We start from the raw sequence: 144,179 nt of genomic DNA, 5'->3' as shown, positions 1-144,179 counted from the left end.
GTGGTGCTTCTTATTGATATCTTCCTTTTGTGATTTCTTTGCTATTCTGTTGTTTTGTATTCCTTCCCCAAAGCTTTTTAAGCTAGATGAAGATGAAAAGAAACCAAAGAATCAAAGCCTAGTATTTTTCTTTTTAAAAGGAACAGGAAAACCATCCTCCCTGTATACATTGATGTGTTAAAGGAGAAAGAAATGCTTTCCTAATAAATGCTCCAGCAGGTCTTTAACGCATGTTATTATCAAGTAGTTTACACATTCTCTTTAGCACCTTGGTAATTAAAATCAGGACATATAAAGTAAGTTGTGTCCCTAAATACACCTTGCAATTGCCATTGTATAGAAATAATGGAAAATGGGAACTACTATGACAACCATTTTACCAGGGAGGCTTTGTAAGGGTAGTTAGAGCTGTCTATTACAAGAAGGCTGGAGAAGAAGTGGTTCAGAGGATTAGCCATTGGACAGGAGTGATCATGGTGGATAGTAGGAATTTAAGCAGTGGGCTGAAGGAAGGAATTATTCCACTTTTCGTCTGCTCTTGTGAGTGCACATCTGGAATTTTCAGGGATTTCTTTGGGGACCAGGGGCAGTGAGGGCTCTCCTAGGGTGACAGGGCAGGACTTGGAGCCAGAGCTGTTCCACCACCCCAGCCAGGAAGCAGGGCAGCCTGGGAGACCTGTGCCCTGGGCACTGGGTATGGTCAGTCTGCAACTAGTCCAGCAAAGGACTAGCAGGATGGTTAGGTGTATGGAGCATCCAATACAATAGGAAAAAAATGAGGGAGATGTGTTTTTCTGGCCTGTAGAAGACCAATCAAACAGGTGAATCTAACAGCAGTCTTCTACCCGTGTATCTACAGGGCTTTATGGAGATGATAGGGGAGAGGTATAATTGAAATCACAGGAGGCAACAGTCACAAGTTGCAGCAATAGAACTGGTGACAGGACATGAGGAAAATATCCTTTATGACAAGCACTGACACATTTGTCCAGAAAAGCTGGTCAGTGTGTATTCTTGATAAAGCCCTGAGCAACCTGTTTTAACTTTGAATGTAGCCCTGTCTCGAGCAGGGGACTAGACTGCATAACCTTTGGCCAATGCAAATTTATTCTATGAAGTTATGATTCTACATTCCCAGAGAAATATATTTGCTGTGATAAATTAAATTCAACCACATTTGTGAGTAGATGGTCTCTGGCAGGAAGGCTGTCCACATGTATGTTCAGTGACAAATCAGGAGAGCCATTTGAGAGGATGTGATTTTATTCTGTAGCAGTGGATCTCACTATGCTTTGCACAAACTTTCAGCCTTCAGCTTTTGACCATATGCTTGCCCAGTACGTCTGTACTAGGACACTAAAATGTCTCCATGCAGGCCTGAAGGTCTAAATAATTTTTTCCCCACCAATATTTTATTCAAATTCACATTAAACTACATCATTGCTCAAATGCAGTTTGATGTTAGGACTTGTGACTGTCATGGACAAGTAGGATGGTACTGACTGGAATGCAGATATAGTAAAGTCTGCATCTGACTTTACTAAAATTCATGGCAAAAGTCCACTTTTTGTCTTAATATTTCTACCCTTGTTCACAAACTTCCCTGTATAACTGCTACTATAAAAGATAATGAAAATAAATAAAATTTATAAATTAAGAGAAAGTACTTACTCCTGAATCTCTGTTGCAGTTTTCCCTGTGAAGAATAATGATAATTATGGTTAGTATAGTTTCAAGGTGCATTCTTCAAAACCATAACATTTTACAATGTTACTTTTCACATCTATATTTCTTCATTTTCCTCATTTTCAAGGAGAAAATGCAAAATATGACATATTTGTAAATAACTCTAATTTTTTTTCTCTTACTTCTTGGAACCACAGATATTATTTCTTGAAGGTTTCTGACCACTATGCACATTTTAATATGGTTTAACATGTAGGCATAAGACAGTAAATTTGACGAGGAAGCAGTTCTTCTGTGAGGGAATATGTGACTACTACTTCAATCTATGTAGAACTGAAGTCAGAAAACTTTTTTGCTCCTTTTTCCAAAATTTAACTCATTGAGTCCCTTATTTAATGCTTCTGAGCATGGTTCTTTGTTGATCATGGTCTGATCAGCTTGCAAGCAAAAGGTCACGTCAATTCACAGATGACAACATGCAGCTCTTATCTGTTTCAATCCAGAAATTCCAGGAAATTATCACATTGAGTTCTCTGCATGCCCTTCCAGAGCACTATCTTTCAGGCTAATCGGTAAGATAGTAGTTGGGGTCAAATCTACACATATTAAAGTGTTTATTTCCCAGGAGAGAAGTATCCCAGCTCCTTGACTCTTGGAAAATCATATGTTATTTTCTAAGTTGCTCTAGTTTTACTCTCTTCTATTATTCTCAGGTTTCCCTATAGCTGGCTGGGTTGCCTCATAGTTATTTTAATTAAGGGGCATATTGCTGGCAAAGATGCTCCTCAAAACCACCAATTCTGACCACCAATTCAGTCCAATTCTGACTTGAATCTGAAGACAGATTTTTACTCATAAAGTATTGCAGGGATACTCTTCTGAAAAAAACAGGTAGTAATGCTTTATTGTTTTCATGTATTTGCAGAATATACTTTCACCTTTATAATACCTTCAAGTATTATATTTTTATATAAATCCATTGCAAGAGGAATATATGCATCCTAGATCCACTCCTCTGCACACAACTGGCAGTATATTTTGTAATCACCTTTTTCGGGGGGTTTTCTTTGTTTGTTTGTGGTTTTTGTTTGTGGTTTTTGTTTGTTTGTTTGTTTGTTTTGGTTGGTTGGTTGATTTTTTTAGTGAAAAAAAAGCAAAGGTCTATTGTAAGATAAAGGCACTGACTTTTGTTTTATTTTATTGCCCTATATAGTCATTTTAAGTACCTTCTAAGTATGTCCCACCTCATATCATCATGACAGTGGCTATGGTCAGATCACCACACAGACACACACGTGCCCTGCCCAAGACCCTAGCAGGACAAACAACTAACATAACCTGGAGTCAATAGAAACCATTGTCCATCTCCCTTCTGGGATAAAATCTAACAGGAAAACAAAAAGTTTAAGTGGCTAGGCACATCCTGCTCCATGGGTCATGGGTATCGTGCATTTCGTTGTAACCATCCTTTCCCAGTCCGTCTTTCTCCCGACCACAGTTATGCCACCTCTCCTCTTGTCCCTTTGCCTTGCACAACCTCAGCTTGGAGATATCCATCAGGGCAGGCCCTGATTGCCCTGGTGGGAAGCATCTCCAGAGTTTTGTGCAGTGAGTGCGTGGTTTGCTTCCCCCTAGCCCTGTGTGTTGTCCCTTACAGCATGTCCCCTGCCCTTTCCACATCTCTGCATTTCACCAGGACTATCCCACTGTCCTCATCATAAACACAGCTTCTGAGCCTTTCCCTGGGCATGGCCTCAGGTATTAGCACAGCAGTGGCCACAGGTGAGCCTTGCTGTCATTTAAGTGTTTCCTCAACTTGCTCGTACAGGAACACACACACCCTGCCCTGAAGAGAGTGTGGAAAGCATTATGCTTGGGTGGTCACACGGTATTTTGATGGCTTCTTTGATTTCAGAGCTTGAGAAAGAAAGGAACAAGCAATAGTGGTCTCAATCCACTCTCACCTAAAGACCCTCTGCTATTCTCTGAAGCTGTTACCAAATTAACCTGTTACTCTTTGGGACCCATATTCCACAATACACTGAATCTCTGCAGATTGCAGATACATTTACCTCTGGGAACTGGAGACGTGTTGTAGGCCAGGTCCACATACACCTCCTTATGGCTTATTCCACAAAGGACCCATCAACATCGGAGAACAAATTCTGTCCTCCAGGCCTTTTTTCCTTGGCTTGTACAAGGTTCTTTGAGCTCCAGATTTAAGTATCTCTCCTAATTAATGATCATTTCACATTGTCTTCAAAAGCCATTGGATTTTGATTAGCCAGCAAATAAAAATGGCTTCATTTTCTTCTCCAGGCACATATTTTCTCTGTCTCCTTAGCAATTAATTGAGTAGACGAATAATAGTCCATGCACTTTAACAGACTGTGCAAGGAAGGCAATACCAGCCTGGTCACCAGGAGAACTTCACTGTCACTGAGCACTTAGCAAATCTCATCCCCCAAAGGGAGAAATCAGTGCACCCTGTTACATAGAGCCCTGGCAGCTCCTGTGCAGCTGGAGCCTTGAAAGCACAGCATGCAACCTGCCTTTGCTGCATATACTTCAGCTCGCTCCTCCATGCAGACCTCAGTCTGGAAGTTGTTATAAGAGGGAAACAGAAAACATTTCTTGTGTCTCCTTAGCCAAATGTGGAAATACTCACCTTTGGAGAAGTCTAGGCCAACTCCACTGAAGTTGATGAAGTGGCTCTAGCGTAACTAACAGACAAAAATCTGTAAATCAAGTAGATATCCTTCCTTTTATTTCTTATTACCCCTAAGATGTGCATTTCAACAGCAAATTTTTCCCAGGGTAAAACAAGGGCAGGAGAAGTCCCTGAAATGTTTTACAATTCTCAGCACAATTATTAGGCAACACATATGTGAGAACAGTGAATGAATATGCCAACCACCTCACCATACATATCAGGTAAAATATAGCATGTGAAATCAAATAGGCATTAAATTTGTGCTGTAATGAAGACATCGAGAACAGGGAGTGCTGGATATCCTCCAGTTAATCTTGATAATTCTTAAAATATTGCTAGGATAGAAAACTTGCTGTCCTACTTTCCAATGAGGTGCAAAGTTCAGAGGAACAAGCTGGAGGAAGGAAAGCTTTCAGCAAGTGTTTTTGAATTCTCTTGGCCTTGGAGTGGATTAAGGCATTGTATGTATTAAGTGTAAAGAGATCCACCTACATATAACCAAATTCACATCAAGAGGTGCTGAACTTGCTTCTACAGCACTTAAAACAGGCCTTCAGCTCTTATAGGGATGAAAGGTGTTTTTGTCACTAGCTTCAGGCAAGACCTGAATACCAAACACTTTGAATGTAGCAAAACATGTGCAGTGATTCAATAAGCAAACATACTTTTAAACGCATTCTGGAATCCTTTTTATTGTTCAGTTCTGTTTGTTGGATTGTAATAGAAACACTTAGAGTTTTCATGGGAGGTCAACGATCAGGAGATGCTTTGTTGCCAGTGACAGTTGTGCATCTCTTCAAATATATTAAAATACTACAAACAGAATGCTGTGAGACATCTCTTTGAGAAGATTAATGGTTCATCTTCAATAGCCACCAGAATACAAGGTTAATTGATACCCACTGGCACATTGTGAGCACAGCTACAAACACCTCCCCTTCACATAGGTCCCATCTGTATATAGGTGGTCAGAAAAATCATCTCTTATGTTTTTCCTCTATTCTGAGCAGGGATCCCTACAACGTAAACTATTTCTCTGCTCTGGAGCAGTGTAAAAAAAAAAAAAGTTGTTAGCATTATAAAATTGATCTGGCAACATTGGTGTGCTTTTTACTTCATATTTTTCATAAATTCTGACTGTATAATCAAATTAGAAGTTGACTCTTTAGCCTTCTTTTGCAAATTTTACTTCCAAAGTCTTCCTATGATGGTCACAGCCAAGAAAATATTTAAGACCCTGATTAAACAGAATGTTTACCTCCTAGTATTACTGTCTGACTCGAATTCTTAAATACGTTGTGGGCTAAATATGTAAAAGCTGGCAGCTATTCACAGGATGAAGTGAGGCCACAGTGTTACTGGACTATGGCCTCGATCCTACCAACACTTTTTTTGGTTCTCAAGCTACTTTAGTCACACAGAAATCAAGTCAAGTAACACTAAAAACGGTAGAAAGAAAAATGAGTAAAAAGTAAAAATTATCCTGAATGATACAAACTTTCGTCAAGACCTTTCTTGACACAGTGGTTACAGTTGAAAAGTAGACATATACTCAAGTAATCATCTAGCATTTACATTCATAAAATTAAACATGCCAGTGTAGCCAGGTTCAGGACGCTGCATAATCAACCCTTCAGGAGAAAGCCAGGCTTCCTTTTCTTTTGTGTTCAGCACTAACTGCATTACCAACAAAAGAAATTCCAACATAGCCACACTCTGCACCCAGTGAAGAGCAGCTAGGAAAGGTTTCAGCAGACAAACCATGGTTTTGTGCAGTAAACTCACCACAATTCCCAAAACTTCCATCTTTCTTCTGTATAATTAATTCAGCATCACAAGTTGCAGAGTACTGAAAGGTTCTCTGTTTTCATATGGCACAGCTTTCATTTATGTCCCCATAGTACTGGAGGATTGAGAAGCTAAAACTGAGACAGAGGCCTCATACCTGGTCACTGGCAGTTGAAGTTGATGGGAAAAGGAAGTGTGGGGAAGGAAAGCAGAGACTCTGGAAGTTTAAAAGACTTCTTCAAGGACAAGCAGGTGTCTGGTGGCAGGTGTGTCACAAAGCAAAAATGAAATTATCTGTCACCTGCTGTCTTGTCATGCTCTAACTTCACAAAGCAGTACTGCCTTTTTGAGACAAGTGTACTGCTAAAGCATCAGAATTTTGATAGTTTTGAATAACTTAGAGATCCCATTTTCCATTGATTTCAGAATAAGCTGACTCAGACCAAAAGTTCTGCTTAAAAGCAAAAAAGCAAAATTATTAGCTCTTTTTGCCCTATGCTTTATCTAAATTGTTTAATCTCACCTGCAGAAATACCATAATTTCTGCATTCTTCAAAAACTAAGATAATTCTTTTCCCTGAAAAAATTACTCTAGTGGATGGTTCTTTATTTCCGTATTGCTGATAATCTGATTAAGGCAGATGTAGGTGCTATTAGATCAGTGTGACTATTTTCCCCAAGGCAATCTCGGATCGAACTTTATCTGACACACCCAACATGTTAGTCCACCCAAAATCAGGGGAATTCTTGTTGCTCTTCTGTTACTGGCGTGACCCCTTGCTTTGGTTTAAAATATTTGCTACTTTTTCTCATGGATGACAAATAGGCAATGGCCTTATCACCTCAAGATTTGGAAAGGTGTGAGGGGATATTTTTCCAAAGTTTATTAACAGGATTGGTTTTGTGAGTGCTTTCCATTAGGTAAAGAAAAGAAGAAAGCAAAACCGTGATATGGCAAGATGCAATTACCTCCTGTGCTAAAGAGTCTTCAGTCCTTCTCATTACTAATGGGCACAAAGCTATTTGGCATGTCTTTTTCCCTAGTCTCATCATGCCTTAGGCCCCAGTGAGCTCTCTTGCAGCCATACGATTTCCCCTCCCCAACATGAGGCTCTGCTGCAGTGCCCGGCAGGCTGCTCCGTCCCAGTCCCCTGCCTGCCTGCCGGGAGCAGCTGCTGGGCCAGCAGATGACTCTCAGACCTCTGAAGGTCTCCTCCCAGGCCACAGCCACCCTGGCCACAGGCCAGGAACTGCTGTCACCACCAGAACCATGGGAGAAGAGGCACGTTCCCTGCTCGGCGTGCTGCCCAGCCCTGTGCCAGGTGGGGCAAATGGGAGGAGAAGGCCGCAGAGGCAGGAGCTGGCTCTTTGCTCTGTCAGCAGCAGAGCTGCCTTTCCCAGAGATGCTTCTACTCTTTAATTTCTGTTGTCAATCCCTTTGCCAGCAGGAGTCAGTTTAAGGACCCTGAACTATGATTGTTTCCTTTTTTGTTTTGTTTTCCTGCAAAAAGTAGCAATACAAATCTTTTTTTCTTGAAAGAGAAAGCTGGAAATCGGCTTTTGAATCACTGAGGGCTAGATAAAATAAATGACCAGAAGTTTAACATAAAATTTTAACACCTGGCCTTTCAAATCTTTATTCAGCGGACTTGTGTGCATATATAGTCCTCTCATTGTTGTACCCTGCTAAGGATTTCCACGCTTACAATTCCTAGAGTTAGTTGATGTAACTCCCTCACCTCCAATGAAAATTCAGACCAGAGAGGTCCCAAACATTTGCTCACCTTTTACTGAAACAGAAAAAAAGAGATAGTAGGAGACAAGAGCTGGAACTGGACAGAAAAAATTAGGTGTTCAGCCTGTAGGGTGAGCTTCAACTTCTCATATTTTTGATTATTTTTTTTCCCTTAAAAAACAGGAGTGTTCATCCTTTGTTATCATCTGGCTTAAATTTCACTTTCTCAGTGTGGGAACAAATTAATTTTCTCCTGTTTTCAGTAAGAAATCACTTGGATGTGTTTTCTTCAAGATTCAGGTATCTTCCTTCACTTGTTGATACTATCACGTAAAGAAAGTCTTTCCAGGGTTTATGTGTGTGTTTATGTCATGGAAACTGAGCATCATAAAACTACATTTTTTTCTGGATTGTCCTATCTACTTGTAAAATGTTACCAGATGCAGGGATGGGATGAAAGATGCTTTTAAGGAAGAAGACCTCAAACCATGTCTCTTACCACTGTTGTTGCTGCTACCAGCTGAAAAAAGGGACATTGCGTCCTCAGAGCTGTCAGTTGCTAACAGGGCTGGAAGAGGAAGATGAACAGAACTCAAAGAATAGATGAAAGGAGCTCAGGGAACACACATACCAAAAGACTTGCCAAAGTACAGGGTGCAGCACTACCAGTAGCACTCCAGCTCCAGTGGATGTTTATGTATTTATTTTGAGGCACAGTACGGGAAACACTAAATGGGACTGGGATCTTAAAGAGTTCAGTTTGTATTGCAGAAATACTGGGCAATGACTGCTCCAAGGCACTACCTCTTGGCATTCTGATTATTAGCTCCTTCACTGTGGCATGTTTTTGCATCAAGACACCTCTTCGTTAAAATGGTGACAGTGGGCTCATAACTGCAGACAACAAAATTAAATCGGAAAATCCCTATAAGGTTTACCCTACATTGTCTGGAGGTCACAAATGTGAGTTTTTTTCTGAGGAGAAGATACCACCCTCCAGAAGAAAAAATGTCATCCATCCTAGGGTGAAAATCCTGTGCTTAGGAAGATAAATCAAATGCACAAATTGGAACAGCCAATGTTACAAACCTTAGAGCAAATTATCTTTAGAGTCTCACTCATCCACCTCCAATCAGCCAGTTTGAGACCTAATCAGTGACCTATCCCAAAAAAGAGATAAAACCTTGTTTCATACAGCAAACAAATATGGTTTGCAGCCTATTCTTCAGTCCCAGCTCAGTATTTTCCTTGGAAATATAATATCCATGATATTCAGAGTTGCAGCTGTAAGAAAGTAGACATGAATCTAAAATCAAAAGAAAGCAAGGCTTGCTTTGCTTGCAGACAGCTCTGACTGGTACCCGTCTGCAGCCTTCTCTTCCTGATGAATGGGCAAGAGCATCAACCATATATGCTACCCAGTTATTAAAAGGAACATAAAGGATGCCCACCAGCTAGAAGCAAGAGAGAAAGCAGTCTCTGTTAAAATACAATTCATGAATCACTAAAAAATTCAGAGTTTCACTTTACTACACTTTAGTCACCCAGTTAAGGACCCTATACCAACAGAGCAACAGATTTTGCTTGTGCCTATGGAGGCAGAATCCAGGTGGGTTGAAAAGGATGCCTGATCAACCTCTGCTTCATTCACTGCTTTTATTGCTTTTTTTGCTGGGAGCTCACATGCCGGGATCTCAGGGCTCACATTAACAGTGGTGTTTAGCACCTGCAGTTATGGAGCTGAAGAGGTGACCGTGGTGCTGAGATACTGCAGCTCCAGCCCTCTGGGCCTTGGGCACTACCAGGCGTGGATCCTGCCGTGGATCAAATCACACATCTGGGGAAGGAGCAGACAGATTAGAGCTTTTTTGCAGCTTGTCTCATTTGCTTGAAGGTTTCCCTGCAGATGGATGTAACCTGCGTGGTGGGAGTGGTGAGAGAGGTGTAGACTGAGCAGCAAGGTTTGGGGGGAAAAGGGAGCACCTAAGTGCTTTGCTGAATTGAAGCAAGGATTCTATCAGACTGTGGAACATGTGTATACTGGCTGAGTGTTTATGGTGCACACTGGACCACGGAAAACCCATGCCTAAATTAGTTCTGTGGTCAATTGTATGCCAGAGCTGTAACAGTGGAGCTGGGAGGTGGCAAAGGATAATGACAACTGTGCACAGGATTCCCCATTCATTGTAGAAAGCCCTGTTCTCCCCTCCCCACTCCTCAGCTTGTCTCTGCCAGTTCAGTCTGTCCCGGGAACACAAGCACAAAGGTGCTGCACAAAACCCACAGCTCCCCTTGTTAGCCCCTTGGTTTCTCCACCCTTCACCGTGGGGGAAGGCCACTACTTTTGGGCCATCCCTGGCTCTCACTGGGTAGAACCACATGCCCGTTGGCACAAGGCTGGGCGCTGCCCGAGGGCTGTGGTGTAGCCAGCCCCCCGCTGCTGGGGCTCGCTGCCTGCTGCTCAGCTGTCCCGTGCAGCAGCCCCAGGGCTAGGGTTACAGGACAGTTTCTAACTTTGTGCCTGTCCCAAGGCATCAGGGAAGAGGCACATGATTTTTAATTTATGAGGACACCCATAGAGCTGTCACTTTCAAGGCAGGTGTTGAGAAACTGGCAGGGGGCCCGAGCAAAGAAAAAGACTGACCTCACCCCGAAATAATGGTGGCCAACATGGTCACAGGACAGAGAGCATTGACATAAGCGGGCTTTAAAAATAACTAGGTCATCCTGCTAGACTGGCTCACTGTCTTATACAAAGAAGCCATGAGGTACCGATTTGTAGTAAAAGTAGTAGTGTAAACAGCTATTCAAGGGTTTGAACAAGTGTGTAATGCTTTGAGTCATTATTTTATTTAGTTTTTTTAATTCCCCTACAAAAATCTAGTTCAAAGTCATACTTGTAGGCGTAGCATCAGAATAAGCCAAGTTTTCAAGGTCCATGCATGGCAGGGGCACCAGATCCTGGGCAGCTATGGTTCTAGAGTGGTCATTGCTGTGCCACGTGGCTACAGCCACCCCACTTCAGATCCCACTCACGGTGAAAACCTAAAATGGGTGTTGGAGTAGGTGATTGTTGTAGGTCTTTTCCAGCTGAACTGTTCTAGTCTGAAAATGAAGCAAAGGTCACAAACATAAACATAACGTTGCAGAGGAAATATTGCAAATATGTGTTAATAGAACCTGGCTTTAGGAAAAAAGGAGACGAAATCCAGAGAGGAAATTACTATTTCTGTACCTAATCCAAATTTGGAATAAAATCTTAAAGTAGACTGTTCTCGATTTGAGATGAGGCTGAGTGCTTTCAAACAAGTGCTGTTTCTTGCAAAACACACTTCACACCTCCTAAGATCAGAGAATTTTGCTGCAGTTCTAAGAGGATAGAAACAAGACTTGGCTTAGACAGAAACTTCAAATAGTTTCAATAGTTAAGAGAGTAACTAGGCCAGTAGAGACTTAGGTTTTGACGTCTGCATCCACAATCACCTATTCCTGGATTTATGGCACCCGTTTAATTCTATATGGAGCTGAAGAGCACTTACTGCCTATCCTGCCCTCTCCAGATCTGTCTGTCATTAGAGAAAGCATGATTTTGATATAGAAAACTCTTTTAAATTAACTCTTTCCTACCACCTGAATGGTGCAAAGGGAAAGGACAAGAACAAGGACTAGATACTGGCTACTGCAGCTCTGTAAGAACACAGACTGCATGCCCAGGAACATAATGATTAAATTCATGTAGTGGTTAGCACTATCAGTTTTGTCAGCAGTGCAACTTCACAACAAACTTTTCTCAGTCTTTACTTCCTAAAGGAAAACTGTCCCTCAGCAAGAGCGTATAGCACCCTTGTATATAACCAAACAGTTTTTCTCAGCCAGGAAAACAGAAACAAATAATTACAACATGGAAAACACTTGCTTTTGCTTTGACCAAGCATGCCTTTGAGTCAGCTGTTTATGGTTTGTCACATGGTGACCGTTCCTCATCTGGGTAACTAGCGAACTACCATAAAAAGTCCAGTATCGCTGACATTAAGCTGTTTGTCAGGCTTGTAAGGCAGTTTTCTAAATCAAGACATCATGTTACCAGAGGTCAATAGATTGCTATTTCACGCTTGATTACTTCCATGCTCCCTCTAAAAAGTACTTGCTAATTTTCAGTTTCTCAGATAACCCTTAATGATGTCAAAAATGTCTTGTTTCAGTGAGACACCTATTCTGCTCCTTCTCTCATTCAATTTTAGCATTCTTACCTTGTCACCCCTGGAAAGGGCATCACTGTGTCCCATGTACCGTGTTCAATTTAAATCTAATTTTTCCATTGCAGCTAGCATTATGTCCAGAACTCCTATCTTTTCAGTTGTGGAAGACTTGAGTAGCTCAACGCTGAAGGCATCAAAGTGAATAGAAAAAAATAACTAAAACAAACCAGGAGAATATAACAACCAGTATGCATTTCAGTGTGGGGTGTTTTTTGGGGGGTTTTGTGGTTTGTTTGGGGTTTTTGGGGGTGTGTGGGGGGATGGGGAAAGGAAAACCCAGTTTCAGGCACCCATTTTGTAAGACAGACTGAAAACAACCTGTAAATAGTTTGCAGCATTTCATGACAAATAGTAATTGAGAGGCCAATTAAAGAAGAAACACTCTCAACAAAGCAGATTCTGTGAGCTGAAACATCTTACCAAAGTGACAGGCCACCTAATTAGCTTCACATGGAATTAGGAGCTTGCTCCCCAATTCTTTTCCAGCAATATGGCCACCCCAATTGTCCATATCCTGTTTCATTCTTTTTGATTGTAAACACCTTTCCAATACAATAGATCCCTCCTTAATCAGTGTACTACAGATGGGATTTGACAAAGCCATGGTGCCGGTGCTGTTGTTCTGAGTTGGTGCAAAGCTCTTTCGTGTTTTCTCTGCTACAACACAGCCGAGAATCATGTTGACCAGCTGAATGACTATAATTTCTGCATAGTTAACTAGGAAAAGATATCTGGTAAAAATAGCACTCTCCGGCATGTCAAACAGCTATTATAGGCTGCCACAGAGCAATAGTAGAGTCTGCAAGGTGGAGACCCTGTAAATTCTGATACCTGTAACTTGCCAATTTAGCCCAATCAGTAGACACTTTGTATAGTATCTGTCCCAGAAAGATTGTTTTTTTAAATGATCTTACAGTTGCTTGATGTCTGTGTGTTACATTCAGAAAAAGGAAACTAAGCTGGGCTTTGCTAGCTCGGCTGATATAAACCCTGGTGTTTTTGACCCTGCAGCAAGAAACAATTAAACAAGACACACAGAGTTTATTAAAGTCTTGGCTCTTCATGTTACTGATACATTTGGTGGTGATGACAGTCTAGGCACAGGAAGAACAAATCTTGTACATAACAGTGCAAGACTCCATGAGAATCTTTTACTGAGCATAAATGACCTCTCCAGATAATATTAATCTACTGTTAATTATACCTGGTCTGGTATTACCCTTCCAAATATTGGATAAAAGCAATATCAATGTTTTTTAATTTGCAATATTTGGCTTACAGCTGGATGTGTAGTTTTCCCACATATACGCATCTAATAGGTCCTATATCCCTAAATAAAGTGGAAGGACAAATATCCTTGAACTTGTATCAAGTATCCTTGAACTAGACTTATGCTGCTACGTTGCTTAGCAAAAGGTGGAACTAACTATTTAGAATTTTGTTAATAGGGAAAATTTGTTAAAATCGTATTAGTGGAAACATAAAAGGGAGGAGTCATTTAAGTAGTTCTCACAATACTGATCCATAGCCTGGAAAACTACCCACAGGTTTCTGTTGGGACAGTGGGAACAGAGAGTGTCTCCAGGCACAGCTCCGTAGTTCACCTGTTAAGAAGAGCAGGACTGAATTTGGCATTTCCAGTAGTCAGTGAGCCCTTCTTTATCTCATGTCTGTATAGAGGGGTGGCAGGGGTGTGAAATTTTGAAGTTTTGAACTGCTTTCTTAAATGTCAAAAAAATGAGTTCTGGGCAAATTCACTAAAAACCCCACACAAATAATAGCTCATTTTTGCTAAAGCTGATCACGGTTATGAATCAACAATAAACAATTCAGGCAGATGACAGCATTGCATATTGCAGTTTTGTACCCAACTACCTAAACATAAATAATCTCCAAACAATAATCAGTGTTGCTGGGAAGCTACTTGAAGCTTCATAATTATCCTCATTATGTTACAGGTTAAGTAGGTTACATGGTCGAAGGTAACCCACCAGCAGACATCTTGATTAGATATTTCCAAGCTGACATCACCCACACATTTCACTTCTTGATAATTAATTCTATGCAGCACACATATTGTTGCAGTCACATAAAAGCTTTCATTATGATACTGACACCCTTGTTAATATTGTACCAAATTTTGCATGAAAGGAGGGATTCCATCTCTTTGTATTTTTAGCAATAATATACATTCGGTACTCAAGGAACAAGAGTTTTAATTTTGGAAGGGAGTGGTATTTTCAGGTAAAGATGCTCATAGCAGTAAGATATTGTTTGGGAGAAACACTAATGTGATTTCAAGGCTATGTCAAACAGGAGATCAACTGAATTATTTTAAATCTGTCTACCATTTTCTACCCTTATGCTGATATAATGTTTATATACAGTGGTTATGTTGATCAAAACCTGTTGCATAGAAGTGAAAACATACAGTATTATTCTTCTCTTCCTTGTCTAATTGTCTGGCAATGTTAGTGGAGAGATCAGAACAGTACAACTGATTTAAAGGAACTTTCCCTTGTTCTCAAACATCTTTCCTTGCTATGAATGCAGTCAATGAAACAGTAGCACTGGTTTTGACTCCAGTGCAGGCTGCAAGTGTTCTCCCTGGAACCACAGCTAAAAATGGCTCCAGCTTTCCTAGTATTACCCTAAGTTTGCACTGAAGACTTCCCAGTATATCTGGTTCCCTGCTTGCTCTTGTAATCACTGAAACAACTCAGTCACTAAAGAACAGTCTTATGGAAGTGCTTTTTACAGTGAAAATTCCTTTGCTGGCCTATCAAATTTTTTTCCTTAATCTTTCTTTTTTTCCCTAATTCTCACAATCAGGGATATTTTCAGCCATATACTTATTAGGAGAAGGATACAACATAAATATCAAAGATGCTGTACACCAAACTAGGTCTAGAATTTCTCACTACAATGACAGCTATCTTCAAGCCAACTGGGCGGCCAGGAAAATAATAAATCTGATCCATACGGAGCAGATGGCCTGGAATGTCTCATTACTCAGAGGTGAGTGCAGGATCCAGTTGACTAAATCCACATGGCATCCCAGAAGTTTGCTCTTCTCCTTAGTCTTAACTCATCAAGTTTTGCAGTTCTTCAGGACTGCATCACTGGACTGTCTTTTTTTCCCCCTATTATTTCTCCTTTCCATCTACCACTCTGAAGTCAAAAGATTTTATTTTTGGCAGCCTGAGGAATTCCTTTGTCCTGTGTACCTTCTGAGGCTGCTTTATCCCTTTCATCACATTCAGGGCCTTCTGTGCCCAGAGCCACAGGGTGTTCAATAACCTGAATTAGGCTGGCAGGGTTGAAGTGGGTGTCCATACTGAGCTTGACACAACGTTACGCTGGTACTAGCAAAGTAATAAAGCGTATTTCCAATTATTAAAGGTTGTTGATTACACCAGACTCAGAATTTTAATTCTAACTAGGAAGAACATACAGAAGTGTTTCTACTTAGTTCCCCAGTGCATAAAGTGTTTGGATGCTTAAAGTTCGGGTGCTCATAGATGTTCAAACGTTCAAAGTGCTCATATGATACAGTGTTCAATGTCCAATACAGAATTAGTTTAGATGTTCAAAATTAGAAACCTGTAGTACATGCTCATCTGCAGATATATTCTTTATATATATATACTTTAAAATATCCTCTCTTTCATTAACTTCAATAAGCTCCTGCTACCGCTGTGCTTCTACAGAAAGTGTTGCCCAAGATGCTGTTACTCTTTAACACCTGCTAAGGATCGTGTGAGGGTAAAGTATAATGCAATAAACTTCTATTATTAAATTTAATTTCATTAAGCGAAACATAAACAAAAGTTGTTTTGTTTTCTCTGGGAATCAAATCAAGGTCAGAGATCCATACATGCACTGGGTAGCAAAAAGAAATACCTCAGAAAGCCAACAGCCTAAAGGGCTGTTAGAAACAACACTATCAATTTGAAAGATTTCTTGGATTTCAAGAAATACCTTTACAAACAAATCACTGTAGTAGTGTTCTTGTTCATAAACATCTGAATTGATTTTTTTTAAAAAAAAAAGAACTCAACATCTCTGGGAAGTGATGCTTGGAAGGACAAAGTGGAATGGGCATCTCTGAGTGGAGATCTTGTTGGCTCACATTTCACAACCCTGTCTGTCCCCATTAGTTCCAGTTGCTAGAGGGTTTAAATGGACTTCCCATTAAGTGTTACATTTAGCTCCCTCCCCCGCACTTTTTACACCACTATGTTCCTTAGAGGACAATTTGTCCAAACAAATATGACTTGAATACAAGATTGTGTTTTGATAAGCCACATAACAGATTTTTTGCATGCTACAATCAGACAACAAGGAGTGAGTTATCTCACAAATTAGTACTATCCATAAAGTAAGCACACAAAGATGTCAATAGAACTTCATTTGGGGAATTAATGTGAGAACTTGTTAGAAATAGGAACAGTTATAGATGTGAGATAACATATATTGGAATTACTTAGTATATCTTAAAACTAAAGTATAAGTGGCTTTTTTTATTTGGTGAAATACATCTTGAATATTTACAACATTTTGCACCATTTAAATAAAGGCAAAAATTTGCACATTCTCTATGTGCACTACAATATTAATTACTAGAAGCATTTAAGAAGTGTTTAAGTCCCTAGGTATTAAAGAAAACCCTTCCTTAAGTGCAGGTTAATATAGGGATACTTAGGCACGTGATTAGGTCCTTTTCTCTGTTGTAATTCAGCTTTTTAAATCTAAAACATCTGATAATTTTATGCAGAGGCAATTAGCTCTTACTAATTGTAATACTTCTTGTAACCCAATGAAAAGATAAGGTTTGGTTTAGTTAACATATGAGACCAGGACAAAGCCCCGTGTTTGAGGGCAGCCAGGTTGGCATGGTCTGGCAGGGAATAAGCTATCCCAGTCTCAGCATTTCTCTGGGAGCCTTTCACCTGTGAATCCTGGGTGTAAGTGAGGCCAGCCTCTATGGCACTCAGCAGTCACTGGCTCTCTGGGCTGCAGTCCAGCAAGAAAAATGAGTTGGTGGTCTCAACCCAGGTGGTTGTGCATGACAAAAATTCCCAGCACTAACTGATACCCTTGATGTCAAAAGTCACGTTAGAAAGAACCAGGACAAAAGTAAGCAGGAAATCACATAGGCCAGCACAGAACCCTACTCTATTCTTAACAGAAGAGAGAGATATAAAGGGAAAAGTTTCTGGAGCAAGTTAAACAAACAAGTCAGCATGGTGGGAATCAGTGACAGTGCCCAGGCTGTATTTTTTTAGATGCAAAGTGCGCCCCGCCCCCCAAAAAATAAAGGAGATAATTTTTTATATAAAGTAAAATTTTGCACAAGGAGAGAAACAGAACACAGCACAGCATACAGGCAGTCTGGAGATACCAAACTAGTTCCCTAACTAATTCTGAGATACAGCTGCAAAACAAACAAACACAAAAACAAACAAACCAAAACTGGTGCTGTGTTCCTGTGGGACAAAGGGGGAGCTAGTGACTTGATAACTTGCCCCTACATCACCTAGAAAGTCTTCATCACAAATTAAAGCAAAAGTTCACAACCACTAACTTTCACCCTCACTGACGTCTTGTGACTGAACCCATAAGTACAGCCAAAGACTAACTCTCAGTCAATTTTTCTTGAATTCACCAGATGGCAAAGATATGGAAAGGCAAAGAACCAGCAATTTTCCTTTCTCCACCATTGAGGGAGAAGGGAAACTGGTTTCTTTTCTCCACCATTGGGGGAGGGGGAAACTGGTTTCTTTAATCAGATTTTGGTCAAAGAAACAAAATATTTATGGCTGATTGTGCAGGGACAGTCAAAAAATTGAAAACACCAGCTATTAGATAACCCTGCAGCTCCTCATCTAGCTGGGGCATGTGTTACCACATTGTCTCATGCACATTCCCAGCCACCACTAATTAATTACTTGCAGACCTGCCTCCTTTCCCAAAAAATGACAGATGCCGGTGGTCTGCCCAGATGCATCCCCCTGCTGTCCCAGCCTCTGCCTGGCCGCCCCTGCGGGAGGCTGGCCGGCATGGTGAGTTAAGCCTAAGATTCTCAGGATTCCCCACAACATAACAGCAATGCTTCGGAGAGTTTCTGCAGCTTGTTATGGAGGATGCCGTGCATGGTTCCTAGAGGGTATATTTTCATTTAGTCTGAATGCTTGGCACCCTCGGACCGTCAACAGAAGCCTAGGTAGAAATAGATGGAATTATTTACTTACACTTCCAGTGATGAAAATGATTAGTCAATTAACTTTACTAATATACGGTATCTTGTGAGAAGATAAGATGTCAACAAGCGAAGCTAGCCTCTGGGTCATGTCAAAAAGAGCAAGCCCTCTGGTTTTTATGCTGATTTATGATGAACTATGACAAGTATGTAAATTATGAGAATTCCCTTTTATGTTTACATTTGTGCATTTTTCTTTAGCTGTTTCTGATGATAGGCAGATTAGTGCAGCTACTTATAATTTGATGTCAGTGACAAGAAAGCATTCAGCCTAGAGAGACATCCTGCAGCCCCAGCTTCCTGTACTACAACAGGCTGAGGGCACTGTGTTGGTAAATATCTTCAAGGGGAAAATGGCAGCTAAAATTAAACACAATGACATTACTGGGATCACTGGGGAAAAAAAAAAAAGTCCAGATGAAAAAGGTTTATAACATGAGGCAATTTCAATTGCTTATTCAGTTGATTTAAGTAGTTCAGTTGGACAATTATAGACAGCTATCAATTCCATTACATAACCATGAAGCAATGTCTTCATGAGCTTCTATTTGTGCATCACTGTATCCATCCCAGATATCTAAATCTCTTTTCAGTTCACTTGTACAGCGTAGCTTCTGGGATATAGCCCTACCCATGTTATACACACTACGTAATATAATTTCTTGGTGTCTCAAGCCATGTAGGTGCTTCAAGCTTTCTCCAGATAAATGGCCAGCTCAAGAACAAAACATGGTAGGAACATGGATAGCCTGGACCAAACGTTTCCATTCATTTTGTGTAAATACAACTTCAATCTCAAACTGTGCACTTCCACCCACCTGCGTGGTTTTACTTTCCCTCTGCTATACTCTGCTGCTCTCACTCTATCAAAGGAAATAGAGTCCTACAGACTAGGATCAAGAAACAGGGTTCCCTCACACACATCTATCTGAGTGAAACTGTTTAAGGAATTAATTTTACAAACACTCTTTGGGTCAAAACTGCCCCAAACTCTCACTTTGACTCCTCATGTGAGAAGTCCTGCCACAGGAAGTCTGTGAACTCTGCATGTCTTTGATTTAAGTGGGCAGTTTTGGTGAAGAGTAAATCCAAGTATTATGCTCACCAGAGAGTGCATGTTTTAGAGATTTCCTCTAAACATTCATTTTCAGTCTTTGGTAACAGTCACTCAAAACAATTTGGTCTCTTTAGAATATCAAGAATCCTTTCAGAAACCAAGGTGATTCTCTCCAGCTGATGGCCAATGCATAGTCCAGAGCATGAGGAGCAACATGACTATGCTTGTCCATATGACCATAAAACCAAAAAATGCCTGTGTCTTTGGCCTAGCATCAGCAGCAATCACATTACTTGGATCTATTCCAGCCTGAACTACTCTCACACAGTTGTAAAAAGGTTAGAAGGAGGTTCAAAGCACAGCCTACCCTAGCATAGCCTACCCTACAGTCAGCTTCAATTTAATTTTTTTCCTTGGAGGCTACCTACAAAGTTCTCCAGTCACTAGCATCCACAGACATCATCTGTGAACAAAACTGCACATCTCAACACTCCCAAAGCTTGAATTCACATCTAAACTTGGAGCAGATCCACAAGGTTAAAGATGATGCAAAAAAAAAAAAAAATCTCACCTGAGTAAATCCTGAGCATTAGTACAGTCACAATTTCTTCAGAGTACAGGAGCATTTCCACAGCAGCTTTCAGATGAATGAAAGGGAAGAGGCAAGGCAACACCATCAGTCTTTGCCTTCTCATATAGCTACTGCACACTCCAACCAGTGACATCCTCTCTGCCAATAATTTCACATGATGTACAGCAATTCTGAGTGGGCCCTTTCAAGATGCTGAAAGATCTGAGGTTTTGGGAGAAAACTGGTAACTATAGGATATGAAGCTATTTTCTTCACCATTTATTTTCTGTGGATGTCTGTGCAAAAAAATTGGAAAGCTATGGAAAAATTTGAAAGAAACACTTGCCACGTGGAAAAGATAATTTCTCTTGGAAGAAACAGTGAAAGAACCTTTAGTGTCTTCTTCCTAAATGGTATAACTACTAAACATGAAACAATCAATGTTCTCTCTATAAAATATTAAGCCTTTCACATGACATTACTCCGCTGGAGAACTTGCTGTTTTGCATCATTAATATTCCTCTATTCCTTAGGTCAAATGGCTTAATATGGTGCAGTATTAGCAATAAAAAATATCTCCACGTACATGTTCATGAAGTAAAGCTGAGTATTAGCTATTAGATCAATTTTCATTATTTAAACCCAAAGAACATTTATACAAACACAAAGTTCTTAGGAAGAGGTGATGTAGACAGGTACATAAAAGAGATTACTTTTCTTGCAAAACTTTAATCTTTTGTATTCTTAAACAAGCCAGGATTAAACACTAGTATTTCCACTATTTCTAGTAGAAACACAGACTTGTTTTTCTAAATAAACCGTATAATTCATATTCTTTCAGTTAAGAAAGTTTTCTTTTGGTTACAAGTAAGTAGCTCACGTTAACATTTCAGACTTCAGTTATTAGAAAATAAGTAACTACAGGAAAACCTTAAAAACCTTGCACCTCCAACTCTAACTAGAAGCCAGCAGAAATTACCAAGGGCATCAAAAATACCTTAAATATGTTGAGCAAATAAACAGTTTTGAGCTCTTGGTTCAATTATGTCAAGGTTCAGTTGGTCACGTAACATTAGAACACATTGGATACAAAAGGGAGATATGTCCTATTTTATTAAGAAGAGGCTATCTCAGAAATTTTAATGAAAGAGGAATCCAGGATTTTTCCTACTCTGGAAGAAAAACAGCCATTGTCAGAATAATATAATTTAGATATTTCCCTCCTTTTCTTGATAGAAAGGAAGAAAACAAGATTTAAGTCACTGACTCCCGAGAAGTACTAGGCCTTATCTGCTGTTAGGAATATCTACACAAATCACTTGTAGGCATGTCCCTGAAAGTCGTCGTATTCCTACCAAATTGCTAGAAACAGAAACAACAGGTAAAAAAAAAGTAAGCTCATCATTGGAGCTTGTTACCCCACGGGGTCCTGAGAACAGTAGCATGGAATGGGAATAAGGGCTGGGGAAGTACCCATCATTGGGTACAGTCAGAGTCTTATTAAACACCCAGTTCCCACCCCCTCCATGGACAAGTCACATGCAATAAGTCATGGGGTCAAAATCTTCAGAAGTCAGTGGGATGTGTCTGTTTTAAAATCCCTTTGGAGGTAGCCTAATAGCAGAGACTGCAGGACACAGTCTTTGGAAATGGGAGGAGTCTCCACAATAACAGGAGTGAGATCTTCCAGAGAAGCCAGCCTATGCAACCTGTCTCGGTAACTGCCAAACAACATTAAATGAAATAGTCTCTTCTCTGAGTACACAGCTCATTTCATACACACTTGGCCATGCAGCAGTGTGTACAGGTGTGTGTGTGCGCACATATACTACCTTTAAGATATCAAAACAAAAGCCCTGCACTGCACATATCCTGGAGGAAAAGATGAGGGAACAGATGTGAGATAAGTGTTAATTGCATTGCATATATCCATACTGTAAGATACTCAGACAGTCTAATGATGAACATAGTAACTGAATCCATGGGGAGTAGAAAGAAGTGATTTTTTGCATAGTATCTCTAAACTGGAATTTGTGTAATCAAACTCTGTAAAACATGTTTGCACTTGCTGGCTGCTAAGGTCAGCACCAATGTGAACATGAAGCAAACTATATTAATCTCTGCATATACTATGGTTGAGACCAGGTTGCTGGTTATTCATTTTAGGAGGTGAAGTATGTCGTGCAATCTTATGCTTTATAGATCCAACTCAGCAAAACGTCTTATCTTTGAACATGGGCGTCAGCCCCAAGGAACAGTTTGCTGAATGAAAGCCTTGCATGATTAGTGCCAGAAATGAGAGAGTTTCAGAAGCATAAGATACTCCTATAAAACTGTAACTTTGCAGACAGCTACAGGCACCTCTCCTCTTACACAGGCAGCTGCTCCAGAAATACTCACTTGTTTACTGCCGGCAGCGCACGCACAAGGAGCGCACGCCTCCGCTCCTGCGCCGCGTGTAACGAGGGGGTGCGTGCCTGCCGAATCCTCCTGTCAGCAGACCTTCTCGCTTTTCACTTCTTCTTTGTTACTTTGCAAACTCTCAGCTATTTTTTCCCAAGCCGTAACACGGGGGCTCTTGGAGATTATTGCCATTCTCCCCCTGCCTGTCAGACACCTTGTTTCCAAGTATGGTCACTATGAGGAGACTGTCGCTTGGAGCCTTTGTGGAAAATTAATGGCAGACAGGAAAGGGCAAAAAAGACAGGACAGATGGCTCTGTCACCACCAGCAGCCTGATGCCATGAGAGCTCTTCAGTGCCTTTGCAAATGCCACCCTGTTCCACAGACTTACTCTGAAGTTGATCCAATCGCAACCTTGGCAGCTGTCTTTCTTCTTTTTTATAAGATTTTTCCTTGTCCTTTGACTTCCCAGACTCATCCACGTGACAAATTCAAAAGGTCAGTTTTTAAATTAGTGACCGGGTGCTGATGGTCTGAAATACTGTTTAACTATAAGCGTATTGGCATCTTGCTAGAAGGGGTGTTGAATAGTGTTGTTAATAGGGCTTGTTTACTAGTTGGTTAAAATCCAAATCGAGTCAGCTGAGACTCGAAGATGCAATGAGTAAACTTCTAATTCAAGTAGGCAAATGGAGTGATGTCATCTCACTTTATTCTTTAAATGGCATTCTGTCTAGTTTCACTTTCACAGTGAAACACACACCCGTAGTATATTGGGTGCATGTTGGAAGCACAGAGATGCCTCCTCCTTATGCGAGAGGTGCCAGACAAATTGTGGTTTGGTTTATATACATACAGAAGTAAAGTTATGACTAGGATTTTATGTGTTTAAAACATGATGAACTTCAACAGAGTAAATAAATTGTGATGTGACGCCAGACCATAGAGTCAGAGTCTGCAGAGAGAAAGTTAATCCCTCTGAAGAAGCAGGGCCATGGTCTCTAGTTATGTAGTTTCACCTTATATGATTGTAATTACAGGAAAAGTTCTACATTGCACACATCCCGAGACATCTTGCTGTTATGCAAGAACAATTCATATGCTTTCAAAGCCTGGGACATTTGTAGAATTTTGTTAATTAGGAGAACATTTCCAGGTTTGGAAAAAATTTTTAAAAATAGAGAGTTAGGCTAATGACCAGACGTGCTAGTGCTATGGTGTGATTTGGGGTGGAACTATTTGTCTAAATGTAAAAGCATGTCACTGTCCCAAATCTACAGACAATATTTGACTGTGGCCACTTGACATAAGGAAATATCTGAGATCTTGTATACTATGGCAACATTAATGGGAATTCTGAGACAGAACTAAATAGATCATTACTCTCAAGGGTTTTCTTACCACTGCTGTATCTCTGAAGGTACAGGCTGTTTCCCCTACAACAAGGTCTAGCCCCTACTTCACATCAGTTTTTCCCATGATGGTTTTGTGTTGCACAACAACACTGCTGAGTACCGGAAAGTTTTTTGCTGGAAACCTAGCTAAAGATTGCTTTCAGGAAGACAGCTGACACCCACCTTCTGCAGTGGAAAGAGCTTCCTCTATTGCTGTGAATCCGGGACACGGTTGCTATCATACCACTATATCATGGTCAGTGATGTCATTCTTTACGGAGAAGCCTGCTATTCTCCATGCTCAAACAAGTTAATTTTGTGTGCTTAAATCACACTCACCTTCAAGCCTGGTTCAATGAAAAGAAGTTCCAATTTGGGCCAAAAAATTGTCATTCTGTAGTGATGGGTTGCAACTATGCCTAAATACAAACTGTTAAAATAATTTACATGACCTGCCTCAAAAACAGACCTGAAATAACTGAGCTTGCTGCGCTATAGTACCAAACTGCTGGCACCAAGCTTTGTGTCAGTAATGCGCATATCAAAGATCACTCTGTGATAATCTACAATGGGGTAAACTCTGGATTTATGAAAACTGAATAAGGTATGCAGGATTTTAGGAACATTAAGGATGAGGCACTCCTCCTATCATACAGGAGATGATACATTAATTAGTTTTCTAGGTTCACCTGAATCATTCAGTATTCCTTCTGTTTCTTTGGGCAAGAAGAATATGTAGCTGAGTTACACTGTTTCCATCAGACTTCACTTCTGCTTTGATTTCAGACAGATTAGAATGAGCGTGAATTTTATCATTTGAATTTACAAAACAAGACAGTGTGCAGTGACAATTTGCAGGGTTAAACAGGGAAAGGTGCAAGTCACTGTATGCCAACATGTCTGTTTAACAAAAAGGTGGTCCTACCTTGTCTGGGCTTTGCTGATACGTCAGTGCTCAATGACACAAACAATAAACACACTACTCAGCTGCAAAGCCTACTTTAGGCATCCCTATTGAATCTGTTGCAGCCTAAATGGGGTCCCTTAGTCATCCACTTCCAGCCTGGAAGCATCTGTTTATTTGTTCTGTATCCTGACCTAACTTTAATAAGAGCCTGAAAGAAAAAAAGGTTCCTGAGAAGGGCATAAAAACATTACTGCTCTCCAAACATTACTGTCTCTCTTCGCTCTTGATAGTGGACGTGCTGAGTATGGGAGGTGCCATGCTTCAGTCCTTCATGAAGGAACTTTGAATTAACACATGTGTGTACTTTTGTGTCTTATATTGATGAAGCTTCCACACTCCCTAAATTCACTGAGTGTCATCATCTTTGTCTTTTCCAGGACAGAACAGAAATATCTACCTTCATCTCCTGATAAATTTGTCTCATGATCTCTGCTCCTCTCCCTTCTCATTTGTCTTGAACCTTTTCCTAACACATTGCCTCTGCTCCACCTCTTAACTGGTCAAGCATTCTGTCCTTTGTCCAGCTAGATGACTTGGCTTTCTCAAACCTGACCTAGATTTGGCCTTTCTACTTGTTGTCCTTGCAGAATATAAATAATAAAGTGTTGCCAACAGAAGACAAGCATGGGACTTCTGTTTTGCAGATGAAAGCTTTTGTTCATGTTTCCACCTGCTAGATATCACTTAGACATATCAAAATGCATCAGATTATTTTCCACTATTACATTTCCTTGGCAACAAATGCTATAATCCCTACAGGAAAGTTGTGTAATGATGAATGGGAGGGAAAAGCCCCCTGTAATCTCCATGGGAGGACAGATACTGTGCCATTCCTTAGCTTCTCTTTCCCATCTCAGACATGTGGTCTCCTTGGCTATATTCAACTCTTATTCTGTGTTCCCTCTTTATATGGCAATAACTATATGTCACCTCCATGAGATCTCACTGGGATAGTTGCAGAGGGAGTTTAGGAATATCAGATTCTTGGGCAATGCACAAAGCCTAACATGAGGTTACTTTTTCCAGGCTGCACGCCTGAGTCAGGTGCTTGATGGAGGGTAACTAAATAATATCTTCCAACTTAGAGAGCACATGTTTGAAAAACAAAGGTGTTGTTAGAGTAAGCCCTGAGTTATTTGCACAAAATTGGACTGCGGTTACTCCTCTTGGCAGCAAGCCTTGGTGCCTACATGAGACCTAGTGAAACAGCAGGGTAAATAAAAAAATACTTGTGATTTTAATAATTTCATTTACCAGATAGATGAGGAAAGAACATTTTTCCAGAAAAAGTGTCAAATTTGAAGATGAGACTATATCCCAGGGTTGAATTTCAGTGGCAACTCCTCAGTGGTAATGTGTGGATAACAAGCTCAGGATCAAGACTGTCTGCTTTAGGAACAGACAAAGCCATTGCAAATAGGCAGATGTTGCACCCCTTTTCACAGGTTCAGCTGCGAAGGAAGTATGTGCTCTCTGGACTGCAGGCTAGAAAGAAGAGTGCTGCCTGGAGGTGTATACAAAGTGGACCAAGAAGAGCTCCAAAAGCACATGGGTGTAGACATATTGCATCTCCCTGTCAACCACGTCTCCTGTTTTCTCCTATCTCATACTACACTCAGCCTTTTGGGAGAGCAACTCAAGTGCTGCCAGTGTTGTGGATCAGAGACTAAAAAATGGATGAAGTATCTCCATTTTTACTGCTCCAAACTTTACAAGTAATACAACAAGCTACTGCTAGCTGTAAACTATTAAGAGATAGAAAGAGATTACACCATCCCTTTTTCCCGCTAAAAAAAGTCTGTATTGAAAAGTAGAGACCAAGACTCTGCCCCTCATGGAATGCTGTCCAGTGGATCAGAAGTGATATGGAGGCAAGGATAGCTATGTCACAATGGCAATGGACCCGCTTCAGTGCCTACCTGTCAGACAACTGCTTTGTACTCACTGTAGTCTGGGGAATGCTGAAAGACAAGGGTCACTCAACACACTGCCTCCCAAACACCTCATCAGATATACTGTATTGCAGCAAAGGGCTGGAAATAATAAGGTCATGCACAGAGCCAGCAATAGTGGAGAGGAGGGGGAAAGAATGGGGCTGCTGCATAGGACTGGCAGAGGAAATGTTAGAAGCCAGGACTATATGAACATGGCATGCATATGGCCTTAGTAATAGACGATGCTTAGAATAGACAGGATGCCTAGGACACAAGCAAGGTGTTGGATAACAAGTTATTAAATGTCAAGTGAATGAAAGTGTCTTCAATGCTAATTAATTCTGCCTATGTTAGCAAAACGGATAAGAACTTATAGCTGAAAGGCGGCTACATGGGGCTGAACAATATGACTGTATTGCCTGAACATTTAGAGTAAGAGACACGGTTTGCATGTGATGGTTACAGTGCCTTTCTAAGGCACATTTAGTCCTTATGAGCAATAAACAAGGAAAACTTCACAAACTTGCCCGTGATCATGATGGGGAGAGAGTGAGAGTGGAGGGTGGAGGTAGGGATGTTGGAACTAGTCGATCTTTAAGATTGCTTCCAACCCAAGTCATTACCTTCTGTTGTTCTAAAACCATGGAGATTACTATCGAAATTATAGAATAGTAAATTAATGCTGTCAGAATATTGACCTGAATGGCTTCTGTAACACAGTAAAAATTAATCAAAAGGCAAAGCTTATGTAAAATGCAGCATGTATGTGTAGTCTAAGGGAAAATGGGTGATGAAGCAAAGTTTCTATGGAAACACAGGCAAGGACATGGTTACCTCTAGGCTAACCTTCTTGCCCAGTAGAATTTGGAATATATTGTTTCCTCATTCATCCTTATCTGCACTGTAATGCCAAAGATGCATTGCTCTAATATGCTTTCAAAAAGCCTGCATTACCCTGGGAAGCTCACGGATAACCAACACCTTTCACTATATGGCTGATTCTTGTTTTCCAAAAGAAATGTTCTGAAGAGGAAGGCTACTGATCCCATTTTGATTGGACCCAATGATCTTAAAGGTCTTTTCCAACCTTTAAAATTCTATGAATCAATGATTTTTTTATCCATTTGGAAATACTTTTTAGCTATTTGTCTTTGATTTTGTTTTTGGAAAAGCTCAAGAACCAGAAAAGTGACATTAACATTTTGGGGCTACAGAGTGATAAAAGTACCAGAAAGGTTCACTAACAGTTCTGATCAGGAAGAAGAAGTTCCTCTGGTCAACTTAAACTTGCCACCTCTTCGGAACAGTTCCTCGACAAGTGGGCCAGGTGAAGAATTTATTAAGGAGCTCCACTTTCCACAAGATTGAGGAAGAAATTGAACTGTAATAATAATTCACAGCATATTACAGGTGCTGTATTGAACTTGCTTTTCTTTCCTCCATTTCACCAGTTCCTTTTGTAAGGAAGGATGCAGGGAGGGTTGTTTTTGGAAAGGATTCTATTAATGGCATGTTTGCAGGAACAAATGTAGAGAACTAGCACATTTTTTTAATATTGTCTCCATGATAGGTATAACACAATCTTCTACCAAACCAGTGGAAATAGTTCTTCCATATTTCCAAAGGTCCTGTGAGTTCAGAGTGTCACTTAACCACCATCAACTTTTATTATTTGATCTGACTCTTAAAACGTTGGCAGTTGCAATTAGTCAATATATGTATCCAGAAAGACAAGCATCAATAATGTCAGCCAAAAGAGATATGTGAGTAGCTTCTGTATATAGATGACATTTGTTACTACTGTGGAGACTGAGATGAATAGCTCTGTGTGACCAGGCTCAGACCACAGGCTCTTCATGTCTGCATAAGAGCGCCTTAATGACACTTAAGCATTCTACACTGATAGGCATTTTTAAACTTTTCCAGAGAGCTGCAATCGATGTGCTGCTTAATTCACTGAGCAGACTCAGTCTACATTAAATTCTTGCTGTAGAAAGTACAAAAGGAAGCAGTAAGCAACTCAGAGGTGGCAGGAAATAGCAGCTGGGCCAGCACTGCTCAGGTCAACCGGCAATAGCAAGTGGGAAAGGTGAGACTTAAAGCAACAAGAATGGATTAAAAAAACTGAACAGAAAGCCCTCCTACACAATTAAACTTTATGTGCTCAAAATTATTTAGCAGCTCAGCTCAAAGATGTAATGTAGAGGCGATAGCATTTAAGGAGGAATTCATCTTAGTTGTAAAACTAAGGATAATGTGGGCCCGTTACTAAATGGAGGGGAGATCCTGGTACCAGAGAACGCTGAAAAAGCAAACTTACTGAATGCCTTCCTTGCGTTGGTCTGCAATGACAAGGCCAGCATTCAGGAAACTCTGACCTTTACCAAGGTAAAGGAATGTTGAAAGAAAGATTTTCCCTTGGTCAAAAAGAATTGGGTTAGAGAACACTAGGTGAACTTTACATCCACAAGTCCATAGGCCCTCATGGGATGCATCCATGAGTGCTAAGAGAGTTAACAGACACCATAGTGAGGCCAATCATGATCATCTTTGACAGGTCATGGAGTTCAGGAGAGGTGCCTGAGGACTAGAAGAAAGCAAATGTCATCCCAGTCTTCAAAAAGGGCAAGAAGAAGGACCCAGGGAACTACTGGTCAGTCTGCCGAGAGGAGAGGAGAGGAGAGGAGAGGAGAGGAGAGAGGAGGAGGGGAGAGGAGAGGAGGAGGAGAGGAGGGGAGAGGAGAGGGAGGAGGAGGAGAGGGAGGAGGGAGGAGAGGGAGAGGAGAGGAGGAGGAGAGGAGGAGGAGAGGGAGAGGAGAGGAGAGGGAGAGGAGAGGAGAGGGGAGGAGGGGAGGAGAGGAGGGAGAGGAGAGGAGAGAGGGGAGGAGGAGGAGAGGAGAGGGAGGGAGAGGAGAGGGGAGAGAGGAGGAGGAGGAGAGGAGAGGGAGAGGAGAGGAGAGGAGAGGGAGAGGAGGAGGAGAGGGGAGAGGGAGGGGAGGAGAGGAGAGGAGAGGAGGGAGGAGAGGAGGAGGAGAGGGAGAGGAGAGGAGAGGAGAGGAGAGGAGAGGAGGAGGAGAGGAGAGGAGAGGAGAGGAGAGGAGAGGAGAGGAGAGAGAGGAGGGAGAGGAGAGGAGAGGAGAGGAGAGGAGAGAGGAGAGGAGAGGAGGAGAGGAGAGGGGAGAGGGAGAGGGAGGAGAGAGGAGAGGAGAGGAGAGGAGAGGAGAGGGAGAGGAGAGGAGAGAGAGGAGAGGAGGGAGAGGAGAGGGGAGGAGGGAGAGGAGAGGAGGAGAGGAGAGGAGAGGAGGAGAGGAGAGGAGAGGAGGGAGAGGAGAGGAGAGGAGAGGAGAGGAGAGGAGAGGAGAGGAGAGGAGAGAGGAGAGGAGAGGAGAGAGAGGAGAGGAGAGGAGAGGAGAGGAGAGGAGAGGAGAGGAGATGTGCTTAGTTGACCTCTTCAAAGATTTAAAAGACTGACTTGATTAGGTAGTTGTGCAATGCAAGGATCCATTACCCAACAGAAAGGATAGTTTTGCAAGGCATCACCATCAGACTCCTTCATTCAGCATCCTTATTGAGCAACACAAATGTCAGGGGTGATAAGGATGGGTACAGTGCCTATATGGAAATGCGTGCTCATTTCTTAAATCATTATAGGAAGTCTTTGGTCAGGAGGAAACCAGAAAATCCTGCTAAGTCTTTTCCATGAAGTCTATCAGCTGCTATCTGAATTACAGTCGCCCAAACTTTTGAATTACATACGTCACTGACATTAAATAATGGTGTGTCTAACTCTTTTTTGGTTTTTAAATATGTCTACCCTCTGTTGGAGAGTCAGCATGTGTTGTCACAGGTCAGTTGCCTAATTTTAACCACTAATGGAGCTTGCTTATCCTGGGACGCAGATTCAGGCCAGAAATAGGAAGCCAAGTGATGGTCATGTGTCTGACAAGGAGACGGGCAGCGGGCCAAAACACATTTGAGCTGGATGGAATTTCTTGCCCCTGTGAAAATGCAGCGCTAAATCTTCCTCCCCCACTCGCCTCTTTACACACAAGTGGATCCCTCTAGTACAGTGAACTGTCACCCGAAACTAACAAGGAGGATGTGTCTCCCAGCAATCTGAGCTTCGGTCAAAAGTTCACCACTTGCCAGCCCCCCTATGCCAACTTGGACCAAGATTTCTGGAATGGTTAGAAAAATATTTTAATGTAATTCACCTTGCTATGCTATTTCATTAATAACCTCTAAAAATGCAAAGAGTGCGGCCTTAAAATTCCTTGACATCCTCAGCATATGACTAATAATAATGAAACTTTCTCGCTGTCGGCAGAGCCACTCTGTGAATGCTCTGTTTTCCCTGGAGTTTCATGGAGCCTTTAGCAAATGCAGTACATTTGCCATGTCCATTTTTTACAGCCTAGTAACTGCTGTTCAGCCAGGCTTGCCTGAGCTGGCTCTTTGTCCACCCCACTACACTGCACTCTCCTTTCTCGCTGCCCCATGCTATTTTTCTCACAAGAATATTTTGTACAGGCGTAATTTGGACGTGCGTGAAATACTCTTTTACACATTAAGTCCTTTCCTATATTCTCTATTTCTGTTCTGAGTCCAGTCTCTCAATGTCTCCCAAAATATGTCATCCATGCAAAGCATGGAGTTGTTACCAGCCCGGGTCTGTGTGTGCTCCATACTGTGCTGAGTAAAGAGGGCTCAGCCCTCGGATGGGGACAGAGCGTGTCTGACATGCCATTATATAACTTGAAACCAAAGTATATAATACTGTCTTTAAAAGTACATTTTACATAGATCCCCATTTCTATATCTTGCTTCAAGCATTTCTTTCTAAAATAGGCTTTTGGGAGTAAGTGGATGAGACTCTGCTCACTAGGGGTAGGTCCAGGGCTACAGGATTGCTTTAAACACCATGTCTGCATTCAGGCTTCTAGGACCAGGACTTCATAAACCACTGGACGGTATCTAGAATTAAATTAATTCTAGATTAACTTTTTACCCCAACGTCAAAAGCAGGGCAAAGTCTGTTTCATTGTCAGCACTTCCCAAATTAGTAACAAAACAGAAATCCTCTCATCATAATTTCTTTCAGGCCTGTAGCAAGGCCTGATTATGGCTCATACTGTGTACTCCCTATCAGTCCTCAATAGGTCTGTCTCCACTGCATACCCTAATGGGATCTAGTGGGATCATGTTCAACAGCACCCATTGACACACAAGTGTTTGGAGATACCATGGGATGACCCATGAAGGATGACCAGAATAAATTCTTTACCCAAACAAAGCCTTCTTTGGACCTGCGAGGTTTGCAAAAACATAGTTCTTCTTTGGATCTGGTGTTTTTCCCACTGTGAGAAGCAACTGAGATCAAATCAAGATTGCTACCAAAAACCATGAGAGGCTGTAATCCAAACATATTCTCTCCAACAAGCACAGCCAGAGGAACAGTTCCCTCAGGGCCATCCTACACCATGCTGAACTGCCTAGCCACCCTATTTTATACTGAGGGATTTGTTCATAGCACACTTGTACCGCACCAGAGGCAAACAGGCAGATTCAGAATAGTGTAGAAAGGGGAAGTGGTTAAAAATTATTTTTTATAGCCAGATGACCTTACACTGTGTTAATTATAAATTATCCCTTTTCTAATGAATCCCATTTTTTCCTAACCCAGTCCTGTGCCTTCCTCAATTAGCAGTTCATTTTTAGATTAAGGTTGTGCCATATGCACTGAGAATTTATTTCCAAGAACTTCACACACTAACAGATGTAATCTGAGCACAGGTGAGGCTGAGCAGAGGAAGAGTTTTCCAGACGTGAAATGGAGATGGAATATTTTTTCCAAAATACTTCCATTTTTGCTCAGTATTTTCCTGTTTCTTCAAAAATTTGGCCTAGGAAAAAAAATGGAGCATTCCAGGTAAACAAAAACTAGGGAAAAAAACCAAAAATTCATCAAGACAGTTTAGTGACATTTTAAAGTCCAGAATATTCATGGACAGCTGTAAATATTCCCAGCCTCAGTTGCCTTGGATTTTGTAATAACAAAAAAATGCATTTTGGGAGAGCACTTTGCATGGTATGGACATTTGATTCAATTTGAAGAAAACAGACAGAGACTAGCTTTCCAAAGTATGGGCAGTTGTTATGCTTCCACCAAACACTGCCACATGAACACAGGTGGTGCTTTGGGTTTTTTTCTGCATAGGTTTGGCCAATATCTCTAATCATCATTTGTAAGTCAGTGGTACATGGTGCAGGAGCAGCTGCAGTCTGGGGGGGTTGGAAGTGTTCTTTTGCAGGGGTCTTATTTCCAGAACCTCTAGGAGAGAAAGGAAGACCTGCTTCTGGCATCTTCTGGTTTCAGAGAAGCATCATCTACTGGCCTGGCCACACTCTTAATGTCGAGGTAGTTCTTCAACTGAATTTTGGGGTTTACCATTTTTTTAAGAAAAGCATCCCTTTCCCAGTTTTTAGTGAACAATTTGTTGGTTTCTGACAGTCTTCAGAGTTTCATTATGGTTACCAAAGAAGGAAAAATAATATTTGTGTGTCTATCTATTTATCTATCTATCTATCTATCTATCTATCTATCTATCTATCCATCCATCCATAAGGTATATGTGCACATATGTGTGTGCACATATGTATGTAGGATATTAGGAAGAAATTTTTTATGGAGAGAGTAATCAGGCATTGGAATGGGCGGTGGTGGATTCTCTGTCCCTGGAGGATTTTAAGATGAGACTGGATGTGGCACTTAGTGCCATGGTCTCGTAACCACTGCAGTGTTGGATCAAGGGTTGGACTTGATGATCTCTGAGGTCTATTCCAACCTGGCTGATTCTATGATTCTATGAGTCTATATTTGTATACCTGTACATGCATAAACCTTTTAACCCCTTTTACCGTCTCCTTCACAATAAGCTGTCCATTTTTGACAGCATGTCAGAATATGTTTATCTGGCATTACATTCCAGGTGACTGGTACACCAGTGGTGTACTATTCTGAGCAGTCTCAAGCCCAATTTACCCAGAAAAGCCAAATGTGCATATATTTATATGCAAGCCGACCAGTGGAAAGTAATGTAATTTAATCAATAAAAAGGTCTTTTAAAAGAGCTGTGTATATAACAAGTGTTTCTTCAGGCCCATTCTTACTGTACTTGCTGTTGGCCCACAGTGCCAATCAGTGTGCTTCTGGAAAATTCTGTTCTTCTGAAAACCAAACCTACTCCTGCACTCATCTTCTTTTACCTTCCCTGCCTATAGCAAACCATCTCCTTGATTTCAGTCCTTGTTGCCCACTGTGGGTCAGCGAGTCTGTGAAGCTGGAAACATCAGCGCTCATGGGAGCAGGCTGTTAGAAGCATTTTTCACACATCAACAAGACCTGCCCTGTATAGTTTTACATAGCATAGTGTGAAAGAAGGTTATAACAGCCAGCTGGCCATCCACACCGAGAATGCTGCTTATGCAGGGCTGACATGAGGGTACAACTTCTAGGCCCAAAGTGGGCCCACAGAAGTGAAGGACTGCTGCTGAAGGCACACACACAGTGAGGTCTCACCAAGAAACTGAAGGAATCACACTAGGGTCTCAAGGGGCTTCAGCTGGCTCCAGCAGAAAGGGTGGAAAGGAGAACTCTGGCAGGGAAGGGAGGCATAAGGCAAAAGTTCCCCCTTATGACAGAAGAATCATCACTAGAAATCAACAATATCAGTCAAAACTATCAAATACAATAGAACTAAATGGTGATCAGCTGTAGTCCTTACTGTAATTAACCTGTGCTAGGGATTTTTAAAGATGTTAATGTTCCCAATACAGGTAGATTTCCAGTCCTCCTTGAAAATAAATTATTAAAAAAAAAAAAGTGAGAGAAAAATATTAATTCAGTAGACCTATGGGAAATTAATGATTTAGGTTTGGATCAAGTGTATCTACAAAAGACAACAGCAACCTGGAAACATTATGAGTCCCTAAAGGAGGCTGGAGGTGAATCTTGTCCATGAAACTGATGCATGTTAGGTTTTAGGCTACCCAGCCCCCATAAGCCAAAGTCCTCTGTCCAGTCTTCAGTTTAGAAGTTCCTCCCATCATACCTCTTAGATCTGAAGGTTTGGCTTCTATATATTAGTTGCTCAGCCTTCCCTTTCCATGATATTTCCCTCATATTGTCTCTTATTAGGTATTTGATAATTATGAGAAATTTGTATAATAGGCTAGTAGGTTGGTATGTAGGTAGGTAGTAAATGGATAAATCTTGGTAGGAATAGTCTAGAAGACACATGAACTACAAGTTCCAAAATATTTGGAGCTCTTCAGTGTACAAGACTCTCTATGTATTTTGTACATGTTTTCATACATATTTTAAATATTTTTTTTTCTTTCTGAAAAGCAAAAGGATTAATTCTTTGTGTTGTCAAAGGAACTTGTAACCAACTTACATTTTAGGACAAATGGTGAGTCCGAGGAACACAGTTGAAGAAACAAATGTGTTGACATAGAGATAATTGCCTTTTTACTAAGTCAGTGACAATGGTAATTTTTTCTGCTTAGAGTTTCATGTATGTGTGAAATCAGTGCTTCAGCATGTGCTCTCTGAGATGCAGAAGAACACATGGTTGTAGCTAAAGCACACATAACTACTTGGATAAAAACATGCAGTGTCAGGATGCCCTGAATACCCTTTGGAATGTTCATTTTACCCTTGCGCCAGCTTTCTCTCACCTACCCAAAAGCTATGAGGCAGCATAACCAGTTAAGGAGACTAACACTGATACAACTCACAGAGTGTGAGTCATCTTGCTTTTCTCAAATAAGAGAAGGCACGAGAGAACACAAGGAAGTTGCAGGGCAGAAGAGAACACAGGAACAAAGGAACAAAGAGGTTGTAAGACATCTTTTCCAATGCTGGCTTCAAACAGTGTAATAGCCCTTGCAGGTCAGCGGGGCATGGCACTTGGTGTGTTTTGCTGAATAATAAAAGTTGTTCACCACCGTGAGAACCAGCTCACCTGGGAAAAAGCACAACAGCCATTAGTCTGTGTGTGGTTTCCCCTGGAGCATGGCAGCAAGCTGTGCTCCATATGGGCAGAAGCCGGAGCAGTGTCCCATGCTGAGGGAAAGTAAGGACTGTGGACTTTGCTTGGTGTTGGAAGGTGAGAGACTGAAATGTGGTTTGGCACGTGCTGGCTGGAAAGGCACATTGAAAGACAAGCTTCTGTCTCTGGGTGTGCAGGAGGCTGGGACAAAGCACAGAACGTGTGAGAGAGAAAAGAACAGTAAACGGTTCCTGAGTATCCTGCTCTTCCTCTGGAGCATGGAGCTGATGGCAGGTTTTCTCCAACAGCTTTTTCTTGCCTGTTTCTGATTTCCCTGGAAATCACTCTTAGCCCATGCTTCAACTGCCTGTCAAGTAACTATCAGCCTCACCCAGGAAGGTACACAAGGGCTACTGGAGGTAGCAGCATCCCTGCACAGCACAACAATAAAGCCAGGTCCCAGTCTCTTTTCAGATTGGAAGTAAAGATGCAAATCAGGACAAGAGATACATGGACTAGTAAAATTGTCACTGTGAACAGCAATAATATAACAAAAACATAATGCCTTAATGGTGGACAAGCCAGTTTATTTAATGCAGCAGTTGTATTATGTCAACAGACAGGGACACAGGCATAGATTTGAGCTGCTTTCCTGTCACACTGTGTTTGGCCAGCTCTTCAGCTTTCTTGCTGTCCTCTATAATAAAGTATCCTCCCATGTGATCAGTGAACTGTCTGTGAGTTAAAAATCAATTTCTGAAAAATGTTATTCAAAAAGTTAGGCCAAATTCTGAGCCTAAATGAAGTCCTGTCTATTCATTTCTTGTGAAGTAGCAAGTATGTACTACCCCATGTGCTTGGCTCTTACCAGCTATATCCAGAACCTCAATAAAAATTTAAGGCAATTTTTGAATTTTTCCTCAAGTTGGTTATCTTTCTGAATTAAAAATTGCATTCTGTTACCTTGATATAAAAACTGGACCTGCATTTCAAAAACTTGATTTGTTAGGTTAGTATCAATCAATTTAAGTCAGTAGACCAGAAGATCTTTAGTGCACATAAACCTTTTTAAAAGAAGAGAGCATCACATCAGAGGCATGAAAATGGCTTGCTTTCCCTAAATTCGTGCCTCTTCCCTCCTGTGCAAACTCACTCACTGATTCATACTTACATGTAAAACTCTTTGCGGTTCAGGGCAGCGCCCACTTCAGCATGAGAAGAGATTCTTCTTTAGAAAGTACAACCATCTTGTGTAAAGACTCCAGCACATGTTCCCTGGTATGGACATAATGATTTACCTCAGAGAGTGTGCTTATTGCATGGGATTTAATTTAATTTGTCCTTATTCTAATAATTTTGTGTACAAGCAAGGGCATGGGGCACAGATTATGTGTGTTCTAAATAGAGTTTGGAGCACTGTTATTTATTACAAATAATTCATCTGGATGTTAATTTCTTATCTTTCCGTGTTAAAAGAGGTAAATCTATACAGATACTTATATGAAACTAAGTCAGAGTTTCCATCTAGGCTACAACATGACTATGTATGCCCTGGTTTCTGGTGGACTGAGCTACAATACATAAGTATTATTATGAAAATCAAGTGACATTTTCTTTTGTCCCCTTCTCCCTCACACAGTGCATACCTATAGTGTCAGCACCTTCTTTCATTCTTTCATTACCATCTTCCTTTCTCTTTCTTGTTTGTTTTCGCAACCTCATTTATAAAGGTGGAATTGCATTTTGCATCGATGAAGACTAAGTTCTCTATAAAGTACAACCATTAAAAAAAAAAAAGAAAGTAAATATGGGCTCTGTTCAGTTTCAGGAACCCAGGAACTACATTATTTAGTGCAATTCCAGACAATGAGAACACAATTCCCTGAAGCATGGCTCCACTTCCAGTATATTGCTATGAATTTTCTTTTTATTTTGCAATTTTGTTACTCAATACTCACTCTGTCACTATTTTCTAATGACATTTTCTCAAGGCTTAGCCAAATACACACTGAATGAAACAGAAGTGAACCAGTGAACCCCCCAGTATGATATAATATTGTCCACTCTGAGCAATTGAAATTTCCACTTGAGGAAGACTTAATCATGGAAGTCTTTCTTTTCCTCATCCCAGCTTCATATTGTCAGTATTATACTAAAATCTGTACAGAAAAAAAACCACCATACTTTACATGTCTGTACTCTAATGAAAACCTGATCGTCTTCTTGTTTCCTTGCATCGAGCCACTCACTCTCTCAAGTTGCAGTCTTCCTCTGCCACCTACCTCCCTCTGTCTGAAGTATTATCTACAAAAGTGGAAAGAAAGATGCTTCTAAAATGAAAACATTTACAGGAATTAAAGCCTTCATATAAAACAACTTTTCTTTTTTTTCTCAAACAAAATATGCAAAGGTATGACTGGGCAATCAAAATCACTGAGACTTGATGTTGCAGAGGATTTATATATCACAATTACATTAGGAGTTTAGTGCCTGTATTAATAGGGCTGGTGCTTAAGAAACTTAAACAGAGAGCAGACACAGCCTACTTCTGCTTTTGCATCATAACAATAAAAAAAAGGTAAAATAAAACATAAAAAGAACCCTATTTTGTGCATGGTGGTGACTGTTAAGAAACATTTTATTTGAAATTACCTTTCTGTTCTGAGCACAGAGAAAATATGTATTGTGTATATATTGTATACAAATAAAAACAATATCTGTAGAGTGTCCTTGTGAATGCATCCCAGAACAAATCAGATTCACTGTCTGGTGGCTCAGTGCTGAGTGGGGGAAAGAGGTGCATAGTCATGCAGCTCAGGTCTGAATGTGCCACAATACCTGCATCAGAAAAGCTGCTACCTCTGCCTCTGTTGGCAAAACTGAGACTGTTCCTATGCCAATTCAGGAAAAAAACTTCCATGAGTTTCATACTGCAAAATCAAGCCCCAAATTCAATGCATTCAGTGTGTTCTCACACGTGTGAATATATGTGAATATATTCCCTCATGACAGTTCTAGATTTCTCTTCTAGCCCTGCATGATGATCTCTTCATCTGCCGCAATCAGTAGAGGAGAGACAGGTGATGCCTCTGGCCCATCAGGGTTGGGCAGGACGGGTGAGTGACACGCGCCAGATGCTGCACCCTGAGCCGGGCAGCAGCTCCCCTGTAAATACATCATGGAGTAAAAATCACCACGTACATTCCAGCTGCTTCAGAGCATGTCACTGGAGTAGACGTGTGGTCACATGTACAAATGCACACCAAATAGTATCCGTACGTGTGATTAATTAGCAGCTCACAGCGAATTCTTTGAGCCACAGGGGAAAAAAAAAAAAAAGGAAAAGAGGAAAAGAAAATCACACACTTAAAAGGAAAATTAAAATTAACTATATGTGGTCTCTGAGGTTGAAAAACAAATAAAAACTGTGTTCTTCAGGAAATGAAGGAGACAATGAAGTCAGTGATATGTGTCACCTGAATCTTACTTTATTTTTTACCCAAATTTGTAATACTGATTTTTGTCTTTAATGTCAGTTAATTCAGTGCCCATGGAAACTACCAAGCCAGCAGCTCTTGAGCCTAAAGTCTTCTCTATCAATGCAGGCCCAGAGGTGTACCTCAAAAACACCCCTGAGAACACCATGGTAACAGTTGCCAAGTCCCCAAAAAAACAAAAAGCTTTTAGGTATATGGAGCACAAAGACTGACAAGATAAGAAAGAGGAACAGCATTATCTCTTAATTCATTTCAGTCAAATTTGCCCATGTAAACCCATAAGTAGAGCATTCAACGGAAAGTTAACTATACGTTAACTTTGGACTATGAAGGACTGTGAGTCCTTCAGGCAGATTGAAACATTAGAGAGTAAAGCAGAGAGCAGGAACAGGAAGACTGTTGAAACTGAATTTATCATCTCATACAACAGGCAATGCAGAATACAAATGATGCACACAGGAAATGGAAAAAAATTGCAAGAAGTGGGTCAACAGAAAATCTTTAGTGTTTAGGAATATGAATGCTGCCCATATGAGTACAATATAAGACCACAGTATAGGAAATAGTCATATTAGTTAGTTTGTGAGCTGTGCAAGATGTTCATCAGTAAAGTTGATATCATATCACACTAATAAATTTAGCAGGTACCTGAGTAGTACAAAGACTGGTGAGTAAAGTGGGAAATGCGACATTCAGAAATACCTGAGTCCATTGTTAACTCTCTTGGCATTCTCAAGAAGAAATAGCACATAAATGGAGCTGTTTGAAGAGCTGCAGGTCTAGGACCAAGAAACTCGGGTGATGGAAAAGGTTCTGTAAAGTATGACTCTACAAGGTGTTATGAGCAGATGTCATAGGCTCATATGGGACCACCACAGCTTTCAACCTAGTTACTTGCAATCTCAGTCAGCTATGAAAGAGCTTAGAAGAAATGCCAGAAACCTCCCAGTACCATCAGTTCCATACCACCAAGCCGTCCGTGCTTTTTGCATACTTTCAGAAGGAAAACTGAAAATACTGTGGTGATCAGAGTGGGAGAGCACATCAGCATGACAGGTCTTTAAAACTGTGTTGTGGCAAAAAACCCACAACAGCCATAAGAATCAGTTGCTAAGAAGGTATTTTACTTCGTGCATGCCTTCAGCAAGAGAAATGTTAGAATAATAGCAAGTTCTTGTGCTAATATTTTTAAAACAATGTTAAAAATGGCACAAGTTGCAAAGAAAAAAGGTACACAAACCATTTGAAGAGTTGCTGTAGGAAGTTAAGGAGTGTCATCTATTCTGACAGGGAAAAAATTATATTATTATATAGAATAAAGTAATTATATAGAATAATATTTTCTCCATAAGAGAAAATATTACATATGAAAGGGCTGTTTAGATAAGTGAAGTAAGGCATTATTTAAACCAGCAGCTTGAAGCTGAAGCCAGCCAAGCTCAAACTGGAATTGAGAAACACTGAAGGCTGCTAAGCAGGCTGGCAAATGGCTGCAGCAAGGAAGTGGGATCATCCATCCATCTCATGATATCTGCTAGTTGAGAAAGCATGCCTTTCTGGAAACAGTGAAAGTCTCCCTGAGCTTCTAAAGTAGTATATTATGAACAGCAAGAATTATATATGTGGTAAGACTGAAAAAACAGAATGGTCCGTTCTGGATGTTAAATACTTAATCCTTTTATTGAATGTGATGTTTGGTGCTCAAACATTTGCACACTGGGAGCTGACAGACAAGCACTGGATGTAGGATTTCCAGGGAAGGTGAACAACAAACATGGTCAGTGCTATCATGCTTCCATGACTTTTTTGTCCTAGTCTTTCTGAATGTTGATGTTTTGTTTGATGATCTGTTTGCTTGTCAGGTGAGACGTTCACAGTAATACGCAATTCTTCTTTTGTGAAAAGTTCCAGATTAGTTAGATGATAACATTGACTTGCTTTATAGAAATGTTTTCTGAGGCAAGTTGTAAGTTCCTACATCTTGCTGTTTATCAGAGCCCATCATTCTTTATTCCTAAAAACAAGATTTTCTTTTCATAGTACTACTGTGAAATGTTTACCAGTGTATGGCCATAGGAGTAGGCCCATGACAGTGTTTTACTGGTATACAGCCAATTCTTAACCCATGTCCATTGTAAAGCTGTGCTTTCCTTTATTGCTGCCATAATTTCCTCTCTGAGGTAACTCAGCTGTTTCTTTCCAAGGGTTTGTAGTTCCTTATGTGATTCAACCCACCTAAAATTCTTTAGTTAGGACCAAGGAAAACTATTTTTATATAATTGTAAATATGCAGTGAGATCATTAGTGAATATAGTTTCTGACCCTTGGTTTCCAGGATAATTTCCTATACCAGGACTTATTTCACAGAGTGCACAGAGGAGGCAGTGTCTTACATTGGACAGTTTTACAGTCAAATAACTGTCCATAAAAGAAACAGAATTCATACCAAGCCACATTAGACCCAATTCTCCTAACGTATACTTGAGTGTGAGGTAAAATCCCTAAATTCAGCCCTGAAGGAGAAATTCTCCAGGAGACACAAGCTGGACCATCTGCCACAACGCAGCACCCAGTCTCACATGTTTCTGTTACACTGGGTGTTTCTACACAAGAAGTAAGTGTTCAGCCTTGGCAATTGTCAGGTCCTACCTTTGCTATTACACAGAGTCGTTGGGGAAGGGCTTGTATAAGGCATGCTGTGTCTTTGGAGTATGTCCACTGGACTCACCCCCTGAGAAATGAGTTGTTTTTGGTACCTCACCCAGCATACTGCTGCCTTGAAAATAGGCACAGATCTGTGTGGGTTGGGAAAGCTCCCTACCTCTCACAAGCAGGGACACAGAGAAGTGAGATCCCATTGTCCCAAATAAGATCCCTTAGTCTCTCACTGTGAGGAGCAGAGGGGCGTTCTTTAGCTGACTGCCTCAATTTGAACACCAGCCACAGAGTGAGTCTTTCCCAGTGTGGTGACTATTTGCTTACTACTCAGGAGAAATAAAATTAAAATATATACAACACATTTCTTATTTTAAAGTCTATTACCTTCCACTCATTTTCTTCTTCTTCTTGATCACCAACAAAAAATTGCTGAAGGGGCAAAGAGTGGTGCTGAGGCAGAACCCTCAGCCACAACATTCCAGGCTGTACTGCAGTATGAAAAACAAATTTACTGAACTAGAATAGGGAGAAAAAAGTTTGCTTAAATATGACTTTTAAACTTTGCACAGGATGCAGAAAATATTGAAACATGCTCATCAGGCACTGAAATATGATTTTGGTGAAGGCCATGCATTTAGAACAATTTCTAGCACTGGCAATATAAAAATTACACTTTGGAGAAAACAAAATAGACTCAATATTTACTTTTAATTCTTAGGATTTTCTGCTAAAATTAGTTCAAATATTTCCAGGTCTTCAAAATTCAAAGTTTTCATTCTTTTCAGATTTTCCCCCATACTTTTGTAGGCAATCAGCATTTGAAAACCAAGTAATATTCTATCGTATGTTCTGTATTGTTTCTGCTTATTTACAGACTCTTTAAAAAAAAAAAAAAAGAAAAAAAAAAAGAAAAAAAAGTCTCTTCTCTGTAGTTGTGACCCTTACCATGAAGCTGAATGTTTCAAAAAGTTGGTATTAAAATGAGAACTTAGGTCTCTGTTAGAAAGTAATCTAGCTCCTATGTATGCAACTCCGTCAAAATGAGCAGTGAAGATACATTCACTTATTTACAGCTTTGCATGTCACACTCAGCAGAAAGCCGGGGAGGAAGTCAAGTTTACCTTCACGATAATTTGTTCTTTTGACGTGACTTTGCCCTCGGCGTTGTTTTAATTTCTATTAAATGCAAAAGATCGCCATTCCCGGGATTTGTAATGATTCAAAAGATTCCTCCACGGGAGAAACTGGATTTTCCTCAGGTTCATCAGACTTCTCAACTCCTGTGACTTTGTTGGTGGCATTTTCCGGCGGACGCCGGACTTGGTGGGATTTGGAGGGTGTTACCCCGATCCCTGCCTTTCCCGGAGCTCTACATCTGTCCGGCCAGGAGCAGGACCCGACGAGGCGGGAGGAACGGCGGGGGCATCCTCCCCGGGGGGTGCGGGGCAACACCTGGCACAGGAGACACGTGAAAAGAAATTAAATAAATGAAATTAAATGAAACCGTAGCCGGAGATGGGTTGATTCGCTGTTTAAACCCCCACCTCCCTCCGCCCCCCGTCTCCCCCGCACCCGCAGCCGTCGGTCCATCCCTGCGCAGCCGGGGCGGGCACCGCGTGTCGGAGCTCTCCCCGCGCCTCCCGCCTCGCAGCTCCAGGGTAGTCCCGGCTGCGGAAGGGGGATCTCCTTGGCTTCCCCCGCCTCTGCCACCCACCGGGCCCGGGGCAGAAATTCCCCCGGCGGCAGTGGAGCCCCTCCTGCCCCAGCGCATTTGCGGGAGGGAGCCACGCTGGAGAAAGGGCGGGAGGCAGGGAAAGAGGGTAGGGAGGGGGTGTCAGCTCAGCCCACCGCGGCCTTATCCCCCCTCACTCCTCCCACCAGTGCGTGGTGCCTCTTAACCCCCGGGAACCTCCCTCCCGCGAAGCATTGCTCCACTTTGCAGAACACGAGTTGATGAAAAAAATACTTCTCGGCCACGGCCAGCCATGAGCTGTTTGGATGTTATGTACCAAGTCTACGGTCCTCCCCAGCCCTACTTCGCCGCAGCCTACAGCCCCTATCACCAGGTAAGTGTGGGGGACAGCGGTGAAGAGGCAGAGCATGGGAGGGGTGTGATCTGGAGGATGGCCGTCTGGGGCCTCACCAAAAGGAAAAAGGGAAAAGGCGAAGGGGAGGGAAAGGGGGGCGGGGAGGGGGGGAAGATCTGTAAGCCTGCGATGGTGACCGAAGTAGAACCGCATCCCACCTTGGAGCGGGGCTCGGCAGGGTACGTACGCCGGCGGCAACCGACGGACTACGGGATGCTTTGGGAACTTGGGTGCGATTTTAACCCTCAGAGGGATCTTTAGGGGATTGGTTTGTTCGTTTTCCAGTATTTGTTTGTTTGTCTGTTTCCTTTGCCGGGACCGACTCCATCCGAGCGCGGAGGCTCGGGGCAGCGATGTCCGCGGTGTGTGTAGCCCGTCGGTAGCTGCGAGGCCAGGCTACCCAGGGTATCGCTCACCCCTGTGCGCCGGCATCCCGGCCACCGCCGAGAAAGCCACTTCGTGCAGAGGTTTTACAGCCGCCTCGGAGGTTTGCTCCGGAGTTACACTCTGGAAGTGGGGAGGCGAGAGTGCCGGGAGGCTGCGGGGTCTCCCTGGTTTGTCGACGGCGGGAAAAGCCCCGGCCCCGAAGGGGGCAAGGGCTTGCAGGATCCTCCCCGATCCCAGGGCGCACTCGGTGGTGGGACCCTTCCCCGTCCTCCGGTCCCACCGGGCTGCCTGCGGCGCCGTCGCCTGCAAGACACGCGGGTGCTCCGTGTGCTGGAGCCACGTCCCGCCGCCGCGCTGCGTGCGGCTGCGCCCGAGCGGGCGCGAGTATCAACCCATTCCCTGGTTTCAATAACGGGATCCCGCCTGCCGCGGGAATGTTTCGGGCACGCACAGCCCGTCGTGCGTGGGGATCTCCTAGCCCCGGGACCCGCACAGTCCCGCGTGGGTCAGCGCTCGTTTCCCCGGGCTGCACCTGTTGAACACCTCTTTCCTTTTACCCCTCTGCGTTTCCAGCTTTTCCCTCGCCCTTATTCCTTTCAGAAATTAATTCCTTTTTCCACCAGCGTAACGAAAAAGGGGATGGGTAGAGGGAGCAGCGCCCCAGGCCCGGGGCGGGTGAAAGCCCCATCCGTGCAGGGTCGGGACGGGGCCAGCAGCCCCCGCTCCCTGCAGCCCCCGGGGTGGCGGTCCCTGTGCCGCCTCCACTGCCCGGCAGCGGGACACAATTCCCGTTACAAATAGCAGATGATGTATTTCCCCACCTTGCCTTCCCTCCCATCACCCCCTCATCCTCCCCCCGACACACCGCTTGTGACATTATTAAGGGGGGTGATCATTACCTCAATGGCCGAACTGGGAGCCAAGTGGAAAGGCGGTCGTCGCAGAGTGACATTATGAAATATATCGCGCGCCTTGGCCCAAGGCTCTGCCTCGTCCCGTCGGTGCTTCCCTCGCCGCCCGCACCAAGGCTGTGTCCGCCTAATCCAAGCCCGGGCTCCGCGTCCCAGCGCTTATTGCTAAGAAACTTGCAGCAGCTGCAGGCATGCTAACGCATAAAGATGGGAAACATCCACCGAACTTTTCAACGTCTGCTCTTTTCCCACCCATCGTAATCCAGTAAAAACAGAATAATCTTGTAGGAAATACCTGGAGCGTCCTGCTGGCCAGGGAAATGATGTGCTTTGCCCTGAAATGTATTTGAGTCTTTTTTTTTTTTTTTTTCTCACCGCTGTGAGTTACGGGACACTCTTCGCAGCAGATTTTGCGAGCCGGGGACCGAACGGCTTTCACCTTCCCTCCACTGCCGTCGCTGCTCCGTGTGTGCCCGGCTGCTGTCCGACCGTGCCCCGCTCTGGAGCCATCTGCAAAGCGCCTTCTTGTGCCGGGCTTGGTGCGGGGAACCCGGGCGTGTGATCCCCACCCGGCCGCGTCCGCCCCGCCCGGCGGCTCTTTCTCCATCCCGGCCGGCACCTCTGGGTTTCGGACCACCTGCCCTGTTTGCAGCCCCTTCGCTGCTTCCCAGGGGCGGGGCAGAACTGCAGTTACGGAGAGCGATGTGGGGGTGTGGGGGGTTGCGGTGTGTGCTGGGGGAACGGCGAGCAGCCGAGGACCAGACTTTTGCATCCTCTCCGAAAGATCGCGGGAGAGGTCTCGGCGCTGCATGCCGGCTGGCACATGGGGGGCCAGAGCACTTTGATGCGCTGTGTGACGGGGTCTGTTTTTTTTTCCTTTCCCGCAGAAACTCGCCTTTTACTCCAACATGCAAGAAGCCCAGGAGAGCAGCAGTAGCGCCAGCGCCAGCAGCTCTTTCTCCAGCCACCCCGCGGCCAGCATCAAGGAGGAGGACTGCAGCCCCGAGAAGGAGCGACCCCCGGAGGCCGAGTATATCAGCTCCCGCTGTGTCCTCTTCACCTACTTCCAGGGAGACATCAGCGCCGTGGTGGACGAGCACTTCAGCCGGGCGCTCAGCCAGCCCAGCAGCTTCTCTCTCGGCAGCGCGAAAGCGGCGCGGAACGCCGGCTCCTGGCGGGGTGAGCACCCAGCGCGGCGCGGGGGGCGGCAGGGTTCCTCTCCAGGCAGGCACCTCGGACCTCGGCATCCCATCTCCCTCCTCCCTCTCGCCGACGGCTGGTGCTCGGCGGGTAGCCCCTGGGAGCCGCTATCCCTGGCTGGGAGCTGTCAGCTGCTTGGCCCTTTTAAGGGAAAAAAAAGAATAAAGCCCTTCAGTTCATGCCTGGCCACAGTGTCCCAGGGGAAAGCAGCCTGGGAGGTGGAATGGGGAAACGAATTTTCTTTACACTGCAGGTGCTTTACCTTGAAGGGGCTACAGCCAAGCCAGCTATGAAATGACCACTGCACTGTGACTGTGCATCTCTCCTGTTGACCCTAGCTTTCAGTTTAGCGTGGTCATAACAATGAGAACAAAGCAAAAAGCCAAATGTGGGAACCATCTCATCAGCTTTCCACCTCTGAAAAACTGATTGTGTTTGTCCCCATATTTTGCCCTGTATGTATCATCACCCTGATTGCTGCTGGGGGAAGGTCCTTAAATTTCTGAAAACAAAGGCTTCTAGACCTACCTATGGCTGTGACTGTGTGCCATCAAGGTCAAGACCAGGGCTTATGCACAGCTCTCCGTATCCATGCCTGATTCACTCTGGACAGGCCTAGAGGTACCCAGGGCAGAAGGGAATAAACTTCTCCATCCTCTGTCTGCCAGACAGTTAGGGCTGTCACTTCTTTTGCAGTTTTGCTAACTCTCCCTCACAGGGCCACCTGCTCAGCCAAGACCGATTTCCCAGACTCTGTATGAATTGCTGTCGATAGTGTCTAAGAATGAAATAGTTTAAATAATTCAATGTGTGAAAGATATTCAATTGATGACAGGAGAGGAGCGTTTTTTCTTCATCATGAACCTCTTCCCCTTCTACTGAGTAACGCCAGGGCTCAGAGCTGACATACCTCCTGGCAAAAATGTATCAGGAGCATGGTTTTATTTGTTTCTTTTGGAATAGTGTGCATTCTCAATTAATCATGCATAACATCTACCTGTACTATTAATAATCACCAGTCCCTCTTGCATGTTGCTTACTGGGTTAAGAAAGTGTAGTGTCCTTGTCCTTTTTTCTGCCTCAGAAAAATCTCCAAAGGTCTGCAGAGTGCTTCCCAAACCTGTTGACTACATACCTAAGAAACAGGCATAAGTCTGGTGTCATAGGTTGACAATCGCCCCCAGAAAATTAAGAAAATTCAAACTGGCCTCTAGTCACATCTCTCATTGTTCCTGACCCCTTTGAAACTGCGCTGAGGCAGCAGCTGCTTTCCTGGAGGTGTTGGGCATAAATGTTTATACAAGGAGATTATTACAAAAATGAACAAGAAAAATCCAACCTTGAAAATTTCAGTGGGGTATAACAGCTCTCACTCAGTTTCCACTATGGAAGAAAAGAGATGTTTCCCTCACCTTAGATAACAGCCTTTTGCCCACCTACATACTAAGAGAAACCTGGAACAAAAAGTTGCAGCTTCAGGGATAAGTCATAGCCTAGCTGTGTTGGATGTTTAGCTGGAGAGGAATCTATATTTGTTTGGAGCAAGTTCTTGAGTTTGGTAGTTTTTCAGGGAGTTAAGGTTGGGTTTGGTTGGATCGGGGAGGGACAGAGGCCTAGGGAAAGGTGATCAAGCCTTGCCGGGTGTACTCATTGCTGACTTTCTCTCCCATTTCCTTCACCCAGATGGCTCCTTCCCAATGAGCCAGCGCATCTTCCCACCATCCTTCTGGAACAGCACGTACCAACCCTCCTCGGTCCCTGCCAGCCTGAGCAGCCCCCTGGCAGCTGCCGCCCACAGCGAGCTGCCCTTCGCCACCGCCACCGACCCCTACGCACCCGCCTCCCTGCATGGCCACCTGCACCAGGGTGGCCCTGAGCCCTGGCACCATGCCCACCACCACCACCACCACCACCACCACCCCTACATTGGGACACAGAGCACCGCCTACCCTCGCCCCGCTGCCATGCACGAGGTCTACGGGCCCCACTTTGACCCCCGCTACGGCTCCCTCCTGGTGCCCACCGCCTCCGTCCGCCCCCACCGCCTCACACCCGCCTCTGTGTCCACTCCAGTCAGTCCCCCCTGTGAACTGGGCAAGAGTGAAGCAGGAGCTGCTGCAGCCTGGACGACACCAGGCCCTTTCCCCAACGCAGCGGGGGACATGGCGCAGAGCATCAGCCTCAATGTTGACACAGGTAATGAGCTACCCTCGGTCCCTACAAGTTCCCTGAGTCAGCTGTACCCCTGCTCCCTGACTCCACACCATCCATAGTAGTAGGGCAGGACCACTCTGGGGGGGATGGGTGGCTGGGGTGCTGCTGGGAGGGAAAAAACTGGGGTGGAGGCCCCATGTGCAACACTTGAGCTCTGTCCTGAGTGCTCTTCTCGGGGCTCTTAGGCCAGGCAAATTTTAATTTTGTGATGCCTGCAAACACACCCTGAGAGTACAGGTTGCTTTGAGGTACTCTTGTCTGGGTGCTGGTCCTGCTTCTGCATTGAGCAGCAAGAGCTGGGAAGCAGCCCTAAAGGTCACTGCTTGGCCCCCTCCACATGCTGCCCTGAGGGCAGCCACAGCAGAGCAGGTAATTTTTAGACCCCATGCGGGTTCATGAACTATCTCCTTTCCTTATTTACTTTTTCCTTCCAGTTTTTGAGATGAAAGCACAATTGCATTTGCTGAGCAAAAAGGGCAATGACATTCCCCTGGTGTGGTGTCTGGAACAAGGCTGTGTGACTGTAGCAGTGATAAAATCAGAGACACAGGCAGTTAGTAGTGGTAGATGCTGAATCAGTGGTTGTGAAGGCAAGGAAAGCCTGCTCCATGCTGGTTTTGTTATCACAGTGCCTAATGGATCCTTTCGGTGTCCTCATTTACAGCAGGAGGGATGTGCGCCAGGCTCCAGTCTGGAGCTTGGGCTCTTGTCCTTGCTTCACAGCCTTCTGGGGCTCTAGAGACCCTATGCTTTAGACTGATCTCAGCTGGCAGAAATGCAATTTGTTCTCCTTTGTCCTTAAACACCTGTACCTATTTTTCTTCTTCCCTTTTTTTTTTCTTCTCTCCGTTCTCAGGTTTGCAGACTCAGGATAAAAGCAAGGATCTGTACTGGTTTTAGAGCTGTCCTTCACTCTTCTTCCCCTGGCTATCCCCTGTAGCACTCTGCCTGTTAGACATGGTGGCATTCAGAGCTGAAATCGGGTCAGTTTGTAACAACTTCTGATCTTGGTTTGCAGCTCGCCGTTACTCCTTCTGTGGCGGATCCCTTCTGAGCTGATGTGCTGACTCAAAGACTCTCAGATTCCCCCCTGCCCTTTTCCAAGCCCACCGTGGGCCCGCAGTTCGGGTAAAGACAACGGGACTTAAAAGGACCTGGTATTGCAAGGACAATACTTTAGACTTATTTCGGAAAGGAAAATCCTTCTGATGCAAGAGGAGAGCCAAAGACATTGAACTTCTATTTAAGCAGACCCCTCACCGAGACCTGCAGTCAGACTACTCTAAAAGAGTCAAATGACATCATGGATGGTGATGCAAAACCACTGGCCTTCCTACAAGGGGCAGAGAAAATTGTGGGGTTTTTTTTTTTAGTGGTGTGAATATTTTTTTATGGCAGTGAAATTTATTTCTTGAATGCAAATATGGGAAAGCTACTTTGCAGTTTTGAACTGGACTTTTACTTTCCTTTACAGAAAAGTAAAAGGAGAAGAAACTGGAACTCACAAACATTTTCAGACTGTCAAGGAACTGGTCAGATTTTTCAGCTTTGTGGTTGTGAGTGGCACGTGTCTGGCTGGGGCCACCTGCCCTGAGCTTATGGATATGCAGCTGTTCCGCTCACAACTGCTCAAATCCCAGAAAGATGAAAACCAAGGTGGCACTTCTTAGAGTTTGGCACAACATTTGCAATGGATGTATAACAGCTGTTTGGTGGGGGGGGGCGCTGTGTTTGGGTTTTTTTGTTTGTTTGTTTTGTTGTGTTTTTTTTCTTTTTTTGTGTTCTGTTTTTATTTTTTTTTTTACAATAAACATTTTCTGGTGAAAGTAAAACCCTCTTAAAGCAGGGGGAGAATGGAATCTGGAGAAGAATGGCTCATCTTCAACCCAGCAGCCTTTAAGGGGATCACCAGAAAGAAAAACATGGGACGGACAATAGGTCTGAGTCGCCTCTAACACTCCTCTTTGTCTACTTGTTGATGTCATTTTGTCACTTTAGTAGTTATTTTGTTTTGCTTTTTTTTTTGAAAGGGGCAATAAGATAGATATTTAACAGTAGGAAAGCTATATTAAAGGTATCTCCTTCTTTCACCCTGTGTAACTTTTATGCAGAATTAAGCTACATAAGAGAAATGAGGCAAACTGGAAAATTCAGGATGAAAAAGAAGAAGGATCTCTCACATGGATGAAGTGAGTTATTATTTCATTTTAAAGATAAATAGAAATCCTGACAGCTGAAAATATTTTCTTAGTAAAATATACAGCGATAAATACAAAATATAAGAAAATGTGAGACTATTGGAGTGCTACATTTTAGTTCGTAGTGTATATTTAAAATCAGCCAAAGAAAGGGGGGCTGCTCCATAGTAGCAGATATTTCTCCATGAAGCTGTTAGTAAAGAGGACTGTAGAATTTAGCGTTGCTGTTGCACAGGTAAATTGAAATATTATTATCGAGGGACAAACAATTAATAAAACAGGACAGAAATAGCAATTACCCTATACTTAAAAGCTGACTTCTTAGAGGTAGAACATCTGATTTAAATACTATTGTGTTGTGGGGTTTTCTGTTGTTTTTTTTTTTTCTTAATGTAATGTCTTCGAGGTGACAAAGTTCAAAGCATATAAGAGGAGAGTCCTAACACTACCCCTCTGAAACTAGGAAAAGCAGTAAAAAATGGACTTTTATGCTGTGATGAGAATTTTTGCCTTCTAACCTCTCACATAAGCTGGCATAATGTTCACTATGTGTCAGAAGTGGAGTTATGAATAACCCAAATTTGCTTCTCCTAGGTTTCAGCTTGAGGATAACTCAATTTCTGGGAAAGACTAGGACCTAATAGAAAGAATATGATAAAGCAGTGTGAGTACGTACTGTGAGAAGCTGACAAGGAATGATGTGTTCAGAGCATCCCTGGCCAGAGTTTGGCAAATGGCAGGAGGGGACTTCCCTTGATTTCTTCAGCCAGACATACCCATGAGCATTTTGCCCTCACCCTCCAAATAGCCAGAGCCCAGAAAAGCTACAAAGGGCAAGGGAAGGACTCCAGAATTTATGTTACTGGTTAAAGCAAAAACATTCTGAGGTATCTATCAAGGAAGAAAGCATCAGGACTTTGCAGGAGGAAAGTAACTAAAAATGGTGTTTATTGCTGCAGAGGTTTGAAGTTAACAGGATCATTCTGTGAGCATTTGCCTGAGTGTTTTTTCAGGCTGTTTTTAAAGGAGTTTTTTTACAAAAAGGTACATCTGACTCTATCATTGGTTGTGTTTCACCACAATTGTTTATTTTTCCTTTCCCTTCCCTCTCCCTTTCCCCTGCAATTCTAAATGCGTAGGGCTGAGCAATGCAGCCCAAATACATTTGGAAATATTCATGTAAGCATAAACCAGTCATTTACTACATTGGCATTTACAACACATTTTGACCCTGACCATATTCAAGCATAAAAATTTGTGCAATGAATACATGAATATTGTTTTTGACATTTGTTCTCTGGGTACTCTTTTACTGTTGTAGCATGAAAGCACCCAAACACCAAAGCCAAGATCGTGCCTCAAAGCGTTAGGTGTGCAAACAACTTTTTCAAATGCTCCTACACTGGATGGACTGCAGTCTGAAAGCACACATGTCCTATTTTGGTTAATCCTTGCAGTTTTGCTCACTCTGACTCCTGGAGAACTGCTCACAGCACCTACATTTAAGGCCTGGGCATGAGTCTTTGCAGGACTGGAACCACAACTCCGAATGCAGTAACAGTGCAAACGACTCCTGTGCCATTTTGGAAGTCTGTTTTATTCCTCTTTGCATCATAGGTTATTACTTCCTTAATCATGAATGCTTGCAGGAAATCTGGAAATACAAAAGAAACCCTTCTTATATGTTATGTACGTATTACCTGTCACATGCTTGTCACAAACTGAAAGAGCAGGGCTGTGAGTTTCCATCCCTGCAGCTTGAACAGCAGATACTCCTGCTGTCCCCCTCTGAGTGTCATGCAGATGTTAGCACTGGTTTGTGCTCTGTAGCTGCCCACCTGACAAACAGACTAGACCGTCTGGGACAGACAGACACAGCTCCCAGCCTGTTCATGCAAAATCCTGGGAAGGAGGCGGAGGGACAGGAACTGCTGCAGAGCATGGTAGTGCTGGACATGGTGAGAGTATCTGCTGCTGCCCAGTTGCAAGAGTATCCTCTCTACAAGGAGTTTGCAAAACAAGCTCTGGACATAATTCACCACAGATATTTATTTCCCTTTCTGAAAATAACTGAAAATTAGCAAAGCGTAAAGGAATACTGTTTTAATGAACACTTTGAAGGGTTCAGAGGGATCTGTCAAGAGAAGAATGGAGGTGGGATAGGACTTTGTGGTTGCCATCTCCACTTTATTTTAGAGGTTTTTGCTTCAGTATAGCCGTAGTTGCAAGAATGCAGCATAAAACTCTTAAACACGTATATGTGCCCCCATACTTACAGTCTAATGTTGGAGAGCTTTAGGGTGACGACTCTTACTTCCCATCTCCTCTTCCAGTGTTTTTACCATAGAAGTCCCCAGAAGAGGAGAAGAAGGGGAGGGGACAGAGGGTGAAAGAGAGTCTGAATAATTCCTTGCACCTCCCCCGGACTGTGTGTTGCCCGCCTCTGGGGAAATGTATCTGCCCTGTCTCCTCCTTGAGTCAGGAGCTGCCGATCCTTCTCGCCTTCCCTTTGAAGTCCTATTTAGGTTCACAACAAGCTCTAGCTAGGGCTTAAAGGTTGTCCCTTCTTGGAAGGGAGGAAAATGCTGCTGGTGGCTGTGAATGCATCTTAACTGGCAGTCGTGTGTCTTTTTCTGGGCAAGTGTTGTAATTAACGTGCCCTTTTGATTACAGAAGGCTGAGCCAGCTCCTGTCGGGGATTGTGGTGTCCTGGCTGTTTTCCTGGGCCTGCCACCCAGAGGAGCAGTTGCAGCAGGGAAAGGAGAGAGACTAATGGTTATTTGGGGGTGTGAGGTATTGATTTTGTAGGATAGGCAATTTTGCATAGGGAATTGTGAATAGAGATTAAAAAAAAAAAAAAGAAGAAGAAAAAGAAAAAGAAAAATGCAAAAGAGGAAAAAAAAGAAGTAAGGAAAAAGAAAAGAAGAAGAAAAGTGAAGAAAAGCAAGAGCAAAGCAAAGCAGAAAAGAAAGAAGAAAAGAAAAGAAAGAAAAGAAAAGAAAAGAAAAGAAAAGAAAAGAAAAGAAAAGAAAAGAAAAGAAAAGAAAAGAAAAGAAAAGAAAAGAAAAGAAAAGAAAAGAAGAGAAGAGAAGAGAAGAGAAGAGAAGAGAAGAGAAGAGAAGAGAAGAGAAGAGAAGAGAAGAGAAGAGAAGAGAAGAGAAGAGAAGAAAAGAAAAGAAAAGAAAAGAAAAGAAAAGAAAAGAAAAGAAAAGAAAAGAAAAGAAAAGAAAAGAAAAGAAAAGAAAAGAAAAGAAAAGAAAAGAAAAGAAAAGAAAAGAAAAGAAAAGAAAAGAAAAGAAAAGAAAAGAAAAGAAAAGAAAAGAAAAGAAAAGAAAAGAAAAGAAAAGAGAAAAAAAAAAGAAAAGAGAAAAATAAACAGTTTTACCTCAGTCAGCTCCCAAGACTTGGAACTAAAGCCTTGGGAACCAGACTCTTAATTTAGTTCCCAGCATGGTAACACTTAACTGACTCTACTGACAAGTGGTTCAGCATGGACTGTTCATGTCCATCTCTAATCATAAAGGAGGAGCTACCTTTGCAGTGCACCTTCTACTGCCTCCTTAGCCAGCCATAATTGGTGAATAATGTGCATCAAGCCCATGAGTGCAAACTGTAGCAGAGAGGTACCAGAGTGCCATGTCCCCATCCTCCTGCCCCTGCCCTCTCTGTATCAGGTCCTGTGAAAGGAAAGGAAGGTGCTGGACAAGCCTGTGCAGGAGTGCAGGTATGCAGGAGTGCAGGGGTGCATGCCTCTGGGACCTACTCTCATGCATGGACACTTCCATTTACCATGCTCAGCTGCAGCCCACAAAAGCACAGTCTGGCCAAGGACTGGAGTGTTGCTTTAGGTATGTGTCAGTTGCTTATTCATTCATGTTAAAGACAGGATAAACACCCGACAGGAGTGCTGTCCCATTAGGAGATGTAATACCCCACTGGACATTATTGAGGTGATGGTGCTCCATCTCCCCATCTCCCCACTGCATGGCACATTTTCGTCTGCCCTATCTGGCCCAAGTACAGCTGCAAGATGCCCTCCTCCTTCATCCCACTACCCCAGCTTCTTCACTTCTTCTCTCCTTGACTTCTGGCCCCAGCCCTGACCATGCACTCATCCTGTCTCTGTTAACCTGCCTTACCCACTCTCTTGCATCCTGCACTTAGTACTCTGGCCCCACACTCCAGCAGTGAGGAGCAAAGAAACAGCATTAGGAGGGACACAAACTTCCCAGTGTTATTTGCATGTAATCGGTCTTTACATGATAAACAGAATTAGACAAACACAGACCTTCTCAGTAATAGCCAGCACATTGGTCTCAATCCTGCATCACACCTCTGTGACAGGAACCAAGTCCTGATCCCTGATCCCTGATCCAGTGGAACAACCCTTTTTTCCAGAAGCTGAGTCCTAAGGAACTGCAACAGCCCCAATTGTACACAGACACAAATGATTATTCGCTCTTGACAGACCTGCACAGCTCCCTCCTTGTATTTAACTGCAGTCCAAGCGAGCTGGATCAGGAAAGAGACACTTGATAGCTGCTGTTTCCGTGGTTGAAATATTTGTGAAGTTAGCGCATAATCTGAAAGCAGAAGCTAATAAATTATAGGGTGCTAATTGGGGCCGGAGTGGAGCTGTCAATCATATTATCCTAAACACGCAGAGACCCTCATAACCTAAAAAGGCAAGAAAGCCTCTGGGAACAGCTCCCAGTTGTCACTAGCCATGACCTCCACTTCACTGAGAGCACTGAGAGTCAAGGTGGAAAGTTTATTCTGCTAAGAAAATGCAAATCCTGTGTTTAAGAGGGCACTTGTATTTGATTTTGTTTACCCTCTTTGGTTGTGTATTTCCAAAGGCACTTTATTATTTTGCTTTGCCACTTAACTTGCCAGTCTTGCATATTAAAAAAAAAGGTGTAGATCAGAGAAGAATTTGCAATTTTTCTTTTATGTAGTCCTTAGAGTAACTGTCATAAGTTTTTATTTACAGTCCAACATCCTTGCATATAGGCTTGTTTTTTCAAAGCCATCTTATTGCTCACATATCTTTTATTGCTTCTTATACCTTAGAAACATACATTCTACCTTAGAGTTGCAGGACTCTGTAATCTGAGCCAAAGCCCAACTGACCAAATGTGGTGGTAAAAGGGCATTTGAAGCTCTAGTCAATTTGTCAACATTTTTTCTTATATTGCTTCCATCAAGATCCAGTGTTTTATTCATAATATAAAGTTGAATAAAAAAATACTAGAGTGGTTTTAGTAAAAATTTCCCTAGAAATTCATGTCTGTATAGAGATAAGCAGGTGTTCCAGAAAGAATTCCTTGAAGAAAAGGTCTGAATGGAACAGATCACCATGAGTGCCATCACATGGCACATGCAGGACAACCATGGGATCAGGCTCAGGCAGCATGGGTTTACAGAAGGCAGGTCCTGCTTGACAACCTGATCTCCTTCTATGGCAAGATGACCCACTCAGTGGACGAGGGAAAGGCAGTGGCTATTGTCTACCTGGACTTTAGTAAAGCCTTTGACACGGTTTCCTACAACATTATCCTGGAGAAAGTAGCTTCTCACAGCTTGGATGGGTGCACTGTTCACTAGGTAAAAAACTGGCTGGATGGCTGGGACCAGAGTGTGGCAGTGAATGTTGCCACATCAAGCTGGCAGCCAGTCACCAATGGTGTTCCCCCATCTTCAGTTTTGGAGCCAGCCCTGTTTAACATCTTTATCAGTGATGACAATGAGGGTATCGAGCTCTTCCTCAGTCAGTTTGCAGATGACACCAAGTTGGGTGGTAGTGTTGATCTGCTGGAAGGCAGGAAGGCTCCACAGAGGGATTCCAGAGAAGGGCTGGGTCAGTGGGCCAAGACCAATGGTATGAGGTTATGATGACAGCATGTGTCCAGTCTTCATATGATTTTGTGAAGGGCATCAGAGCTGGTGAAATGTCTGGAGCAGAAGTCCTTTGAGGAGCAGCTGTGGGGGGAACTCAGGTTGTTTAGCCTGGAGAAAAGGAGGTTCAAGAAAAACCTGATCACTCTCTACAACTACTTGAAAGGAAGTTGTAAGAATATGGTAGTCAGTCTCTTCTCCCAAGCAACGAGTGACAGGATGAGAAGAAACAGCCTCAGGTTGTACCAGAAGAGGTTTAGATTAGATTTTAGGGAAAATTTCTCTCAAAAAGGGCTGTAAAGCACTGGAAGAGGCTTCCCAGAAAAGTGGTAGAGTCACCATCCCTAGAGGTATTTAAAAGATGTGTAGATGTGTGGCTTGGGACATGGTTTAGTGGTGAACTTGGCAATGCTGGGTTAATGGTTGGACTCAATGATCTTAGAAGTCTTTTTTGACTTAAATGATTCTATTCTATTCCAAAAAGAAAATACAGCTATGTCAACAGCTTTGCAAAGGGATTAATATCCAAACAGAGAGCGATTATATTACCATTCTGTTCTTACTGTAGAAGATAGAAGGCAGTGATGAATGTCCTGCAAATGGAAGATGTCATACAAAGAAGTTAACACTTTACAAAAAAGTTAATTTTATACAGTAGTATCAGTCATGTCAGTGGCAATAATGACAATGTTTTGGTATCTTCATTTGCTTTGATAACCTGGGTTTCTGGTTATTTTTCAGAGTCAAAACATAATGTCAGTTAGAGTTGTCAAGTGTCATTATAAATAGAGTTATGATCATTTGAAAAAGCAACATGGTATGGAAGCTCCTGCAACTCAGCCTAGAGTATGTGTGTAACAAAAATTTTCAGGAATGAATAAAAAGAAACGGAGGTGAATTAGAACTTTTCAATCATTAACAGACCTGCCAGGGCTATTTTACAGATACTCTTTTCTGTAACATCTATTTTCAGGTCTTTTATAGCTGAATTAATCTCAGCCTTGTGTAGAAAGAGGTAAATTTGAATTTAGAACAAAGCTTACCCTCACAGTTATTATTAAAATGCATAGTCCTAAACCTGAACTACAGAGGATCAATTTCACCCATTTATGCTCAGTAAAGCCACAAATGAGGATTCAAACCATCACAGACAGCATGCCACAGATGTCAAGGAAAATTGAAAAAGAGGAAACAACTTGGAATCATTAGTCAAGTCAAAGAAATGGTAAAACTTCCCCTGTTGAAAACAGCTGTGGAAAGCATGGGTGCAGTGACACTGCTGTAAGGATCTTTTTTGCTCTTCTGTAGAAGTGGTGAAGGAACCAAATTTTGTGGACCCTTGTGATCTAGAGGATGTTACTAGTCTCTGTTATATAGGGTACCAGGAAATCTGAGGAAAACCAAGTTTAGGTTCAACTCCAGTCCCCCACCTTGAGGTTCTCAGATAAGTTAAGCTGAAGTGAACTTAGTTCTTTACTTTCTTGTTCTTACCACTTACTTTCTGCAGGTAACAAAGACTAATAGAAAAAAACTTGTGTTAGCAATGTAGCTGCACAACCTTTTGTCTTTCTGGTGGTCATTTTTAAGTTTCCCAAATCTTGTGATCATGCCATTCAATGACTGATGATAGTGTCTCCCAGAGAAGATGAGACCTGAATGTTAAACATAAAAAAGGCAAAGAAATCATCTTGAACACCCAAATTTTTCAGTCCAATGTGATACAAGCAATCATGTCTTTTGCCTTCATTTCTCAACAAATCATCTTTTCAAGCTGTATAAGTTTCCCCTTCAGAGCTCTCAACAGCCATGTTCCTATTGCTCACATTGAACTGCTGAGCACTCCCTCTCTGGTACATGGGGATCAGTGAGCGAATCTCACTAAAGCCTGGCTTATCTCTCAGCAGCAGATACACACACACACACACACACACTTTCCATAATTTTACCTTTGATCCAGTAAGGACTCAATATTTTTGTCATAAACCACTTTTTTTTTACCTTTGTAGGATCTTGATCATGGTCCCAAATGGAAAGCATGAGGTACACATGTTTTGGATAGATCTGGTCATCAGTATGTGACTGACGACCAGCTGTAAAGCCCTTGCAAGCAACCCTGAAAACCAGAAGTTTTTCTGACTGCTTTCTGAAAAGCAGAAGCACTGACTGTTGGGTGGTGCCACCAGCTGTAGACCAAGAGACATGAAGATAGAAGACCTAGAATTGATACCACTGAAAATGCTGCCTTAGTAAACAAGTAGCATCTGCCCTGGCTCCTTACATTTACAAAATAATTTACAAATATTTATTAATCACCACAGCATTTGTGTTAGGTTATAGTTGATCCTAATCATAGGTAGAAGTAGAATATGTTTCATCTGTTCATATGGATGTCACATCTGCAGTTGCAGGACTAAATAATCCTACTAAAGACACACAATATGTTCATGTCTGTCCAAGCACAGCTCAGAGTTCAGCCATGGTCATTTGAGAGCCCGGCATTCATGTGTTGTGTGTGTAGTATCATGTGTGCAGCATGCTCACCATTGTGGCTCAGTGATCTCCCCAGTTATCTGTGCTGGCATCAAGGAACATGGAAGAGCCTGAGACAGTAACTGACTGTGACCCAGAGACTCACCTAGGGTGTCCCCTGATCAGTGCCTGAGGGCACACGTCTCCTCTTCCCCGGCAGGTTAGAGATTGTGTTGGATTGGAGGTTATTTTCTTCACAGCAGCTTGCCTTGTGCTGTGTTTTAGATTAGTTGGTTAGTTAGTTCAGCAAGTTAGTTTTTGCTGAAAAGTTCCTACACAGAGTCAAAGCCTCTGCTTCACACTGCACCCCCTCCCCAGTGAACAGACTGAGGGTGCACAAGAGTATGGGAGGTGACACAACCAGCCAGATACTTTGAATTAACCAAAGAGGTATTCCATATCATATAGTGTGGTGCTCAGCAATAAAACGGAGAGGAGGAGACTTAAGGAGATTAGCCCATCTTTTGTTCAGGAACTGGCTGGGCATAAGTCTACCTGTCTCAAGCTAAATCTAAGCTAAAGACTTGAAGGCAATTTCCCTGCTGCTCTACACCAACTTAGCTTAATGTATTTAACTGATTTACAGCAGCTGAAGATTGGGTTCATGTGCCTTATATTAGCCTGAGAATGATGTTTTTGTTCAGAAGGCTTTGGACTGGCTGACCCTAGTTCATTTATGATTCAGACATCATTTTCTGGTTACTGTAGCTCTTGCAGAGGGAATCTTCCCAGGACAGATATCTCCTCTTATTTAGGTGGCTTCCTCGGACTTAGAATAGAATCCAGAAAGACTGACTACATAGACATCACATCCTAAACTCAGTCTCACTGGACACTTTAAAGGAAGTAACTAAGAATGCAAGTTACTGCCTTTAGGCTTGAAGATGAGTTCTCTCAGAAGTGTGTCACATCAGTGTGGTCACAACAACTGCTTCACTTGTACTCTTATTTCACATCCAATCTTCCTGATATGTCAGGATTCTTTCCTCCTCTAAACACATATTTCTTTTAAATGAAATTATTACGCTTAAACCCATATATACTTATTTAAACCCTATAACCTTGAAAGTCAAGACAATTGAACTCAAGGATTTTCTGACTCTTTTCCTTGATCTGCCACAGGAGGAGGTACCAACAGTCAGAGACAAACACAGGCCAGGCAGTATCCATTTCCCCGCTGTAGTGGGTTTCTGTGGCTAGATTTTGGTAGCGGGGTGGGCTACAGGGGTGGTTTCTGTTAGAAGCTGCTAGAAGCATACCCTGTCTGGTGGAGCCAATGCCAGCTGGCTCCAGGATGGGCTTCCTGCCACTGGCCAAGGCCGAGCCAATCAAGAGTGATAGTATTGCCTCTGTGACAACATATTTAAAAACAGAAAGTTATTGTGCAGTGAAAAATTTCAGCCAGGGAAGAGCGGAGCGAGAACATGTGAACAACAGTGCAGACACCAAGGTCAGTGCAGAAGGAGGGGCAGGGGGTGAGGCCCTGCAGCCCGTGGTGCAGACCATGGTGGGGCAGCTGTGCCCCTGCAGCCCATGGAGGGACATCGGGGTGCAGAGAGCCCCTGCAGCCCATGGAGGAGCCCATGTTGGATAGGTGATAGCCCATGATAGCAGGTGGATATCCAAAGGAGGTTGTGACCCTATGGGAGGCCCAGGATGCAGCAGGGACCTACCAGGGACCTGCAGCCCATGGAGAGGGAAGCCCACACTGGAGCAGGTTTTTCCCGGATAGGACTTATGGTCCCTGTGGGGGACCCACATCGGTACAGCTCATTGGTGAAGGACTGTACCCCATGGAGGAGTGACCCACGGGACAGCAGTTTGTGAAGAACTGTTGCCTGTGGGATGGACTCACATCGGAGAGGTCCGTGAAGGACTGTCTCCTGTGGGAAGGACCCCATGGGAGCAGAGGAAGGACTCCTGTCCCTGAGCAGCAGCAGAAACAACAACTGACTGCAACCCCCATTCCCCATCTCCATGCACTGCTAGGGGGAAGGAGGTAGAGTTTGGAAGTAAGGAGGGTAGGGGGAAGGTGTTTTTTAAGATTATTTTACTTCTTAATCTTTTACTCTGATCCTGTTTGTAATAAATTTAAGTAATATCCCTGCTTCAACTCTGTTTTGCCTGTGATGGCGATCAGTAAGTGGCCTCTCCCTGCTCTTAACTCATGAATCCTTCTCTGTTTTTTCTCTCCTCGGTTCAGTTGCAGAGGGGAGTGAGAGAGTGGCTTTAGTGGATACCTGGTGTCCAGCCAGGGTCAAACCACTAGACCTACCTAAGAAAGAGTATGCTAAAGAGCATAGTCTCTCATTATCATCACATCTTACATGTGTGTCTCCCCTACTGTGTCCAAAAGCAGCTGCAAAAGCTGCCATCAGGCCCTGATTGCTTGAAGGTGAGATGTGACCTTCTGACAGTGAAGAAGTGTTGATAAGAAAAATGTGAATCATCAAGAAGAGTTTGAATGAAGAGAGGAAGCAACACTTCAATAAGACAGAGAAAGTGAAATGATTAAGATGTATAAAGAGAACGGTGAAACAAACAGATGAGGGATTAAGAAACTCTATTCAGGTAGCATCATGGGTGGATGCAAGTGAGATTAAATTTGCATACATCAAATTCAGCCTTACTATAACTCAGTAGAAAAGTTGCGTTTGCATCCTTACTAATTTAAGGCAGGAAATTGAGAGAGGGACAATGGAGTTAACGCTGGTGTATGAGTAGGGCCATGCTCATGATCACGCTGTATCACTGAGCATGACCCAGTTATGTATGTGGAAGGTTAGGTATTGTGTTTTCCACTGAATTCATCAAGCTGTAGATCAGGATCCTTAGATTTGGATTGATAAATTTGTTTTTTATCCAGTCCAATGCATTTTTCATACTATTAGGCACAAAAGGCATAGGTCACTGGCCAATACCCTAAGATTTCATTTATTAGCAATGTATTATTGAACTTGACACTTTCTTTCTCATCATGATGCGGTAAATCCTTCACTAAAACTAGCCTCATCTTGCAACACTTACAAGATGTGAGCAAAACAAGAATTTTCTTTCTGTGCCGGTTTGGATATTTGTCACTGTACCTGAAGGGCATAGCTCCTGACTGCTGTGTGTTACCAATACTCACCTTGCCCACTAACCCGGTTTACATGTCACTTAGGCTCTTCCATGATTCTTTTCCAATGCAGACCTACACAAAACTGAATCAACTTGGGATATCACACCACAGGCACTCAAGAGGAACTGTGAAAGGTGTTGCCTAGACAAAATTTTAGCAGGATTGAAGGCTTCTCCTACTAAAGAAAAAGGTATCATATGAAGTCCTGTTTTCCCAAAACTTTGTTTGTGGCTTGCTGACTGATCGGTCTTCTTAAGTTAAGTGGAATTGTGCACTGGATGTGAAGACATTCAGGTGTGGTGACTACAGAACTGGGATCCTCCTGGTTTCTGGCTCACACATGTTACAGCTTAATAAACATCAGTAATTTTACATTATTGAAAATGGAAGGAATGTACAACTATTGGTTGTACAACCAAATAAGAAGCACTTGAAGAGGAAGGAAACAAAATACAGTATTTTTATTTTTTTATCTGTTGCTCACAGTGCGGTGAGAATAGCAAAGTATTGCAATTGTTGCTATTAGCAAATCTGCTTATATAATTACAAAATGCTTTAATGGGCTTTGTCAGGGACTTTGAAATAATTCAATAATTTCAAATAGTTCAAAATATCTTAATTTTTATTTCATTTGAGTAAAATAGTCAAAGTCCAAATTTCTTTTTTATCTGTGTTGAATCTCCACTTCAGAAACTTTTGAAGCTTGATTTCATTGGAGTTGCATCTTGAAAATGTATACATTCTGACATCAGATAGTGCCATTACTACTCTCCAGTGTGCCACGTTATCAAATATTTGCATAAAATAATAACACGTTTCTAGCTTCCTGAAAGATGTCAGTAAATAGCTCTACATAATTTGTAAACTACTGCTCATAACAAAAGGTTCCAAAAAGCTTATTCCTGGGTTTTATTCAGTAATGATTTAGACTTAATTTTATTATGTACTTTGAGTTGATCTCCAAACACACCAAGGAAAAGTATCTCCCTTCACCCATTCTCATAAAAAATAAGTGAGGATGATGAACATTAAAAAGGAAAAGTAAAAGAAATGTAAGAAAACAGAACTGTCCAGATTCATGGACTGTTTGTTGTGCAACTTAATACGCAAGATGATTGTGAGCACTTGTTTAAATTAAATAGTGAACCAGGCCATCTGCAGCAGTGGACAACCTTCATTGATTGCTTTCTGATTTGAATCTCAGCATTTATGTTGTTTTTTCAATTTTTAAAATCTTGTTTGTGCACAGTGAAGCTAGACTTGAATTGTTCGGTTTTTTTCATGAACAAGCTGGTCAGCTCTTTGAAACAGCATGCCAATGCTCCCTTTTTTTGAAGGACTGTCTGTACCTGAGACATATATGATTGCATAAGTTTAATCAATACCACAGTAAAATCACTTATTGTCTGATACATGTGTTATTACCTTAACTATCTCCTCTGAAGCACCCAACACCATAACATGTAGAAAATTAAAGGATACACAATTGTTGTCTTATTCTGGTACACATCATTTGCTATCTTATTATATTTTCTGGTAGCTTTATTAAAAAGTCGTTGGGGTTTTTTTTAACCACCTCTGTAAAAATTACAGTCTGCAGAATATTTTCCTTTGCCTCTGTCTTCTTTGGAAGAGTTTTTCTCTTCTTTCTCTGGGAGAGCCAGGCTTAAGTAAGTTCAGTAGAACTGATGCTTCCTTGGTCCTGTTTGCCTTCTTTGACTAGTACCAAATAATTTAAGCCCTCTTGATTCCTAGTTTCCATTAATGTGGCTGAAAGAACACCGTCTGAATCTGCACATGGAATCTCATTATCTGCATTAAAAACAAACAAACAGACAATCAAACAGTCCAGTAATATACAGGTAGTATTTGAAATCAAACAAAATCAGACAGCTGTTGGAGAAAGTTGGGCTAGTGACAGCATAAGGCGTGACTGATGATTCAAATTCATTTTCTGTTAATGCCTGCATGGATTAGAACTTTAAGCAGATCACTTGGGAAAGGTTGGTCATCAGTATTCAGACCTCCACTTGCTTCCTTTCATGGTAAAGATAGACTGTACAAAGCCAAAGTGATTTTAATCTATACCTTTGTAGTAACCCTGCTAATAATACCACTAAAGACTCCTGTAATGTAGGCAGTTTTATATCTACTAAATCATTGTATACTGTCTCTCTAAAGGACTTGTAGTATTCTGTCTTTCTAGAAACTTAAACTTGTCAATCCACTGTGGTTTTCCCATTTTTAAAAACTTGATATTTTTCCTTAATTTGATGCAGTTCACATATACTATAGTTGCTTGAAATCTATTGCAGGGGATATACCTTTTAAAAATATAAAAATAGTTAATGAAATGCTCAAATTATGAATGTTGCTGGTTTTTTGCATTTACTGCAATATGTACCTTCTTTTACTACACTATCTCCTTATTTTACTTCATAACTGAAAAATCAAGCATGTGATATTCAGGGCTATGTGTTCAAAGGAATTGCAACTGTTGTGCTGTTCCACCAGGCAACACACAATTTATTAGGCCACTATAATCACACATCTCCCCCACCTATAAAGTGAGAAATGTGTTCCACATGCTAGAGTCCATTAGGCAACATTATCAGGAAAAGTCTGAAAGAGAATTTTGGTTTTAGGAACCTGTTAGCAAGACAGGGTTTGGGCCATAGAGCAAACTATGGCCACATACCACAGAGACTGACAGCAATGAAAAATCATTTGATACTCACTTCATCAGTTCAGGGCTATTATGGCAATATTTGGTAATTCAACCCCAACTAAGACTTTACCAGTCAGTTCAGCTCTTCTTTGTATTTTTTTTTGTTTTGTTTAATAAAGCTTTTAATAGGAACCCCCAGGGGTAAGCTGCTTTGAAAAAGGCGCACACAAGCAAATGCTGAAGGCGCTTTTACAGCAAACTCTTAAGAGGGAATACTTAAAATAAGGACCCAAGTAAAACTGGGTATTTACAGACCAGACATATGCCGGCTGACCTGCCTAAGTATAGAACACTAGAGGAGCATTCAGATTTGTTTCCTGTATAAGTATCTGGAACTGATGAGGTGATGTTTACACAAATGTGAGTATGAGGTCACTGAGATATTTTTACCAGATATATAGATACATTACTAATTCTTTCCCCAACAGGTCTGAAGAACTACAGAATATATTAAATATTATAATCCTTTTTTCAGCCTATGCACCACTGTGTTTCTCATTACAGAGAAAAAGATCTAAAAAATCAAACACCTTGCCTTTGTTTTACTTCTTCAGCTTTGGGAACGAAATAATCAAGAAAGCCTATTTTTGCACAATATTCTTATAATATCCAAAGAGGGAGGAAGAATACAGTATTGATGACCTTTCTCCTATAACATGACATGTATAAGATACACTACCATTTTCACAGTGAGATTTTTGACTGTAACTGCCCTTTCCTTCATTATTGAATCATCTGTTAGCACAGTATTCAGTGCCTATGAAAGTTTAGCACCACTTTGCTGTACAAGCCAAAGAAGCTACACAAAGGTCTCAAGTTATATAGTGCATTGCTGGACTGTTGTGTAAGTCAGCAAAGCAAGCAAATAATTTTTGCTGATTTAGATGGAGCAAAAGGATGGGTGGAGACAGAAAATACTGAAAATGAACAAAGAAAAAAAATCATGATAAGATGTGAAATTGCCCTAGAAATCTGAGGGTTACAAGCACACCATCATCCTGAGAAGCCGTAAGTCAGTTCAAAGAATTCTGAATAATCTTTGGAACCTCATTTCCAAAAAGCATTAGGAAATTGAAGGAAGATAGAGAGAAACTGGAGTAGGGAGGCAGGCCAGTGTATTTATGAGATATCGTTATTTTCTCTTCAGTTTTAACATTGCTAAAATTAGTTGATTGATGTATAGTCATGCTGGGTTATACGTGAGTAAATGCAGGATAAACCATGTGATGTGATCCCCTCAGATTTCACAAGCAAAGCCTGGCTGAGTCAACAAAACACCCCAAGAGGAAACATCCAAGGAACACCTTCATGGAATCTGAAGTCGTGCTGGGGAGTCAACTCCAAATGCTTAAATTCTGAAGGGTTGTCTACACTGTGAACTGCTGCATAGTGTAGTGTTACCCATGGTCGCTTTAAACAACCTACCTCAGGGCACGAGACAGGCTAGCTCTGTCAGTCCAGAGCTTTGTACAGGCCGAGAAGTACTCTGCTGAGAAACAGGTTCCCACTGAGCTCTGAGCTGTCTCATCTAGACTGCTTTCAATAGCTAAAACGGCAAGTTCAAAACTCAGCATTGTACTTGGACAGACACATGTCTCAGGTCCTCAATTCATGTTGCTTTGACCTTGCCGAACACTTTTCCTAGTAGTGCTGTGCTTAAATCTTATGTTTAAACCTTGTGCTTAAATCACAGCATCTGAGCTAAACTGCAGGTAAATTAATTACAATACCTCTCTCGAGGGGTAGGCAGAAGCTTTACTCTAGAGAGCCATGCATTAATTGACGCAAGAAACTGTGATCGCCTGACTCATACATAACGAGGAATAAAGTTTGCTTGCTTAGCCTCCTCTGAGGAGACTGACCTTAACCAGATAATATCTGTGCTTCCCCCTTCCCAGTCTCAGCATCTCAGTTGGCTGCTTCCTGCCACAGAGCAGCCATGGTGCTGCCTCAGGATTGTGGTGTCTTTCCTTGCCTGCTTAGTAGACTCTGAGGGCTCACAACATGTTTTGAAGTCCTGCCTGGAAGGGTGTAAATTTTTGTGATGTCTTGATAAGCAGAAGGGTTTTTTTGGTGTTTAAATTCAAGAAGGTGACAACACATAAAAAGAAAAAGAATGTCAGTAGAAAAGCTGATTGGTAGAGACTGAACAAACTGATCTAGAGATGCTGATCTTCTATTACAGCTATTTCAGGGCCAGATCCTCAGCTAGCATAAATTAACAAAGCTCCATAGAAACCAGTGAGATACCACCAATTTACACCAGCTAAGTAGCTAGCCTGAGACATTACTAAACCGGGGTAACATAATCCCATGCAATGCTTAGCACCTTCACTATGGTAAGGTATTTAGAAGTGCAGCCACATTTGCTTTTTCTCATTAATACCTTCCTGATTTTCTCCTGCATAATCTGTCCTTTGTCACTACCACAAAATGTATGTGGTAGTAAACAAGAGACTGGCTGCCTTACTGGCATGGCCACTGCGACCACATTCAAGAGAAGTGCTTGATGACATGTCTTTGTCGAGTCTGTTGAACCTAGACTTCTCTACCTCAGCTCTGTTGGTTATCTCAAGGAGATAGTTCCTGTGTAGAGAATATTTTCCTGATACCTGATGGCCACCTGGAGCTGGAGGTGCTGTGTTTCAGTTTCTGCACATTGCCAGTAAGAATATAAATAGAACAAATATATATCCGTTTTAATACTCCACTCTGTATTATGTATCAGTGGAGATATATCTGTGTTTCCTGTCTAATGAAGCATATGATCTTGCATGGTTTGAGGATGACTCACGGAGCTTTGCTATTCTGTCAGACACCAAATGTGTTAAAAGTGAGAATTTTGTTCAGCCTGCATTTCCTCAGCTCTAATCTGCTTGGAGCATTGACTGCCTGCCTTTCTTTTTATTTTAATAGATTTTTTTTTAGAGATCTGTGAACTGAAATCTCTGTGTGCAAAAAGCTGTCTGAGGAATTACAGTTATAAACATGATTCTTTTCTAGTTTATTATAATTAATAACATAAAAGCACCAAAAAAGACCAATTCCACATTTGTTGCAATGCAATAAGGCTATACAAATAGGAAAGCACTCCCCTTCTCCAGAGCACAAAGCAGGATTCATTTTTCCAAGTTTTAAGGACCCATATCTTACGTGTCCAATTTAAGCTCCTTGCCTAGGCTGTCTTTATAGTCAACAGAGAGAGAAAGAAGGAATGAATCGCTTTGTGGAGGCGCGTATTTCACATCCTTGCCTTAATGCATTAACATCCTCTGAATGTGTCTACAGCTCTCTGCTGACTGTCAAATAGCCTAGACAGACAGCATGAATGCAGTGCTTACATTTTAGTTGCTTATATCTGTCCACATCTGTCTACACAGATGTCAGCTCTTATAACATTATATCATGTGATTTTTTTTCCTCGGTCCAAGGCAAAGTATTAGCATGACTTTACTTGCAACATCATATGGCTCACGTGCATCCTCTGGAATCAAACAGCATTTGTCTAGAGCACAAATAAGAAATCACACCACCAAGTCTCGCTTTTCCTGCAGTGTTGTAACCACTCACTCTTTTAGAAGACGCCTTTTCTCTGACCTCTGCTGGCTTTGGGTCAGCCACTCACTAAGCTAAGTGGGGAGAGGATTATTGAATTTCAGAAAAATACAAAGGAGACTAGATACAAGGTTTTAAAAATGTCTCTTATCAACACATCTGCTTTAGAGAAGCTTCCGTTTGTCCAAGCGATTACTTTACGTTCAGAGAGTTGTGTGGAATAGTTTTTTAAAAGGCAGTTTGGTTTAGGAAAATAAACTGTGACTCTTACATGGGGAACAGAAAACAGGTGCTAGTCAGTCAGCAGAGAGTGCAACATATAATTAATGATGAAATCGCTGATTCTAAATTTTAATATCAAATTCCCTCAGCGCAAAGCTTTGTACATAGATTTTAAAAAAGTACAAGTGACAGTTTTAGCAAGTAACTGAACTGCTGAAAGAATAAATACACTGAGTGACTAGTTTTGGAAAGAAAAGCAAAAAAAGGAAACATTACAAAATTCTAACTCGTTTACCTTCCCACGTTTTGCAAGCAACATCTCCTTCTTAAGGATCTAAAAATCATTAAAAATTGCTTAAAAATAATTTTGAGGCCAAATGTGTTTCCTTTTAGTCTTTAGTTTTTTAACCTGGATTTCATCTAACTGCCCTGCATCTTCTCTCACTAGAGGAGATACTTTTTCTGAGCAGTTAAACATCTTTTCCATATAGGACCAAAAGGGATTGTGGGGAGCAGCCCTGATAAGAATAGTCCTCCTGGGTCATAAAGGCAAGGAGTCGCTCCAGCTGCTTAATGCCCAGTTGTCCGATGTCGGCAAAAACGTTTGCCAAATTAAACAGGTGTTTCCATCTGTAAGGGGGCACTCTTGGGACCTGAAAAAATATAGTGCTGTCTTATATATGCAAATGTAAAAAGTTATGTCTGAAAATAGATGGTCCGGTTATTTTTACAGCAATGCAGGGCCATCCTTCTAGCACACTGCACCTCTTGTAACTGGGGGAAGAACAGACTATCTTTCAGCAATGAATGGGTACTCTGGTGACAGGGCCTCTGCTCAGTAAAGTCCCACTGAATTCAAAACCCACTGGTGTCTCAGTCCTGCAGCTGGTTAGTGCTGCCCTCACTCAAATAAATATCATTACTACTACTTTAAGCCCACAATCAGTGTCCTGGGAAAGCCTGTAAGAGCTAGAAGGAAAAACTCTAGACTGGTAGACACTGGTCCTGAGTTTCCTTCCCTCCTTTCCAAAGCAGCAGTGCCAGGAGGTGCTGGTATTGCTCAGGCGTATTTATCGACACTTGATACCTGCTTTAGAAGGGTAACTCTTGCAATAGCACAGCGTGTGTCTCTTTTGCCGTCCCCATGCTATCCTGTTAGAGTGCTGCCCAGACCACTAACATACTAACTGTATTAGTTCACCCACTCTTGCCATCTGTGTGTCATACTGCACTGGCATTAAGGTTATTGAGAAAATCTAATGCTTTTTACCTCTTCCACCTATGAAAAGCACTGACAGCATGTATGGATCTGCTAAAGATGTGCCTACCTACATGTAGGAAAGACTCAAGACAATTTGAAAGGTGTGTGATTCCTTGTGAAGCTAAGTATCACAGCTATTTTGAGGCGTGGTGTTTCACTTTGCTTGACATTTGTCTCTTTCTTTTGGAACCAGGTCACCTGGTGAGAGCAAACATTTCTTGGCAGGACGCTCATGACAGGAGTTTCATTACACACAAAGGCCAATGACCGTGTAACATTTTTGGAAAATGTTGTCCAGGACAATCCGTCATGGAGCAGTCTTCTGGATTTGTTTTGGCTGTCATCTTTCTACTACTACTACAAACACAAGTACTTCACTTAGTTCCAGCTAAAAATTAGTGCAAATTTTTAAGATCACTTACCTATTATACAATATTTTACAAATTACAAACTAAGACATATTCTAAGCCCTAAACTGTTTTCGACAGGGTCATAATGGATGCATTTTAGTCTGTAAGCTTAGCTAGAATCTGAGTGGCCTTTTCTTGATTAAATTAATCTTGCTTCTGGAGCCTACATTTCTCTGAACTTCATTGCATGAGATTTATGCTGCAGGCAGAAAAACTGTAGAATTAATTTAAAGCTGGAGAGCTACAGAAAAATGACATGTATGTCTCCCTGATCAGGTAATTCAACAACATTAAGACATCACTGGAACTCTAGACCTTCAGTCAAGTACACAGCATAACATTTTAATGGGCTTATAAAGACTGTACTTGGGTAAAAAACAACATACAGGAGAACTATGAATATACAGGAACTTACAGAAGAACTATGAATATTTAGGAAAATAAGTATTGTGCATTATAGAGACATGCAAAGAGCTAATGGAGTGTTTAGTTTTTTAAACGCATTTAAATGAAAGCATGATATGTAGATGAATAAAATTCAAGCTATGCAGTTTCTTGATGGGCATTCCCTATATGAAAATCACCAAATGAGCTTGAGGAGAAGTTATGGAGGAGTTTTGAGAACTGAAGCATGAAAACATTGAATGGAAGCATGAAAAAAGTTGCTTTGTCATCCCATCGCAGCGGAGATCCAGCAATGGATCTGTGGCAACAGCAGCTGGGCAGAACCTGTGGAAAGGGAAGAATGGGGGAAAGCCAGAAGAAGAAACATAGCAGCTAGTGGGGGAAGGTCCAAGGCTCAGGGAGAGAGTGTGCCAAGCATGAGCTCTGAGAGCCAAAGCTCTGCCTACACTGAATTACCCTGCTTATCAGAGAGGGCCTGATTTTACCAAGTTACTATAAACAGGGTTAATGGAGTCTGATTTTAAAAGTGACCACCATCAACAGATTCCCTGAATACCACATACATTATGGCATACTACTGTATTCAGGACAACCCCTAAAGTCCATTATACAACAACATTTTCTGCAGTAAACTGATTTTGTTAATTTTTTATCATTTAAAGCGAAACCTTTCATGGAAGCCTCAATCCACATTTCCCTTTGCAATAACTTAGTCATTTCTAAGAATACTACTTCTGTTCCTGGAAAACAAATAGGATCTCTACTGTGATCTCTACAGGATCTCTGTGATCTCTACTGTGTGGCAGAACCTGAAATCTTGGTAAAATAATGTTTTTTACATTAAGAATATATATTTTTTCATCCCATTTAAATTAATTATTTAGCTAGATTGAGCAAGTTAACAGCAGGGAAAGGATCATGCTTAGCTGACACATGCTAAACAGAGATTTGCAGAGACTGAAACTAAAATTCTTTCATGTTACATCTGTGCCAGGTATGCTTTACCAAAAGGACAGCAACCTATATTCCAGCCTCTTTCCCCATTCCAAGCAGCAGAAAGGCAAGCCTCTCTTTAGAATTATCAGTCCTGATAAAGATTTTAACAGATATTGATGTAATGCCACAAGAATTTCTTAACTCCCTTAGTTTTGACGTCTCTGTCACTTGTGGAGTAAGGGAGCACAGTGCAGAGATGTCTAAGCTAGAAACCACAATAGCTCAGGAGTAGGTGCAAGCAGTTGAATCAGTACAGCCCTGTGCCCAGTGGACATTGTGTTCCTGTAGCCACCTGAATACTAAACATTTAGGCTGAGATACTGTATCTGAGATGTTGTATTTTGGACATGATCCCGAGTAACGTGCCTAAGGGACCCTGCTTGAGCAGTGATGTTGGACTAGATGACTTCCAGTGGTCCCTTCCAATCTTAGTCACCCTATGACTGTGTATTCACTCCGAGAATGTAACAAGTTACCTAGACACCAGACATAATTAGTGAAGAGTAAAGCAAAAGGTGACTCCTTTCATGCTATGATACATGCCTAAAACATAGGAGCAGTCACTTTCTGGAGGTATCTGTTTCTACTTCTGACTACAGAGCTATGTAGAAGAATATCTTAGATGAGACTCCTAGCTTGTAGACAGCTGCATTTAGGTGGGATAAAGTCTATCCAAAATGTAAGGCTATTAGCTTGGGCATAGTGCCTAATTAATTGGCTGTACTCCTTTCCTGAGTTAATGCCAGGCTTAGATTTGTGCCAGACTAAGTATCTCATTCCTGGATGCCACTATTCAGAGCAAAGATACCCTTAAAGAAACTAAGGAATTCCATTATATGCAAATAAAGAAAGCTTTTCATTATCAGCTGTTTAAAAAGCATGAAATAATAGGTTATCAGTGCTGGTTTACTTTGGTCCCATCATGTCTTTATAAAGTTTTTAGTCTTACAGTGACATGTAAACAAGTCATGCACGGACTGGAGCTGACATAAAGAGGAATCAAGATGGGTGTAAACTGAAATTTGTAAAGCTACACAAAATGATAAAGATTAGCAAAACATCAAAGAGACTAGCATTAAGTGAGCACTAGGTAATACCAGTGAACTGAACATAGGTAGTCTCCTGTAGAAAAATGTCTATGTAATTGTGTATTTGAGTACTGTGACAGATCAGGAAGTTTTTAAGAAAAGACAAAATACTAAAGTACCAAAACTGTTTGTGAGGCAGGATGAGGTCCTAGTTCAATAACAATTGTTGAAGGAGGGGAAAAAAAACCCCAAGAAGAATTCTCACCAAAATAAAGCCTTTAAATACTTTAGAAACAGATAGGTTTAGGATTTTTTTCCATTTTTTAGAATGGAAATTACCTTTTTTACCATTCAATATTTTTCTTTAGAAAACCATAGAATGCAAACAGATCAAACAAACAAACAAACAAACAAAAGAGATCTGTGAAACAAAAGTGAAATATTTCAATTAAAAAAACCTTCCTTTTCTGCAGATTCAGATTACATTGTTTATTAAGATTTTAATTTTCTAAATATTTAGTTAGCCAGGAATTACTGCAGGATGTGAAGAGATTGTTGTTCTGGCCCAGTCAGGACATTCACTTCCATATTTAGGTGATTTTAAGTCACAGTTGCGTGGGTAACTTCAAATTTAGCACCACCGATTTTTTTAATTCCTGCCTTCACAACCTGAATAATGTTCTTACATAACTGGGCTTTGTCGTGTCCCATATCTTAAGTGTGCCTTCCCTAACATCATCTAGTTTGCTCATTCACAGTGTGCAGAGCACAGGGAAGACCTGACTCCATCACAATTTGGGCTTGGATAAAGGCTGCTGTACTTGGGAGACTAAATTATGCCTCACTTTCAGGAGACTACTGAATCAGTACTCCTACAATAAGTGTCTAACAGCTATGTTTACCAGATATAGAGGATGTAGATGCCTTTGAAATTTAAACAGATTTCCACACAGAAGCCTTCTAAGGCTCTCCTGGCTGTACAAGGAACTTAAGCACTTATTTTAGTGGACACAGGGCTGTGAAGTATCAGAAATTTAGATGCAAGTTGGATGTCTCTGTGAGTCAGGATCAGTTGCAACCTCATTTAGGCCTTTTTGCTTGGTAATCTTACACATGCTTTATCTAATGCATTGTACCTAGTGGCACCTAATGAATTCTTACAAGTACATTATGATCAAGGTAAATCTTTGCTGTTTCCATTTTACAGGCAGAGACTTTGAGACAATGACAAATGCAATGAAAAGCACTGCTGAATCCCACTTTGCTCACAGGAGACAGGCCACAAGAACAGCAGGTGCTGGCCCAGACTCACCTTCGAAAGCTTGGTTGATGACTCCATTTGATGCCTCTTTGACTTCAAGGTAATGGGTGAAGGACAGTGGAGAGTCTCTCATCTCTTGTAGTTTGTCATGAATATAAGAGAAAGTAGGTCTGTTGCGAGGTTCTTGGGACCAGCATCTTGTCATTAGATCACATCTGAAAAAGAAAAATTTACAATGCAAACATTAACAGTAATAAAATCATCCATCTCAACACTTACCATTAAACATCTGAGAAGCAAGTTTAGTGTGAAAACTTTCTATGTGGTACAAAGATTATCATCAGCTGCTGAGGAAAGGAAAAACAAATTAAAGACCAGGTGTCAGGAATACTCACCATGAAACCTTTTTATTTTTCAAAGATGGATATTTTTGAGATTGGGAACAGCTATAGCATAAAAACAACAAACAAACAAACAACAACAAAGCACAAAAAAACCCACTACCACTGAAAACCATATTTTCCATTAACATCTACTCTCACTGAAGAAACCAGAAATATTTTCTAAGGAAGCAGAAAAGTAGGAAATTCTCTCACAAAAAAAAAAAAAAAAAAAAAAAAAAAAGCGCCCAGAAATAAACCTGAAGTTTTCAACTTATTTAATCCTCCTTCAACTCATCCTACCTCAAATTTAGGGGAAGTTCAAGGCAAACCCTCCAGCACAGAGAGAGTTAATTTAGATTTCTACCTCCAGACCAAAACAAAGTGGAGTAAGTTTTCCCATCAAAGGCAAAAATGGTATGAATTTCCTCCGGGTGCAGGGATTCTAGCCCACCTTGTACAACACTATCTTTACCATTCAGTGGAAAACTTTACCTCCTGTTTGTATAAAGGATAGGGCTGGGTTTGATTCCTTAGTCAAGGTGAGTTTATGCTACACAAAACCAAATCCTACAAAAGCCAGTGGGAGACAGGCTGAAAACCAAAACACAGCCAGCACCTGGACGTGCTAAGTGTTGGGAGTGGAAAGAGGTCTTAGAGTCTCAAAACCGGAGAGCAGCCAGTGAAAGGCCTGTTCAGAAAGCTGCTCATGGAATGTGGAGCATTTACCTCTAAGCCCTAAGTTCAAACCCTTGCCTGACAAACACCCTCCCAGACCTGCTGCTATGTGATACCAGGCATTACTGTTATGTGAAATGAATTGGCTTGCTCATATCCTTGCTTATCCATCTTAAAAAGATGACTGATGTCCTTCACCACAACTGGGTACTTTACAAAACCCTTAGTGACAGCTGGGAAAAATCTCTTGACTTCTGATTTTTCAATTATATTTTTCATTAAAAAATTAGTGTTGGATGAGAATGTGAGTAGGAAAACCGTTTCAGAACCACTTTTCATTGACCTGTATCCTGTGGTTTCCAAGTCGAACAGAGGGATTCTGTTTTTTGAAAATGATCCCATGAAATTTTGAAAATCCATTTTAAGAATCTGAAAAATGGTAGTGACTTCATAACACTCTGAATTACTTCATCTGCTTACTTTCAGGTGTACTGGTTATTGATGACACTGGAAATATGGAAGGAAAAGTACTGAATAGGACTCAAAATGAGGTTAAATAACTGGTTGTCCTTCTGCTGTCAACAAAGTGTCTGTCACACTAAATTCCAGCCTTGGATGCTGGAAACCAAACAATCTGCTTTCTGGATGTGCTTATTGGTAGGATATCTAAGCAAAATACATGAGTTCAAGTGCTGTGCTCCACCAGGTTAGCACTTGGGCTCTCATGAGCAGAGCCTTGTGGAAAGTGTAGCAATGAAGTAAAAGAGCTGATGGAATACACTGCTCCTTCAAATGAAAGGAAGAAACAGCCAGCCATAAGCCAACAGAATAAGAAAAAACAGGAAATGATACATAAGTCATAGACTTATAGAATGTTTTGGGTTAGAAGGGACCTTCAAGGATGATCTAGTCCAATCTGCCAGCTGTGTGTAGGGACATCTTCCACTAGACCAGACTGTTCAAGTCCCATCCAATCTGGCCTTGAGCAGCTCCAGGGATGGTATGGTATATCCACAACTTCTCTGGGCAACTTGTTTCAGTCTTTCACCACCCTTATCATTAACAAATTACTCCTTATATACAATCTAAATCTTTTCACTTATGAAACAAGGACATCACGAGTGTGGATTCTGAATTTTTTTTATTCCTATGACCAATCATTGTCTTTAATGTTTTATTGGACAATCTTCTTTATAAAGCAGTTCAGTTTTGCTATGGAGTGGGGACATTAATTGTTGCTGAAACATTCAGTACTGTAATTTTCTCTTTTTAATTATATTCCATATTTTTATTTCCTAAATTAAATGACTTGTTAGTTGTCTTAAAATATCAATACCATATAGAACTGGTATTTTTCACCAAGTATTTAATTCAGGGAGGCCTTAGGTTTCTAATGACAAAAACTTTCATACTGCCTCAAAATATATCTGCAAATTTTGCATGTGCAGCTATTTGTGGCATGATATTTAGCTTTCAAGTCATGCTGTGATACCGAAAATTTTAAGTCATACAACATAAACTTTCACTAGCTCAGAAATGCATCAGCACGAGGTCATTCAAGAGGGTGAAAGCCAGGTTAATATGCCAAGTTGCCTATAAATAATAACTTTTACCCTGGGCATATTCCTGTATATTTGGGGATCCAAACATATGTTGGCAAACAGTGCACCATTTACCATAAGAAAGAGACTCAGAGGACTCCCCTACTTTATAGGGAAAGCCTTTCAGGAAAAAGCGAAAAATAACAGTTCCAAACACAGCCTCAGCTAAAGGTTTATGTTAGGTTTAAGAACTAGCCTTTCAACTATGTGTAAACCTACACACCTACACTTCACACCTGTGTTTTATTTGGGTGCAACAACTGACAACCGTATGTCCAACAGAGCTGCATACATGGGGCAAATTAAATTTCAAGGGCCTGGAAAACTAAGAACTAATACTCAGTATCCAATACTGGAAGCTGAAAGTGAAAAATTCCTGAAATTTGCTACAGAGCACGGAAGCTACAGGGCAGCATTACCAATTTTTTCTCACATGAAATGGAAAATATAATTTTCTTAGAAAAATTTGTTGTGATGAAGAAGAGTGCCTGATTTCATCTGGTGCATTCTGATCAAGGCCTTCTTCTCTCTCATTCTCTTAGTCCCTCCAGGGGCCATTCCCAGAGAAAAATAGCAAAAAGCTTTTAGTTACCAAACTAAAATTTCTTCATCAAAGTCAGTTGCAGAAATTTGCATGGGACTGAGCATTTGGTGAAATTGCAACTTCAGGTCAGCAAGTGGTATGGTGCTTGTACAAATTCTCTTGACTGTAATCCACAGACTTTGAGGATCTATGTTAGCTCAGATAAATCCAAACCTTGGTATTCTCTTGCATGCAAGCCTCACACTCAAATGACTGTGCCAGATGTGGATCTGACTGCAAATGTAGTGCCATTCATAGATCTAATTTATATTTCAATAAACAGGTGTCATTTATAAGTCCCCAAGCCCCTTTTTCCAATTCATTACCAAGCTTTATCTATCCACACTTCTTTGGGGAAAAGTTGATGATTAGTCCCTGGAGCAAAATCTTGTGGAGGCAAGGGGGAGAATTTCTTGCCCTGCCAAAAAAACCCAAAACAAAACAATCCCACTTCCTTAGTGCTTTTTCACCCCAAGGTTTCTCTGCCAGCCCTACTTGCACTTACAGTGTAAGCCTACCACAGATTCCTAAACACTTCTCAGCTGAAGTACTTTGGCCTTTGAACTCTCTTCCTATCAGTGATGGTTTGTTTTGTCAAATGACAATGAGCAAGCCAAAGTGCCGAGGAGACAATTACTGACGGCTGGTGTCCTGATGAAGGTTCAAAACCTCAAGGAGGGAAACAGGAATGTCAAGAATCCAGGCATGCCATTAATGACCTAGGAAAGCCGCAAAAAGCTATTTATGCTACTGACAGAAGCTTCATGCAGGTGCTGAGTGTTCACCAAATGAGATAAAAGATGGTACAAGAGTCTAAGCTCATCAGCTCCTTGGCTTTCCTACTATTAGGCACTGATCCTACAAGTTACAACAGGCAGACCAGTGTTTAAGCCCTATCTGCTATGCTAAGTTCAAGATCTGGGACCTTAAAAATTACTTCAAGCTAAGTTTTCTTGATTTTTCTGAAGATCTGATCACTTGTTTTAAGGCAATTTATGAGCCTTTGCTTAAGTTTGAATGTCAGACTAGTACATGGATATAGCTGTCTCCTATGCTTTTTTATTCACAGGGCAGCTGTCAGAAATTTATTGAGGAAACCTTTTTCAGCAGAAGATATTGAAAATAAAATGGCTTTGGGCTCTCATTTGTTCTGTGACTTCCAGTTTTCCCTCTGTTCTTAAAATCCTAATCTCTTCAGTTCTCCAGTTTCTCCAAGTGCTAAAGCTTGGAAGGTTTTGGTTTTATTTGGTTTGGTTTGGTGTTTTTGTTGTTTTGGGTTGGGTTGGGTTTTATTAATTGCTACTATGGTGTTTCAGCTATATCTGCATAATTATAAATAATAATCTTTTTTGAACTCAGAGAATGGTAATTGGCTGTAAAATCTATCACAGAAATACTGATTTTCCAGTCACAGAATTATTCTCAAGCCTTTTCCTCAGCCCCAAGAGTAAGAATTGTTCACTGTCAGTAGCCTCTCCTATTTGTAGGACCAGCTATCACATGCATTGTCGTGAGTGCTTATGCAGAATGGATGATAAACAAATTGAGACGTGAAATTAGACAATATTGAGTGATAGTTGAGTTCATGTTCAGCTTCCTCCTTTACACACTTCTCATCAGTATGGGTTTGATCCACTAGACATATTTATTTTATTCTTTTAATTGCAAGAATTTTGCAATTAAACCTGAGATTTGTGCTCAAGACACAAACAGAAATTCAAGGCTTTATTTACCCAGCCCAGCTAAAGACTAACCAGAATTATAGACTTCCCTTTTCCTGTACTACTTTGGCTTTTCTTATTGGTTTTTGCAAGAATTCTATCTATAAAGAGAACAGAGTTTATTTTTCACATATGTTCTCATATTAGCCTAATTCCTGCAGCTACCATAGAGAAAGCCAGTTATATCCACTATTACTAGACCAGTAAATTCTTTCTTAAAGACATCTTAACTTTTAACCAATACCACCGGGTATTGGTTCCAATTCCAGCCTGTTCTCAAATTACTACAGATTCATGCCCAGGACTGACTTTATATTGTCCCTGGAACTCTGTTTAAAAGACCGATATCCACCATTCAACTTCAATACTTATGTTCTTATTCACAGGCTGCACTACTGGATGAATTAACAGCAGGTTGGCAGCGAGCAGTGCTAGCTGTTTTATTGGAAACAAAAAGGAACGATGTTCAGCTCTGTGTGGGTATGAATGGCAACAAGCCTCCTGTTTCTTATAGATGTTGTCAACAACATTTAAACAAAATTAACTTACAGGTCATCAGGACAATTGTTTGGAGATTCCAGCCTTCCTCCTGATCGTACATGGTGTAAAACTTCTGTATTGGACAAACCTGGATATGGCTGTTGACCCAAAGTTAATGTTTCCCACACTAGTATTCCAAAAGCCCTAAAAAACACCACCAAGAAAAAAAAAGAAAAAGAAAAAGAAAAGAAAAATTAATAGCCAGTCCTCATGAATAATCTCCTTATTAACAGCTAAAATGTGTCTAACCTAAGAATAAGACTCAGTTAGAAAAATTAAGTAAGAAGTCTTAATTTATTGTTGTCCCTATGCCAGTCTCTGGAACAGCTAAAATAGATGTGCAGAACTGACACACATTCTCAGACTGAGATGCAGCTCAGAAGGCAGTGAGTATACACATCTTCCCTGGGCAACACTCCCTGACTGAGCATGTCCTCACTTAAACAAGTGTTTAGAAATCTCTAGAGGAGATGTTTTAAGTGGAGAGAGACAAGTTCTCCTAAACACCACTCATGGAGCAATCAGCACCTCATTTGGTTTGGCACAGAGCACTAAACGACTTGCTTAGATAAGTGCAAGAGTGACAGTCAAATGGATTGGTGCAGGGGCTGAGGACTTGGACAAGACTGGTGGATATAACCCACCATGAGTATCTATGGCCACGAAATCTAAATTTGTGTGAATCTCAGGTTTTGTGGATCTGGTTTTGTTTGAGGGGTTTTTCATGTCTCCTGGCAGTGGGTCTCTGCTTCTTCACCACGCACTCAAAGCCATTGAAATATACACTTTAGGTAAACCTCCACAGCCAAGTACTTTGACTTTCCCCTGATGACACTGAGAAAGTTGATCTTCAAAATAAAGAAGTCACTTGAAGAGGGTGAAATGGTAAGGGGGAAGTATTTGGCTGTAGGAGTGAAGTGACAATAGAACTAATGGAAAACGAAAACCAAAATGGAACAGTATGCAGGCAGTCAATTGTACTAGAGCTCAAAGCATAAAGAAATATGCTCATAATATATATAATATATTTGTGGTGCCAAACTTTTCATTAGCCCATTAAAATATCACTTAGGAGGAAATCTGTCTTAGCCTAAAAATTATTAGAGGTGGCAATATACAGCCTTTTAATTCCTCCTATAAACCAATATTTTCCTGTTGTGGGATTTAGTATGATTATTCCCACAGCTGTGTAGCTGCTGTAACTCACCAGACATCAGAATGATTTGTAAAGACACCATCAATAAGGCTTTCAGGAGCCATCCATCTGACAGGGAGCAGGCCTTCTCCTCTTTTCCTGTAATAATCATTTTTGTAGACATCTCTGGCAAGTCCAAAATCACCAATCTTTACTATCCGGGAGGAGCTCTCATATTCCTTCTCTGACACAAGGCAGTTGCGAGCAGCCAGGTCCCTGATTTGTAAGGCAGAAAACAGAGGGTGGAATTTGCATTGCAGAATAACGCAGGTCTGTAAGCCATCTGGTTCAACCCTCTCTTCAGAGCCGTGCCAACCTCAAGGTTGGATCATGGGACTTAAGACCTGACTTAGTTCAGTTTGGCATGTCTTCAAGACTGGAGATGACACAACCCCTCTGGACAATCTGTTTCAGTGGTTGACCCTGCGTAGTGAACAATATTATCTAATATCCTTTGCTGTAAGTTGTACCTGTTGCTTCTCATCTTTTCCCTGTACTTCTGTGAGAAAAGTCTGTGTCCTTTAAAGCTACCTATTAGGCAGATGAGGACAGCAAATTGGATCTCTCCACTTGCCCTTCTCTCTGTTGCACAGGGTATGATTCTTGCCAAGGGTTCAATAAGTCCTGGATTCAGATCTTAGAGTAGCACATCATTTTGTGAAAGAACTGCAGGCGATATTTAGCAGAGAAGCATAATATTAGATTTTACTCCAGTGCTCTCCCCTTTTCTGTTACATTGTGACGTCTTTCTAGGCATTTTTTGCCAGGTAAGATAATTAGTCCTGACATTGTGGGTAAACCTGTGAAGGCTAAGAACATAAGTTCTGTACCTGTGTATAAAATGCATTTTCTCTAAATAGACACAGCCTTTGCAAACGTCCAAACATATATCCAAGAGATCAGTCACTGTCAGTAAAGGGTTCTGGAGCTAGAAGAAAGAAAGACAGAGGTTAATCATGCCTTCCAGCTTTACCAACTCAGAATGACAACCTCCCTATGCAAAGATGATATTGTTTCCTCATTTTAAATGTGTAGGATTTTTCCAAGAGAGTCAAAGCACAGGTGCAAAATCTCTGTATGTCAATAGAGTGAATATTAATTAGGAGTAGGGTAAACTGCCAAATCACTACACAGTAAGGAAGGTGAACACATCCTGTTCTTTGATTTGGGGCTAAAAATATCCTCGGACCTTCAGAGCTGTGGAAGAAATGGGACTCTGAAAATTTCCTCCCACTATCAGATCAGGTTTCCTTGTTGCTGTATTAATCAGTGTGGCATATTTCTAGTAGAATACCTGTATATACATTTCAGTATAGTTCAGTACTGACTGTGGATTTGATCAGATCACAGTAAATGAACTGTACAATTGCTATCATGATATAAAATTTCATTGTCGAGTCATTTTGACCTACAATCATAGAATCCATCCACATTCTTAATCTGCATGCTAACTATGAAGAAATTTACTTCAAGTTGTTTGTTCTTTAGTCTTGTCTCCACTTTCCTTCTGAAGAATTTGAGGATACAGGGATAGTATCTTCTTATATGTCTTGACCATGCCTCACACCCTAATGATACTGCTGTTATTCAAAGACAAAAAAAACCTCTACAATGCCTAGTAGACCACATACATGGCCACCATTATTTATGATCACTTTCCAAAGGACTGGTTATGATTCTGACAGAGAGAAATTCAGCAGACATCTCATGACTGAAACCACGATTTTGGTCAGTAATCTAATGGCATTCAATCTTCTTCACAGCATCACTGAATGCAAGGTCAGCACTCAACATTAAAGTCTCAGGGTGTTAGGGAAATACCAAGTCAGACTTTGCAGGTACAGAAACAGCTGAACATCAGCGTGGATTTTGAGAAAAGGAAAAACTGAGAAACTGTCAGTAGTTACAGGTTAAACATATAAGTCTCACAGTCCTTACCTTTTGTTTTCTGGCTCCTCGTAAATAGTTAAGTAGATCCCCTCCTTCCATCAGCTCCAGTATAAGATACTGAGGTTCATTTAACAGGCACACACCAAGTAACTTCAGAATGTGGGGATGATCAAATTTACTAAAGAGAAAGAAACAACTGTAAGACTATATATGAGAAATCCATCTGGTTAATAGCTAACAAAGTGTATATAGCTGTAAGTAATGAAGGAACAGTTTGGCCTTTACAATCCTGCCTCTACAAACAATATGATTCAGTAACTCACAGTGCCTGGATTTGCTCAGTCATGGGGAGAATTCAGGGACATCCCTTCAAAACACAGTCTTACACTGTCTTTGACATGCACTCTAATACATGCACACATATTAAAAAGCACACTTCATTTTATTTCCAGGAAGCAAAGAAAGGTAGCCAAATGACATTTTCTTCTAGGAATAACATGATTTGCCACCTGTACATTGAAAGTATCCATATTATTGTAATAGATTACTTTTACTTATATATTCACAGTAGAACTGTTGATTCAGAAAAATGCACAGAGAAAGGTAAAAGCACAAGGTGTAATATATTATTTTCACAATTCAGAGGGGAACTGTTTTCCACAGTACATTTTCAAGAGAAACAAAATACACATGACAAATACTTGTAGGTATGCAAGTAATTGTCTGTGTGTATCTAAAAAGATAGAGATTACCACAGACGAATTGGCACTCTCAGACCTAGCACTTTTTAAAGAATGAAGAAAGAATATTTTTGCCTCTGTCAGTGCCTGTGTTTTTGCAATCACATCTCTTCTTTTAGAAAATGGTTTTCCTACTCACCACTGTGTGAAAGCAATTGCACCAGTAGTCAGAGAAACTTGACTCTACTAGGAGAAATGATGGTGTCCAAAGTGCCATCAAATGTGCAAGTGTAAACAAATAAAATAGAGGTACGTTTTCCTTCTAACCTCTTTCAATTCACACAATCTCAGGTGTAGGCAAAACTTTAGCAAAAAGTGCGATTTGGAATTTGACAGTTCCGCCTGGTCCCTAGCACATAGCTTTCCATCAGAGAAACTTTGGTCCTTTCAGGAACAAAAAGAGGGGAAGGAGCACCTGACATTTTCCCTACAACCAACACAGACCTTTCTCCACTGAGCTGTCATTCCTTACTTTCCAAGTGATGGGATACAGACAAGGATTTCCTATACATATTTGTACACGACTCACCAATTACTGATAACAAATTACTTTTTTGTAATAGAAACAACTCAATTTCCCCACAGCTGTGTAGCAATAATAGTAGTAATAAATAGTCCTATATCCAGCTTAACTGGGCCAGTATGCATAACATTACAATCCAAATTGTAACAAACTTCCAAAAAGGTAAGCAAAACAAAAGTTGCACTTATAAATCTGACATCAAGGTTTGTAAACAATCAAGTCCACTTATTTTTCCTTTCTAAGCTTGATTTCATTTATGAGACCTTACAGATGAACATAAAGAAAAATCAAGTCCTCCATGTTGTGAACTAAGTTATTTTTTCATATTAAAAAACTAAATAATAAAAAATATTTTTTATTGTTATTGTTTAATGACTACTAGGAATACACAATAGACTTTTCTATTCTCTTAATTTCTCTGACTCATTTTATTGGTGTACTTACTTTTATTGGTGTATATTAAGGTTTGCATTTAAATGCAATAATTTTCACTTATATATTCTTCCAGGATTTCTGGGTTTGGATTATTATGTGCAACGAGAAAGCAGAATTGGGGAAGTTTCAGAGACTTTTAACTATGGGTCCATATAATTTCCACACTACACAGAAGAGACCTTAACTGGGTATTTGACTTCTAGATAGACTGAAGACAGAGTATAAGACATTTACACACGACTGCTACTGTTTAGAATTAATTTTTGCTTTAATGACAGGGTTACATTTTGGTTTTCAAAAGCCACTTACCTCATTCAGGTACAGTGTGTAGAAAAAGTTAGGCAAAAAATGTAAGATTTTTTTTTAAATGTAACTAAAAATAGAATGCTGTGAAAATCAATTTCAAATTTAATAACACAGTGTTTCTGTGCATGATATAAGATCCTGCATTATTTTAAAAATGCATCTAATTCTGCATTCATGAAATAAAAGTCAAAGAAGAGCAGAGGTGTGTCTGAAAATTAAACCACACTCTTAGTCCAGTGTTACCATCTGAAAACTTCAGTTGAACTTCTACTTATTTCCGTGGAGACTCTGGAAAACCAGATTTCCAGCTGAAACACAAACCTTTCGATGTGAAATTCTTGAATTGGTGTCAGATGCATTACATCTACCTCAACAGAAAAGGTATGTGGCAGCCTCTAGTGGTAAATATGAACACTTTTTAGAAACAATTTCCACAGTAAGTTAAAACTTCAAGGCATCAGCTGATTCTGATGTGTTTTAGTAAACAGATCAGCTGATCTGTTTTGGTAAAATGGGATTAGCCAAATGTTGTCGAATTGCCTTTAGCAACTAACTTAGTCTTAGATGAGCATGGATACCAAAATACACCAGTCCAAACCCAAATAAATTCATAATATGAGCATAGTGAACTTGCAATATATATTTTAAATTTTGCTAATCTGTTTTAGAGCTTTAGTTTCATTAAGATTCATCAGTAGTGATTTACTTTGTTAGCAGAAACAGGAGAACACCCTAAAAGTGCCACAATACTTTGTTTAGAGGAAAGTGATGTTTTCATTCCTCTGGAAGGCCACCATCTTCACATGATGCTGGCTTTGAAGGGTGCCCAGAGGCAGAGCTGTCCCTACCTCATTAAGTATGCCTCCTTCAAGAATTCGCTCTTCTCATGGTCTGTCGCACCCTTCTTCAAAGTCTGCTGAAGAGAAAGTAAAAGTGTAGTAACACTTTGGTCATCACCAACATCATCACATAGCACTTAAGTAAAGCAATCAGACATAGACATGGCCTTAAATATACCTTATTTTCCAAAAATCATTACAAGGAGATGGGCACAGCTTTAAGTGCCTTGCAAGAAATGCTGCAACGAAGTACGCAGATTTGTCGACACCCGTGGCTCAGGTAAAACCTCTAAGACAAATCTGTTTGCCCATCCCATTCCATTGCCAGAGAAATACACAGCTACGATTACCTTGACTGCTACTTTGGATTCCCCGCTTCCATCTGCCAGGATATCTACTGCTGTCCCTTCATACACTTCTCCAAATGCTCCACTTCCTAACAATTTGTGCAAGTTCAGTTTGTCCCGAGGGAAAGCTGGCAATGATTCAACCTCTGCCTGAGAAGGAAGAGTACTACAAAACAGCAACACTAATCACTTGTTCATACCTAAGAATGTTTGACATTTTATTAAAATTCTTCCTCAGATGAAGCTGGTACTATTTGTATCATCAGGTACATTTAAGAGAAGCTTAGTTGAGGCCTGGATGATTTGGAAGCTGTTGGAAAACACCAGAACTTTGTCCTTCCTCATGCACTTGCTTTTCTGGCCAGGGTGAGCATGATGAGTGGGCTAGGGGCAATCCAGGCCAGGCTCCACGCCAGGTAGACCACATGTCAGGGGTGCCCTTCAGAGCAGACCTGCCCTGCAGCACATATGCAGCCCTTAACTCTACCTTAAGGTGTCAGGAATGAGTGCCCTGAGGAAAAGTGGTACAGGGAAGCCCTTTTACATGTTTTCGTCCTGAAAATACATGGTTTTGCCCTGAGGACATACCGTATAGCATAACAGGCATTGGCTATTCCCACTGCCTCAGACATCCCTCTGAGTTGAGCTAGTTCTTTATCTTCCTTGATAAACACTATCTGTCTGGGCAAGGCCTGTTTTGTGGGTTTCCATCTTTGGTGCCATACTGGAACAGAAAAGGAGACAATGAGGTATTTCACACTGAGAGCATCCCAATGTGCAAACAGGTTGAAAGGCTACAGACTTTTTATTATTCAGTTCAACATGGCCCCCAAGCAGCTCATGTATGCAAGTCATTTCCAACCAGCCATCCGGCCAACTTTTTCCCACAAAACACATATTCAGCTCATTGTGCTGAGAAACCAGTCAAGCATCCATTTCTGTATGTGGCAGGATACAAGCCCAAAGGGTGGCTGCTGCATCCTAGGGAAAGGAAGAGGAGTGAGAGGACAGGACCATCATATGTGGACATGCACACTTCAGGGTAATCATTACATCCCTTCTTCAGAAACAAAGCTTAAGAAAAAGATCAGATCTTGGGTGAAGAAATGCAGTTCCAAACTTGAGAATTGTAAATACAAGTTTTTATAAGGATACACATGAACATCAAAGCTTCTTCAGCATTCCTATGCTCTCTCTGCAGGTAATCAACAGCAAGAAAGGCCTGAGGATGGAGTGAATTTGCATCCTGTCCTCGATAGTGAAAATATAAACAGTTATCTTTAGGGCCTCGGAGAATGAGAATATGAAAATTCCTTCCAGCTCCCATCCTAGGAATAGCTCAGCATTTCCTTAAACCTGGAGGACAGTCATCTCTCAACACCTGGACTGCCTTCTACTGAAGTCTGGCAAACCAAACATATGCAAAAATTAAGCCACATACCAAAAACGAATAGCAAGACCACAGCCGAAATCAGAAGAACTCCAGTCACAGAAGCAATGACAGCAATGGTGCCCACGGTGCCCATGCCTTCTGTTAAATAGAAGGGGAAAATTTGTTAATGATTGTGTATACAAACAGGATCAATCCTATGGAGGTGACCTGAGAGAACCCTTGAGCAGCCTGCTGTGTAAATGTAATAATAATAATAAATATAATGGCCAGTCTACACGAGTGAAGATCCGGGGAAGGTCTTTACACCTTCCAGCCTGCGCATTGGATTTTTTTTTTAGGTGAGACACAGTGTGCGCGGAACTGAGCCCACCCTTTAATCCTAAGCTTCATCTGCCAGGGCCAAGCGAGCTTGGACAGTGGCACTGAGGTCCTTAGGACGTAGGTGGGTTGCCTTTAAGGGCTAACGAGCCCCACCTGCCCGGGAGTGGCCCTGATGGGGAATCGAACCCGGGTCTCGGCGGTGATAGCGCCGGGCCTTTACCACTAGACCACCAGGGGCTCCTGTGTAAATGTATTCCTCTGCACAAAGCTCTCTTGTAGACTGTATGTGGATGTCTGCATTTGGTCAGACTAATCCTTCTTCCCCAGATCTGGGCCATTCCTGTGGTGATGACCTGCAGTGCATGCAGAAAGAGAAAATACTGAACTGTTTAACCACTCAAGATGAGATTTCCAAAGGCACCCACAGAGTGTAGGTCTAACATTCTGGCCGAAGGAAAAAAGTAATACTCACACCTTTGCCCAGTGTGGGAGCTTGCCTTTTTTCAAGAATCATATCATAAAGCAGTGTCAGGGCCACAGAAGCAAACTGGTATAAATGAGCAGAAGCACATTTCAGGCCCACTGTTCTGTGCAGAAGAGCCTGCATGAGCACTAACAGCTGGGGTCCATCATATAAACGTCATCATTTATTACCTACTAGACACATTACTTTACCTTTGCAGCAACATCGTGGTTAAAATAGCAAGTCTCTGTTCATAAATTAGTATGATTACTTAGAACTAAAAATAAATAAATAAATAAAAATTAACAGAGTACTAAAGTATGAGACATACCTTTACCAAGAATTATATTCATGCTTGTGTCACTGTATTCTCCAACTCCCAGTGCATTTGCAGCTGCTGCTCTGAACTGGAAAGTTCCTTCTAAGTTCTTGGCCTTCCATGTGCAAATACTGCCACAGGAGCCATTGTAAACCACCTCCCACAAGGACTTCATTTTGCTGATGTTGCCAGACTGCTTCCTGAAACATGCACAGCACAACAACAAAGATATGTCATTAATGCCACGAGGGCAGTTTACTGCTCCCCCACCCCACCCTGTTTTTCACTTCAGTTCCATGGTTTTCACAACATCCCTCTGCCTGCATAAAAACTCAGCCTGGTTGTGGGATTGTGGCTACAGAGCAAAAAATTGTGCCATGCCATTTCAGCAATGCTAAGAATCACATCTTTGTCTTGGCATTGGAAATGAAATACTAGAACATTCTGGAAATAAAAAGCTGTAGTACACTTTCACCTGTTCCGGTGTATGCCTCACATCCACAGTTTCAAAACTTTCTTATTTAGCTTTCAGAGAAAAGTAACTATTTTTTTCTACCCTGTTAAAGTTTTTGATCCCCCAGGCCCAGAGTAATTCAGTGGCTCTTGTGCATCAGGTTTCACAAGCTAAATAGGAAGCAAGTAATTGGCAGTGAAGACACAATTCTTTAGCTAGCCACTTTCCCATAGTATCTGCTGACTGGTGGGTGTATTTCTTCCTTTCCCCACTGGACTGAGATGGATTGCTCATAGTAAATTCAGAGCTGATTATTCACAAACCAAAAGAAGACCATGTATTTGAACCTGAAAGGCCATATCTGAAATATCATTTTCTGTCATGCAAGACCATAATATATCATGTGAAATGACCTTCATGAGCATGTCAATCATTCTCCCAACACACCCTAATGCAGAAAAAAGGTCAAATGTTTCTAAACCAGAAAGACATGGCAAAACTGTATTTTCATGTCCTCAGTGTGCACATATCCCTACTAGAGCTTTATGAAAAAAAGTGGTTGCTTCAAAGGGCTATGCAAATATTTTCTAGAATGCTATGCAACTGACAACATTTTTCTATGTAATGTAAAAGGGCCATGAGGGTCAAAGTGAAATTCAGTCAAAAACATCAACATGTGCACATTCAAACTGAAGGAGAAAAGCTTATTTCATTAAAAGACCACCTCAGTGGTGCTTTATGACTCCAGAGATGAGTAAGAAGCTGGAGTCTGAATAACACAGCAGCTGATGCACAGCTCTGACACAGGCCAAGAGACTGACTTTTCTTTATCCATCTACAACAAGTCAGATACAGACTGGCTGTTGGTATATCAAAATTATTGTTGACTCATAGCATGTGGGTCACTGTTCCTCTATGCTCATAGGACTGTACAGAGGAAGCTTACATCACAAGGAAAATATGTCTGGGTGAAAACTTATATAGGTAAAGTGCGCCCAGCCTCAGAGTGCTGTCAGTCCTTAGCTTTCATAAGCAGAGAGTTAACTGAGAAGAAAGAAATAATAACTGAGTTTAGAAAACTGCTTCCTTCCATCAGTAATGATTTCAAACAATTATATGGCCAACATCTCAGAAGATGGACTCTCCTCATTTTTAAATAATGGTTAATTAAGGTTTGCACTGACTGATTTAAACAGGTCTCTCCAGAGTCATGGTCAAAAAATGGTCAGCTTCATTAGAAGTTTCAGAGTCACTGCCCAGAGCAATACACTCCAACCTGCCCACTCAGCCCTTCCAATGTCAGTGCAGGAATAAGCATGAACTGGCACTCTAGTGTAACATGTATAGTCCAGGCAATCTGTATTTGATGACAGAGCATTTTAAAAATTATATAGCTGTCAGAGACTGAGACAGTTAATGACTTACTTATTGTAAGATCACCAAAAGACTTTTGCAATCTGTAAAGAAACAACTGCTCACCCAGCAAAGCCTACCCCTCCTTGAATATGCCTACTGTGAAAGGACCTTCAAATCAGATAAGTGAGTGCCCTTGTCCAACTATCCCACGTGCAGGAGAGCATGCATACCTGAAGCCACAAACGGGATTTGAACATAAGGAAAGAGACCAAGAAGAGACAAATTCTGCAAGGTGGGATAAATTCTTATCATGCCAATGTCCTCCCTTACATGATGACTCTGCTGTGAAAAACCCTTCAAAGAAGCATTGAAAACTTGTGTCATGTCCCGTGACATGATCAGTGGTAAAACTCCTCACTCTAGTGACGTAGCAAGTGTTCCCATCTGAGCTGGAAGTGTACATTTACTCATGAAACATTGGAGGGGTGGGCTTCTCCCAGACCCAACAGACCAAGACCACCACTTCAACCATGGAAGCCCTAACTAACAAGTCTCACCCCTGGATCCAGTGGGCAGTGACTACATATATTTTTCCACCTTTATCCTTTCTTTCCCTTTCTCTCCCTTATGCATTTCCTGAAGTGTTATATGCTTTAATGTTGCTACATTGCTGTACATGCTTTAATACTTCTGTATTGCTGTAGATGATAACACCCAAAATGGCAACATACCTGTTTACCTTTGAGACAAAATTGTTCCAAAATAAACTCTGCATATATATGTTTGCAAACACTGATTATTCAGTGTCACTTCACTCTAATCCATCTCAAGGGATTTATTAATAAGAATTTGGGTTACTGTCACCTTATGGGACAAGCTGTAACCACAGTCATCCCATACAATAGTTGTAGTCATCCCATGCTCTACTTCTGGCAACACTATAAGACCTTTTCAAGAGTCCTCTGAACACTAAGGTATTTATACATATATTTTAGCCAAAAATACATAGTACATACTTGAAAACTGTGATTTGAAATTATCTCTGAATCTTCTAACTCATTGACAAAGATCAAAATATATCACTATATTTCAAAGTTGGTCTGAAAATATTGTTAGTGTATATTTTCTTCTAAGTTTTCCAGGAATTTCTGGAAACTATAGCTACTTGGTTTATCTAAGAAAGAGATTCCAATGAGAAGGGCCTTCTGCATCACAGATTCTTCACTCTTCCCATCAGAGCCAACCTGGAAATCCCTGCACACCAGATTTTTTCTGGGCTGCTACCTATGGGAAGGGTATCTGCATGCACAGCTTACCTGCTTTCTAAGATGTAGTAGGTCAGGTTGCTTCCATTGTCATCAGCCTTTTCCCACTGTATGGAGTTTTTAGTGTCTTCTGCTCTTTTTGGCACTCCTGGCTTACTGGGAACACCAGCTTAAGCCAAACAGGGAAAGAAGCAGAACTTTCAGTATGTGTTTATAACAAGACAAAGGGCTAACAGGCACAGAAAAAAAATTAGATGTGCACATGAGTGTTTAGATGTACAAAAGGATGGAGGATCTACAGCAATAATCCCCATCTGGAATGTATCTTTAGCCTTCTCTTTGCAATGGATAAATTTCAAAATTTTTATTCACATTCAGCCTTTCACCAGTAACAAGTACACATGAGTATAGACATTTCATTTCAGTTTCCCTCACTCTGTTCCTCTGCTCCACTTGGAAATAAACCTCATTTCTTTCCCCTTATTACTTTCAAAGGTATGATATTGTGTTATTTATTTTTCAAACACACAGAACTATTGGTTCTTAGTATAAGAAAATTGCCTTCTAAATTTTAGAAAATATTATGTTTAATATTCACATCCTGAAAATAGTCTTAAAATCTTGTTATCCTACATTAAGTGCTTACCCATAGTTTTAAAGCTTGTTGAAGAGGAAGTGCTTTTCACTCCTGTAACATAAGCTACTGTTACTCTTACAAAGTAGTTGGTTGAAGGAAGAGTTCCTGTGAGGTTGCATGTGTAAACAAGATCTGCTGTGCATGTAGTGCTCACAGGAGAAAACCAGTCACTCTTTGTTGGCCACTAGAAAAAAAAATATCCTCATGGTCAACAATATTGCTCTTCTGAAAGCCTGTCACAGTTCTATTCCTGGGTAGAATAACTACTTTTCCACCTCTTAATGTTGTAGTGGGGATAGGACACATGTCCTGTTTCAGTCATGGGACTTTGTCCTCCTAGAGACTAAGGCCACAAATTCTAGGTTTTTTTCTTTGTTTTCAGAAGACCTACAAGTCTTGCCAGTAATAAAGATCTACAGATCAAGTGACCACTTTACACAGCCAAAAGGAACCTTCTCCTTTTATTTCTGGATCACCATGATGTGTCCGTGAGTTCAGCTTGCCATGACACAATTGAAAGGAGGTGGTTTAGTGGAATTGTGCTATGACATTTGTTTTAGGGTAGGGAAATCTTTGGTGTAAGTCTAATGAATCTGATTCTCTATAATAAAAAATCTATGTGATTCAGCTTAGCACATGACTTTTTCAGCATCTACTGGTTCAAGCATTAAAATCTGAATTTCCATCCATGTTGCTGTCGCTACAGCACTTCTACACTTTGCACTACTGGATCTGTCTTTGTCTCCAGCATTTTCTCCTACCTCTATAACAGAAAAATACAATTCAGATACCAGGTTGTAGCTAATATTTATCGCTGAAAACCCATTTCTTATTTTTCTTATGCAGAGCAAACTAAGGATTTATAGATGCAAGCCAGGTTGGGGCAGAGCAGTGAGAAAACACGGAGAGGGCTCTGCTGAAACAGGAGACCAGGGAGGAATTCTGGTGGGGTCACCCAGGATGTCCTTTGGCACTATGGAGTACTAAATGCTCTAGCTGCATTCCTCCTTGTTCCTGGCAAACACTGTCTTCATCCTGCCCCTTCTGAGACACTAAGACTGACATCACCAGGCCGAAATTATCCACTGGGCCTCTTCATGTACATCCTGCCATTCACCCTGTCCTGCTCACCAGGACAGAGTAGCTTAAATTCACTCTAATATGAAAAAAAAACCCTAAGTGGTATTTTTACCTTACACAGCTCAAACCAGAAGCTGGATTCTTTAATGTGCAGAGGAGCTCTCCATTCTAGCTGGAAACTGGTGTTTCTGGGAACTATGTTGATAGGTGCAGGTGGAGTCTCAAAAGTTTTTGCGATGACAGGGACGCTTTCAGAAAACCAGTTCTCGTCAGGATGAAAAGCAAGAACCTAGTAAGGAAAAGAACGAACTATACAATACCAGACAAGTTGGAAAGGCAGCTTTGCTTTAGCAACCCAAAATGTTTAGGAGACTAGCTGTTTTCAAACAAGACAGTGTTCAGGCAATACAGATATAGGTGTAGAAATATTTTAAGCCTCATAGCTGCAGCATTACACATCTTCAGGCTGGAAGTTCATGGCCTGGAGGGCATGGAGTACCCTTCCCTTCCACAGAGATTCTTCTTAGTTTCTCATCTCAGCTTTCTTACCAAGACTTTTCTCTTTCTAGACCTTTCATAAGTGCCACATGGTCTTACACAGATATGCAGATGTCACATCATGTTATGCAGAAGTTTAGAACCACAAAAACAAAAAGTGAGGAGGTGCCTTAGGATGTTGCCTTTCGCTAAGCCACAGTCTAACACAACCTATGTTTGGTATGCATACTTGCATAAACTCATACAGGTATTTAGGTAGGTGTATGTATACATACATATATATATGTATTCCCCATGTAACATCCAAGTCATTAACAAAAGCACAAATTCAAACAGATCCCCTCCTGCCATCATCTGAATGTTCTCCCAACTGTGAAAACCACATTGTGATTGTGATGTACCAAGACCACATTCTGCAGACAACATGTTTACTTGTTTGCTTTTGAAAATGTCACTCTGCTGACAGCCCTGCTGTCCAGATACATCATTTATTGTTTTCCTTTTAAGTCTTCATCTATAAAGGGAGAAGCAGTACATTTTGTTATGAGTCTATACTAGACACTTTTATTTGCCTGCTTTACAGAAGAGCAGTAAAAATATTTGCAGTTTAGTGAAAAAAACAATAAAACTACTTGCAACTGTACCTTGAATGAATTTTTTGTTCCAGGTTGGAGCCCACTGACAGACCAGGCAAGCATCCCATTTGAAAATTCACTTTTTCGCAAGGGTTTCGCTGGAACAGGAGGTAATGAATTGACAGAGATTTGATAGCGGATGGATTCAAGAGGTCCATTTGGCTTCAGAGGGTCACTCCAAGATATACTGATGGTGGTGTCAGACAAAACTAATATTTTAATAGTATCAACTGCCTCTGGTACTGAAATAGAAAGAAAAATGAACCTTCTTTTAGGTATAGATCTCACAAGAAGGTTTTTTTTGTCTGTTTTATTTTTAAAGAAGTCAAGAAATGTCACCAGGGAAGGAAAATAAGGTTAGATGTATATGAATATGATTAATTTACAGGACTGACACTTTACACATATAAAATTCATATTCTTTTATAGTCAGTCAACTACAGACAAGTTGGAAATATTCTGAGGGACTTTTTAGTATCCTCTTGGCTATCCTACAATGAAAGCAGACAAAAAGATACCAAAAAAACAACTGGTGTTCTATACCACTACATTTATAGTCATATCACTGAATTCCTGCTCTCTCTTTGTTTCTTGATCAGAGTCTCAGATAGGAGTTTATATGATGCTTACTTGGATGCACAAACAAAAAAATACCTGTGCACTATTCCAATTGGAAAATCTTCTCTTGAACAGAAACTTCTGATGGAAGAAAACCCAACATTAAGCATTGTTTGCCATCATTTGTAATTTTACTCAGAAATACGTGATCTGGCTGAGCTGTGTAAGGAAGAAACTGGGTTGCTGCTTTGATGTCCATACTAGCTTGTTAATTGTTCTCATTCATCATAAACTCATTAATTGTTCTGGAGAAATCAACCTTTCCTTTGAAGCTTTAAGGTCACAGACTTTGAAATAGTATATGGCATACCTCACCTCTGCATTGAAAAGTTCATTTGCTATTTAATTGTCCAGATAGATAAAAAGTTCACTTATTTTCCCAACATATCAGAATGATGAATCCATATGGTATCATTTATGTCCTAGTAGAAAGACTATAGATTATTTAATGAAATATACAGAAACTTGACAAATAAAGACTAGACAAATTTCTCATTTCTCTAGCTTAAACATATGTGGAGTAAGAGTGACACTCTGTGGCAAGAGAAAAGCATTATTTTTGCTAAGTTGTCTTCCTCCTTTTTCATGCCCTCTATCTTGTTATTTGATGGAAAGCACACATTAATCCAAGTTTCTTTTACTTCATTACAGAATTGAGAGAAAGGCAGAAAGAATTCACACAGCCTCAGAGGTGTAAAATAGTGTACACACTTCAAGAGGCTCTAGCAGCATCTGATTACAATTTAAACTAGCAGTTACATTCATGAAATTGAGAACATAAGTGTCGGGACACATATACCTTCTATTTACAGCTGGTTGGAAATTTTTCAACAAATTGTGAAAAGCATTCTGAATGATGATGCAAATACATTTTAAAAATGCTCAGGTTTGTGGGCTGGGATATTGGGGGAGGAGGGGAGTTGGTTGTTTCCTTGGTTTGGTTTGGCTTTTGTCTAGGACTTTATTTCGATCCGGATGTTTAGTTTTGCCCCAGCTCGAGCAGCCTATTCTGAGTTTCATGTTTCATTTTAACTTGAGACTGAAAAATTCCATTTCAGTAGAGCAATTCAGTCTCCCATTTCATATGCTACCCTTATGTTTCACCACTGAAAGGGTGTGCATTGCTGCAGAATGGATAGGTTTACCATACAGAGAAGTAATGGTGTGAATTCTTGCCACATCCCAATAGTATTCAATCTTATTCAATCAATGTGTCACACTAATTTTATACTGTGGATATGGATTCCCATGCAAAGAATTGAAATCTATTGGGTTTTTTATTTTTTTTTTTACCCATAGATTCCTTAGGAATACAGAAAATATAGAATCATAGAGTCATCAGGGTTGGAAGAGACCTTTAAGATCATCCGGTTCAACTCTCTACCCAGCACTGTATCCCTTAAACAACTAAGCCAAATCACTCAGCACCAGATCCAGACGCTTCTTAAACACCTCCAGGGATGGTGACTTCATCGTCTCCCTGGGCAACCTATTCCAATGCCTGACCACTCTAACAGTGAAAAAATTTTTTCTAATATCTAATCTGAATCTCCTCTGCCTCAGCTTAAGGCCGTTTCCTCTAATCCTGTAACTGAAGACATGATAGAAGAGGCTGGCTCATAATATTCAGAGATCCACATAGGATGAGAGCCTATTTGCTTGATGCTGCAGATGCCAAGAGATCTGACTGTTGAGAGGAAAAAAAATAGCATAGTTGCAAGAGAACTTCCAAAGTATAGTTTGTCTGGATTCCAAAAGAAGAGTGGCAATATGCCTGCACCTCTTGTTCCACTTTCATTTGAAAGATGAAAAGAGGTTCATCTTAAACTGAGGGGGAAAGTGTGACTGCTCCCAGGACAAAAACCAGAGAATGATCTGTGCATAAGAAAAGCCACTGGCAGTTCACAGGTGATGCTCTCCTGTGGACAATGGTAGCAGAAAAAGCAGTTACTTATTCTATAAATAAACCTTTAAAGAAATCACAGAGTACAGAGAAGAAAAGGAAACAGGACCCCTGGCATGTACTTGTTACCAGGTATTCTGAATAAAGTGTTTCCTTGAACACAGTTGATCAGTAGGGGAGAGAGACATTGAGTCAAGTAAGAAAAACATAACAGTGGCTGTCCTTATTTCAACTGTAGTTACTTTAGCATCTTCTGAAGTAGCCAAAAGCCAAGGAGAGGTAAAGAAAGAGAAGGGGAAGCCTTAGAAATCCTGCTGTGGCATCCTAACTGCATGTCACATCAATATCCGCAGAGCTGCCCAGCCTGCAGAGCTCTATGTAACTATAGCCATCCCTGCTGTCCCCGGACCAAGCGAGCCAATGCCCAGGGACCAGGTACTACTGTGTCTCTCAGTTTCACTCCCTTCTCAAGGAAAAACTGCTCCAACTCTGCAGGACAAGAGCCAGGCAGAAAAACTAGAGAAGATGAGGGTCGTACCATTCCCATATCCTTGTGAACTCAACAGCAAGCATCCTTAGGTACAATCTCCCCAGTATTTCCTGCAGAGCACAGACTTGCTACCACATGGACTTGGCTATAATTCTGACTTGCTGACTTAGGTATTATCAGAGATACCTGATGCAAGTGATGGCTTTACGTGGATCAAGCTGACACTGGCTGGTGACACCTGGCACAATAAATGGGTGACAGCTACAGAGCAAACCTGATACAACAGAAGAGCAAGCACTATGTATACTACAGGGAATAGCTACCTCTCATAACAGTTTTCCATGTTTTCACAGAGTTCAACAGACACACTCCAATTATGAGAAAATTGCCTGAAGAGAAGCACAAAGGCAACTCCTCTGGAAGACAGGTACAAGTGTGCATGTGTACACTCACATGCAAAACAAGAGAAAATGCTAAGCAAGGTACTTCTATTGGATTGGGTTACAATGTAAGACAACATGTACAAATGTATTACATGCATCTTTGGATGACCCTTTTCTTTCTGGAAGACAACAAGAGCTTCAGGGAACTGACCCAGTAGCTGCCTCACAGCTGCAAATAAGTGGAGTGAAGCAGGGAGTGAGCTGAAGTATCTTCCTGCCCTAATTTAGGTGTTTCCATGCACAGGAGGCATCTAGCTCAGACTAGTAGTATTCTCAAAGAATAAGGACATCTTAGAGTTGAGCTCCATGTGAATCTCAATTCCTCTACTGGTAACTGATGAAAATTTCCAAGTCATGTTGGTTTCAAGGACAGATGGGATACATGGGTCTGCGCTATAGTGGCAGAGAGTTGGTTTTTCTTACTATCACATGCCCCAAGTTTCACCTAATATGACAAGTTGAACTCCTTCTGAGCTTCTTCTGTGTTCAACGGAGCCCGTGCTAGCTGGCTCCAAGATGGACCCAAGGCCAAGGCCACCTTGGCCAAAGCTATTTGCACCAGCAGTGATGGTAGCACCTATACAATATTTAAGAAAAGGAAAAAGAAAACTGTTCAACTGCAGCTGGAGAGAGGAGTGAGAATACATGAGGGGAACAACTCTGCAGACACTCAGGTCAGTGAAGAAGGAAGAGAGGAGATGCTTCAGGTGTTAGGGCAGAGATTATCCTGCAGTCCCTGGTGAAGAACACAGAGCAGCAGGCTGTGCCTCTGCAGCCCAAAGAGGTCCATGGTGGAGCACCTGCAGCCCCTAGAGAACCCCACACCAATAGAGGTAGATGCCTGAACAATGCTCTGGCCCCATGGAAAACCTGTGCTGGAGCAGGCTCCTGGCAGGACCTGTGGAGAGAGGAGCCCATGCTGTAAAGGGCTTGCTGGCAGAACTTATGACTTGTGTCCACAGGGGAGCAGCCTGTTCCTGATAGACTGCAGCCCACAGAAGGGACCCATGCTGGAGTAGTTTGTGGAGAACTGGAGCCTGTGGGAAGGACTCATGTTGGAGAAGTTCATGGAGGACTGTCTCCCATGGGGAGGGACTCCATGCTAGAGCAAGGAAAAAATGTGAAGAGCCCTCCCTCTGAGGAGGAAGGAGTGGCAGAGACATGTGATGAATTGACCACAACCCTCCCTCTGCACCTCCCCTGCACCACTGCAGGGGAAGAGGTGGAGAAAACTAGAAGTAAAGTAAAGCCCCAGAAGAAGGGCGGGGTGGGAGAAAGTTGTTTTAAGGTTTTGTTTTGTTTCTCATGATCCTACTCTGATTTTATTGGTAATAAATTAAATTAACTTCCTCAAATTGAGTCTGTTTTGCCCATGATAGTAACTGGTGAGTGATCTCAACCCATGAGCCTTTTGTTATAGTCTCTCTCCCCGTCCAGCTGAGGAGGGGAGTGAAAGATCGGATTTGGTGAGCACTTGGCATCCAGTCAGAGTCAACCCAACACACTTAACATCTTATCTTGGCCTCTTGCCTTCACTAATACCTTTCTCACTTATCCACTCACACGAAGATTTCTTAGTTTCCCTCTGCCATAATTAGATAAGTTTACCAATGTGTTTATTTATTTTTAGGTAACCTCTAAGCAGTCCACTCTGCCCTAAATGACACAGTGAACATTCAAGTGCAAAGCACTAATCCTAGCTTTCTTCTTTTTGTCTGGAAAGGGCTGAAAGGGTGGACCAAAATTCTTGAAACCAACTGAAAATGACCTGTTGCCATTCAGGCCAAAAGTAAAAACAAAATATTTTCTTTTCAACCTGGTTCATGACAAAACAAATCTGCATTACTTTAAGAAACAGTAATTGTGAGAATGATGTCAAGTCAAGGGGAAAAAATACTGAATGAATATGTAACACACATATTTAAACACACATAACAGCATATACATTCAAATCATCATCATGGCTAGGCTTCACGAACAAAGATTTGAGAAGGGCTCTACCCACGCTTGCTACAAGCGCGCTGATGGCTAGAAAGGCCAATATGAGATAGACAAGTCCGGTTGCAGAAGGCACAGCAGAAAGACTCCCCAGGTGATATCGACGAGACGCGATTCTTTCTGCGTTGTCTTTTCTCCTCGAGAGTGATCCTGCGTGTGTTCTCAAAAGCAGCAGCAGCGTTATAGATGGTGTGTCTGTCTCCAGGCCTCCCGATTGGAGGCCAGGGTAGACCAATGGTGATGATCAATATGGCCAAGGCTGAGGGATTGTTTCAGGCAGTCCTTGTACCTTCTCTTCAGGGCTCCTCTCTTGCGGTAGCCAGTGGCAAGTTCCCCATAGAGCACGATCTTAGGGAGGCGGTAGTCCTGCATCCTGGAGACGTGCCCTGCCCAGCGCAGCTGTGTTCTCAGCAGCATGGCCTCAATGCTCGTGACTGCTGCCTGTTCAAGGACAGACGTGTTGGTCACATAGTCAGTCCAGTGGATGTTTAGGATTGTACGGAGGCAGCGCTGATGGAAGCGTTCTAAGATTGCAAGTGGTGGTGGTAAATGACCCATGATTCAAGTACAACCTATTAAAAGATGTGGTCCAGGGCAGAACTGCAACTGTTTACCCAATTTAAACCATTGTTTATCTTTCCTCAGGAAGCCAATGAGCCAGAACATTGAAGAATACATATGTGTCTTATGAATCTTACAAATTCATCAACTCTGGTTGCCAAAACCTTGTGAAGATCTACACAGGTTGCATTTTAAGCAGACTACTTGTCTGCTTCCTGACTTGCAAACCAAACTTATATATACCTTTCTTTAACTGAGATAAGAATTCTGTTCAAAATCAGAATAAAATATGAAGCAAACCTCCACACAGAGTTGTGCCAACTGTGTGTTTTCCCATAGGCTTCACTTCCTCCTCTGAATAGTAGTTCTTCACTGCTATTTGTATGGCATAACTTGAAAATGGCTGTAGGTTGTCTAGGACAGCGATAGCATCCTGAAATTCCTGTAATTAGAAATCAGATAATAAACACGCATTCTTAGAAAAGAGAATATGTCATATGTCAACTCAAACATCCGTCAGTGAAATGCATGATAAAAAAAAAATACAGTAGTTCTTTTATATTGTAATACAGTTCGGTGTTTAAAAAAAAAGAATGTTAAAATCATGGTTTGGGGAATAGGTCACTACAGAAAAGAAAGCACATACCCAAAAACAAGCCAAAGTGTAATACCACACTATTCAATGGCAATTCAGGAAATGGCAAAGTTAAAAAAAAATGTAAGAAAAAATTATTAACAGAAGTACAACTACCACAAAGCACATAAAGGCAAGCTATTTGGTTGCTGGACTGTCTGAAGAGTTATTTCAACAGGTTAATATCAACCACAACCACTGATTTTACAAGTAGAAACTGAAGACTTATTTTAGTAGGATTTTAGCAAAGGCAGGTTGAAAAGTAGAGGAGTACTTGCACAAAGGAAAGCTAAGAAATCTACCACTTACCAAATACCAGACAGAAAAGTGAGTTACTGCTGGGACACAGAAATGGAAAAACTTACTGATAGAAAGTTACAGAATGGTTTATAATGTTACTACAAGTGATATCATATTCCCTGTTTATATGCGGTATCACACCCACTATTTCTGTTCTGAAATAGTCATACCAATGTTTTCTGCTGTAGAGCAGACAAACAGTATCTTGAGCTCCTGCAGGTGTCAGTCATTTGCCTGAAAAATACCAGGTATGTTGGTGTAGGCTGCGTTATGCCAGGGCACAGCTGCTGTGGTGTGACGGATGGCAACCTTAATGTAAAACTGGTGTTGGTCGTAGCAAGGATAGTAGGTTCCTCGGTGTCTGGCAATAGGATCAGGCATCTTTTATCTAATAAAGAGATCAAAAAAAATTAAAAAAGGTAATTATGGCTGGATCAATCCAAACTTGCATGGGATCTTCGCACCAGTCTTAGCAGAAAGCATAACCATGAAGTATTCTCTCTCCTTTTACAAACCGAAAGAGAAGGAAAACCCACCTGAATGTATTTTATTTGATGACATTCATGGACACAAAAATAGTGGTCACCAAAGGAAGTCTCATTTATGTTTCATAAGACACAGCTTTAATAAAGAATTTATGTTCTTCTTTAAGCAGAAAATGGAAATGCAAATTGTAGTTACTGTGTTATCAAGGGCAGTAAACACTGACAAGCCCAAATTTCCTTGTCACAGAAAAGACAGATATGCAGAATAGAGAGTACCTTTCTCTAGCAATTAAATGTTTTTGGTTTTGGTTTTGGTTTTTTTTCCCAAACAGCTTTCCACACGTAAAGAACAACAGGGAAGGAGAGAAAAATTTTGGAACTAGAAAAGGAGTCTGTAAGGAGAAAGCAATATGAAACTACACTCTGACAGTTAACAAAAAATAACAAAAAAAAATCCTCATCACTTGATGTACTTTTAAAAACAAAATAAAGTTATATTGAATGGATTTCCTGCTAAGAAGGAAAAGATTAAGGTGTGTGCATAGGGAAGGTACAAGGATCAGTGCTTGTCCTTAGGCCAGAACAACTGACCTCATGGTCAAGATTTTTTCTTCCTAAATGAGCAACCCTGACATTCCTACCAAAGTCAGGTTCATGCATAGAAGGGAAAGCAACTAAAAAAAGTATGTTTAACAGAAATAGATGTAAGGTTAAATCTTTGTCAATTTTATATCGACCTAGACTAGTAAAACTCCCATGGGAAAAGTCCCAGATGGAATAAAGAATTGAGTCACTTTCAGTGTTAAAGTTTATGTCAGGCGGTTCCATAGAAATGTGTTTACCCTGACAAGAAATCCTTCACTACATATTCAGTCCCCTTCCTTATAACCCTGAAGAGAAATCATTCTCTCAGAGAATCTGAGACAAGACAATAATTTTCTCCGAGTACTTCTGATGTGTCAAATGATCAACTGACATCACATCTCTGGATGGCAATTAAATAGGTTAGAGTGAAAGGAGACTCTAGCAGTACTCCTTCCTCACATCACTAAAGCAATAAAAAGCATGTCAGTCGACCCAGATGGTCCTTAAAAACATCACTTTTCCACACATACACCATTTGCTTTCAGTACTGAGAACTTTCTTTGTCTTATTTTAGTATGTTCACTTACTTTTATTTTAAATGTGTGTGAATAATTCTCTTTATTGCCCTCCTACTCAGATGCCAAGGTTGTATATTCCTCCAAATATATTTGCAGCAGTCAATGTAAATAAGAAGAGCTCTGTAGAAATCTCAAGGTAGAAATAATCCACTTGGACTGAGAGTTGGTTCCTCCCTCTCTAAATCAGCTAAACCTGAGGCTCTTGCGGGAAACCCTATCCCCTGGGGACAGGGATTCTGTATCAGGGCCAAACCAGGCTCCTGCACCAATGCCAAACCCACACAGGTCTCATGGGAACAAACATGCCCAAAGTGCTGGTAAGAATAGCCTGTGTATTGGTAAGAGCAGCTGCAGGCAGGAATAACACTACTGGCTACCCAAAAGAATGTGAAATTGTTTTATTCCAATTAATTTCATCTTGTTAAAATATTCTCTTGTATATTTGTCAGGTTTTTTATACAGAACTGGAATTAAAGAATTATTTTGAATATATTCAACACACTAGTACTGTTCTAACCCTCTGCATTTATAAAGATAATCCCTATGAATCCTAATTTTCAGTTCTAGGTATCATGAATCTTAATTTTCTATTAAAACTAATTTTTTTAATTTCTTTCATTATCATTATACAATGGTTTGTTTAAAATACCAGGATTTCTACATGAAGCTTGGGTCTATTATAATGTAACCTATAATTGTCTCTCAGGTATTTCTTTATAAATAATTTTAATAATCGGAGTCTTATCTCTTCGTCTCTGGAAGGGCAGACCTTTTTATTTCAGTTTTACATACTTGTGAACAAAACCAGAAATCTGTGTCATAACAGGGGTTGTTCTCAAACTCTTACTACAACCGTCTGTGGAAGGCATTTGCTCTTTTTCTGTGCTTTAATGTGCATCACAGTTTCTAAATCTCCAGGTTTGACACAACTGTGAAAATAGGCATGGTTTGGCATTAAGAAACATGGGCAATACTAATCATCATGCCTTTTCATGTGATCTAACACAAAGCCAGTCATCCAGTCATCCTTTTAAAAATATGCAAATTGTTTCTCTCTAGAAGGTACCTGAATCCATGAAGCACACTTTGCATAAATACACATAGCACCATTGGCAATTTAAATACCATTTAAATACATGTTTCTGAAATAAATTGGTTACATTTACAAAACAACCCAAATCCCCTCTACCTGGATACAATTGTGCCGCTGAGCTGTAAGCTAAGATTTTTAGCTTGTGATTTTGTCTCTTGTGAAGGAAGTGTCTTGTGCTTTCTTTATTTAGTAGCCAAATTTCAGTGTATTCCTTTGTTTCTGCACTCCAGTATATAAATTTCTTATCTGCAGTCAAGCTGCCAATTTTCTTACCTGTAGGAAAACATTGCATAGTTAAGTTTTATAATCACAGAATCACAGAATATGCTGAGTTGGAAGGGACCCACAAGGATCATTAAGTCAACCCTGAGCAAACAATTTTACAAGAGTAGATGGGTATTTGTATTCACAGTGAGTCAACATCTTGGCCATAGTGTATCTTCAAAGATCACCCCCTGAAAAGAGATTTCTGATATTTTCAAGTAGGTCTCATGAAGTTGAGACACTATTTCAATTTACAAGGGTAGATTTGAAGGGTTTTTATTATCATAATTATGAGAACTGTAATTCTATCACCAAACACAAGAAATGAAACACGAAAGTGAGAGTTCTCTACAGAAATTTTCATCTTTTTTCCAAGATGTAAACCACTGCGATCTGCCATCTCCTGGGAACAATTAAGACAGCTCCTCTAGTAACAGAACAGGTTTACCAGCGCTCCTCCAGAACTGAGCTGAAAACCGAGCAACAAAGATTAGGTGTTATTACAAGAATTGAAATATAGATAAGTTGTCATATGAGACCATATCTTCATGAAGTACCCTCCCCACATATTGAGGTCTGCAATGCCATTTTCAGGCATGACTTAATACATTCCTGTATATTCTCACTGAGATAAACTCTAATAGGTGTAGATAATATGAAATCCTAGCAAAATAATGTGTTAATACTCGAAGTGAAATCTTTTGACAGGTAGCATTTGAGGCTGTAGCATCTCATTTGATTTACATCTTACTACAATACATACTTGCATCACACTGCTCTTCCTCCCAGTTTGTATCAACGTGGTACACAACTGGAAACATAGAACACAACCATTTTGTCCATATTGACTAAAGATTAATCAGTTTTATAAATACTGTGCTCCATGACAGTAATTTTTGGAAACAAACATTGTTTGATGTAAGAGACAGCAAGAATCATAAACTACCTAGAAACATAACAGAACACTCAGACCTTGAAAACTTGGTATTTTGGTAACTCTCCAACAGTGGCAACCGTCCACATCTGAGGCCCATATTTCATCTCTTCCTCTGACAAAGAGAAGCTGGGGATTCTTGGAGTCAGACACATCTATACTCATAGGTCTTCCTAGCTCTGCTTCTGCCACGTTACAGGTGCAGTAGTTCCTCATCTGTTCTTCTACCGATATGTATCCCAAAACGTGGTGCACCGTGTTATTCAGAATATCGTAATAAAACATGCGGTTGCCATAATCGAGCTCTTCCATCCAGTACAAGCGGCTATCAAATAAAATGGATTCCTTACAGTAGAAAAACTTCAATCTGAGCAATCTGCCCCAAGTGCAGTCCTGTGAGTTATTAGTCAAAAGCCTCCCAACCCTTTAAAATGAGGTAACTACAGCAGTGCACTCGCAAAGTGATTCCAAGTGCTTACTGGTTATTTTTGTATGGAAGGTCACAATAACTGATTATTCCAGATAAAGTGGTTACTGCAAAAAATTTTTGTCTGGTGCTGACTTTCATTTGCATTACTTAAATGGAAGAACCTGTCAGTATTTAAGTATGATTTGAAATCTTTACTCAAACACAGACATCTTTTGAAATTAGATATGACCAAGCTCAACTAGCTGTATAAACTAGCTACACCCCAAAATTTCAGAGATTTACATAATGCCAAAGACTCATGTACTATAAAAAGTCCTTTTTGATTCTTAACAGTTGAAGATTTAATGAAAATCATGTTTAAAATATGCTTATAAAAAGTTATTGGTAATATATGCCTTACCTTAAGAAAGGATATGACAACAGAGATGATATAGTTGAATTACTTTTGCCCAACTGCACATCCAAGGCTTTTAGAGATTTTTTTTGGAGCTCGAGATAAATAACAAATATTTGAGTTTCATTCCATGGTGTTTTCAAGGCAAGAAAGAGATGTCTTGCAATCCAGTCCACTGTTATGGCTGTGACATTGTGAAGATATGCATCTTTGAAAAACTTAAGAAAAAAATAAAAACATTATTAAAACCGTTTAAGAGCAGAATTATCCAACCTTATGCTAGAACAATATGAAATTAGATTTGTTTCTGAGAGAAATGTCTACTTGGGAAGTAGAAGTCAAAATATAAAGAGGCACCATGGATTGAAGATTGCAATATTTTTGTACAATTGGAAACTATTGTTTCAGAAATATCAATTATTGCTTCCATATTGCTTTTATATTCTTGACATTAGAATGAAATGAAATTACATAAATTTGATACAAAAATACATTTCTTGTATTTAATAACGTGAATTTTAAATTAAATATCTGATTAAATATCAACAAAGTAGATGTCAGTAAAGCTATTTGTGATTAATAGGACAACTTTATCAACTTTACCCACTCATTTTGACTTTTTCAAAAACATAATTGGCCACAAAATAATGACAATTATGGCCACATACTTTCCTAGATTCTCTCAAGTAAGGGAATGAACACAGAAATACCTGAAACTTTGAAGCATTCTGCATATTCAGAATAAAAAGAGAATCTTCTATGATATGGTATGCTTTGTCATCATTGGCAGTATAACAGATGTCCTTTACATTTGTTTTTGCTGGAAGTTCCCACATGGTATGATTACTGTCTATGTCGGTAAGAAACAAGTGGTTGGCAGTAATAGTTATAAGAGTTGGGACAGGGAAAAGATCTGGAAGGAAAAGGACACAGCAGAATTCATGAAAAGCATTCTAGATAATCACAATAATTCATAAGGAAAGCAACTACAAGATATAAATAAATTATGGCCCTGCTCTCAGTAAATAAATAAATTAATCAGGATGCCTTCTTGTCATCACAATCAATTCCTCAGATATTTTCCATGGCATTGTGGATGTTTATCTAACAAATTTAAGCATGATAAAGCAGATTTGCTCATTTAATTTGCTTTAACAGCCCAACTAGAAATAACCTATGATCTCTAGTAGGCCTCTAACTCTCCTGGTTACTATTCACAACCTAATTGGAAATATTTTACGATCTCTAGCAGTACGCAGATTACAAATCAAAAGCCACTGTTGTGGAGTTGCCTAGAGTTCCTGGAGTTGCCTAGAAATGTTAATTTAGTGTAGTTTTGAGGAAAGGCTTGAAATTCCTGAAATTTAGTCTAATGATAGTTAATATGTCCATTATTTCATGTCAGAAGCTGTAACTATTTTCTCTGTGGTGTCTGCTGTAAGGTGGAACAAATGTCACATAGAATCATAGAATCAGCTGGGTTGGAAAAGACCTCTGAGATCAAGTCCAACCCTTGATCCACTACCACCATTGTAGTGTTGGAGTTATTTATCAGATTACCAAATTCTTGTACTATCAATTTCACCAGCTATTGCAAACAAACCATGAGATGGCAACTAAATCATCCATACCTGCTGAATTCCTCTCTACCACTTCAGACAAAGGTCCTGGGCCTACAGAGGTGAAGGCTTGCACCTGTGGGACAGGAGATTGTTATTTATGTTAAGTGAGAGCATAAATGATTGCATTTGAAAGTCTGTAAAGTCATAGTTAATGAAAAAACCAGTAGATCCTATGTCTGCTCACCCAGGAACATATGGGTATGCTTCTGTTTGACATAAGTACTGGTCACTTCAAAGGCGACATTCAGGTTTTGACTATGGCTATGAAGAGAATTTTAAGCAGTGGGCTACACAGTGACAATCCATGTTTTGTCTAACAATCAGAGCTCAAAGGACTCCAAACAGTCCTGCCTCTTTTCCCAGCCTGGAGCAATTCCTACTGTTGGTTGACTGTTCAACCAACACGGTGTTCTCCCCATCAATACCTGCTCTATGGTCTCATGCTTTTAACTTGTCTTTCAAGCACACATTCTGTGTGTTCCAAAGCTTTTATCACAATGAGACTATGACTTCTTGGCAAGTTTAAAAATGGAAATTTTTTTTATGGAAGCTGTTTGAGTCCTTGCAGAAGGTACAAGCTCTTGACCCAAGCCCAATACCATCTCCTAGGCAAACACATCAGACAGCACTGATAATATCTACTGTCTAACATGACATAAGCCTAATTTTTCATACCTGAAACCTTACTGTGAGGCTGGGAAGCACATCCTGGAGAGAAAAATGCATCAGGCTGGTTTTAACATTGATTACATTCCACTCTGTGGAAGTGTCAGCAGTGCCAGTCTGATTCAATAATTGATAGTAAATCCTGAACTGCGTTAATACTCCATTGTGCCTTTCAGGTCTGTCCCACCTGAACTCCACAAGGACTTTCTCATCACTTTTATGTAGGTTATGTTGTAACATGTATATTCTAGGGTTTGTAGGTGCTGAAGGAACTGTATAAAAAAAAAAATAAATAAAATCGCGGAACAAATACTCCTATTAAAACACAAACTCTACCTCATAATTAACTCTTTTAGTTTAGATTTTAACTTGCCTAGCAAAAAAAAAAGAGCTGTATAAACAGAAAAAAATGCACTCCTGCACTGAGATGGGACATATCTATTTACCCAAGTCCTGTAGGTAACTATGGAGCTGAAACAATCTTCACAACACAGAGTGTACTCTGTCTCCTCTTCTATGCACTTCAAAATCCATTGTATCTCATAAGTTTTTTCAGTGCTCCAGTCCCTCAACACTATATTTTAGCTAACTTAACTTTGACACACATAAGAGAAAAAATAAAAACTGAATCAAAAGTAAAAATTGCATAACATTTACTAGAAATCTAATAAGTAGTTAAGATACTGCATGCAGCCTTTGATATTCATTGTGATGGATCTCAGTTCCTCTTCTTGTTCATAGTCACAAGCACATGGTGGATATGTTGTCATGCATTATTTGTTCTGAATTCTATTAGTGCAATTGTGTGCTTTTATGTGTGCAATAGATAATTGCCAAAGATGCTCAGAAACTTGTCCTTGCAACTCTGCCTACAGCTGGCTAGTTCTGAAAGCTGCTTATCCTTCTCCAGGGTTTCACTTGCTGACATAGACCTGGCCCCAGCACCCATTACAAGTGAGGAATGGGATTTAAAATTTTAGTACCTCCTTCAGGGGCTCGAAGAGATACAGATGTCGTCGGAGCCTTGCCCCAGTATGTGTATGGAGTGACGGTAAAATCAAAGAGTGCAAATGGTTCCAGCCAATCTACTTGGTAGGATGGCACTGTCAGGTTATGGGAATGAAGGCACCCTTCACTCTTCAGAGACTGTGAATGAAATAAAACAGAACAAAATAAAGGAAGACTTTTTTCTCACTCAGAAAGACTTTCAGTTTTCCAAGATTCCCTCAGAAAGCTGAGCTTCTCTTCCTGTGAGTGATCATTGTTTCACCATCTCCTGTGGCACTGTAGTGATGTGTAGCAATGTGTTAGCAATCTGCCCTCTGAATTTAAAGAAAAACTTGCCAAATACACTAAAATTAATTGTGGGTGAGGGCTAGATTTCACTTTCAGGCAAAGGCCATCCCACTGTCAGCTCAGAGGACACTTCTCTCTCTGAGTTACTGTGAAAGGCTTTCTCACACATCTTTGAGCACTGTGAACTCCTTCCTTGGCTCTTCACACCCCAGCTGCTAGCCCAGAGCTACTGCTAAGCCCGTGTTCTTCCTGTGATGACTGCAGTGATGGAGAACCTGGACAACTTGCATTCCATTTACAGTTTAGTTTTGTTCTTGACCGATTTGTAAATGCTGGAGAAGAAACAAACCAAATTTCTGTATAAAAATAGTTATATCAGCAAGTAGATGCAGTAATATACGTAGATAATAGGGAGGGATTGCATGAATATCCTCACTTGTAGAGCTTTTGATCCCACGCAGTAAAAGACATCTCCCCATTCCACCTTTGTGGAGGGACTCCAAGTGATGTGAAAGCTTGAAGAATTTCCTTTAATCCTGAAGGAAGACTCTGGCACTGCATCTGGAATCACTTTTGGTGTAAAAGACAAATTTCCTGTCCATAAACAGAAGAAATAATAACAACCTAAAGAATGTGAGGAATAGGTAGACTTTTCAAATGTGACTTAAAACGTTAAAGTACTATGGAAAATCCTATAACTGTCTTAAATAGAAACAATAAATAACACCATCAAGTATTCTTTTTATTCATACCCATACCATCAGCTTTATAATTGCACATTAACTAAGTATATCCTAATGTATTTATTAAGGAATTGCACTTGTCCTCATCCTTTGTCAAATACCTAAAGAATTTCAAGAATGAAGAATTACAGGCTGGCAGTGAGGAGTTATTGATGAGTTTAGATAAAGAAAATAACGTACCTGGCAAAGGTTTAAGTGATGCGTGAACAAGGGTAAAGGTTGTAAACTCTGCTGGTTGTGAGAAGGGAATGCTAAGGCTCTGATTTACTTCCTGGGTTGAAATGAACTGAAGCCTATTAATCCAGAACAGACGACCACTGTAGTATTCCAGTGCACCTTGAGATATTTCTGAACTACTCCATGCTGCAAATTCTCTGATGATGCCATTGCCACAACTGTGAAAACATGCATGAAATTAGCAAACTGAAAACACAGGTGTAGAGAGAATAGATTTATGCAGTGTTTGACACATTTGGAAGTTTCTCGTAATTCAAATTCTTAATACTTATGTAGGAAACAGGAAAACAAAAAGTTTTCTTTAAGCTCTTTAAAGCAGAAAACTTTTCAGAATATGAAACATTGCAGAAACACCTGCAAAAAAACCTAAACAAACAAACCCTTTTCATTCCCTTGATTTCATTGGAAAACCATTAAAAAATTGTTTAATATTCTGATGCAGAAAAATGAATATTTTGAACAATCAGCTCATCTTCTCTCAGGAATTTCACCAAAACAGAGTCTACTTTACAGAATAAGATTAATTCCACTTCATTATAGTAGGAACCCAGATGAATTTGACACTGCTAGTTTCCTTCTTTTATTTATTAAACTCTATTAATATTTTCCTCCACTGGGATCACTGATGATTTAATCTGCCATGTATATGGTATGTCAAAACTTAAAGACCTTTTTAGGTCCCAATTTATCTTCTGTGTAAGAGAGTAAATATGTTGTTAGAGGCATCATTTTGCCATCTCAGATATGTCTTTAAGTTTAGACATATGTTATCCAAAACAAATTTGGAAAAGCTTTGACACACCATCAGGTCCATTAGGGTGGATTACTTCTAATCTCTGTATTCTGGCATGTCAGGCACAGTGATTTATGGTGGCCAATTGGTTCACAGTGGGGCTGCATGTTCCAATTAAAACTAATCAACATATTTTTATTTTTTAAGTATTTACTATTAATCATATCAAGTCTAAAATGAGTCAGAAAATTCAGCTGATTCCACACAAAGCCAGCCTGCAACATTATAAGCACATGTAAATACAGATGCTGTTCAGACAATTTTAAGAAGTTTAATCTGATGATTGAAAAAAAAAATAGTGGTGTTCTCCATATGGAAAGGAACAAAACTATAGTTCACAAACCACCACTCATCATACACTTGGCACTTAGAGAACAAATTATCACTTTTCTCAAGGTCTTTGTACGCATTCAAGCTAACCCATAAACACAGTTTTGTTATGTTTTGTCTTTTTAAACTTCACCATTTAGGAATAAAGTAGCCATTTCATGTTCAGGATGATCAAGACAAAAGCCTGCTGAGTACTGATTGCTCAGATGAGAAAGTGGTGTCAGTTTGAGTCCTGAGCTTCATGCAAGATGAACAAGTTACAGAGCTCTAGGCACTTGGAAACTGTCAGATGTCATAAAGATAAAATAGACAAGAAATGGTGATTATTTCCTAAAGCTAAGTCTAAACATTAATGAGCATGATCTCAGTTAAGCTGAGCTTCCACACTGCGTTTCTCTCACTGTAAGAATGTGTTACCAACCATCTCCACATGTAGTTTGCAGTCAGCCAGCTGTGATCATTAGCTCTTCTTTTTGTTCACTGTTAAATTAGTAAATAGTGTGTCCAGCATTAGACAATTTTTTTTTCTTAAAGAGTATCACAAAAGCTAGAATATACTGACTTTCTTAACCCTGATATACATTTACTTACTGTTCTTTGCAGAGAGAAGCTCTGTATAGGTTTAGACATAGACTATCTTGCACAAGCCAGTAAAGAAACCCTTGGGTGAGATCCAAAGTTAAACCAACCACCTAAGAAAAAACCAGTACAAATGGCAATTTGAACACATTTTCACTTCTGACGTAAAAGCCCTTAGGCATAACTGTTGTCTAGACAACTTCATGCGTGGGTATTTATTGGCAAAAATAACATTACTACCATGAATGTTTATTCTAACACAAAATGAGGTAGCTCTAGAAAATAATCAGGTGCTTGGTGTACACCTATTTATAGCAGCTGATTATTTTCTAGATAGCATTTTATTAACACCTGTCACAGTGTTCATCCCTGGACTATCTGAGTACTTCAGATAGGATGGCAATAGTGTACCAAGTGATTAATGGAACTACCTATCAAAATCTCTAGAATGCCTCCAGTATTTTAACAATCTTTATCTGAAACAGGTAGTTGATATCCAATCTGAAAGTCAGAATCACCTTTTAAAAGAAGTGTTTCAGATCTTTTGTCTTTATTTTCTGGCTTTGATTCTATACATAGAATATATAATGTGTTGCATTACTTACGGAAAATAGGTGCAAAATTTTTATCGATATATTTCATTGAGCAGGAAATTTAAATATTTACATTTTAGTAAGTAATACATTATTTTCAAAAGAGGGGGTGTGCAGGAAATTAAACAATCTTCCTGTTCATTCCTTCAGTGTTTTATCTTCATTTAAGTGAGGTGCAAGATATTATGTTTATTTTTAATAGGATTTAATATACAAAATAGAGCTTTCTTGCTTTTGCAGTAAACAACAGATTCAATACCATATGCAACAGTAATAGAAATCAAACATCTAATAATCTGTTCTCCAAATAAAAAAGAATTTGCTTCCACAAGTTAGTCTGCTAAATGTTATCAAGTTTAGTCTATGTTACATCATTAGCACAGCTTACAAATTGTTAGGGGCCTCTCTGAACATGTTTTCCAGCAGCTCTCAAACTTCTCATCCAAACACTAGTTGTAGCTATTCTTTTATAAGCTTAAATTTCCATTATGGATGTAAGTGGAACAGCCTTTTTTTCACCTAACTCTTCATTAATAAACTGCAGAAGATGATGACAGGAAAGCAAATGCTATATCACTTAGTTGTCTGTTGCTCCTTATGTAATCACATTCTTGACATATTTCTGTTGACATTGTATGTCAGAAAATCAAAGTTTGAATGATTGCTCCCGTAGGTTGTCCTGTTAAAAATATCTCACAGCATGTATGTGCCTGAGTGTAAATTTAGTCAACCACGTTATATTTTATCCTGTTTACCTATTCTCCCTCCTATGCTCAACACCAAATGACATTTTCCTGAATTTATCTTGCTTTCTTTAAACATTTGGGCTTTTTGTCCTTGCCCCATTTTTTTTCTGCCACTGTTACATTTTCCCATAGGTGTGTCCATTTTCTTTCTCCTAATCCCTGGTATCACCATTAATAAAAGGCAAATAAATAATTGTACTATTCATCTTCAGGAGTCAGAAAGTAATTTAACATCTCCCCTTCTGTTATGCTTCAAAAACAGAAAAACTTTTTCCAGTTCATGAGAGATTTTAGTTTCTGAACACATTATGTAGTTGTGATGATGTAACGTAACTTAACATCATAAGATACAGTATAAATTTATCTATTTGAAATACCCTTTGTCTAGAAATACTATGAGACGACACCCAGAGGGTCCTGGCCCCTTCCATATAGTGCACTTTGCTGTTTCCTTACAAATGACTTTTGTTCCAGCCACTGTACAGCATAAATGGCTTACTAAGTGCTTTGGAAATTCTACAGCAGGTCCTAAATTGGTATAAACCAGAACAACTCTGCTAAAATCAATCAAGCCATGTCAATACACACTAGCTAAGCTAAACAGCTTACTGAAAAATAAAATAATTGTCATAATAGGTTCTAGTTCCTGCCAAAGAAATTAGACTTTCAAAGCTCTGCCTTTGTATCGGTTTAGGAAACCTGTTGTTTTCACAGTAGTCTCTTCCATTCCTATTCGTAGCGCTCAAGCTAAAAGTAATACCGGTAAGTTATGTGGAAAATATGTTTTAACTGTTGAATAACAACAATTAACAATTATATCTGTGTTTTAATACTGAGGTAAGAAATGCTCTCTCCAGGATAAGGAAGGCAGATACATGTTAGTACTTGTGCAAACATGTATTTCCATCTTTATGCTGAGACAATAGGATCAGCTCAACAATACTGCCATTAAAGAATGTTGTGCTGCCCTTCTTTTTCTGATGGGTTTATTTTGGGGTTTATTTTAATGAACAAACACCTGTAAGCTATAACTGGTCACTTCTCAATCAAGGCATTTTTAATTGGCTTTTTTCCTGTATGCATCACAGCAGGAGGTTGAGTTCAGGAAGTCAGTGCATAGATTAGGGCAGCAGAGAATCAGGAGAGGAGACGCTTGCTTGTAGGAGGTGTGAATAAGTGGATGGTTGAAGGCTGATATCACTGACATAGAGAAAGGTGCAGAAAAAAATGACAGGAGCAGACAGGCAGTCTTATTGCTGCCAAGGTTCTTGAAAAGAGGAACAAGAAATTTGAGGTTAGCACGAGGAGATTAAGAGAAGCAGGTAGTGAATCAATAGAGAAGGACAAGGAAGGTAGTGTTTGCCACTTAGAATAAACTGCAAATTGTGAGTCCTTTGAAACAGATCATTTGGAAAATATGTGATAGGTCTAGGTGTGCCACTGAGCTTGCACAGCATATATTTTCCCATGAAGACACCAGTCAGCTTCAACAGAGAGGTGGGAGGCTAACACTGGAAGATATTTGACCCTTTGCAGCACAGACATTTCTGTCATGTACAAAAGCTCTCCATTTCTTCTGTATTAAGGTTTACAAGTAGAGTAGGTGCCACACCAGAAAGAACTTTCCTTCTTCCCAAGCCCTCAGGAATGTAACAGAGACCTGTGAGATTAGCTGGTCTTTTTGAATGTTAATTCCCCTTCATGGGCTAAACCAGGCCTGGCTTTTTTTTAATAACTGGAGGAACACCATCTTCTTTTCCTTTGGGAAAGGAAATTGAAATGTTCTAGGGAATGATACAAAGCTAACCAAGAAAGACGGACCTCTAAAATTGTAATGGGTTTTTAACAGAGAATCTGGCATCAGGTAAGATGGGAACACAAATGGTATAACAGATGGAATGAAAACAAGGGCTTCTTTATACGGAAGTGTGTTTTAAAGAAAGGTCTTTCAGCAAATGATAGATATCTGCTGACCAGTTCTGTGGCAGTCAAACTATGCCTCACTCCAGCACTCGGGACAGAGGGTACAAGCCGACACAGGCTGTCGTTTGAGATGAGGAGCACTGAGCTCTCCCTTGAGAGAGACCCCATAGAGTAAAAGCAGCGCAGTAGATGGAACAGTCCCTCAGCCTGACCTGCTCAGGACACAGCCTAAAAGAGGTTGAAAGGTACACTGGGTCTACAGTCCCAAATACACTGATACCCAAAGTTCTCAAGTCCCTTTTAAGAGAATAAGGGATTCACTTGCCAGGGAATTGGGTCAGCCATCATTTTTCTTCTAGGTATGTGGGAGGAAGGGAAGAAGAAAGAAGGAGGGAGGGAGAGATATGCAGCTGCTAAGACCCCAGTAAATCTTTTCATGAAGTAGATATTTAGTCTCAGAGATTCTTCATTGCCTAAGCAACACTGAATCCTGCCTAGCAAGAAAGAATACAAATCCTACGTGGAGGCAGAAGCAGGATGGATTTGGAGAAGACAGCAATGGTCTATGAGGAACCAGCACTGAATGAAGGTTTTAAGAGACTTGATAGGACTTCAGAGAGGGTGAAAGGAAAAGAAAAGGCATGAGAGAGATCAGCAGAGATCACAGAGGTTGTCTGTGCAGGCCTCAGAGCACACAAAAATGTCTTCAGGTAGGAAAGGGAGGTTAATGAACTCCCACAAACTGCAAGGTCTTTGATGAGCCATAGATGGGAATGGCATTCTCTATTTGCCCTCTACCAGCCTACTCCTGCATGTAGGAGGAATATTCCAGCTAAAATGATAATCCCCCATATCCCTTTTTTCCCCCTATACTGTCCAATGTCTTTACTCACTCTTGTAAGAAGCCCCTTCTCCTTCTCCCTGAGGAGCTACTCTGCTCTTCACAGCCTTCTGGAGTTCCCCATGAGCCTGGAGCAAAGAAAGAGGCACCAAGCTGGGGCCAGACCTGCATCTGACTTGGGCAAAGGATAAAGAGAAGATGGGGAAGGGAAGGGGTGGGTTGAGAGAGGAGACCCTTGACAATTCTCAAATTATGGGACTTGCTGTTCCTGGCACCACAGGAGGGACAGGATGAGGCAGGATGGAGACTGTCAGTGGCACCCTCCTCAGCACTGTGGCAGAAGCAGCAGAGAGCTGTGCCAGGCCTGAGCAGGGACCAGCTGTGCTGAGTGCAACTATGGCACCAGCTGCCATCCCCCCTCTCATCAGCACAGACAAAGCCTGTCTCTACAGCAGCACCTCTGCAGCCTGAAGTGCAAATCTGATGTCCCTGGCAAGTGTCTTGCCCCAAAACCGGCCATGTTAGGACCTGCAAGCTGGGAAACATCACAAAATAGCAGGATGCTATGGAGCTCTGCCTACTTATTTTGATGTGAAAGATAGAAATGACCATTAGATTTAAATCATTTGGGGAAAAGCAAGTACCTTTCATACATGGGAAGGAGCAGCATTACAACTACAAGGAGATCTCTAATGTCACATTTTGTTGCAAGTGTCAGACTTCAGAATTATGAGCCACAGTTTTAGTACAGATATTACATCACTTAATTCTTACCCTGTTCTCAGAATGATACAAAAATATCGCAAGTAAGCCATGTTATTCTTCTGGTCATAAAATGTCCGTTTTGGCAATCATGAACACTGACTATATTCGAGAGATCTAAATATTAAAACACACACCAACCCACCCCCCATCACTCAAAAAAAAAAAAAAAAATCAGTCACCTGTTTACCAGAAAACTGTAGCTGCTCTTGTAACATCAGATGCTCCTCTCCATTCAATCTTGTGCTCTCCACTGAATACATTGTGGCCCAGTACAAATAGCCATTTACTGAATCCACCACTAGATCCTTCACTGGGAGCATGACATGAGCCACAACATCCATATGGCCCCCACCCAGTGATTTTCTGTATATCTAGGGACAAAAGAATTGTTTTTAGCATCATACCTTAATCATCAGCCATGATCAGTCAAGTATACAATAGTGACTTTTCCGTGGCCGTTTATCAGAAGCCTATGGAAGCTGTAGGCATTTAAAGCCTAAACCTTCTGCATTCAAAGTATAAGGATGAATAATAGCTCAAAATTATTAGTTGATTTTTACCAGAAAGTAACAAAAGAAAAAAAGCTGAAATAGCTTTTCCCTTTCGTTTTCCCAGTTTTGGCAGCCTTCTGTCTGACAGAGTTTCTCTCCCACTTCATATTCACTATTCACAAGTGTAAATGAGGGTGCAAGGCAGTGTGAAATCTGGCCTTCTAGCTCCAGTTTTTAAAACAGTTTCTGACTTTGCACTTACAAGAAATGAAAGGCATAATTTGACAGCACTGCATAAATTAGCACTACAATTTTGAAGTCAGATACCTTTTAAATAATTCACATGTCAGTGTTCCTGATATAAGAGTGTACAAAGTGCATTTGTAATTATTTTTTAACTGCAGTGATCTGCAAAATATCACAGTACAGAGGTCAATCTTGAAAATCTCAGTGTAAACAAATAGTGTCAAATTTGATTAAAATAAAGTCCATCCACTTCTTAGCTGAGATCAATTTGGTGGCCTCCATTTTCACTATCTTCTCTTATTTTTACAATGTTGAATCCAACAAAACTGTTGATAGCATGTTTGATTTGCCTTTTTTGCACCTGGTAAATTCACTATCCTGGATTAGTGAATATCAGTGAACATTTTAACCCAAACTTTTGCGTAACTCTGGAAAATCACGTGAGGAAAGAAAGGCCACCTTGTTCTACACTATCATAGCAAAGGTCTAAATGCATCTCGGGTTGCAAGAAGTAGGGGTTATCTTCCTAAATTCTGCCTTACAGTCTTTTATTGTTGACTTAATGGAGGTTTTTTCTCTTAAGAAGTGCAACTATACTTACTGTATTTGCTTTGCCAGCCCAATACAAGCATTGACCCAACCAATCAAACGCCAACATCCTTGCATCTCTGACATCAGGTACATAAGTATTCTCAGTGGTACCCTTTCTTTTGTTCAACGACCAAGTCTGAACTTCCCCCATGGAATTAATCCAATAAAGAGTATTATTATACCAATCGAGGTCTTGGAGTAAAAAAAAAAAAAGGAAGATATTAAGCATTTCACAAACATGCAAATAAACCCCTCATATTTTTTCAAGAATAAAAAGTAGCCAGACACTTCAGGTTTTTAAAAATGAATACAATTGCACAGTTAGGCTCAGCTAACATGAAGATAGATGTTTCTTTATAGGAATATAATGTACACAAATAGTACATGATGACTGTAAAGCCCTGATGACTGTAAATGTATGATAAGCATATACTGGGATGCTGAAGACATAACTATTTAGGTCAGAGAGTTGATTTTAGCTCTGCTGTAACTGTGGTGATGTCAGTAGGGTTTCACTAGGGATTCATTTGACTCATAAAATAGAAGAAGATGAGCACAAAGGCTTGGCTCAATGAAGCTGCTGCACTGCACTGTACTGCACTACATTCAAGACTAGACTGCTGCAATAAGAACTCTTGTCTTTCAATTCTGCTGATGAAATTTATGGAAACCTAATAAATTCCAACAAGTCTGTAGCAGCAGCATGCACCTTGTTTAGTATTCACCTGAAATGTTTCCTATATGAGGATAGAGGAGTTCTCCTGGCCCATAACTATCCAATCGCTGCTTCCAGAGACCTTCAGGCCCCACTGCCAAAATATATGGATCTTCTTCAGCTGATAAAGAAAGAAAATAGCAGTTCTGCACACTAAGAAGAAATTTAGGTATAATATTTGTATTTCAGTAACAGGGGTTCTTGTTTCTGGAAAGTTACAAAAGCACCCTTAACACTTATTCCTCAGGAATAATGGACAAAGAAACGCATGAAAATATCATAATTTGTCAAACTCAGAAGTTAAGGGCAGGTTTAAATGCAGAACAATAAGGCATTCTGAAATCCTATTAGATGCTTAAAAACCACTGTGTGTTTTGACCTCGCCTTACCAAAGTCAGGTAAAAGTCACCCCTGATCTTAAGAGCCAGTCCAGCACCTTAAGCTGAAAGGTGTTTTCCCCTCAGACATAGGTTATTATGGGTGAACAAGGTTTCAAACAACATTCCAAAGACCTACAAATCTCAGACATTTCACACACATGCATTTCCTCTCATTATCTATGCTCAAACCAAGGATTTTCAGCATTTAGTGAGCTGCACTTTTCCATGATCTGTCATTAACCCCCAAGTGTGCAACCCACTTCATCACAGAAAGTTCTTTACAGAGCACAGGAAAGGAATAACACCTCTCACACTATTCATTTGATAATGTATCAAATACTGTGTTTGATAGTGTATTTGCATTAGAAAAATGTAGATAAGTAGCAATAATAAATGCATAAATGATATTTAATGCCATTATACTGGTTTAAGAATCTCACTGCTTTGACTAAAAGCAAATTTATTTATCCTGTGTTCTTTAATGTTTGTAAGACAAACCTTTCTGTGTCCCTTATTTTGCGGTCTTTGCTCAGAGTCTGGACCTCACCAGGTGGACATCTGTATACGCAACTCATTCTTCATTTTTCCTATGTGACAAAGTAATTCTCACCTTCTTCCAAAGTTGTGCCTCTAAATGACTCTGACCACGGCCCTGCACCAGCAGGAGACACAGCTCTAACTGACACTTCATACACCCTGAAGCTGGTCAGACCCTTCACTGTGAGCCTCGTTTTACTAATATTCGAGACAACCCATTTCTCCTCAAACGGGTGTTGAGGTGACACTTTCACATCATAGGTCCATTTCTGCCAAGCAGATAAACCTGTGAGAAGCAAATAATCATGTTATTACAGAATAGATGGTTGCAACAGATGATATACATTCTTTGAGAAAACTGTATATTGGAGACTTTTTTCAAAAATGCCAGTATCAGGGGAATTGGGAGATGGATAAATTAAAAACGTACACTCTTCATCTCTGGGACCAACCAAGACTGGTGGTATAATCTGCCACGAAGGATGAAGTTGGAAGAACCAAAATTTTCCCAAACCAGGCAATTTTTTGCTGGTTCTATACTCATACACAGAGGAGAGAAACCATACCACAGTCAGTGATCAAAAGTCATTACATCTCTGGTATACATGTTCTGTGTGATATCAGCAACCATACCATTCTTAAGATGAAGCCTTGCTTAAAATCCTTGGAGGGGACAAATGAGTTACCAACATACACTTGTATCAATTTAGACAGTCAGTTTGGTTGTTCTATTGGCAAATTACGGCTTACATTTTTCAAACTGAAGTAATTCCACAACTTTTATGAGGACCTGCTATTTAAGTCAGTAAAGCTCAAATCAAGAAAAGGGAAACCAGAAAGTTATTCTTCTATAAAGAAAAGGAGTGAGGAGTGGACTTTCAGAGAGAAACAACTGAACTTACTGGTTCCAATACTGTGTTCAGGTGGTCTCCAGCTGATCACAGCTTGGTCCAATCCAAATAACACCATGACAAGACGAGGTGTAGTTGGTAAAGGAAAAGGTTGAGCTGATGCCCCATAGAAAATCAAGTTGCCAAAGCCAAAGTATTCTGGATACACCAAACTGCAATCCACAGTATACTCATTGAAGCTAGAACTTCCTGGAGAGACCTCCTCGTGGAAAACCGCAGAGCCATCTGTGACTGTAAATGTGTTATCCTCATAAACAAAGCTCTCCACATCATTAAATGGCACTTGTGATCGCAGTATGTGAAATTCTGAACCATCAAGAAAACCTGACACAAAGGCACGTTCTGTTTTGTTGAAGAAAATGAGTCTCTTAGATTGGAAGTTGATCATGAAGGTTCTCAGAGAACTGGATCTCACTACTGGTGAAGCTGTGGAGGCAGTGCCAGGAAAGAGTGGAAGGTTTGCTCTGTATATGCCATCCTCCAGGAGACAGAAAATATAACTGGCCATGGAGCAAAATAAACCCAAATAACTGCAGTGCAAGCACTTTGTAAGTGACACACAAATATTTTAATAGCTCAGACATGTGCCTGTCTTTATGCGTATCAGGAAAATGCTTTTGCTTGTATTAATATATAAATACTATACTGCAAGAAGTAAGCACATAAATTTTTACTTTCTGGGAATTTTAATAGCAGATTATTGGGGAATATTCTTCCATAATTCTTCAAGTGTTAAGCATGAACATCTAAAATGCATAGAGATTCATATCCATAAAAGCATGAAATTTCTGAACCCCAAACTTCTGTGCTGGAAATGCTTTATCTCCTCTGCTAACATCCTAAGAAAGAGAGTGTAGAAAACAACACTGCATGGCACCACTCTTGTTCCACTTGTTTCGTAGTTTCCTATTTGTTACCAATCGCACTTCTGTTTTGCTAATGCAAATGCTTAGAACAGGAACCTAGATGACTAATGAAGTGGAGAAATTTAGAGAGGAGCTTTATAGCACCTTTGACACCAAGTGCTCAAAGGAGGACACTTACCCATTATAGGGATCAGCTATAACCTTCCTAGGAGATGTCACATAAAGAGGAGTGATGTCTTCAGCTACCGTGCAGTTCTCTAAATGGCAGACATGTATCTGGCAAATGAGAAGAAAAACTGGTGATGCTTTCATAGGGTGTTTGCTAATGAGCAAACAAGCTGACCCAAGATTCCTTCAGGGGAATCAGGCAATGAAATGGCTCTTTCACAGTCCTGGGTCCTTCTGGGCTCCTGAGTTGTCAGTCAGCCAAATATAACACTTGTACACAAGCACAAATGCAGCCATGACAGCTTACCCTGAAAGAGCTGTCTGTCAGTCATCTTCTCTTTCCACCTCTAAGCTGGAGGGAAAAGCCCAATTTTGACAGTCTAGGCAAACTATGCTTGGAAAATGATCTGGCAGGGAAGGGAAGTGCTTTTCTGCTTCTGGAAGCAATAGCTTGGGATTCAGAACTCTCTGCCATCAGTCTGTTCATCTGCAGCTCAGTTGTATCTTTTTATCACTACTGCTTTTCCTGCTCCTTGTTCCCTGAGCAGTGAGCAAAAAATCAAACATGCCAAGAGGATTACAAAAAAAAAAAAAAAAAACACTAACCATTTAGGTTAGTTTCTAGTCCTTTGTGCATTAGGAGACTACGTAAGTACATGCAGTCTCTTACCATTAATGTAGTTGATGTTTTATGAGTAGGAAATCAAGTGCAGGATTGCCATCTCCATTTTTACCTCAGATTGAAGCAGTTGTAACCAGAGCTGTCATCACTGTATGAAACACTTCCCTCTTAAACATCTATTGTCAATTTTGAAGGGCATTATAATCACTAACTAGTTATCTGACCACCTTCCTGAGGCAGAGTAGGAACCGAACAGACTAGATGGGAGCCAAGTGGAGAAACACAGTGCCTATATTGGGTATGAGGAAGGCGTGAAGTGAGTCTCAAAAACAAAGCAGTTAAAACTAAAACAGTTATGTCCTAAGGAGAAAAATAAGACACAGAGCCAGAGTTCCACGTAGAGGGTTTACTTTAAATATGACCTGATACTCAAGCCTTCCTTATTTTTTAAATTATTAAATATGTGGATATTATTGAGGTTAAAAATGTATTTCCATAAGTATATTTTGTGCATACATATCTACATATAAACCGCATTTTCTTGTGTAAAATGAATCACAGTAGTGGTTCAAATTAAGTAAAAAATTGAGTAAGCTCTAGAGCATTACCTTTTCATTCATGACAAAGTACATTCTGTGGTAGAGCCAGTCTACTGAGATGGACGTAATATTCCCCCAGCCAGCATAAAAGAGCATCAGGTCAGATACATCAGACATATTTGCAACTCCTTTCACCCAGATGGAATTCCCCTCAGAAAAATAGACAACTTGCTGATAAATATTCACAGAAATTCCTAAAAATAGAAAGATATGTGCACACAGATAATATAAGAAATAAATCATATTTTCAACTAATATTTCTACTTGCCTTAAAAATATGTATTTTTCAATCTGCAACTTGTCATCACAGGAGAAAAGTTAACTGGTTTTCTCCTCTGCTTCTCGTCTTCTTTAAGGTAATAAGGAAACTTTCCCATTTGCTATGTAAATGACATTATTATAGAGAATTGCCCTTCAGAAAGGTAATCAGACAAAGAGAAGATATGTAATATGCAAACCAACACTGATTGCCCCTCTATAGGGCACACAGATGCAATTGGCATCACCTCACAAAGTACCATTCACTCTAACAGTCAAGCTTGACATAATCTGTGCCACCCCTGCACTGTCAAAGGCTATTTAGTCAGGGGTAACATTTTTTTCTCTGGAGTCTTTGGCTCTGTGGAATTTGGTAAACACAGATTTCCACACTGTCACCAAGCAGCAGTGTAGATAAGAAACACCAGAGTTGTGAGGAACTTGAGATAACAAGGTTGTCTGGTGACTTGGGTTACTAAATCCCTCATTAGTATGCTAACACATCAGCCAGCACCTTTTAGCACTTGGTATTATTTTATTCTGAAGTTTGAAGCACATCCCCATATTCATGTTGAGAAAATATAGACATTAAACATGCATTCATGTTACCTCAGTTTAGATACCTACAGTGTAAAAGTCTCTCTCTGAAGCAGCTGCCTAAATACAGTGAAGAAAAAGTTGCACTGGGGAGAACAATTCATCTCTTCCCAATGCCTGTCACTTCAAATAGGTCTAATCATATCCTGAAAGTTCCTGTGATAGGTACTGTCTCCTGCTATAAAAGGAGGATAGGTACTGTCTCAGGCTATGTGAGGTGCCTTCTGTCCCTGGTGAACACAGAGGTCTTAGACACGCTTGACAGAAAAGGAGAGACCCAGTCAGATTTTACCTGTAATGTGGTGGTGTATAATATCGTCTGGCAGGCACTGAGCAGCTGCAAGGAAATATTCTGTGTATCTCTTCCTCAAAGACTCTTTTCTGGATAGGAAGAGCCATGTTGCTTTTTCCTTAACTAAAAAACAGTGAAACTCAGAATTTAGATGACTGCAGCACAGAGAATAATGTTGCTGGCTCAGATACATCATCAATAGGCACGCACATACACGTGTACACATATGTACATGTATGAATATATTCTTACACTGGAATGACAGACTAAAACCTAAACTCTCTGAGTGTCAAAAGCATACAGAGTTATTATACAGTGTCTTCTGTCTCCTCACACAGGATGACAATGCACCACATGAATTTCACACCATCATTTCCTGCAACAATAGCAAGTCCCTAGTGAGAAAAAGTAAGCTGGAGCAAATAAAGCCCTACTGACTCCTGAGGAAATGAAGGCACTAAAACATCCATGTGACACCAGGATCCAGCAGAATTGGGATATTTAACCCCTCTGGACTGCTTTGAAAACCCGAATGAAACCAGAATATTATCTTACAGAGCTGAGGAAAAGCAAGTCAATTATGTTTATTTCATATGTTTCATCCTGTTGAGAAGTAATTTATTCAAGAAACAAGTAGCTTTCACAGATGAAGATGATAATTGGATAGCATCATCTGCTTCAAACTTGATAAATTTAATTTTTTTTTTTCTAATAAAGTCACAGAATTTAAAGTCAAGGAGGAGAGATTTGGTCACATAAGCTGACATCATGCCTATAAAGGTCCAAGTAACTTACATCAAAACCTCTGCAGTAAATCCATACCTTCTGTCTGGGCTATGCATAACTCTGAGAAAGACAGATTACCTTGCTTCTGAATCTCAGATCCTTGAAAATCTATCACAAACCCTGCTAAATTGATTCACAAGGTAGTTACCTTCATTTTTAAAAGTGGTGTATTATTTCAAGTATGAATTTGGCTGATTTCCATTGCCAAATCATACTTTCTTTTTTTTTTTTCTCCAGTTTAAACAGCTGTCTGCTATCAGATTTCATTTCCTCATATGAGTATCACAAAACTGTGATTAAATGTTGTCTTCATTTATTCCCAAATAATCTGCATAGATTGAGCTGCATGTATTTCTCACATGATTACACACTGTAATTTTGATAATGATGCCTCCAGAGCAGAGTACAACAGGGCAATATTACATCCTCATCTCTTTTCAAGTAACATTTCTCGCAACCTACACCAGCAATCAAATTCTTTTGCTGACTCTTTCTGGGGCTCAGATCTACACAGCTCAGTACCTGATGCAGTAACACCATTTCTGAACACGACACATGAGGAAGGGTTGCTCCTGCTCAATGTTAGCACAGGGAGAGTAAACACATGCCTGTGCAATTCAGTGGGAAACAACCGAAACTGTATGTGATGACTAGTAAGGGGAGGCGGAGTGGTTCCTCATCCCCATAAAGTTTTTTTTTGGGGGAAAGGGTTGTTTGTTTGTTTTCTACCTTAAATTAATTGCTTGGTAATTGTATTACCATAATGAATGAACATGGCCTGGACTTTTCACAAATGACACAAACATTTATGGCTCAGGGTCAGCCAACCCGAGAGCAAACCTCCATGGAGTCACTAAGTAAGGATATATCAGTGTCTGAACTGTTATTTAAAAAAAAAAAAAAAAAAAACCGCACACTAGAGAAATAAGTTCAATTTCTCTAACCAATAGCAGAAGACTGGAGATTCAGAGACAGTTTTGAAGTGCTTTCATAGAGAGGAAGTATTTCCAGGTGTTTGAAAAGTGAATTTCTTCCAGAGGAGAGCAGTCTCCTTTGTTTTCTTTTGGTAACACTGATTTCATTCTTACTTGCACTCTATCTCAAAGTGTACCTTTCTCTGGCAATTAATTAATTAATATTTCTGCACTTCTTTGAGAGATGCCTACAGTGTATCATTATTTTCAATATTAATTAGTTCATATAGCAAAATAAACACCTTCATGAAAGAGTAACAAAAATTGATATGATCTCACATATTTGGCTTGAGACAACTGAGGAGTTTTGACAGAAGAGTTTCAAGTTAAGTATTTAATACTATTAGAAGAAATACATTTGTTTGTGAGCTGTTAAAATCTCATGTGGAAAACAGAATCATGTTTTTTTCAGTCACCACCCCAGACCACTGAAGTGTTTTTCATCTGTAATACAACTCAGGCCAAATCTGTTTGGGCCTGCCAGCTTCACAGGTCATTACTATGCTGTGTAGCCTAATACTGTCTACAGCTACAGAACAGGACTCTCCCTGAAATGTTATTGACTTGTCAGCATACAATTCCTTGACATACATTGGTTACAGTCTAAATATTAGTCTCTTCTCCCAGGTACATGACAGGCCAATGAACATGAGTTTGTCCCCACGAACAGACAGTGGTAAGTACTCTTGTACCTTTGGATGCTGGAGTTGTGATGTTGGCTTCGGCAGGGGGTCCAGCACCAACCTCATTAACTGCCACAATACTGAACCTATGGTAAACCAAAGAGACAGGTTTTGGTTTGCAGGTTTCTTTCGTAAGATTGCCTGGGAAACATTTTATCAAGTAGGGAAGCTGCTACATAAGTGTTTGACTTTTAGAAAATGCCCATTTAAATGCTCTGGGAAATTTATAATAAGAACAAAACCAACAAAAACTGAATTGCCCAAAGGTGAAACAACAACAGAATATTCTAAATTTAAATTCAAAATAAGTTTGCAGACTCAGAAGAACAACTCAATTTCATTTCAAAGGAAGAACCGTATTTACCAGTGCCACCAGAATGCAGATTTTCGTGTTTAATAAAAACAAAGGAATTTTTCACAATTCTTAAAGCACTAGAGAGGACTGCTGTATCATTTCCTGAATATACTAAGAACGTGCCACACAAACTTAAAAAAATTAAAAACAACAGCTAAGAAAATACTGCCTTCTGATGCTATATCAAGTTGCTTTTCCTTCCTCCCCATCTGACTTTTGCACAAGCAGCCAACTTACCTGGGGTAACTCTGTTACCTCAAGGAAAGCAACCCTGATTTTGGCAAGAACATAAGTAAAGAGCATAATTGTGAAGAAGTGGTATTGAGGAATACTCTGTGGGCAAGAAGTGTGACAGCACACTTGGCCACGTCGTTGTCTTTTATTTTGGTACCTGTAAGTGGTGTTTGGGAAGGTGGAGTAGAACTGAAAGCTGTGCCCCCTTGAGGCTCTTAACAATTCATGGTTTGCACTGGTCAGGAGCAAGTTGTATCCAATAATCAATCCATTTGGAAAAAGTGGTGGAGACCAACTAACTTCAACAGTGTTTGGACTTGAACTCTGAATATCTTTAATGACAGGAGCTGTTGCAGGAGCTGCAAGAGATAGAAATATCTGACTCTGGTATGGCATTTAAGACATTAATGGGTTTTGGGGTTTTTTAAGTACATTTTTAGGTTTCCTACTTTGTAATTCATTTATACACCAATAAACATTATTGGGGACAGCATAAAACTTCAGCAACAATTAACTTTTTTTAATGTCCAGGAAAACAGGTGTGTGTTTCAGTCAAGAATTTAGCCTGCATAATTATACACAGAAGTGCCCAATGTGCCCTCACAATTTTCAACATGTAATTTTCTGTGCTTGCTTTTTGTGCAGGCAGGAGCCCTACTTCAAACAAAAAGAACCTGGGATATTCTAGTTTGGTCTTCTGCAGCTACCCAATAGACAACCCAATAGACATCATTCTAAAGATTAGACATCAATGTTTTCTGTAAAAGAAATAACAATGAAACCTAAATGTTTCTGTTAAGGTCCTGAAAGACTTAATCAGTAGCACAATTCATTACCTCCAAAAGCACGTGTCCGGTAGCTGGGACTAGATGGAGAATGGAGCTGCAGCTGAGATGTAATGATCCAAACTACTCGAAACACATATTCTGTGAAGGCTTGAAGGTCTTTGACTGTATATGAAGTTTCAGAGATTACCTACAGTAATACACAGACACAATTGGATTTTTTGCCTTCCTCCATCTGCAGCTACTATATAGGATGCTATCAGGGCAAAAGAGGTCTCATACAGCAACATACATATTTCAGGATAAAAAAGTGCAGCATCCTAAGTTTAAATAAGAGGAAACTCTGGGAGTTATTTTCCTCATAGACTTTGATTTTCAATCTTTTCAGAACTTTTTGTCTTCTCTTTTCTTTAGAACACATGACCAAATCTAAACAATGAGCAGATGGAAGAAAGGATGGATGTAATGTAACAGTAAATTTTAAGAAGGTAGTAAAAAAAAAAGCTAAAATAATAACTTATTATAAGCCATGTATGTTAAACTGCTGATACATAGACTACAGTTGTAAGATCCACAGGCTCCTAGCTACACTGAAATATTTATTGTCTGAAGTAATTGTTCCCTATTATTTCATCAATGATTCATTCAGAAGAACTTCCTGCTTAGCAAATTATCTTTACCTTTGATTTGCAGCAGTAACTTGTCATGTTCTGTAAATTGGTCCAATAGAGATGATGGCAAGATAACAAGTGTGTAGTTGACGCAAAAGAACATAATATGAGAATAACCGTACTGAGTCAGAAAAAAGGTCTTTCTAGCCAAGTATTGTGCTTTGACAAGAACTAAATAAATTTCCCTAGGGAAAGGTGTTAAAAAAAAAAAAAAAAAAAAAAGGAAAAAGAAAAGAAAGCCAACTGCAGTATTTCTCTTGAATATTCTCAGTCTTGGTATTTTGTAAGCGTGGCTCAACACGAACCTATGGGAATGTTTACATTTAATAGAACTCAGTATTTTCATCCACTAATTTTTCTAGTCACTTTTCAAGCCCTATTTAGTAATTTTAGCAATTTTAATATTAAGGAGTTTATAGTAATTTAACATCCACATGTGCCAGGAAACAGTTGAACATTTTAGCTACACATTCTGTGAGAAGAGACCTTCAGTTGATAGTTTTGAACCTGCTACCTGCTAGTTTACATCAAGTTCCCTAGTTCCTATGTTGAAGGAAATGGGCAATAATTGACCACTCTTCAGCTTCTTCATGCTACTCATGATTTTGCAAACCTCTTTTATTACCTAACATATTATCCAATATTTAAAAAAAAAAAAAAAAAAAAAGACAGAGAAGAACCTATTTCCTTGCAAAGTGTCCTTCTTACCTCTGTGTACCTCCAGTCTCCAGGGAGCTGACTGTACTTCCACTGGATAATATATTTCACCCCAGAGATATTAGCTGGCTTCCACCCTAATGTGACACTGTGGCTTCCAATGGCAGATGCAAATGGTGCTCTAGGCTTGTTCAAGTAGTCTGAGGGGAAAATAAAATGCAATGGTAAGAAAAAAATCTTTTATGGTAATCTCTGTGTCTCAAAGGTAAAAGCCTATTACCCCACACACCTGAAAGCAGTGAAGCCAATAAAAGCACACAAAAGAATATATTGAAAATGTTGCTGAATAAATCCCATAACATTTTAAAGACAGTTTCATAAGTAAGCCTGCAATGGGCCAAGTTCAACATGAGCAAATGTGACTACAACTCTGCACTTATGTAAATGTACTTTTAGTTACAGGTACTTAGTAAAATTTTACTGAATAGAAACCTAGAGAAGGTGTGGGAGGCCTCTGAAGAGATTTTCAAGGGAATTATTTCATTAGCCCTACATCAGCCATCTTAAACATCATCTTAAACAGCTGAGATCGGACTCAAAATTCTCATGTCCATGAAAGGGAGCGGAAAAAAAGCTTTACTCTAAGATAAAACCTCAGTGTATTTGTTAAAGGAAAGAAGAGTGATAATATTCTGATTAATGAAAATACTCCAGTCCTCCCTATTTTTTAAAGAAACCCAGATCATAGAACAAGACTATAATCTTAAAAATTAATTTATCAGACTGTCAGTTGGACAGAGGACTCTATTCAGACTTACTTTGTGCTTCAGCTCCATATGCATCCTCTGCACGGCTGCAGCCAAACTTACAGGAAATTGTCTGTGTAGGGTACAGAACTCACTGGTTAGCTTTGTGTAAAGGCAAACTTCCTTCCAGAATCATACAGACACATTTTAAATACATACAAATTCTGTGGGCATTTTACACATATACAGGCCCTGCGAAAATCATTATATTCACTCTAAAAGACAGCAGTACCATGAACTCACTCCAAGGATTTTACTGAGAGCCTTTTTGTCAATTCACTAGGCACTGAATTAAGGGTTACCTCCTTACACATTTTCCCTTTGTGGAAAGCACGAATATGGGGCTACAATAAAGTTGGAAATAGACTTCAGAGATAACCATGGAACTTAAGGAAGGTTTTTGACTTGTTAGTGATGTATTCCACATGCTGGATTTCACCCTTTACCGCTTCAAGTATTCCTTATGAATGAGGTGCATTCTTACAGATGTACTTCCAGTGAATTTTCAAAATAGCCTGAAATTAGCAATTTGTAAGAGCAGTCATGCCTAATTCACACTTCCTTTTCAGTAGTTACTCCTTCTGGTACAGTTGTGTCTACAAGCTACAAACATAAATCCAAGGGCAGTGAGCTCCACATTCATGTCCTAAGAACAGAAAATTCCTGACTTTTCAGTTTAGGTAGGGAACATAGATATAGTATTACAGTGCATTATAGGTAAAGAACAGGTAGAAACATGTTCCAGGTGGGTTTCAATAGCTTTAAAATTACATTCTAGAGTCTCCTGGAAATCCAAAACTTTTGAGAAGTGGTGGTTTGAGTTTTTCTAGGCAGGTGTTTCATTTGGGCTCATTTTATTCTTTAAGTTCAGCTGGCCTATAAAATCTTGAAGTTTGCTTTACAGCAGCCACCTTTCAAGTGATAATTAACCTTTAGATCATTAACAAGCAATTCATTATGGTAAGTGAGGAAAATTCTTAACTGCTCTTCCTATGATTTGAGGATACACACTTCTGGCACCTTCTGGAAACCGAAAAGACATGTTATTTCAGACAGCACAGTTGCAGCTGAGACAGATTTGAAAACTTGCTTAGCAATATCCTCCTATATACAATATCTCACATGTAGACATTCAGTGCTGAGTGCAAGCACTTAAAAATTTTTATCCAGTGTTTTCATACTCAGAGAAATGAAATTAAATACTTCCACATGATTTATCATAACTGTTAGCAGCCAAAGATCTGAGTATTAACAGATATCAGTTATCAGCTGTACACTGGAGCTTTCATTTACAGCCAATATTTGTTTAGTTGTAGAGGATTGTGTTCTCAGATTACATACTGATTCATAGTGCCTTCTGCTTCATTTAACACAGACATTTCTGAGTATTTGTTTTATTGTGTTATTCTTTCCTTTGATTTTTTCTGAACTTGAACCATAAGCCAAATTTTTGGTTGAGGTAAGAGGATTGCAAAAGCTCCTAGCCTTGGAAATTTGGAGGAAAATTTGTCATATCTTCTACCTGAAAACGATAAATCCTCATATATTCTCCATTCATCAGAAATGCCCTTGTATGAGCCAGAGTATGCTGTCCTTTCCTGTGAATATTCCTGCCAAATTCAGTGGCGCACTCCTGCTTCCAGGTGAAAGGAGAAATACTACCAGATTTCAGTCCCAAGGTGTAGTCACACAGCAGAATTGAGTTAATGTCAAAGGAAAAGTCTTACTCCCACTCCTTTGCTCTGCAGACTGCAATGACCTGATCCTCTTTGTGTAGTGACATGACGCACACCTGACCAGGTGGATAGTCAAGTCAATCAACTGATCCAGTGGAAAGATAATCCCAAAAAAAACCCTTGCAGTGACAGTGAATTTAACTGGTATATTACATGACTAGACAAGGAAAAAAAAAAAAAAACACAACAAAAAACCTCAAACCCAAAAGCAACAAAACCCCCTCACTAACCTCGTGTTTTTACAAAAGTAAGTTGGTTACTTCATGGACAGTTTCTAGACTACAAAACCACTGTTTAATGCATTAGTAAAACTTTTTTATGGTAACAATTTGATAGATTAAAAAGCATTTAAAAAATAAAAAATAATCCTTTCAGTCAAATGTCCAGGTTGCCAATGGGTTTGTATTCTACTCAAGACTCTCTCCAGCTCCTCCATCACCTGCTTGAAGTGTGTTGCCCCTGACCAGTACCAAACACAATCCTGCAATCATCTCATCCTTATCCTATCTCATCTTGCACTCTATGTTCATGAGGAAAGGTCCCCAGAAAGGCGCTGTCTCTTTAAAAGCACTTTGTTGACCCACTTATCTTTTGTCTTCTAGCTCCCGCTCCTTGTTTCCACTTCCTACGAAGCTGGTATCAGACAAACCTTATCAAGCATTCTCTCTGGATAGTCTTTGATGGCACTAATGAAAAATTGGATGAACAAGACTCTGGTGAGAGCCTAAAACATAGTTTAAATAAGTCTGTACTGAGTTTCACAACGCTGAGATTAGTCTGCTTTTGTTACAGCAATGCTCTTTTCCATACAGCAGTGTTTAACACAAGCATACCCTTAGCCACCATGCTGAAAAGAAAGGATTCAGGTGCTTAACTCACCTTCAGAAGTATAAAAAAAATTAGACCTGAATTGACAAGTTTGTGTATCTACATTGGTTTTCTTAGCACCATGTGGACACAGTAATAACTGAAATTGTGATTTTCTTTTTTTTTTTACTGCTCTGATAGCATTTAACTTACCTCACATGCTCTGGTGTATGTCTCATTCTGCCAAGAAACAAATTAATAAAATATGGGATTAGTATAAATACAATCACAGAGTATTTCAAACAGATAATGCCAATTAATTAGAAGTTGCTTAAAGGGAAAGTACACTACAAAACCACTGGCAAATAATGAAAGAAGAAAAACCCACACTTGAAAAATCAGAAAGTCAACACTATAACGATGCTAAGGATGAATGAGATTTAGGTGTTCAAGAGGTCCAGGAAAAAAGAGCATTTTAAAAATTATCATGACAGTTGTCCCAGACCAGTGCTAGCTCTCATCCATCTGGTTTAGTAAAATCAAGAAATCAATTTACTAAAGACCATGTGCTTCATTTACATTTGCATGCAACTCTGAGACAGTCCCTGATAGAGTAAAATCCTGAAAAGCTCTAGTTCTTTCTCACTGTCTAAAAATCTGGGTGAGTGGTTGAGTTTAATGATCTGTAAAATGCCCACACATTTTACTAAGCATAATGAAAACTTTTGATATTACAGGCAACTTGCATAGCAAGAAGTAGTAGTTTCCCAAAACAGAATTTATGAACAAACTGAGATACAATACGGACATTACATCTTTTCATAGAATCACTGCTCTGAGCAGATTCCAAATGTCTGTCATTGGATAAGCCATTTGATGGACTGGAGACAAGTGCTATAGAGTTAAGGCTAAGGCAATACTCACACATTTCAGTGGACAATTGATTTGCACCATTGCATTCCAAAACTGACATCCCTGTGTGCACTGCAAAGACAGAGGATGGCTTTAAAAATGACTTTGAAAGCACATTTTTAAAGAGAAGGGATACTCCAGCTCTAATGATGAGGATATTTGTTCAGTTTTCAGCTGCAGTACAACATTCTGCATGACCAAGTCCCTTATCTCCTTCATGACCTGGTTCTTTAGCAATAAAATAGATATTTATAGCACTTAGACTCTGTAAAAAAATATATTAAATACATCAAACATTATAGGTTCTCAGATCTTACTATAAGAGAATTATCTTGTATAGTGCCATTCTCAGTGTAAAACCAAATACAGTGAAAAGGGGGAAAAAAAGAAGATGTTTAATTGCCTGGACAGCTCTGGTAAAGGCTGTGAGACTCTCACTTGGATTGAGAGCTCTTAAAGGATAGCAGGACATGTGAGCAGACTGTGACTATCACCTGAGGAGAGTGCTTAGCTTTACATAGGCCTTGGGAAAGGGCTGATACACAGCTCCAGGGGCAAGCCCCCCACCCCCACTCTCCAATAGGCAAGCCACCGGCTTTAAAACCATGTGTTTTCAAAAATGAAATAAATATTACATGGTTCAGGTTTTATGTTGGACTTTTCTTGTTTCTTCTGTCACACTTCTTGATGCTCATGAAGGTTTTTCTTTTAAAAGGTAAGATGGAACAACTTTAGAAGCAGAAGAATCTGATATTGAGTATTGCAAAGCCTCATGAAAAAAAAAAATTAAGACTTGGTAACACTGAGCAAAGATAATTGTAACCTAAACAGGAGAGTCAACCTTGCTATGTACTGTCATGACAACACAGACTTTTATGGTCCCAGCATCATAAATGACCCAGCCTCACTAGATACCAGGTGCTGAGAGGCTGCTTCCCACCAGTCTCTGCAGAAGATATTGATGACTGAATTGTCCAGCACTCTTCAAGGAATATGTATAACCACCAGCTTGAATTGCAAAGAAAACAACAGCTATGGATGTATGGAAAGCTCCTATGGAAAGTTCGTGTTAAGCTGAAGATCTCCCATTTGAAGTCCTAGGAAACTATAAATGTTCAATAATTGCAATAATAAGTTTTCTCCCATTGAATCAAAAAACTGTATGTAGGAAAATAAATAAGACAGTCTTACTGACACACATTGTGCTAGTAAAACCCATGTCAACTTCTTGTCTCAAAAACGAGAGACTGTGAACTTTCTAGATCACAACCTTGACCATGACTCACAGTAGAGATCCACACCCTTTTCAAATTTTCTTTAAACAAAAGAGATAGCCATGTCTCTAGTAATGTGTGCCAAATCTAACCACACAATCTAGTGACTTATACTAGACAAGCAACTGTGCACATTTACTTTGACAATATGATCATTGTACCCATTATACTCAAATAACAGTAATATAAAATGTCTTTAAACAACAAAGTAAATCATTACTCACAGCTCCAGCAATGTCACTAACATTACAGAGGTTATTAATTCCAAATTCTCCTTCCTATAAGAGAAATACAGACATTTTTAAAAAAGAGTCAGAATATTTCCCCAAAATTCTTTGATTAAGTATAATAAAGCATTGGTTTCTTGTAAAACAGATTTTCTTTGACTGATTTTCCTCATCCGGAGAAATTTATTGTTGACACACTTCTCACTTGAGTCTAATGTCAGAGTACCCTCAGAGACATAGAGGAATCAGTTGGTGTTAATTAAATTAGCTCAGGTAGGAGTTTGGCTCTTATCTCCTGATTCTGGTTCACTGAGTCAATAACAAATGCTTCACAAATATGCTGGGCTTAAATGACAAAGCCAAGTGGCTTTGGCCCTGCAAGCAGAAAGACCTTCCTTCAAGCTAAATGCCTTTTGTCTGGCCACCTTTTGAAGCGTTTTACCCAGTCACACGGTGACCTCCACCATCCTTCCTCTTCTGCCAAAAGTGCTCTCCAGCTAATGCACCTGGCTTTTTTTATGTAATTCAAAGTGTGCAAAACCAATCACTGTTGGTGAAGTTCAAATGAAGATGTACGCAACTACCTTAGAGAAGCTTAGCTCTTAAGTTTAGACCTGAAAACAGGTAAGAGAAGCTTTAATAAAACAACTCTCAGAAAGAAATTTTCAGCACAACTAGGCACATTGTGACAATCCTAAGTTTCACAAAGCAAATTTGAACACAAGTAGACTGCAGGAGTAAAATAAGATTTACATCTCTCAGACTCTAAAATTACATTTTCCTCATCTGAATGCCTTACTCAATACGTTCACTGAACATGAATGTGATTTTCCTGTCTTTCAAAGCTGAAAGGAAGAGCAACTTACTTCTTATTCTGAATTAATTTAAGCTTAAGTCAAAGGATCCCCATTAAAGGTATCACTGCATGATAGGCTTCCATCAGGGAAGGCAATTAACTCTTTCACCGATGCTAAAGTTAGAACTAGTTTTAAAGGAACTGTCAGGAAAATGTGTGAAATAAAATGGAGTAGGTGATAGTCCTCTGCAGCAGGTTTCCACAGTTAGTGTGAAGGCACAAAATGTCCTTTTTATAAAGCAAAGATACATGATCCTCTAAATCACATCAACATTTCAGGCAAATAGAAGCAAGGAGGTAATTCCTGAAAGCAGAATTATTGTTTGGATTTGAGAGGTTTTGCTAATCTTTGTTCTGCATTTGTAGAAGGAAATATAATGAATTCCATGCTACTGTTCAAAGGAACATTAAAAAAGCATAGGACTAAGGATCTGACCACTAATTTTAATACTGAGATAAACATCCCCAATTTAAGCAAATTAACTTGAAAATTAAGCTACAACCAGTTTGGTATAGTTGTGCAAGCCACAGATTCCCAGACAATTTCTTGTGAATTTACAGTTTTCCTAGGTTTATAAAAAAAGTCCTGGATTAGACAGAAACTAATTAATAAAGTGAATAAATAAAGAAAAAAAGTTTAGCTCCCCCACCTTCCAGGATCTTTAGCATTCATAGTAATTTCATTCAATCAGATCAGTAGGATTTCTTCTTTACCAGGTTCCAAATATTCAAATGTCAAACATTCGCTTTAACTAGAATACATTCTTTAAAATAATTTTGGAAGAGCTGATATGTAACATAAAGTGATAAAAACCATCTGTGTTTCAAAAGATTAGGTGCAGTTTTTGAAAACTTACCAGGATACTTGTACATAAGTTCTGACAATTCCTCGAGAAAGTACAGTACACTGCAGAAATCCATAGACTGTAAAAAAATAAAAGTCTGTTTAGCAGGAAAACCCACAGGCAAGCGTTTCTCATAACTTAAACTTAATTTCATCTGTCAGCCTGATTCTTTCCTCCACTTGGCAGTACAAACTCCTTTTAGTCTAGGTGATAGAGACGGAACTGTGAAATTTCTGCATGTCAGGTTATTAAAATATTTTTTCAATCCTTGTTTACACTCTGTTCCTTCAACAGCTTCTCAGCTTCCTGGAGCACTTGTCTTGAACTTACGCAACATCTACTTCATAGTTTCTTATTAAACCACTGAAACAAAAGAGCTGACCAATGAAAGTCAGTGTATCTACTTACACAAGTATCATTAACGTAAAAGGGAGGCTAAGTGAATATTTTTAATCATGTGCTCCAAGCAACATGGAAACAGAGAAAGAATGGGGAAAAAAATGGCCTAAAGTTAATTTTTAGAGTGATTAAGCTATTTCTAAATATTTTCAAGTGAATGCAACTAAGAAAATCTGTTTGTGATGATGAACAACCTTGTTAAAACACCCCTGACCGTATCACACATGACAAAAATTTTAATTAATTTTCTATTTTAATGACTGTTTCCAAATGTTCCATTTCCACACCAAAATACCACTCAAAACAGCCTGTCTGCCTTCTGATGCAATTTAGACACAAACAAAACAAGCACAGTCAAACTGCTAGGAGCTCTCTACATGAGTGGGCACAACTGTAGTAGTAAATTTGTACCCAAATCATAGAAGAAAATTGAAGCTGATAGGTAAATCTTGTATCTGATTTAAAGAGTGGTGAAGAGTTGGAGACTCACAATAAAGAGGTCAGTGGAAAATCAAGCTTAAGACACACTGAGTCCCACACGTCTGTGCTGTATTGGCAGAGCAATTCACAGAGTCATTCTGCAGCAGAAAATCAATCCAGCTTACTTATATATATGCAAAACCAAATGCTATGTCATTTTGTGTATGTGTATTACTCATTATAAATCAAATTTGCTATTTTATAAATAATATAGCATTCTGATGATCAGTTGAAGCTGGCACGTCCTATCAGTGCTGCTTAAAGGGGTACCTCCTTTTCCACCATATCTTTCTAAGCTCTGTTCACTTACCAAGCAAGCATTTCTGCAGTCAGGCAATAAAACAGGTTAAGAATCTGGTTAACACTAACCCAGCAACTACAGGAGTGAATTGCTCAGCATTAACCTGGTGGTGTTTTCTCTGGTTCAGGCTCTAGAACAATGCTCTGTGCTGCTCTGTCCTTGCAGTGAAAGGAGTAAAAGCACCAAGGCAGGAGGAAAGGGTAAGCCAGGCTGGAGACAGTCATTGAATACTGTGGAACACGGGGCTCAAAGGTGGTTGGAGGAAGAAAAGGCTTTGTGGAGAGGGTTCCTTCCTTATCTGCCAGTTGCTGTTGGAAATGTTTGGGGGGTTCCTTTTGCATTATCTCAGTGTCCTCACCACTACTCAATGGAACTCCTAGATGGGAGTGAGATTTATCTAGGGTGAGCTTAGCTTTCAGCTAAGGGCTTCCAGCTACACAGCTGAGGGGGAATTATTGCCTCATTTGCTTGTCACTTCACTCCAAAAAGATGTTGCCCCCGCTCCAGCCCATGAGCAAAGCTGCTCAAGAGGTAACTCCTTAGCTCCAGCCGAAATAGCCAGTTTAGTCTTACTGCTTAAACAGTAATGCTCTGTTAATCCAGCTCATCTTGGTTGAAGAACCTTCATCAAAGCTCACGTGATCAGCAAAACTGAAGAGGAAGCTGGTGAAAGGCAGATGTAGGCTGCTTTGGATGGTGAGGACATTTAGGACCCTCAGGATTTGGTTTCCAGGACTAGTAGTCTTTTTACTACTTTTTTTTTACTAATTTACTATACTAGTAAATTAAATGTACCCACACCTATGCCCTAGCAAGTGGTATGGAATAACGCACATCCACACTTCAAAAATAATTCATAAGTTACTATCTTAGATGTAGCGCAGGTAAACAAATATGTCTACGTTCAAGCTTTTTTTAAGAATCTTTTAATCGTATTTAATTATTCAACACTTTTTTTGGTTTGGTTGGATTTTTCTTTTAGGAATTGATTGATTGTTAGGATGTCTTGGGTCTTTTTTTGTCACGTATAAGGAGGAGCAGTAGGAGGTGAGAAATACAGAATCATAGAATCATTACAGTTGAACAAGACTTCCAAGATCATTGAGTCCAACCTTGGACTGAACATCACCATGACAACTAAACTATAGCACTGAGTTCCATGTCCAGTGGCTTCTTGAATACTTCCAGGGATGGTGACTCTACCAGGTTAAGAATCTGGTGAGGAATACAATCAAGGTGGATCTGAAGAAAAAGTCCCCAGCACCATAAAATATTGGCATTTGGTTTTTAGGACAAGGAAATTTGGTTACTATCAAATACACATAATTAACCCTTCCTTTATGACTGGAAAGCTTTGCTATTACTGGTGCTGATAATTCTTGTCAGTGAGTATTTGCACACTCATATATGGGTAGTACATGTATACTTTGCACAAACGGGTTCTAAACATTACCAGTAGTTAATAAAATAATAACATTAAGGACACTATTCAAACGAACAACTAGTCGAATGATGCAGAATTTTTTCTTAGACTTCTAACACTGTTTTCCACCAGGTGTCACTGTAGCATCCCATAAACTACGACTTTCAAAGAAAAAAAATCCAGCTGAAATATCTCCTTTCTTTTTTGTGTTCCTTTGAACGCACAGATTGAAAAAATACTAACAGTCAACCTAGTCTTTGGATTTTTCACCTGAATTTCAGAAATTCTTCAGGAATAGAGTACTTATGGGCTTTAGAAGCCAAACTTTAAATGAAAGGTTTGCAATATGTGTAAATGTTGGAGTATCAAGTGTAATTTTTAAGTGCATTCCTATCGTAACACTGCATCCGGACACGGAGCTGGGGATCCACACTTTATAATATATCATTATTAACCTTGTCCTTTTTGTTACAGATCTGCTTACAGAACGTCATTTCCTTCATCCCAAAAACCAGCACAAGGAGAGGATATGGAAGGGAGAAGATTCTGAATGAGGACAAAACCAGAGAAAACTCCATTACAATTCCCTACCTGAACAGCAGTATACATCAGAACACTTTACAAACTATGGACTCATCTTTCAAACCCTTTTGAGATAAATAGAAGCTAAGTACAGACAAATAATTAGCTGTGATATTAATGAGTAGGGCTGTCATATCTTGAGGAGAAACATGCACATTATTACTGCCAGTAAAACAGGTAACTCTCATCTTCTTTATACATGAAATTTTCATGATCCATGAAGACAAACCTTTTCTGTGTATGAACATGTACATGATTGTGTATATGTGTACATGAATGGTACAATATAAGCAGACTAATGATCTAAGACACAGAGCTTTAGGGCTTTACTGCACTGAAATTAACAATTCAAAGTGGATTGGCAGCCTCCTCTACCACACACCCTAGTGCACAGACACAGGCTGTTGCACTTAAAGCCAGAAATATCAGTTGGGAAACATCTTCTGGGCTGCCAAAGGTTACAGCCCAACACATTAACATCAATTGATGGCAACTTCAGGTTTTTTTAATACTACAGGACAAAAGCTCTCAAATTTCAGGGCAGCTCCTAGCTGACCCAGTCCTGGAGCCATAACATCATCCCTGCCCCTGTGGCAGCAAACTCCATCATAAAGGTAGTCCAAGTAGCTCAAGGTAATACCCACTCCAGCAATTTAATTTTGATCTGCTCACACATGTGAGTCAGGCACCTAAAATCTCTTCAAACTAAATACTTGTCTATGTGCTGCCACTTAAACACATCTGTCCACAGTTTCACAAAACAGCAGCACACAGCAGCAATTGGAAGGAGAACAAAAACAGAAGAGGGGTGGCTGAGGAGGCAAGGAGTGGGACACCCAAAGCCCACAGATGTCCATGTCTAATCTGGGTTGTTTGTGTCCAGTTACATAGCACTAAAAATTCCTTGAAGATGGACCACATTTGTGAGTCCTGTCTTGATAGGGTGGAAAAGCTGGGAGAGGTGAGACAGCAGAGACTATCCATCCCTCAGCCTGCCTATAGAGCAGAGCAAGGAAAAGGAAAATCTCAGCTTTTACTTATCAGTTTCTAACTCCTTTGTCTTGGGGAGGTCATCTTGAAAAAATACGTTGATGTGAAGCACTGATGTGAAGCGCTAGAGGTGATGGATCTTTACTCTTTTCCAAAGATCACAGATTATTCCGTTTTCCCTCCAGCAGTGGGCCTCCATTGTATTCTGAATTTCTCACTAAAGTAAGTGAACAAGGACCCCAAGGGCAAAAACCTTCCCTTCACTGCCCAGGCCTTCCTCCTTCCCGTTTTATTTGTTAGTGCAACAGCTAAGACAGCTGTTTGTCTGCCAATAGCAGCCAGTCAGGCAGAGAGTGCTGTGCACAAACAGAGGGAAGACCATACAAGAGAAACCCTCTGGAGTCTGGCTCAAGATTTATATCTATCTCTGCAGATTAGAGAAGTGGGGTTGAGGGGGAGGGAGAAGCAGACTGTTAAACTGGATCAAATTGGAAAGACAGTCATGCATGAGATACTTAGCTAAACCAGTCAGGAGACAGGGATTTGTTTCTATTGATCTGCAGTAATGATGACTGGAGAAATGTCTCATTAAACGGTGTACAATGATGGATTTCAGACTAGGCAAATTTGAGCGGTGGAGATTAACAATACTAAAAGATGTGAAAGCTAGGCCAGGATAGAAAATACATGGAATGCTAAAGGGTAACATGGATCTATACATATGCTGCTATAAGATTCAAATCTGAAAGGAAAGGAACATATTAGGTCTTACTAAACTATGTTTGTGTAATCATCCTACATGACACCAGGGGAGAAAGAGAACAAGCACAAAGTGACAATAAAGCCTTTCTGTTAAGTAGGTAAAGCTTGTACTGCTTTTTGTATTGCTTTATAGAGGATAGGTTAGCACAGTATTTGCAAAGCTTTTTAGTGATTTGTTCAACTGTATTGCCTATTAGACATCTCCTGATTATTACTAATCAAATGTGTAGCCTGAAATGTGAAGAGAACTAGATTTCAACATGCACAAGTAGCAGGCAGTGCAACAGTGTAAGTGTAAAATGGCCTGACGCAGTATTTCTGAAGAGGATTGCATGGAAAAGGTGTGCAAAGGTTTTTAGAGAGGAACAGAAGGAAAGAAGATTGCATACTACAGAGCAAGTAACTTATTGCTCTGAGCATGCATATCAGCGTATAAGCAGATGTAAAGCCAAGATTAGGAGAAAAAGACAAAAGCTGCAGAAGCAATAGTGTAGATTACAGGATCTTTGTAGAGATCTTCAGAACAATCAGATGTTCAGCTTGCATAAACATCTCCCATAGAACTCTTTATCTCTAACACCTCCTGGTTTCCATGGCATTCCCAAATACCTGAACATTTCATCTCCCTGTAGTTCCACAAAAAGAAATTGCTTATCCAGCAATCCAAAAGAGAGCCTGTCTACACAGAGTTTCTTACAGATAAAGAAGCAAGAGTGTCCACTAAGGAGACAGGATTTAACAGAGGCTGTTTTGACTATTTCAATCACCTGCCTGTGTGTGTTGCTGTAGTGTTGTTTGGATGTACTGCTTAGTAACCTTTTGGTATATATCTAGAGTTTCAGCCTTTCACTCAAAAACCTCCTCTCCTTAGCTGAGCAATACCCTTGGGTACAGGCACTGAGACTGGTCCACAGGAATGAGTAGATCCCTTTATCTACACAAGCAAGAGCAGAGCTCCTCGTAGTAGGGGGAAAAAAATTAAACAAGTTCTCTAAAATGTTTTTGAGCCTCAAACAAGCAGAGACTTGTAACAAACAAGTGAAGATATGCCTGATCCCTGACATTCCCCACCATGTTCCCAGACCTCAGTTTCCCTGCCCTGTCCTAGCAGAGTGGTCACTTTCCCTTGCACCAGGTCTTGTGCTGTTTTGATCTTCTACTGAGCTAATTCAGGTCCCAACACAGCAGAAAGCCTTCACCTTGCTGTCAAGAAAGTGTCCTGCTAGCTCAGCAAACTGAATTAGCTCAACACAACATCAGGTGAGCACCAGGAAGAAGGGAAGTAAGGCCAAGAAAGAAACACTTTGACCCAGCTGGTTTGAACCTTCACTCTAACAGCTGCTATTGTTAACTAAATTTAGGTCTGATACATCATTGTCCCTTAACAGAGAGAAGACTGGGGTGTGGGGCCTGCTAATCGTGACATGTTTGTGATCTTGCACAACAGAGCTGTGACCTCTTTCTGCATTATGACAACACAAATAGTAAGAGTTGGCCCTTAATTGTGAGTACATCTGGACTCCCAAAAGATTTGCAAAACAATAACATGCTAAAGCTATAATGACAAACACCACCTCAAGGTAAAGCAGGCTAATACTGGAGAAACATTAAACAAAGGATGTCATACTGGTTCATATGTTTATGCTCCCAAGATTAAAGATATAAATTGGTTTATTGAACGTACATTATTTTTCCAGTTTTACTTACATGTGCAAATATAAGCACATTGTACCTCTTCTAAGGCTGAAAGAACTCAGTGGAGCACAAAGAGGAAAGAAATACATCAGAAAGAGGAAACCTCTATATCAAACTGGATATAAGAGAATCACTTATTTTAAAATAATAACTGCAATAATTATTTCTGAGAAAATTCTTCTGATTTGGTTAGGGGGTTTGGTTTGGTTTTGGTTTTTAATTTATTTTAGAGTGA

At 40.3% G+C, this 144,179-nt stretch overlaps 2 protein-coding genes across 3 annotated transcripts; one reads left to right on the top strand and one right to left on the bottom strand.

Annotated features, from left to right (window-relative positions):
* Positions 1-43,793: 43,793 nt before the first annotated feature.
* Positions 43,794-49,998, top strand: VGLL2 (vestigial like family member 2). Of its 2 annotated transcripts, XM_050315914.1 has the most exons (4): positions 43,794-44,043; positions 46,250-46,541; positions 48,246-48,758; positions 49,795-49,998. In XM_050315914.1, the coding sequence occupies exons 1-4, from the start codon at positions 43,963-43,965 to the stop codon at positions 49,833-49,835; spliced, it is 927 nt and encodes a 308-aa protein (XP_050171871.1). In that variant the 5' UTR covers positions 43,794-43,962; the 3' UTR covers positions 49,836-49,998. The 2 variants fall into 2 exon arrangements, with proteins under 2 accessions (XP_050171871.1, XP_050171872.1); XM_050315915.1 differs by lacking the exon at positions 48,246-48,758.
* A 13,160-nt stretch (positions 49,999-63,158) lies between these two features.
* Positions 63,159-137,447, bottom strand: ROS1 (ROS proto-oncogene 1, receptor tyrosine kinase). The gene is made up of 44 exons (XM_050315396.1): positions 137,325-137,447; positions 135,609-135,662; positions 134,123-134,182; positions 133,412-133,438; positions 130,668-130,728; positions 129,901-130,049; positions 128,573-128,711; positions 127,894-128,095; positions 127,157-127,233; positions 124,705-124,827; positions 123,567-123,751; positions 122,347-122,444; positions 121,294-121,802; positions 120,465-120,677; positions 119,485-119,595; positions 118,770-118,951; positions 117,611-117,802; positions 112,576-112,676; positions 110,805-111,019; positions 110,311-110,475; positions 109,569-109,730; positions 108,595-108,857; positions 107,929-107,992; positions 107,008-107,210; positions 106,304-106,515; positions 105,512-105,798; positions 104,372-104,548; positions 101,705-101,922; positions 100,901-101,042; positions 94,597-94,829; positions 93,567-93,743; positions 92,384-92,558; positions 91,789-91,906; positions 88,675-88,862; positions 87,608-87,697; positions 86,755-86,890; positions 86,170-86,332; positions 85,829-85,893; positions 83,025-83,154; positions 81,917-82,014; positions 81,099-81,302; positions 79,901-80,035; positions 74,440-74,603; positions 63,159-64,334 (listed from the first exon to the last, which is right to left on the bottom strand). Exons 1-44 carry the CDS (start codon positions 137,445-137,447, stop codon positions 64,189-64,191), a joined length of 6,936 nt encoding a protein of 2,311 aa, XP_050171353.1. The 3' UTR covers positions 63,159-64,188.
* Between the last annotated feature and the right edge of the window lie 6,732 nt (positions 137,448-144,179).

The sequence above is a fragment of the Myiozetetes cayanensis genome, unplaced genomic scaffold, assembly GCF_022539395.1.
Source record: "Myiozetetes cayanensis isolate MyiCay16 unplaced genomic scaffold, myiCay2020 scf2-11, whole genome shotgun sequence".
Taxonomy (NCBI): Eukaryota; Metazoa; Chordata; class Aves; order Passeriformes; family Tyrannidae; genus Myiozetetes; species Myiozetetes cayanensis.
Note: the sequence above shows the minus strand (reverse complement) of the source record. Positions and strands in the feature narration are given on the sequence as shown.

Excerpts from the sequence above, each read along its gene's own strand:
- VGLL2 (XM_050315914.1), top strand. The coding sequence starts at position 43,963 with ATGAGCTGTTTGGATGTTATGTACCAAGTCTACGGTCCTCCCCAGCCC. Across the intron at positions 46,542-48,245 it reads GAACGCCGGCTCCTGGCGGG|ATGGCTCCTTCCCAATGAGC; the intron begins GTGAGCACCCAG and ends TCCTTCACCCAG. Across the intron at positions 48,759-49,794 it reads CAGCCTCAATGTTGACACAG|CTCGCCGTTACTCCTTCTGT; the intron begins GTAATGAGCTAC and ends CTTGGTTTGCAG.
- ROS1 (XM_050315396.1), bottom strand. The coding sequence starts at position 137,447 with ATGAGAAACGCTTGCCTGTGGGTTTTCCTGCTAAACAGACTTTTATTT. Across the intron at positions 92,559-93,566 it reads TCTGGTTTGAGCTGTGTAAG|TGGCCAACAAAGAGTGACTG; the intron begins GTAAAAATACCA and ends TTTTTTTTCTAG. Across the intron at positions 64,335-74,439 it reads CATCAACCAAGCTTTCGAAG|ATAATGAGATTCCATGTGCA; the intron begins GTGAGTCTGGGC and ends TTTTTAATGCAG.